This window comes from Scatophagus argus, chromosome 18 (genome assembly GCF_020382885.2).
Source record: "Scatophagus argus isolate fScaArg1 chromosome 18, fScaArg1.pri, whole genome shotgun sequence".
In the NCBI taxonomy this organism is placed as follows: Eukaryota; Metazoa; Chordata; class Actinopteri; family Scatophagidae; genus Scatophagus; species Scatophagus argus.
The window spans coordinates 10,998,885-11,143,063 of record NC_058510.1 but is presented as its reverse complement, the minus strand read 5'-3'; the positions used below and the strand labels follow the sequence as shown (position 1 = coordinate 11,143,063).

The following is a 144,179-nucleotide window of genomic DNA, read 5'->3' as shown; positions in this document are numbered from 1 at the left end:
ACTCACCTTTGATGGCTGATGATGAGGGCAACATAAGTCACATTTATGGTCATAACTGTGAACAGGGTGACACTAGAAAAAAAAGATAGTTATTAAAAAAAGAATTTTCCCAGCTCATTATTAATTTCAGGGCCCAGGGAAAAATGCCCCAAGCCCTTATTAATTTCTGACCCTGATATTAACCCTTACTAAAATTTAATTGGCTGTGAGATGACGAGTTTGCAGATTCTTGATCTGGTGTTAAGTTTCATATCGTCCACAGCAGAACTTGCAGAACTGAGTCTATTGCCATTGAGCCAAGGAAAAAATACTCTCCATGGACATGGTTTCCTGCTACACCTAAAAACACCTTTAAAATTGTACATCTTACATTTATGCATGTTATATCTTGGTGTTCATTAGTAATCAATAATCCTGCTCCTGATGAAAAAAATGAAAGACTCTCATACTTGGTTTTATCTCCTCCATAATTGTCATGATGCCCCAAGCAACATGTGCGCAAAATATGTTGCTACCTCAGACAGGCGCTATGAAGAGTTCTCTGTTACTTATGTTTGATGATGCCTTCAGAAACAACCCGACCACTTTCCTGTGAGTTTGTGAAATAAAATCTGCTTTCGCCATAAACATAGTTGGTTGCCTTTGAAAAAAATTCAAAAATCATTACCACAAGCAAGAGTAAGTTGCAAAAATCAGTTAAAGCTATTACAATAATAAAGACACTAGATTCACCTAAGTATAAACTATTAACTGTCAAATTAGTGACATTGTGCTCCATACCAAAGAGAACAGTGACCACAAATGAAATATTAGCATAAGAAGTACAGCACATTTAGTCAATTAATAAGAATACTGTGTTACCCTCAAGCAGCTAGTATGGCTAGCTTGGTTATCAGATAACTGATGGTAGAAAAATTAAATTCTGAGCAACAAATCAACAATCATGGTACAGCTGGAATAAATAAAGTATGAAATTAAGGTGAGCAGAAATGCCAAACACTCACTGTCTGCAGCTTCACTAATGTGAGGGTGCATTTTTCCCTCTGTTCATGTTTTGGATTTCAAAACAATTTGAAGATGCTGCCTTTTGTACTCAGAACATGTGACAGGCATTTTCTTTTTTTTTACAATTTTCTTGCGAACAGATTAATCAAGAAAAAACCCTCCAGAAGTTTAATCACTAGTTAGTTGCAGCTGTACTTTGAGTACAGCTTGTGTTTAAATGCAGTTTATTTAAAAATCCATAACTCCTTTCAGGCACACCAAACTTATGGATTGAATTGACATTAATACATTCAAATTTTTGAATAAATTGGGAAAAATTGTGCAGAACATTGATACTGAAGTTAATAAGAGACTCTGAGAAAGCGTGAGTAGTTCTGATAGCTGTCTGCATGGTAATGAATAAAATTCTACATGTCATGGATTTATTATTATTAAACCATACATCCATTACTGTTTGTCTTTCCTGAAAGTCATCGTACATTCCGCCCAACAACAATGGACTGTAGCTTTGTCTGTCTCCTCTTCTGGTCTTGTGTAATCACATGCTAGCACTTGCCAGAGGTCAAAGTGTCATCTTGTGGACTGGAGATTGGGGACTGAACTCTGTGCACTGTGTGTCTGTGCGGTGGTGCTAGATGTGGGTAATGATGTGGATAAATGGATACTGATGCTTTTCCCAACTCAGCCAGTCACTCACAACCAAACGAGTCCCCTGGCAGAGCGAAAGAACGAACCTGAGAAGGACAGGGAGAAAGAGAGAGTTCAATAAAAAGCAACTGCCTTTCATCTCCCCCTGTCAATTTCACCCATTTCTCTCAATAAGAATGAATTGGAAAAACCTTTTGACAGGATATTTGGTTTATCTCCTTCTACTCTTTTCTCTCTCTCTCTTTACTTTCCTGTTCATTATTAATTTATTGGCCTGGCAGCAAGAAAATCATTCAAAGAGAAAACCAAAAGCATTTCACTTTGATCTATTTGATGAAAAATGTCTTTGGTCGTTCTCAGTTTAGTGCTGGGTTGGTTTGATAAGGTTGCTGGGAGGGTCTATACCTTAAGGAAGTGATATGCATACATTTTAATTATTGAATTTTCCATTAGCGAGCTAAATGTCATGTCTTTTACACATGGAAATAAACATGATATCTTTTAAGACGCTTGTGCTTTGCTTCTGACTGGCAGTTCGACTGGTTCAGTAGCTCTAAAGAGTCTTATATCACTTCAATAACAACTGTGAAGCTGTCCCATCTGTGATTTGTGCGCTCCCTTGATTGCTTTGTGTGCGCTAGTGGTGGAAGTATTTAGATCTTGTAGAATTTTTACATACACAGTAAATGAATGTCTATTAATGATGATAAATCCCATCACTGCCAGATAAATCTCTCTATATTTCACATTTCACAGAGCATTTAAATCTGGTGGCAACTTTCCTACACCATCTGTATGACACTTGTATCAGTGGGTTTTATGTCAACCAGCAAAGAATGGTTTGCCAGAAATGACAGGGTGAGCTGTTAACTGTATCAACACTTTATGAACCTTAATGGAAACATGCCAAATAGCTGCATCATCAAACCTTTAATCCATTTAGAAAAGTCAGGTGTATTCTCATTTTGGTTAGACGTTAAATATTTTGTTTTTCACAGAGTAAGGTCAAATAAATCACTTATATTTGAGATGAAAACACTGAAGTGGCTGATCGTCCATTAATTGTAGGTTGTTGCAGAGTTTGAGTATTCTTTAGTCTTTAGAAAGGAAGAGACAATGTTATTGAAAAAAAAATATCACACTTCACAAAAACACATTTGCTGCCCAGAGTAGGGCAGCAAATGTGTTTATGTGCACTACAATAACCTAACTGCTTGGGGAAAACCACACACATTTATGTGTAGCTATGTAGCTGATCAGATATCTTTCACCCCCAGCCTTACCTTTGAAGTTTCTTGTTGAAATTGAAATTTCATAAATTTGGTTACGACTGAAAGTGTGGAATAAGCAACCCTTTTGAGTGCATGTAAACACACCACTGTATTGATCCAATTCAAGCATTTCACAGTACTCAGCATGCTCTTTAGAGGGGGTGAAGAGGATGACCCAAATCAGTAAAGCATATTTGATTTTAAGGTTTTTTCCAAACGCGTGGACACTGATGGCACTGATTAGTCTTAGAAAAGTCTAGACACACATTAAAAGAGATGCATTAAAACAATCAGAGACTTGAGTTTAACCTGTGCTATTTGTATCTGGGAGAAAAACACCCTAAATAATTTTCCAAATGTTCCACATTTTTCTTGAGCTATGTTGTACATCACTTCACTCCTGTGCTGCCTATAGACACATACAGAAATTATTTACAGGTAGAAACATAAAGTAAGAAAAAGAAAGGACTACAACTGAAGGCAATCAGATAAAGATAAATATTATTATAAAAGCCTTATAAAAGCCTCTCTGTTATTATAACGTCTCTATGAAAGTCATCATAACTGGTGCGACAGATAAAAATGCTACATACGACTTTTTACAACAGGATCATCAGTCCAGGTAATTAAAACAAATTAAAGGTTAAACTGAGACCAATTCAATTAATGATGCTGTTCTTTCTGATATAACAGAACAGTCAAAAATCTTACTAAAACACATTTTTAGAGTTAAAGAATGAACAAACTCAAAATCCTCTGGTTATCATCTGATGTCAGTTAACATTTTATTCGTTTTTTCAAAATGATCCGTATTCAAATGTAAGATATGTGTTTATGCAGGCAAGATGTTGTCCATTCTTGTGTCTAGCTAATCAGAACTTAAACAATGACCAGAGCATGGAGGAAAAGGAAAAAGAGGAAGTCTTGGCCCAGATATCTGTCATCCGTATATCTGCTAGTCTAAAATCATCATCGTATGGGTTGCGAGATCGAAAGAGAAGAGAAACGGAGAGATTTGACATTGTCAGTGATGTTTTTCTTTAATTGATCAAAGCAACCTCTTTGCCTTGAGGCAGGAAGTATTGTTAATCCAGCCTTCCTGCCACAATACATGACACTCATCTTGACGAGATGAAGATGACATCTCGCCTGAGGCTGAGGTGATCAGCTGCAGCAGCAGGAGCAGATGGTGAAAATTAAAACATTCGCAGTACAGTGTTGAGTCCTTAATTGGGCCTTGTCTGAGGCATTTTTAGTTTAGATTTTTTTTTTTTTATCCTTCCTGCTGTCATTAATGTAAATCTCGTGAACACGCTGTCTTCCATGGCCACGCACATCGTATACGCCTCTTAGAGCCAGAGGGATCACAGAAAATCTGGATTCGTTTATCTACATGCACCTAAAGTCTTATGATAAAGTTGCATATTAGGACATGGATGTTAGGATTAACATCTTGAGATCTTTTTCTACTCTTTGGTTACTGTTGTCTTCGTGTTCTCTCTTCTGGAGTGGGCACCTGTTCCTCATCAGCACCCATTACCCTTCACTTGCCATTTTCAGCCCGCTTTTGGCGCTGGCATGGGACTCCTGTGTATTTCCTGTTCAAATTTGCTATGCTTGAATCTAGTTCACTCAGAAGTTCAGTTTACCTGTTTCTGACCCCTTTTGCACTCACCTGTCGCCAGGCTGAAGATTATTGTGATTGTGTATTGACTCTGCTTTCTGGATTGTATTATAGAAGTTTGTTAGTAAAGACTCTGATCTTCATTTTACTCAGTCTTGTTTGGAAACATTGGAAATAATTAATGCTACAGCGGATCCACATGACTCTTTGTTATCTCACATTGCCTCTTTGTGCGTCTCTGCCATGAATACATAAAGACTCTTTGAAACATATTTTCGGTTATGTGAAATAAAGCAGCTCTTTCATACTGAGATTATCTTCGACCAGAGAACATTTTGTTGAAAACAAACTCGGCTCCCTCATTCCACTTGGTCTTTTCTATCTGGAAAAAAACAGCTCCCCCATTTATGCTTTCAGCTCACCTTTATAGCGCACACCTTTCAAACAAATATCTCCTCAGTAGCCGTAGAAACAACTCGTAAACAGCTTTAAATGACCGCTGCAGTCCTCTCATTAAGCCTGCTCGCCAAACATTATGCGTACACGTATCCACTGTAATCCGAGCAAGAGTCAGTAAACAACGGCAGATTTGTCAAAAAGTCCCAGGGGTGTGAATCCATTTCATAACCTTTAGCTGACAAAACTACTCTGATGTGTTGCACTACATGTTGAGGAAATATCTGAGAAGTGATTCAGGAGATCAGATTCAATGACAAACCTCCTGTGGCTGCAGTCAGATTGTACCCTCATCTCCTTCTATTGTTGCACTTCAATACAGTATTAGCAACACAAGATAAGCTGTTTTTTTTCTAATGTATTTTTTTCTTCTTTGAGGAACTAAATGTAATGATGTTTTTACACAATATTAAACAATATGCACTTGTGTGTTATGACAGAAAAAACACGGTGGAAAGTCATGCGTAATTTGAGTAAAAGTGAAGTATGTAAGAGTTACCTCAGGGTACCTTGTTATTCATCGACAACGTTATGTTTATGATCACCAAAACACGTGTCCTTGAGGCCTGATAAAAGCATTAATTTCCCTATAAAACATTTGTGAAGTAATTTTTTGAAAAAAAAAATAAAAATCAACAATCCATTGTAAATTTCATCTTCTTCAATGTGTCAGTTGATGCCGTACAAAGAATCTTGGCACCAGTGGAACAGCATGGAAACATTTGGCAGAACTGTATCAAGACTTAACATCGCCAAACCTGGCTTATCATAAAACACTCACTTTCCTCACTTAATAATGTTCGCCTGACGTCTCCACAAGGTGTGTGTCAATAAATCCACGTTTCATTTTTCCAAACGTGTAGGGAGTGAGATTCCATTTGTTTGTGAATTATTGGGGCTTAGCTCTGTGGGAGTAAGTTAAACGTCAGGTCTGGAGGTGACGCGAGGTTGGTTGTCATACTGTGACTCTTTGATTCTGACTTGCAAATTGAAGCTTTGATGGTTTTCTTTAAATGTCAACGAATCTCATGTTGACAGATTTCCTCAACACACACACACACACACACACACACACACAGTGTCTGTATCACTTAAAGAAATTCTTCTATGTTGAAATTTGCTCACTCAAATATTTTTATTGCTGCGGTGCTTTAAACGGAGTCAACAGTGTTTCAGTAATCACTTCATAGTTAGAATACAAACATTTCTTAAACATTTTTTACTATGGCTAATTTTGTTCCTCCAGCATGGAAAAAAAAACAACCCTGCTGTTGAATTATGTGAATGGTTACTTGAATTACTTGAGTTCTGCAATTTTAAAAAGTAGATCAGAGCATAAAGTGATAATATTTTATAACCCCGACTATACAGGTGTTTGTGTTTCGCATGGATTGAAATTACAAATTTTTTGTCAAAGAAAAAAGACTAATGAGAGAGCGGGGGAGCAACATGTGTGTGTGTGTGTGTGTGTGTGTGGGTGCATTATAAGTGTGAGTGTTTCAGTGTATAATAAGGACAATATTTGGTCCTCCATTTAAATGTTTCAAACACATGTATTGATGCTTTCCTGACATGCTGCGGCTTGTGTTTGTGTGAACAATGTGAAAATATAGTGGACAATTTCACACCTCATGATTTCCACCCAATGCCAACATCCATTGCGAGGTGGCATATGAAGATGTGAAGCACAGGTGAACTCAGGAGGGGGAAATTACATCTCCTTGTTCCCCCATGTTTGAAAAACATGCCACCAAGAGCCTTCTTGTATGGTAGATAAGACGTGAAAGTGGGTCCTCCAGGGGGCCCAATGTGGTGCAGTGCCACATAGGCTGCACTACATGCTCTCTCTCATGCGCCTCTAATAGCAAATAGTTCCCCGTGTGTTTTTATTAAAGTTGCAAATCTGGGTAACATAATAAAGCTAATTAAGTCTTAGGGTTAGAACTGTTTCACCGTGAATGCATCTTGCTGGGCTCTGGTGCCCCTCCACGTGTGGCTGCTTAATGGCATTTTTAATGTTGTTTTCTCTCCTTTCCTATAACCATTCTTCATGATAGTGTGTGGACAATTTTCTGTACATTTAAGGTTATGGAAAGATTTCTGACTGCATCCACAGGTCCAAATGCCACCTGGATGGGCGCATGTGAGCATGACATAAGTGATGTGAGCACTAAAAGACACTTGACAGAAATGTCCTTTGGGTTCCTGTTTCTGCTCGTCATGAATTCTTTGACACACAACCAAATTAAGCTTGACTGCCTGCTTTTGGAGCTGGCTATAGTCCAGTGATATAACTTACCCTGATACTGCACAGAGAATCCTATAACCCACAATAATGGAACAGATCACTCACTTAAATTAGTGAGGCTTAAGAAAAATTACCCAGGTTTTTCCTTTTATCTTCCAGAATGGAATATCCTCCAGGTGTGTTCATCTGAAGTCCAATAAAACACCTCATCTTGGTTCATTTACTTTTGATTGCAATATACTGTCAGTCAATCACCATGTGTAAGTGTGTGCTCGATTTATTTTTTAAAGCTTCTTGAATGGTGTGCGCCCCCAGTAGACTGCTTCCCATTGGGAGGAGTGGCACACCTGCAGCAATGTCATCACTCCCGCTGAGAGCACACTTGTGGAGGATCTTCATTCAGTCGTCAGTAGTTTATTTTAGTTGGGGGGCTGGCAGTGCTTTGCTTCAAGATTTTTCACTGTCATGAATGACAGGCCTGGCTATAGTTCCACAGACTGTATTCCACCTGACGTCCACACTCAAAACGAATAAGTGCGAGTTACAGTAAAGGAACAGAACAGGAGCAGCAACTTGTCTTGTACATATTGATGTACTTTCAATATGTCAAATATATTCACAGAAGTCTGTTGCTCTACATTTTTAATTAATGCCAGAAAAAAAAATAGTGCTGGAAGTTCACTCACTTTTGATGGTGATGGTGTGGTATATGTTTTACTAAGGAGCCATGACAGACAACTCACACTGAGTGTTGTGACTTCTTTATTAAAGTACTTCTCTGTCTCAGTTCTCTTATTTCACATTAGTTTCACAGAAGTGGATCATTGAGCTCTACGTGCACCTGTCACACAGCTCTTGAATCAGTTTGCCTTATTTTGCAGTGCGTTTTATACCCCATGGTGCGGTTTGAGACACACAAACACACACACACACACACACACACGCCCGTACGACACCACCTCCTGTGGAGCGTTTCCGTTCCCCGGCGCGTTAAAAGGCACAGTTGGTGATAAAAGCTCAAGCGCATGAAAAGGAGCGCACCTCTCCGGCTCCGCACGGCAGAGGGGCGGATCTAACATGCCACCAGCATCTGCTGTCTGAATTCTGACTCATTCAGCTAGTAGATCTCTTGGACTGGATAATTGAGCGTTTACAAATTTATTTTTTTCTTTATTAAGAGCTGCCACATGCGCGCACGTTGCAACAGAGGGCTCTCCCCTGCACCTTCGCTTCTCCAGATGAGTTGACCAAGTGAACAGCACCGAGTCCTCATGGTCGGTGCAAACTTTTGGCCGGTCCAAACTTCGCTATTCAGCCCGATGATGATCGTTTGCAACGTGAGCCTGAGTTGTGCGCACTGTACCGGGGGAGGAGCTGGCGGCACGGCGGCGACGGACACGTACGAGGAGGTGTCCGGTTCTCTCCCTCCTCCGACCTTGAGCCCGAGGGGGCACCTGGTGGTGGCAGTGTGCCTCGGCTTCATCGGCACCTTCGGGTTCCTCAGTAACTTCCTGGTGCTCGCGCTGTTCTGCCGGTACCGGGTTCTGCGCACGCCCATGAACCTCCTGCTGGTGAGCATCTCTGCGAGCGACCTGCTGGTCAGCGTGCTGGGCACACCGTTCAGCTTCGCGGCCAGCACCCAGGGACGCTGGCTGATCGGACGCGCTGGGTGCGTTTGGTACGGGTTCGTTAACGCATGTTTAGGTAAGCAGTTTCCAGTTTCTCAGGCATGTGTCATCGGAGATTTAATAACCAGAAGAACACCTTCTGGGTTATTTTTGACAAGTAAATGTTTAATTCTACATTCTAATGTCCTCCTTTAAACAGTTTAAAGGGAGATTTTGTCACTTCAGACGGTGTATAATTTCGGGTATCGCCTTATTTTGTCAACATATCAACTATATGAGTTGATAGTGTGAAGGTTTTGTCTCCTTTTGTCTTTATCTAATCGCTCTGCACACCGTGAACCGAACGTCGCCAGTTCCTCGTATTTAAGCCGCATTTCAGCTCGAAAATAGACGAAAGCACCTCATATTAGCCTATGATACATTTGATTTGCTGTACAATAAGATAATTTTATTACTTAAGCAGTTTACAAGCGCACCAAAAAAATGCTTTCAATGGGCAACATAGAACTCACTGAAAACACTTGATTAAAATCCAGTTAATTGCAATTTAAATCCTATTAAGTGGTGAAGGTAATGTGCTGTTCACTGCGGATCATGTTCAGCTGTGCTTTAAGCTTTATATCCCTGAATTTCCTTCAGGGATATAAATAATACGACGTTGTGTCATAATGTGGATTTAGTCCCAGAAGTAACTTTGGAGGGTAGATGCAGAGGAGGTCTAAAGGAAGTCTAAAAGAATCATAAAACACGGAAAAAGCATTTCTGATCGCATTACATAATGAATTGTTTGGCTCTTATCTTGATCCTTAGGGGATCTGTTTCATGTTTAAGTCTGTGCACGCAGGAGATCCTTAACAGTGCTGGGATCAAACCTGTGACCTTCCAGTTTCAGGATAATCAGTAACAGTCATTGTCAAGTAGTATTAATTAATGTCACCCCTCTGAGTGCTAATGTGCACCCTCTTTATGTAACCTAACGTAAGTGAATAATCGATCTGGGAATTAATTAAAGTTCATAATTTTCTTCTCTTTTGCTCCTTCACCATTTATCTCTTTTACTGCCCTCCCTGTGTGTAGTAGATGCTCGTAATGATCTTGCTTTCTCTTTTGAATCTGGATTTGAAGTACTGTAAGGTGCAGGGAGGTGTTACTCAGTAACAGTAAATCATTTGTTTTCTCACTGGAGTCTGGACTTGCTGTAAGGTGCTCGTAAATCTGCTGATTTCTCTATGGAGTCTGGACTTAAAGTAAGGTACTCTTAAATCTGTTGATTTCTTAAAGGTGACATAAGATGTTTTCATTGGGGAGGCTTCTGCTCTGAAATGTCCTGTTTTCTCTGTGGAGTCTGGACTTGCAGGAAGGTGTAAAGGTGTTGTTTTTGCGCTTAAATCAATGTTTTCTTTTTTAGTCTGGTCTTGCAGTAAGGTCAGTAACGTGTTGTTTTTGCTCTTAAATCAATTGTTTTTTCTTTGGAGTCTGGACTTGTGTATCATTTGACCCAGACTGCTTTGTTAAAAATCTTTCTCATGAAATTGAAGGATTCTGTCTAAATCCCTCGATAACTCAGCCATCCATCCAACTTTTGTCAGACTCAGCAGTTTGCCAGTACAATCCTATAAACACATCTTTCAAAAATATAAAAAAAACAAAAAAAACCCATTCTGTAATGAGTCATGTACAATTTATATCCCTTTTGTGGTTGATCCAAAACCTGAAAACTTTTGTGATGAATTTTGCACAATGTTTCTCAGTGGTCATTGTTAGAAGCAGCTTTAGAATAAATAAACAATGACTAACAGCACCAAAACTTTACATGAGACGATCATCGGCACAATTGGCTTTTGGAAACTATGGAGTGAAAACCCCAACATCAAATATTCATGTGTGCTGTGAATGACTGATGACTGTTTGGTCAGAATTGATTAGACAGTGGAAAAACAAGAAGAAATGCAGCCCAGGCTGAAAATGTCCAGAAATACCTTCAAGGGTCAAGATATTAAGCATTGTATTCTGGCTAATGGACAGCTTCTAAATAATGGCAAAAAATCTGAAATGATAAGTTAATAAATGGATATGTTGATTAATCTTTTGCAAAAATCCTACTCCCTCATGTTAAGATTTGCTGCTTTTCTGTGTCAAATATTATTAGAAACTGAATATCTTTGGGTGTTGTACCTTTTAATCAGACAAAACAAGCAATTTGAAGATTTGAACTTTGCAGAGCTCAAAGAAGAAGAAGAAGAATGGTGTTAAAGCTGGAGAAAATGTTGCCTGAAGATGGGACTTAGCTTGAATTACATTAACTCATTAGAACTGCTGTATGTTTGTGTCAAGTGCATTAAATCTGTGGTATTGCTGAGGAAATGATAACAAATGTGAGGGTCGAAGGGCAGAGGATGTTGCTGATGTTATGTTAAGCCCTTTGAGACAAACTGCTTGTAAAAATGGGCTATACAAATAAAGTTGACTTGACTTGACTTGACTTGAAATGGCTTCCTGGATGTATTTGTTGATGAATACAAAGATGAAGTACAGCAAGTGATTGATATTGATATTGATGATTTGAGCAATTGAAAAGCTCATTATAAAGTTCATTTTTAACTAAGTTTTTGCTAAAATCCATATTTGCTCATGATGAGATGATGAGATTATTTGCTTCAGGTCTGTTGGCTTTGTCTGAAATGCCAATAAAAAAGATCAACATATCTTACACACATACCACTGGTGGAATAATCACTCTTTTAGCTTATAGGTGTGTAATGTCACAAAATCACTAACATAACTGACATTACTGCTTAGGTTGCATCAAGAGAAAATATTTAAGGTTTAAGATATGCAGCCAATTCAACAAGTGCAGTAAAAGCTACTCAAATGTAGCGAGATAAGTAAATGTAATGCATTACTTCCAACAGCTGCTTATCATTATCTCAGTGTGAATACACACTTCCCTGTTCAGTCTCTCTGAACAGTTATTGGATTACTGGCAGGCCTCACAAAACAGGACTGGATCGACTCAGGTTGGCAGAACTGAAGTGAAAACACAACAGAGATGTCTTGTTTCACCTTCTGCCCATGAGATGGAATCCAGTTTGTTTGTTAATGCCCTGTTGAGACGTTGTTCTCCCTGCTGCAATTACCCAATTTACATCTGAGCAATCAGGGACTGTTGGGAAGGCTTAATGCTGTAAAAAGATCTTCTTCCTGAGGTCACAGAGGAGTCTTTTTTTTCTGTTTCTGCTCAAATAAATTATTTTTTAATGAAAATATATACTTGGAATGATATTTCCTTTCATCCCATCACACTGTTATTACAGCAATACTTATCCTCGTCTGAGATTTTTGTCATTTGATTAGAAACCCAAGAGCATCTTTCCCTTATCACCCCGGTCACAAAATGTTCTGCCTGCTGCCGCCTGGCAGACGGTATCACAGCATCCAGTCCTGCACCACCAGGCTCAGGGTCGTCTTCATCCTACAGGCCATAAGACTACCTGTCCATAATCCCTTCTTATTAAACATATACTGTGCATTTACAATGTACATTTTATAGAGACTGTGATGCAGTCTACCTCACTAACTCATACAGTATATTTTGTATTTTATTGCTGTGTTTGAACTTTTCCGCTATTTATATGCTTTACTTTTTCTCATTTCTAATTTACTTTTGTGATTCTCTTCCTTTACATATTGTATGAACATTGCTGAAGGGAGAAACAAGAATTTAATTGCCAATAACCACTTCAATGTGATTGTTGTGCACATGACAAATAAAGAACTTCTCCAGGACAAATCTAGATGAGGGAATCAGGTTTCACTAATCTACTACTGTCATCACACTACAGCACAAATACAACAAGAACCTGGTTACAGCATTACCTAAGCAACATCTTGAAAAATGATCTGATTGTTTTTTGTAGTTGGATCTGAATCCTAAAAGGAGAGGGGAAACAAAGGTAGAAAGTAACAGAGAAAGAGGGTTACAGGGAGAAAGAAGAAGAAAACAGACTGAGAAAGGCAGAAAGACGGAGACAAAGGAAAAGAGTGGGATGAGATGGAGGGACAAATGGTGCAAAAGCAGGAGGAATGAAAAATAAATAGCTCCTGCACTGACTCAGGCCTTGGACAGTGGGTCATTCATTTTGCCGTAATTCTTTTCCACACCACTCCAGAGTTGGGTGAAGAAGGATCAGGCCTCAGGTGAAAAACCTATTAAAATGCATGGCGGAGAATCAAAGTGGACCATGTTTGAATCAGCGTTAGGGACTGATATGTTCCCCGTCTCCACCAGGCTCAGGGTGAAGACTGGCCAGTAATTATAGGAAATGAATGGAAAATTGGCCCCTGGCCGAAAATGATTGAATGGAGCTTTAAAGCAGTACACCTATGGCTTCTCTAAGGTTATGCATTTCCTGCAGCACATTGTTACTAAGTCCAACCTTTTTGGTAAGTGACCCTTAAAGCTAAGCCACTTGTCACCCCTTGTCACAGGTCGCATTTCAATCTAGCAGTGATGTCACTTTTTCAGATTTTTTTCTTTTTTAATCAATTTCAGAGGCCAAGGAAAATAGAATTATTTTAGCAGCACATCAGATTCAGGGGTTCAATTTAGCTGGGTTATCTTAAAGCAGACTACAGCTGCCACCTGTATTCCTCTGTATTTGTGTTTGTAATTCATGTCTGACTTTTACGACTCCTAGTGGTGGTATTCAGAATTGCAGGTTGTCAACAATCCATACTAGCAACAACTTGTATTCAACCACAATAATTTCAAAAAAATCTAAAATATAATATAAAAACTTAAAATGAAAAATAAGGACATCAATTGATTTGTATGACTTATACTTTAACTTTGTATTTCTGTGTATATTAATTTTAAGTTGAGTATTAACCAATTGATTTTTTAAATAAAATAAAACTGTCACACTGTCACACTGTCATGAGTTTAAACATTTTATTATTTAACATGTTTGCTAATTAAGTATTTTTCTGACCTGTGGAGTCTTCATGCTTCATCTAAACCAACGTGCAACTAAAGTGCATCAGTAATGAACAAAGCTCTTACTCCCTCTTCATCCACCTGTGAACACACACACACACACACACACACACACACACACACACACACACACACACACCCACACACACACAATGAATTTATACTGTTATCCATTGTGCACAGACACAAAATAATTCCCATTATTCTGAAGACTCTCACTCTTTGCTGTTGCTATAAACACATCCAGCCCCTTGTCTGCACCAAACATACCACAGTGTCAGCCAATCAGAGAGCATCATCACACACTGAGGTGCTCTGACTGTCTTTAATCAATGTCTTTCTGTCCCTGGAAGACTCATTGTAAAAGAGGTAAAGTGCCCCTGGTCTATGCGCTGATTAGCTCTGATTTAAGACTTAGCCACTTCAGTAACAATTTACTCAAACAGGACACATTCATTGATTAAGTAATTAACAAGTAGAAAAAGACTTCATGTGCGGCTGTCCTCTCATGTGAATTAGTGTTTCTGTTTCGTAAGGAGAATGTTAGGATACAATTAGCTTTACTTCAAATGTGCATTTCCTAGTTTCAAATGCAGTAAACAAACAACACACTTTTAAGTTAAGTTTTTCTGAATTCTGCTATTCACTTTTGGTGCTTTTGGTCATGAACCAACTAAATCCTCAAACTAAACTGTAGAATTTAATAAAAGCCAGGATAGTATAACATTACAGTTAAAGAACTGTTTAAGAACAAAATGACAAACTTTACCAAATACATTAGTGGGCTGCAAAGACCAGTTTTTAAAGCAAACTTGGTGCATATTGCTATTTAGTTTGATTTTTGTTTTGTTTGTTTTCTTATTTTTTTAAATCACTATTAAGGCAAACAACTGAAAGAAAAGAAGAAAACAAAAGACCCAGATTAGTTTAATGTGCTGTATGAGTTGAACAATTGTGCTTTTTTAAGTCACTGGAGACAAAAGCAGGTGGAAGGGGTCTGGAGGGAAATGCAAGAAGGTCTTCTAAAGTTTGGACATCAGTCTGACTGGCTGATGAACACCACTGCTGTCCATTTGATGCCCAAAAGAAACGAAGAGAAAAACCCCTTCACTGATCAAAACAAGAAACGTGACTTCACTCTGCTTGATCGTTATCTTGCAGGTGAAAGAGGTTTATAAAATGATGTAGATTTAATTCGCACTGTGATCCATTCTTCAGCTTGTCTGGCACATTTATGCCACCAACTTTGTTTCACACCTACTGATCACTTGTTCCATTCTTCCTCAGGCATCGTCTCCCTGATATCCCTCGCCGTTCTGTCCTACGAGCGTTACTGCACCATGATGGCGCCCACTATAGCCGACGGACGAGAGTACCGCCCAGCGCTGGGAGGGATCTGCTTTTCCTGGCTCTATTCGGTGGCCTGGACTGTACCTCCGCTGCTGGGCTGGAGCAGATATGGTCCCGAGGGTCCCGGCACAACCTGCTCAGTGGATTGGAGGACCCAGACGCCAAACAATATCTCCTACATCATCTGCCTGTTCATCTTCTGCCTGGTCCTGCCATTCTGTGTCATCCTCTACTCCTACGGCAAACTGCTGCACACCATCAGACAGGTGAGATTCTGCACATGTAAATGAGAGTAAACACAGCACAGACTGACTGTGCATTGTGAATTTGTGACAAGACATAGAATAGAGAGTATGTTTCGTTGTGCTTCAGCTTCCAATGCGCACCAGCTGAATGTTCAATCAGAGGCTGTGAAGTGGACAAAAAGAAGGAAAGAATAGAAGTTCATAAGTTCATTTCAAATACTTGTGTTTAAAAGCTGAGAAATGAAGCCAAACCTCCGCTTGTCTCAACAATCTCCAATCAGGTTTGACATCTGGACCAGGTTGTTAATTAAAGCTGCGAACACAAGCTCATTGTTTTGGTTTTGCTGCTTTGTGCTGTGTGTTGCTGACTCGCAGAGACGTCCACAACCACTGAGAGATTTTTCACAAGTGTCTGAAACCATGTCCTATTTGCTGTATGTAATTTACACCTTAATGCAAGAACAGTGGGCACAATCCATCTGGATGACAGCCAGGGTTTCAATCCTGTCATGTAGTCCTAGAAGAAAGCTCTGTGCTCATGAAAGCTTTGTTTCGGGAAACCTGGAGGCTTTTTAAAACTATAATATTAGTGCTCGCATTATGCAAACACCAGAGATGAAGGGTGAAAGTTTGTGAGGTATGTGTACAAGCTTTGAAGATGCACGCGTGTGTGTGAGTGCACGTTTAGTTATAAATAAGGTATTTTTTTTGTTCAAGTTTGATCTCTCTTTCTCTTTCTCCCCTCACCTGTCTCGCTCAAACAAAGACACTGAGGCAAAGTGGAAAAGAGAGAGTTGGCAAGAAAGGAAGAAAGCCAAGCTGAGACTGAAGCTACTCATGGTGTAAATATGTCTGGCTGAGAAAAGTTATTTTTACTTAGGAGTCACTGCAGCATGAATAGAATGCCATCATTTGCAAAGGAACAGGTTGATGAAGTGTTTCCCACCTCATGCAGCAGTATCTTTTATGGAGTCACATGTTTCACAAAGTACTGAAGGACTGAGCTGTCTGAGGATGCTCCTTTCATACCCAGTCACGATACTATCACCTGTGAGCAATCAGCCTGTGTCGGTTGATCCCGAATCCTTCTCAGTCTTTTGCTGCCCCTGTCACAACTTGTTTGAAACATGTGGTTGGCATTAAAGTTAGAAATCAATGAAGTTGATGAGGTAAATTATTGTTTTCATTTGAGTATGTCAAATACTCTGTATTTTATATCTGGTCACATCTCTCAGGGTAGAATTCACACAGCCAATATATCAGGCTGCTGTTTAAATTTTATTTCAGCTTCTGTGTTCTGCACAGGGTGGTAAAATACACACATTTCAGCTTTGCTTTAATTGCACAAAATCTGATATCCAACCACTTCTGATTGCATAAACAAAATGCTGCACAGTACTTCACACAGACTGACAACTAAAAGAAAGAGACAAAGAAACCTCGGAAAAAACAGCTGAATAACATAAAAAGTAACCCTGCGTTGGGTAAAGAAATTGCGTTCAAGTGCACAAGAGTGACTGTAACAAGCTGGCATGTTAACAAGCATGTTTCTTCAGCAAAGTTGTTCTTAAAACTCCGCAGAAGTAGTGGGTTAGTGTTGTCACCATTTGAAATGGATCATCTGGTGTCAGTCAATCTAACCACTGAACAGACTACAAAGAATATAAAGAAAAAAGGTTGCTCTAAGTATTTAAAGCCCAATCGCACCGCTGTGGTTCTCAGTAATAATATAAAATAATATAAAATAATATAAAACTTAGGCTTTTCTGTGCTGGAAAACTAATTCAAAATGGAGGGATATTAGTGTTGAAAAGTGCTAACAACAGTATTCACCCCTGTCATCCAGCAAATGTAATTATTCTTCTGAAGGGGACAAAACTATTTCAAATGTAAATAAAAGACGTCTGAATATTATCCTGTTTTATCTTTCTTAAAATAAAATATAGACCTTTGAATAGTATGGTACACTTTTGGAAAAAACTCTTTGAGAGCTTCCTCAAAGGACACCTTTTCCAATAAAAATCTAAGACTACTCTAACATTTTGATATAAATGATTGATTCCATCGCACATCTCTGACTGAAGTTTTACTTTTGTTGGAAGGATGCTGCTAATATAATATAAAGTTGTTTATGCACTGTGTGTAAGGGTTAGGGGTTGCAGTGGAAAAAGAGTGGAGAAAACTTGCAAAGCACTCTGTGGTGAGAGTTAAGTAGTTAGAAAGCTGAAAATAGGGGCAAAGGAGCGTGAGTCAGCAACACAGGTTTTGCCTACTGGCTGGTGTTAATGACAGGATTACAGATAAAGGTCTTCATTACGCTCTGCTGAGGCACTTCAGTGTTACAGACCTTTGCACCCACTGTCAGGTAATAACAGGAGAAAAAAAACGGCACCAAGAGAGGCACCGAGAGATAACATGCTTCCACATTGTGTCTGGTTTCGTGGTGGTTTTAATGACCAGAGGGGGAGTTCTGTGTTCCACGGTTACACAGAAATTACAGAAGGTTGAGTTGATTAGCAAATTTTTTTTGGCTCGACATTTTTAGACAAAAATATGAGCAGTTTGAAAAAGCTTATGACTCTCCCATCATGTTGGGAGATAAAATTTACAGGAACCACAACTGACCATTTGAATGAATAGATGTAAAGGTGTATATCACTGTGTTTACATATGTAGGTGGCAGATGACTGAGCTGACCTTGTTCTTCTGCTAGTGTGGCTGCTTGGTTTTGCCTTCATCCTAGATCATCTCTCTTATGTAGATGCATTTGGCAGCCGTGCATATAGAGTGTATCTAACAATTAGACACGCCTCGGTGCTAGGTTGTGCGTCACATATCTTCTAACTTTGCGTGTGATGGTTAGAAGTGTTTGTTCATGGCCGCGAATCAGACATTGTTGTAGCACACGGGCTGCGAGCCCTGGATGTTGATGTGTTGATGCTGTTTGCACAAAAATTGAATTTGCCACATCATTTGCTGGTTGATGTGCCACACCTCAGTGGGTGTTTGCAATGCCTGCAAGCACGCAGAACTGTTTTTTCATGTTGCTTTTTGAAGAAGGGTCTTGATTAAACGCAAAAGGTTGTTGCAGTATTACCTCTATTTCTGTCCCATTAATGTGACCAGTATGTTGTATGAATATTACATGATTAATTTCTTATATTCTTCATGAAAGCAGGAGCCCACTTTTGCAAATAACAATATTAATTATTTCTATGTGTAACTCAGGTTAAAAAAACAAATTAGGTGAGGTCACTTCAGTGCACTGCTGCCAGTCCTGGATCCAAGACTGACTGCCCAGTCTTTTCAAAACAGTAATGTTTTTTTTTTTTTTTTTTTTTTCTTACAAACCTTAACACTCAACCGCCTGTTGAAAAACTGTTTTTTGTTGCATTGTCCTGTCAGAAGTCTGGACCAACCAGATACCCGTTTGATACCACTTTGATAGCAATCCAACCATGAATTTGGTGAAGGTAGTCAGTGTATCAGTTAGACTGAAATAATTTACTGGGGTGTTTGCTGGCTGTAGAGATTCCCTGACTTTTAATATGGTGACACAAGCAAATTAAAGTTTTCATTTTTCCAGTGAAATATGTCATCATCTACTAGATGAACTGGGACAGCAGAATTTGGTACCTGATATTAATGGTTGACTTTTCTGATCTCCTGAGCGTGAGGTTGACATTTGTGTTGTTTACAGAAATGTCTTCACAGCCACTTGATGGACTGAAAATTGGTACAGACATTTATTCTCTTTTCATCTAGCACCACCTCACGTCAAAATTTCTCCATTACTTTTTTGACCGAATAGCTGCAGGACCTTTGACATTCCCATTAGATTCAGCTGTACTTTGTGCTTCCCGCTAATAAGCCAAAACTAACTAGCTAAATAAAAATGGTCACCATGCCTGCTTAACATCAGCACGTCGGCAGCATTTTCATTGCGAACAAACATGTCAGCATACCAAGAAGTTCGCTACAAGCACTGAGTGTATAGCTTCACTAAAAAACCATTTCCAATTATCTGACAGTCTTAGATTTAGAAAGGCTGATCACTGATGTGAATTCACTAAATACACTGTTTTTGTGCGCTATTTTTCTGTTAATTTGAGATCTCTGCGACAGATGGAGTCCAAAATATATGAATCATGTTCAAACCAACTCAAGGTAAACTAGGGAAAATCTGTAAGGGAAGCAAGGGACAGCATCCTGAATATATTCATGGCATCCAGCAATAATTATGAACAAAACCTGAGCAGCAGATTTAACCGGCGGCTCAGGAGAAAAGAGAGCCATCGTCTTTTGCAGTGTAAAAGAAGATTTTCTCCTAAGTTTAGTTTGCATTCTGGTCCACAGGTAGATTTCCCATCAGTGATCATGCCAGACACCTGAAATTCATTTGCAAATTTCTGTCACTGGGGATGAGATGATCTTCTTCACAGCCTGAAATTTACCTTTATGAGAGGAGAAGGGTGCATGTCTTAACTTGATGAATTCACATCTGCTGGAAGTCCTTATTAAAGGCCTTCAGATGGATTTAAGAGGAACTGAGAGAGAAAGTGACTCTTCAAACGCTGTTATTCAGCCAATGACACTTTCTGAATTAATTAGACTAGAGCCAGATGTAGTGAGAAATCTCGCAGCAACCCGTTTCCTGTCAGATAAAGACAAGTGGCACATCGTGTACGTTGGATCTCCAAAGGTGTATAGAAGGGCTGTTTGAGAGAGAATAATGCATTTGTTACTGACTGAACTGTTGACTTACCAGTAAAGGAAATTGTCTACAACCTGAAAACTCCAAAAACGTGTTATTAAAAGATTATCTATTATCTTTAGTAAAAAAGTATGAATGATTTGTTTCTTTTCTGTGGCCATTTGACTGTAAATCCTTCTCAAAAGTACCTCAGGGGTCAGTCTTTAGTATTCTATTCAGTTTCTATGCTGATAACTCAGATTGTTTTGTCTAACTGTGTTTGATTTAATCATAATTATATATATTCAATGATTTTATTGAAGTTTAATTTATGCATTTTTTTTGTATTCTTGACTAGTTTACACTTGTTTTTTGCCCACCAACTTGCTTTTAAAACTGCCCTGTACATTTTCAGATTAACAGCTGACATAATGACTCTGTCTGTTGGGTATTGATCATAGTGACAAACTCGTATCCTGCATTTTTTGTCGCTGTTGTTGTTGTTTTTCTATTTTTATTTGAATTTTTCTTTGTGGTTCATTCTCACCACGTTCATCAGTGTTGATGCTAGACACAGCAGGTAGCGATTATTAGAAAAAAACAAAAGCTACCTGCCTAGCACCAAATCATACAGAGTCAAAGTTAGCATCCATCTGGTGGAGTGGGGCATAAGCTGCTAAAGAGTCTGATGTCTCCCTAAGAAGTTACTAAAGGCCAACACAAGCAGAACTCCATGTTAATACTAACGGGAATCATATCACTTAAAGTGTAAACTCAGTAACTTTTATTCATATTCCAGTCGACTAGTCACTGGTGAGTAAAACACTTTAGTCCCATGTGATTTCTTTATACCACATTAAATGAACTGCTGAGAAGAGATGAGATGAGATGAGACAGCTTTAGTGTCACACACTAATGACATTGAGGGGAAGGATGGAAACGCTGTGTATGATTTTCTGTGTTGATAAAAGGCCAGTTTTTGCTCAGTTGTCACTGAACCCGGAGGCTGATGGGAGATAACTGTCTTTGTCTCACTGCTTTAGAGTTTTGCATTTGCAAGTTTTTCAGCTTTTTTGGAGCCACATGCAGCACGTTCAGTAACACACAGAATTCATAGTTAATGGCTTCAGGTGACTAAAGTATCATTCAAATGACCGAACTGAAAAGTGACACGACTGAACTGAACAGCATTTTAATAGAATTTAAGTTATTATACAGCTAACAACTAATGAACCTCTGACAATCCTAATCATTTTCTTTCATCACTTTTTTTGACAATTTTATTATCTGATGTAGTTTGAACAGCTTCGGCGTAATTGTTAATTCATGAATAAACAAAATACAGCTTTCTGTTGAGAAAGATGAGAAAATGCCCAAGGTGATCAAGACAGGTCTCAGCTGGCTTTCGTTTGGCGTGAGTGTGTGTTTGTGTGTGTGTGTGTGTGTACTGTTGTCTCTAAGCAGTCTAGTTATAAAGTTACGCTGCGGAAAGATAATCCTCTGCTTACACAGCATGCATTTTCTCACTTGCAGGGCACACACAGATTGGAATGAGATTAAATCTCTTGAACGCATGTGTATACAGTCAACTGTCACTTCCAATGCGTCAAATACGGCATCTTGGTCAGTAGCCCTATGCTTCCAGGTATGACACTAGTTACCTCTCTAGTGTTGTTTCTGCAGGGGCCTCTCTGCCATAGTAGCATAAAGAGTCAGAGCAGTCAAGGTGTTTGGGTGAATCCCAATAGACTGGGAGGCGCACATGGGAAGCCTAGCAAAGTTGCCTAACAAAGATTAACTGCGAAGTTTTACTTTTCCGACACTTTCACGCACTTTACCTCATCCTGGAACCCCACACACCTATCTGTGTCTGTCCTTCCATTTTACACCAACCTTACCAAGAGAGTGGACCGAGCCACGTGTTTTTGTAAAGATTGTGCTTGTCCATAAAAATATTTTAAGTGAGTAAGTAAGTAAAGATTTTCTAAATGCCAAGATTTGCAGGTTGTGTGCATGTTGAGCTATAGCTACTCGTATGCTACAAAAACTTTTGCGTTGCTTGGAAACAGCTGAACAACAGCAGCTTTGACATAAAAAATCTCCCCTGTGCAGCTCTGGGGCTCCTTTATCTGCTTTACTTAATATCTTTACTTAAGATTCACGGTGGAAGTTCTGCCTTTGCTTTTGCACAGAAATGTACAAATGTTGTCTCTTTTGTCCTTCCCTTCAGTATGATGGACAATCACGCAGTGGACTTTCCGCCTACTGCAGGTCTTTCTCCCAAAGCATAGTCTGCTTTTCTAATTTGTTTTGTTTTGTACGTGGAGGATGAATAGAAAATTTGCCCTTTGTGCAAGTGGGCGGCTACACTGAACTTTTTACTTTGAAGAACTCATGAAACTATAGTTTAAAGAAACTGAACTATCATATAGTACCTTAAATAATATGATAATATGATTAGTTAGGACAACTTGCTTCATATTTAAAGGAACAGTCAGAAACAGAAGGCAGTTAGCTTAGCTTAGCAAAAAGATAAAACTAATCAGGGTTTTATGCACTTGGATTGTTGCTTCTCCTGTCACTGTTCCTTCGTATTAACTTTTGACACTTTGAAGTGCAGCAGCCCTGATGTTTGATAAACCATCAAGATGATGGAGCATGTCCTTGATCATGTGACAGTGGATGGTCCATTATTGACCTGAAACTGTCACATGTCGTATCGTAATATACTTTTCTTGCCAAATTCTATGTACTCTGCCATTAAGAATGACTCCAGGCAGTTGCTGCAGAGGCCTGAAATATTCGTATGACAGCCTGACAACTGACATGGCGCCTGTCACCAGGATGGAGGGCGCAGTTTGTTCAGAGTGACATGGAAGGGAAGATGTAGATCAGCAAGTCATTGTTAAAAGTGTGGAAGCTCAAAGTTTGAGACCTTATAGCAAAGTTGGCTGTCTTAACATCAGCACAAATCCTCTTCCTCTCTCTCAGGACATATTTAGTAGTAGTAATAGTAGTAATACATCACAGCAAACATTTTTGCTGCCCTCCATTTTTATCAGTTATATTCATATCCTATTACTTCCTGCACTAATTTTAATTTGTCTGTCCCCTGAACCAGACATTCTGTAGTTTGTTGATGTATCACTTGATATCAGCCATTCATCAGTTCTTGCATATGAGAACATCCATTAGTTTAACTCAAATGAGAGCTTTCTGCACTACCATTTCACAAGCATCCTAAAACAAGTTATGTACTAAACGAATGGTAACCCAAGGTTACTTCAAAACCACCATTACTGAGAAACTGTTGTGACAATAACAATAATGAATCAGTAAGAAATAGAAATATAAAAGTCAATGAGAGACACTGTCTTTATTCGAACTGGAAGGCATTTTGGGAGCTTTGTGTTTTTATTCCAGGGGACTGTAGCGGATGCACATACAGATACTCAGTCTTACATAACACTGAATGAAAAATGAAATAAACTGCACATGATATGTGGTGACTGTTTGAGCAACCGACACCTACTTCCATCAGATGAGATCTGGCATCCGAGGAGCAGGATATGTCTCTTCTTGTTATGCCACTGATGCATGAATCCAAATTATTAACTTTAACAAAACTGAATCTTTCTCATTCTCCCTCTCCTTGACTCGTTCATCTGTTTTTAAATTATGTCACCTTAGTGCAATATTTATGTTGCTATAGGATAATGACTGTTTGGGTTTAAAGGTCACTTGAGTATTTGCAGCTTCTGGAAATGAAAAATGTAATTGATTAAGTTCTGTTGTTATCGTGGTGGATCTGTCTACGGTGTCTGTTGAATTATTGACTAATGGATTGATTGTATATGTGTCTGCTACCACTGAGAAGATAACAAACATCTGTTTCTAGCAGAAGTAGGCACTGGCAGCTTCTCTCTTCCTGAGAGAAGCTGCCAGTGCTTTTTTGCAATTAGTTTTACTGCAAGGTAAGGTGGCAGACTGCAGTGTCCCTCCTCTAGCCAGCATGACTGAAAAACCATAGGAGGGGAGAGCATCTTTCTCTAACTTGTATGTGTCTTCTGTATGACATTTTGATGACTGAAGTTTTGATTTTTTTCCAGCCTCTAGTGGTGGACGTGGGTGGAAGGGGACAAATCAGTTGCGCTTGCACCTTTTTTTTTTCTCCAACTCAAAAATGTATCAAAGATTTTTTTTAGACTTAATGCAATGGTGGAGTGAAAGGAGCTGAGCAGTTGCTCGCTTAGCTGTGTTTTTAAGAGGTCTTAATCAGAATCAGAATCAGAATCTAATTTACCCAGAATGCATAACAGATTAATCCTACTTGCAGTAGTCAAGCTCTATGGAACAGATTCTTCTAGGTGTCTATTTAAAATCTGGCTGTTAGCTTGATCTATGCAAGTTTAGATGTTTTCTTCTGTATAAAAAGCCGTGATGGCTGTTCCTACATTTGTGTTTACAGTGCAGTTACATGATGCAGCATGACTTTCAATAATGCAACTCTGTAGGACTATAAACTAATGCAGGCTACAAACAAGCAAACATAAAACAAACAGGATCGATGTGTAGCTTAAAGCTAACCTGATGACTTCCTGCTTGCAGAGAGTTTGCATCCACTTTTACAGTTTCTGACCAACTGTCTGACTGATTTCAAAACTATGGAAGGGAACTGTAATTTTATGACAACTTTAAAGAAGGCCAGCCACTTCAACCATAACTTAATGTGAGAGAAAAAAAAAATTAATCTTACAATCACTTTCTGGATTGTCAGACTGTCAGCTGTTGGGGAGGATATGAATAAACACAAACCTTCACAACTCTGTTCGACAGAAAGGAAGCAGCTTTCACTATGGATACTAAACAGGTTTGGGGGTTAGAAGTAATGCATTATTGTCATCGCACTCCATTTGTCTGTAAGGTAGTAATGTAATGCATTACTGTTACTAATCAAACAATTAGCCCTGATAACAGTTTACTAAAGACTGTCGCACTTTAACTCACAATAAGCAGGAAGGAGCCTGTGAAATTCTCGCTGTAGTTTTACCACATGCTTCGCCGTCTGATCCCGCTGTAAGACGCAGGCTGTACGTTCAAAGTATCATCAAGCACACACTTGACAGGGAGGAAGCGAGATTTCTACAACCTGTTGAAACTGCACCAACGCTGTTTCTCTTTTCTCTATTGTTGTATTATTGTTTTGTTTCCATGACAATGCACCAGTAAAGTTTTTCTTTTCTCTGCCAGGTTCGCAGTGTGAGTTCAATAGTGACTCGCCGCAGAGAGCAGCGGGTGCTGGTCATGGTTGTCACAATGGTGGTGTGCTACCTGGTCTGTTGGCTGCCTTATGGAGTAACAGCTCTGCTGGCGACCTTTGGCCCCCATGACCTTCTGACCCCAGAGGCGAGCATCACTCCGTCACTGCTGGCCAAGTTTTCCACCGTTGTCAACCCTTTTATCTACATATTCATGAACAAACAGGTGAGGTGCTCTCTGTCGCTGCATTTCTCTTCTCTCTCTCTCTCTCTCTCTCTCTTTTTGTCTTCCTGCTGTATCAGTGTCCTCCACCTGTTTTCAAGTAGCTTGCGTATATACACGTACATCCATCATGGTCTGTTAAATGTTCTTCTAAAATGTTATTTTATTATGAGATGGACACACACAATGATGAGCTAAAATTTAGGCATCGTTCAGCTTGTCACAGGTTGGACTGAATCCCATCCAGTATGTTGTTTCATGGTTAAAATCAGCTGCATTTCAAGTTGCAAATGGAATTATTGAAATTATACACATCACTGCAATAATGGTAAAACGCTGGCCAAACATGATGATTAGACATTAAATAAAAGGTGTGAGTGAGAAGCTTTTGGAACCCTTCTGATCAGGTTTCAGCCACTGCTCAGCTCAAGTTTAGCTCGCCCAACTCCCTTTACTGTTGCCATCACATCCAAACTTTTTCTGAAGGATGTCCATATAGTCATAACAACACAAATTTTCAGAGCATGAATCCGACTCTATACATCTTCCACCTGTCATCTAGTGCATTGTTTTTTGTTGTTATTCAGTCGCTCATTATGGTCATCACTGAGTGTCAAGATTAAAAAAAATATCTTATATTGGGGGTGTGTCCAGCAACCTGACCCAGGTGCATCCCCATTATTATAAACTATGATTGGCCAAGACTACCCAGCCAGATGTGGGACCTTCTATAAAATACTTTAAAACCTAGAAGTGTGTGATAGAAGTGTTTGCAAGCTAACACAAGAATAGTAGAATTAAAGTCCAGGATGGTTGCGATTAAAGATTTATATGTAACATTTACACTTTAAAATGTCTAATGTCTAATGCATTTACTTGCCTGAACCAAAAATCTATAAAATTGCCTCCAGATGGTACAGAACTCAGCTGTCAAGCTTAGAATTCGTTAATTAATGTTGTCCCCACAGGCTATTATCTGAAATTGGCCAAAAATCATTTGTTGAAGAAAGAAACACAACATTAAGATCACAGGTGGACACAGGTTTTTGCAGTTTAAGAAGAACAATATGTTGAACATATGACAAAAACTGAATTGATTTAATCATGGATTCAAAATAATATGGCCTGAATTTATATCTCAGATTCTAGATTCTGATTTAACAGAAAGCTGTCAAACCACAACTCTATTGTTTTGTCTTTGTGGGTAACATTTGTCTGTTGTCAGCCTCATATTTTTGGTCAGCATCAGACTTAGACTTAGACTTCACTTTATTGATCAGGGTCACACTTAAACATATACTGTATATGCATTTTATAAAATCACTGAGGAGGTATCCTATAAATGTTTACTTATCACTAATTGTTAACAACTATACACCCATGAGTGGACATGGCTGTAAAAACACACAATTAATGACAATAAAGTAAAACACAGCTGGAATAATCTAAAATATTTCAGCCAACATCTCTTAAAGATGATTCAATTCACGTCTAATAAATGCAGTGTTATGTTGTCGCTACGCAATATTATATTATTTAATTATTTAACACTAACTTCTAAAGAACATCAGACACAATAGTACAACATGGACAGGGACTGTTTTATTGCGCAATACGTTTATTTAAGTAAGGCTTGCAGGACTTTTACTTGAGTAAAGGATCTAAATACTCCTTTGACAGTTGCTTTTAAGGTAAATGAATATCCAAAACTAAATTAAACTGCTGTTCTTTGTCTACCTTATTAAGCCAAAGAATCAGACGCCCATGCCAGGACGTCATGTGAGATTCACACCCGAGAGAGGTTAATGTAGGTGAGAGCAGACCTCGACTCTCCATCTGCTGGGTCCTCATTTACACCATCAGACAGAACACACACACACACACACACACATCTATAAATATGCACGCAAATGCACACAAACGTGAAAGACGGAGGTGCGACATTATTATCGTGGTGTTACAGCCACCACAGCATCGACACACAAGACCCCCACCCCTCCCCCACCGCATGTGAGGTTGTGATACACATTCATTAACATTTAAGAACACGGCACAGAGAAAAAATAAAAAAATGAAAAAGAGAGCAAGTAATCTGTTTGATGGCCTTCGTAATTGACAGCAGAGCAAACTTCAAGGTGCTCCGTGCAGCGTTTCACCATCCATAAATCATTGCACCGTCATTAGGAGATTAGTCTAATAAATACAAACAAATCTGATCATCATAGAGAAGACAGCCCATGCGTGACTCTGCACTGCTTTGGACATTTTGACAAGGTTTTCTCTTCTCCTTCTACGAGAAAAACACAGCTTTTTCTGCTCATGTAGTTCTTGATACTTAACCCAATCTCTCGATTATCACTTTGTTCTTTAAAACAAAACAAACAAGCAAAAGCAGGCAGAATCAATTTTTGGATGCTTGGGTGGAACATGAATCCCCTGGTTGAATTACAATGTAAAAAAGATGAACAAATGCACTGTAAAATATCGGTCTCTTTAGTTAAAAGGTGAAGTTTTCTGTACATGAAAATGTAAGGTGGGAATTTCAGTTTGAATTCAAACTAAATTATGAAACGTGAATACCCAAAAGGAAGAAAGGGAGGAACAAGGAAAGAAAGCAAGACATAAAGAAGGAAATAAAAAGAAAGGAAACAAGATATATAGGGTAGTGAACAAAAAAGAGCAAAAAGAGAAGATACAAATAGGAAGTAAAAATAAGAAAATGAGGAGTGTCAACAAAACAGTGACAAGAACAGGAAAAGATAAAGAAGGAAGGGATGAGGAGTAAAGAAGTGTGGCAGTAAAAGTGAGAATGAATGAAAAAACAGACTAAAGGAACGGACATAAAGATGGCAGAGAAAGGTGAAAGTTCTTTTTAATCTGTGAAAGGTAACGTAAGCTTTGATTTTTGATTAGCATGTGCTGTTACTATCAGGGTAATGACAGCATGATAGTGACCTTTTCCTTCTTCTGTCACACATTCACACTCTTTTATCTGTCTCTGGCTCTTTTTTATCTTCCTCTGTCTGCTGCACTGTCTCTTTGTCACTTTTGAGCTTGGGAGACATTTAACTTTCTTTGATGGCTCACTTGTCAGTCAGTTTTTCTGTGTGTTTGTGTGTGTGTGTGTGTGTGTGTGTGTGTGAAGATTAAAGAACTAATTGAACTTTCAGGGCCACAGATAAATGCACGGGAGGTCGAACTGTGTGGCGCTTTCAGTCTTCAGTTCCTCCCAGCCCATAACTATGTGAACAGTGTGTTGAGGCGAGTTGAAGACTTAAAGCGCTGCTCAGATTCAAGCCGCCGACCCGAGCTGTCATCGTGAGAATTAAACCTTTCACAGTCGTCTCTGCAAAAGATGCCACCGCTGCAGTCTGGTTTGCAGTTTGATTTTCAAAGAAGGAAGGAACAAAGGAAAAAAGAAAGAAAGAGGATAAAGGAAAGGATGAAGAAAAAGAAAGTACAAAGAAAAAGACGACTGAGACACCAGAAAGGAACAGAGAAAGAAAAAGGAAGGAGCAAAGATTTAAATGAAGCTTGCACATTAACTGATTAGTTTGTCTCACCGTCAGCCCACATATGAAAAGCTCTGGCAGTTATGAGCAACATTAACCATCCCACTTGTGGCTCCACCTTTACCAGCGACATCATTTACATATGATGCATGACTCTTATTGTTTCTATGTTGTGGTATTGGCACCTTTACTTCAGTAAAAGATCTGAATACTTCTTCCACCACTGACATCATTACACTCACGGCCGTACAACCAGTATTTCTATTTTTTAAGATACCTGTAAAAGAAAAGTCCATGCAAGTTTGGTTCTGTGAAGCCAGCAACATTTTTCATTCGAGAAATGTTTTACTTTTATCTTTATATTTTTTGTTGTATTGTAATGTGTTACAAATGTGTGTTCATTATGTCTCAGACTTACTCGTGATGATGGTCGAAAACTTTTTCCGGCTCGTGGACCCTCATCACAGTTCAGCTATGAGTGATGTTTTTATTTATTTGACTTTACTTGATGAAGGTCATAAGATCTTAAGGACTCTCAACAAGTTTGCTTAAAATCCTTGTTGAGAAAATGTATTAAATTATATGTATTTATGTATTTCTCTATTTTTATTTGACCTGAATACTCCCACTACTGTATGTACAACTTCATATTGTAAAAGCTGCTGCTTGCTTGAGGTGCTGACATGCAGCTACAGAGCTTTGAATGGTTATGTACATGTGATAGCTCTGCTCCTTTTATTCCTGATTTTGGGGGCTTTCTGGTGGAATGTGCACATTTAACATGACAAGAAAGCTCAATCTACAGTAAAAGTAAAAGCAGTAATGTAGAATCCTAATGTGAAATAAATCTGGAACTGTATCTGCCAGCCTCTATCACATCCTCTTTTGGAGTTTACTGCAACTACACAAGCACCTTTAATTGCACACAGACGCATCACAGTGCCATCAGGTGTCCTCTGTAAGTGGTGGCAGGTGAGGGTTTGATCACTTCTCAGCCTTAAATCCCAATCTGTTTCTGGTTTTAGCTCTGATGCTTCACGACATCAGCTTGTCCTCCTGTTCCTCGTTTCTCCTGGGGTTTTTTTTTTTATTTCACCCTTTTATCCTTCACACTTCCCTCTTCACACATCAACCTGTTTTGTTTCTCCAGAGCTTTTGCTTTTTAACCAACAGCTTCTTATTTTTGCCCCAAGCGCAGCTCACTGGTAGATTAATACACCAGAAGATTTAAAACGTGATGCTAAATTTGAAAACTGCATCATTTCTTCGGGGTAGCAAAAATTAATTGGCTCACGTATGATGAATTGTCAGCCAACTGCTTAAACGTCTCAGTTAAAAGCACCACATAATATTTCATGACGCACGGCTGTTTGATTTGCGGCGCCCTGGGGAAATGTAGTAGACTTTAAGTATACGTGTGGAACCAGAGAGTATACTAAGTACACTACGTTTATCCAGGGGGGGCACGCTGCCTGCTGGACTCCCAGTGTGGAGGAAAGAAGAAGGTCTGAGCTGCAGTGAAATCATCTTTGCATATTTCTATTGCAATTACTGTGACTACAGTACTACAACGTTTAAGTGTACTACTTACTTGACTACTGATACTGCACTTGTCAGGTCTGCTGCTTCTGTATACTACCACTGTTACCACTACTACTACTACTACTCCTGCATTCACTGCACTGAACAACTGCTACTGCTAATACTGCTGCTACAACAACTACAGTGACTATTACAATTACAAGTGGTAACTGCTGGTCTAGTTCAGCTACTGCTTTAATGTACAATGTTACTAGTACTACACAACTATCATTACACCACCACTTGTGCTTTAGATGCTTTATTGCTGTTGCTCCCACTGCTGCTTTTACAAATACTATGATTATATGACTTCAGCTACTAGACATACTATTTCTGATACTATATCATATGCTGCAGTTTGATTTCTGTTAGCTCAAGCTTGGATGTTATTTGCAGGATTGTAACCCTATAAATTGATCTAATTTATGTGATCGTTACTAAAGTCTTTCAATAAAATAAGACATTAATTCATTCATTCACGGACAGTTTGTTGCGGTGGCTTTCTGCCATGTTGCTGTGTCTCCCGTGTCCCCCCCCCCGTCTGTCTCCGTCTGAGTCGGTGTTGGTGTTTGGTTATCTTTGGTTTTGGATGTGGTGCGGCCTTCCCTGTATCTCCCTTGTTCCCTGATTACGAACACCTGCCATCCATTTGGCTCATCACCACGCGGTATATCTGCTCATGATTGTTTCAGCCTCAGTGGTAGTAGATTTTCAGTTCTTCCACTGGTGTACGTGTTGTTTTTGTTTTTTTTTAGATTTTTTGGGGGGTGGGGGCTTTTGGCCTTTATTTGGACAAGACAGCTTAGAGATTGACAGGATTCAGATGGCTCAGCCTTTCTGCTAGGTGAGCTACCACGGCATCCTATGTCGATTTCATCACAGTATTTCAGTAACAATTGTGGCTTTATGACTTCTGTTCTTTCGTTGTTGTTTTTCTTGTGCTCAACACCTGCCTGCCTGATGTTTGCTCTGCTCTCCAACTTACAGCTTCCAGTCAGCTGCCTCGCCGCTCTCTCATCTCTATTCCCCACTCCCCTTTTTACAATAAATACCCCTTTATCTACACCATCCCTGAGCCTGCGTCTTCATTTGGGGTTTATTGCGTGTAAATCATAACACAGTCGTGCTGCTGCTAATTTATAAATCACTCAATGTCAAAATTCATTTCTGATCTCAGGTTTATAACAGTATAAACCCAGGATCCACTTCCTGTCAGAAGCCACTGCTTGGTCAACTAAGCCTCGTTTTACATTTTAGTCCTGTTATCACTTGTCAAACCAATTTTATTCATGTGGTGCACAAATCACAAATTTGCCTCAAGGTGCTGTACAGTCTGTGGAGTCCACCCTTGATTCAGACTCCCCAAATGACCCTTTAACAGGGAAAGAAAGGGATCCTTCTTCCAGGACAGACAGGAAACAGGTGTTGTGCATACAGAATATACCAACATAGTGAAATTACAGCTTGAAAAATAAGGAGGACAAAATTATAGATTATCAGTATTACTGTCGTGTGCAGCTGCTGTGATTACTGCACTCTTAATAATGACAGTAATCCTGTGTGTTTGTGTGCAGTTCTACAGGTGTTTCAGGGCGTTCCTGAGCTGCTCCGCCCCCGAGCGAGGCTCTACTTTAAAGACATTCTCACGGCCCACCAAAACGCTCCGCACAGTCCGCCAGGAGAAGGAACTGCCCGTGTCCGTCCCCGCGCCCTCCTCAGCCCAGCCCACACCCAACTCCATCCACGAGTCCTCGCACAGAGCCAGCAACACGGCTCCATCACCATCGAATGGAGAATCGTCTGCTGCACCTCCTGCTCCTGCTGCTGTCGCCAGCACCCCTGCTGCTACCGGCCCCAAACCCAAGCTGATCCTGGTGGCTCACTACAGGGAGTGAAAAGAGAGGAACAACAACAGGAACTGAACGTTTACGGGAAGGAGAAGGAGCAGGGCACAGGTCCCTAATTTGGAAACTAATCCTTACAATAGTAGAAAAGAGCGAGAGCACAGCGGGAGTCTTAAATACAAACTGGGACGTTTTAATCCCAGAGCGGGTTATCATGGCTCTGTGAAGTCAGCAAACAGGGATAAACACAACATACCAGAGTCATGCTGCTTACCAGAGGCACCGTATAGAAAGCAGCAGGGCAAAGCACAATGCTTCAAGTTAAGATTACACACTTTATCTGAGAAATTATTCAGGAACATTTTTGGAAAAGCACAGTGTTTTGGTCGATATTTCATACACTGTTGTTTATGTTGTTTTTTTGTTTTTAGGGCAATGAGGTATTTGGTCAGCTCAAGTGTGTAGCTACAGTTAGCAGGATTATTGTTTCTTTTCTTTTTTTTTTTTTTTTTTTGATGATCGTTCAGTTGAAAATGGGTGTAAGCATTTTTTTTTCCTGACCCCATTTCCATGCCTGATATTTGAGGATTTGATACAGAGTATTAAAGATTTGTTGAACAATTTTATGCAATTTAGAAGTGAGAAGGTTTCTGTTATGCCTTCATTTACACTTTGCAGTATCAATGCTGGGACAATAATGAAAGTCATTAAAGGGAAAGTTCACCATGTTATGAGGGCCACAGAAAGAGATTTTGTGTTTTGTGTTGTCTTGATGTTTCGGAAGCTGCAGTTTCTCTTTGTTTGGTGGAAACGTGGTTTTGTATTGCGTCCTAATTGTATTTTCCTTTGCTTATGTAACTTAAATGAAATCGTGTCACAAACAGATTTGAGAGTCTCAATCTTTTACATTTACTTCACCCAAAATTCAGGGTGTGTGTGTGTGTGTGGGTGTGTGTGTGTCTTCCTTCAAGAACTGGAGCTCAGTGTCGTTTTTCTCTTATTCTCTTCCCTCTTAGCCATATTCACAAGTGTTGATTAATCCATGAATTATTAACACAGACATTATTTGCAGGGAGGGAAGTGGATTAACGTTCTAAATTACAGCCTTCGTCTTGGTAAGAAACAAACAAACAGTCTTGGTAAGAAACAGCAATCGGCATGTTAGTAGAATATGAGAACTGACAGCCATGAATGAATAATAAGCTGAACGCTGCAAACACACATGCAAAAGGCAAAAAAGCTAATATACGTCTCGCTGCACATCTGGGCAATTGCTCAGAGAACTGTTCCACTCAGAGTTTGGGTGAAGTATCCATCCGTCCATCCATTTTCTATACCGCTTATCCATCAGGGTCGCGGGGGAGCTGGAGCCTATGGGTGAAGTATTTTTTGTGTATTCAAGTCCTGAACAAAAAAATAAACAGAAACCTTTTGTGGTTTGCTCCTTGTTTGCAGAAGCACAATAAACATTATAAGTATCCATACAGTCATTTCGAACAGCTGCATAAAATGCCTGTTGTCATCCACGTTCTCTAGAAGGCAAAAAATAAATAAATAAATGAATATCCTGTTTCTGTGTCAAACATAAGTATACATAAGTACATGAATAACATAAGTAACAGTAACTTTTGGAGACTAAGCTACCTTTTTTTTAATGCAAGCTTTTAGGCTTAATTGCAGTCAACATGTGAGAATCATGATTAGCTTTATTTACACACACAGCACCCAGCAGCAGCACCCATTACATCTAAGAAGATCAACTGCATTAAAAAGAAAAAACAAACCAAAATATTGACAAAACTTGTAGTTCGCATTGGGTGAACCGACCCTTTAAGAGTATTCCTTAGGTGCTTATGTAAACTGGCTCTGGCCTTTTTCCTCATGACTTTTCAGAACGGAGCTGATTTGGGTGTGTGTGTGTGTGTGTGTGTGTGTGTTTGAGTCTGATGTAATCATAAACATTGAGGAGTGAATCAGTCAAGGTCTTATCACTTGCAGAGACAAAGAAATTGTGTAATCAAACAGATTAAATGTAGACTGGTTATCAGCTCCAGACATCCAAACTAACAGCGCGGCCCTTTATGTAATATTGTATAAGTTGTTACTCAGTTGTGATAAAATTTCAGGACACAGAGTTCACATTTTAATCAAATTATACTGAATCAGTTGAAGGAATTAAATGTGACAGGCCTAACACTTTTCATCTGCAACTGGTTATATAATGTAACACACACACACACACTGTGGCTGTAGTTATGTTTTAAACAGAAAACTCTATAATACAGGACCTTAAGAAATGCTATTCTAATATACAATGAGGAAACAACCAGAGGTAAGGTAATTTTGTATGCGTGTCCTGACTTGACTGCTTATAGCTTTGATGAGTTTTCTGAAGCAAAGCCAAGTTTCATTTTAAGAGAAGACGATTTGTCACCCATCCTTGGACCTCTTTCCACCTGAGAGATCCAGATAATGAACATAGGTTTACACAGGATATGTGTATACGTTTGGAGGATAATTATCACCATGGCAATGAAAGTTTTTATTACTTCACAGCTGGATACTTTCAGACTGTTAACTATCATCAGCCCTTGATATTTAATGCATGCTGTTCCTGTTTTATCTCAATCTGCCCTCCGCTGGCACTCAGCTGCAGCTTATGCCTGCACATGGACACAGCAATGGTGAAAACCCTCTGTATATAAAAGGTTTCTCAGTCTGGATCCAATAGCACATCTCATGGGCCCAACTTTTGGCAGAACTAATAATTATTTTAATATGACATTGGAGTGTCAGACGATAACAACATCTGTCCAATAATCTACATGAGAAAGAAAAAAAAGTACAATCAAACAGTGAAATAGCTGCTATTTTTATGATAATATAGTATAATTCTGTGTTTATTTCTACATATATTCAGTACAGCGGCCCTTTCAGCATACTCCTGAAACATCAGAATGATAAAGAGGCACAGATGTGTTGTTAATGTTTATTGGTGACATTTTTAAAATGAGACGCAGCACTCCCTGGAAAATTTTATCACAGTGATTACAACAAATGTGGAAACACTGATCCACACACTAAAGATGAGTCAAAAAAGATAAATGAACTCATTTTCGGTTTCCCTTTGTTGCCAGAAAACACTTAGCAAGGCCAAAACAAAGGGGAAACATTTCCATTATTAACAATTTATTGTTTGACATGTCCTTACTGTGTCCCTCCTCTGACTCTGCTGTAATTGGATTGAGCAGAAATGTCCTCTCATCACGTCCCTTTGTTATTTATAACTGGACCAAATCCAATCCTACAGGGAGTTGTATTGGAAAAGTGAGTGCGTATTTCCACTAAATCGGTGCATGCATCCTCATTAGCGGCTTAATAAAGAGAAGGACTTCAAAATTGGTTTTATAATCACTGCATTTTCAGGATGAATGTATACGTCGGTTTCAGTGAGAGAAAGTGTTTGTACAGAGGAAGATGCCAGACTTACTAAACTGGATTCTGAACAGTACAGACATTCTGCACTGAATCCAAATTTTATGATTTTTATTTTTCACTTTAATATTTTACATTATGGACTTTGAAAATTCTCCATGAATCTGTATATTTTTAAAATAGACCTCTCAAAAGGTTAAATTTGAGATTGTTAACATTAATATAGCGGTAAACAAAATGCGGCAACGCAGGTGTGTTGTTCCCTCGGTTTGTTGGAATGTGAGCTTCTCCGTGAGTGGTTCTGGAGAAAGATAGCTGATGGCAGAGTCTCACCTGGTGCTTTGGACTGACAACGCTTCAGAATAAGACTCAGCAATCAGCAAAATAGGCATACATGGCTGCTGCATATATGAAATTAAAAAACAAATCATTTCCCATTTTTACTGAGACTCTCACATCTAGTTCTCTCACTAACGCAGCATAGCTAGCCGACAGAGGCCAGTGTTTTGACCACCACAGAAACACTAACTGCTTAAGCATGATATGATGAGTGTGATCAGTCCCTGTTATTTATTGATTTGATAATTTTTTAATAATGCATGTGTTGTATTGATTACTGATGGTGGCTGATGTGTGGAAGTATGATTTAATGGCATATGCATTAAATTGTTGCCCTTGTGTGTGTTTTTAAACTACTTCCCAAACATGATGTGCTTGGTGATGTCAATAATTAGCCCTGATGAAACTTGAAAACTTGACATTCTCACTACCCTTTGGCTTCCCTTTCAATAAATCGCAAACATTGATTCACCCAGAAAAAAAAGCAAATATTTCTCTGTGTAGTATGACCTCATTTTTCTGCCAGCTGCTGTGTCTGCACTGTATTTTCTGTTTTTTTTTTTCTTTTCCACATGATTTCAAGTCAGTTGGAGAAATGAAATCCAACTACATGCAAACAGTTCATTTATTCAAACCAGTTAAGTGTATTTGAGGGCAGCTGTGTCTCAGGATGTAGAGCAGGTCGTCCACACGTGTTGTAATGGCAAGCGTTTTGAAGAGTCGGTAGACTAGAAAAGCGCTATATGCATTGCTCTCCTAATGTACAATGAAGTGACACTGCAGACCGAGGAGGACGGAAAGAGAAAATCAGCAAGCTCAGAAGTGTAGGATGACATAATGAATTCAGACACAGACTCAGATTATAAGGCACATTATATGGGGTGGAATCAAGTCACAAACATATCAAAACTACTGATTCAAAACATGCCCAGATGAGTTACGCGGATCTGCAATTCATCTTGACTGACTAAGAAATATGAACAACCTGAGCCAACATTTTATCTGTTAGTTATAGCCACCGTTAGCTCAGTTAGACATAGAGCTAATGGCCCTATTAGCTGAAAGGACACCAGACCGGGACCAGACACAACCTCTGAGACAGAGAAAGACAGTTTTAGTTAACAAGGCAATCTAATCTCAATTCTGTAAAAGAGAAACTTGGATTCAATAGGAGTCGCAATACAGCAGCGTAGAAATACTGTTACAGTCTTCATTATACCAAATTGCCAATTTCAGAAAAATGTATGAATTAAAGGACAGTATATCCTGCTGAAATCTATGCTAGTGGAGCAGAAGTGTAAAGTAACATAAAATGGAAGCACAAATATCTCAAAGTTCTGCTCAATTGGAGTAAATGTACTTTGTAGTTTCCACCCCTTGTCACAACACACCACTTTAGAGGAAATGTCTTTGAGACACTGACCCATGTCCCACAGCTGTCTAAAGTCCATGCACTCCATAGAGGAAGTTAAAAAAAAGGAAGATACAACACAGCTAATAAGCTATGACAACTTTCTCCTGTTTTGAACTCTGGGGTCAGCACTGTCAGGACAGTGGAAGACATTGGACCACAGAGCAGCTTTTGTCTTCAGGCTGTGAGTATCCTGAACTCATCCCTCACTCAACCATGAAAAGTTTATTTTTGAGACCTGATTATTTATTCTTTAGTTTACAGCTGGAGTTTTGTTCAATACAATAATGACAAATCACCTTAAAATTCAGCATTATAAATGCTGGACCTGTAAATGGTTTCCGCTAAAAATGATCCACTGTGCTGAGGGAAATTATTGCATTTTAATGAGAAATTTGTGGCTTTTTCATTAACAGGTGAATTTCCCCACTGCGGGATCAATAAAGTTCATCTTATCATCTTATCTTAACTCAGACCAGGTGAGCTGCAGCGTAATCAGACAGGTGCTCCTGGTGTGCTAATTAGACTCATTGGACTCTCACAATGGGCACTTACAATGGCTGGTGTATGAGCTTCATTTATTATCTCCTTTGTCAAAAGCTGTGATGTTGGCTAATTAAATACTGTTGCTATAAAAAAAATACAATCTATGAAAGGACAAATGAAGTCAACTGTTACTGAAATTATGATTTTACATTAACCTTTTGTTGGTTGAAACTTCCCCATAGCAAAAGCTAATGGTACGTTCCAAAAGGTATTTAAGCCCCTCGGTTCAGACAGGCTTGCTATTTTGACTGTGGGAAGGGGGAACTCTAACATGTTCATTTGAGTGTGTGTGAAGGGGGAAAGGGCTGGGTGTTGATGAAACTGTGGTTGTTCAACAGACCTGAGTTTCAGTGAACCAGATCACTTTGAAAAATGAAAAGTGTGTACATGTCATCTCCTCCAGAAAAGCTACACTAGGCTTACACAACAGGCAGAAACGAAGCCAAAATTAACCTCCAAGGGAGGTTCACCTGGCCTGAGTTAATGAAAAAGCCACAAATTTCTCATTAAAATGCATGCTTGCATGGGTTATTTTTGCTTTTTGCACTCTATTCTGCTCTTGTGAGCTGCCATGACAAGTGAACTTCCCCACTGTGGGATCAATAAAGATCATCTTATTCTGTATTGTGTTCAGATAAAAATCTGAACATGACGCCTGTTTGAGATGAGCCTGCAGAGACTCACTCACCTACAGTTACAGCTGGTTAAAATGCTGGTTACATTTCTGTCCAAGTTGAACCAGACATACTCTGGTATTCTATAAACATAAGCAACAATAACCCTACAAGATTGAGGCAGCTGCTTTTGTTTGAAAAATTGTGCTGCAATTGCTGTCCATTGACTGCAAAACCTCCAGACAAGATGTGAAATGTCCCCTGATCTAACAGTTGATTGACAGTTGATCAACATCATTTTTTTTTTTTTAAATGAGAAATTTAGATTATTGGTCTGCTGCACAATGAAAGCATTCACTGCAGAGGTCTTAAATTTAAGACACCATTTTTATTATCTTTCAAATTCAGTTCTATTTCTAATGCTACTTGTCCTTGGTGGAGTACTTTTTGCAGTACTTGTTTCAGTATGTGTGTTTGTATGGACTAAAATACCAAGGCAATTTAATTGTGTGTGAACTTACTTACACCGGATTCTGACTCTTAAAAATAACATCAGCACAGATGAAAATATCTAGCAAAGAAAATGCATGGTTTTTGCTTTTAGGAGAGCAAAGTGACATAATCTAACCCATTAAAGTAAAATAACTGAGAAATATGGAGGTTAAACCATGAAACACACACTGTTCTGAGGATCACAGCATGTAGTGGGTATTTTATATAGACTTTAATGGGCAACATCATATAGAACTTCACTGAAATTTATGTTAATTGAAGATTAGAATACAAGCTGTACACACTGTTCTGTTTTAATAAATCACTTTCGGTCTAAATGAATGTGTTTTCTGTGAGTAACGACAGACTGAAGGTTGTTGGAAACTATTCAACTATAGGTATTAAAAGACCAGTGGCAGCAGGGACAAATGAATGTACCGAGTCATGGTGGTTACCACATGCTAATGGGAGCTATGGAGGAGTTGACTTTAGTTGGGGATATTCAGCTCTGCTTTGACTTTTCTGTGCACGAATGCCAGAAAGCAACGGTCAACAACATCATAAACAACATCATTAAAAACACATTAAAAGAAGTTAATACACATCAAACAGGGTGTGTATCACCAGGGAGTGAAAGGGGACTGATGACTGACATGACGAGGAGAAGGGAGCAGCCGCTCAAGCTTTAATGACTCATGGACATCCGTTTGCAAAAGAGAACCAACAAAGTTAATTCCAGTGTGTGACAGCCATCTTGAGTCATGAATCAAATGAGTTTATGGTAGGACTCATCCAGTGGTTTATGGATAGTGGCAGCAGCATGAGAATGCACAGGACATCTCCATTTAATTTGGATTGTACAGTGGATTGTGAATATATTTTTTTGTTTAAGGGAAAACAACCTCTGCTCAAGGAATCCAGTTAGCTTTTTAATTTAGCATTGACAGTTGGGCTGGTCAGTGTCTGAGACTGACACAGCAAAGCAATGAGATCTTTTCCCTTTTTCTTTTTCTAATGTATGGGTGCGCTAGTTATGACTTCAGCAACTTAACACAGGCGCTTTGGGACCTGCTGCACAACAATAGGGTTGCGTTTGTTGATAGTAATTTGATAAAATAAAAATATTTACTATCTGCCAATTTGTCTGTGTCAATATTACCAAAAAGGGTTAGGGTTAGGGTTAGGGTTAGGTTTCTGTCTTTGTTGTCTTTGAAACTTTAACTCCTTAGCACGAAAGGCATTATTTCCTAAAATATAGCTACTTTAGCAACTCATCCCAATAAACTATTTTCAGTTATTTTCAGTTTTTATAAGTTTAGCAGATATAAACAAATTGTCCATCCATCTGATAACAAGTGGATCTGAACATGTGGATGTGGGACATATTTTTTGGCAGCCACAAAATGATTGATTGTTTCTACATGGCTTCTTATGAATGCAGAGTTGGGGGACATACTGTGTAACTTTTAACTCAGTTTCCTTCTTCATTAGCAGGAGTGCAGGGGAAAACAATGAATTTGAAGACTTGATCTGTCAAGAGCACATGGATATCTTAAAAAACAAACAAAAAAAGACATAATCTGCTGTTTGGAACTGAGTGGCTAACAGGGAATCTCATTCAACTTTAATCAACAAAACCTGCACAACAATCAACAATCAATGCACAACACCTGGGCTGTTGTCTTGAGGGCGGTGTCTTAATAGCTCTGACTCTAGAGAGCTTATGACCTTTTCTCTTCAGTGTCCTGTATGACTCCATTCAGCCACACAAATGCACACATAAGGGCACTTTAGTCCGTGTTTGTGCGTTGATTATCCACATAAAATTCTAAGCATCTCACTCTAAATGTAAATTCTTTTTTAATTTATGTCCTATAAATTCAGACATTTACTGGTGTCATCTCCAGTTAAAAAAAATCAGCGCTCATGTTATTCATCCACTGCTTGGGTAATTTTGATACATATTTTGTAAATTAGATCTGATGGCATGCTGTTGAATATTTCAGTTTTATCCTCCAATGCCTGCGTCCTTAAACTCAATAGTATCAGCATGGAAAACTGGTGCAAAAAAACCAAAAAGGTTCTTTTGGTAACCAGTTAAGTTGACCCAGGTGCTCTCAAGGTGCTGGACTCTTCAACATCTTGCTACTGCATTTGCATGCAATATGAGAAGTGAATCTCTTTTTTTTTATTTATTTATTTATTTTTTTTTCTGGCTCACCTCATAACCCTTTCTCTTCTTGTCTTGAGCTCTGTTTATTTCTCACCTTCCTGCGTGATATCATTAGCACAGAGCATGCTTCATTGCATGCTTCGTTGCTTTTTGCGCTTCTTGCCCCACTCTTTCCTGCATCTGTCCCGTTCTGATAAATATCCCTACCTCCTCTCACACTGCCTGTGTGTTCTCACTGTCTTTCTGCTTAGACTATGTCCACATTAAGCTGGCTAAATCTGATAATGCCATTTTATTTGTACAAAACAACACATTTTCATGTAATTTTTCACAATGACCATGTGTACTCTTGTGAATCCCAAAAGAATATGCTAATGGTTGTGGCACACTTGAAGCAAATTGGTTTCGACAGCAGTGAAGCAAAAACCCTGCCCTGACGAGGCAGGTGTGAGAAAGTTACAGAGCTCCTCCACCTGGGATTTGGTGAAGAGCGATTGTTTGATGTGTATTCATGCATTGTATCTTTTTCATCCACAAATTAACTGGTGTCCTGCAGGCAACAAATGGTGGGAGAGACTGACTGACCCTCAGCTGATTAAAATATCTGCTCTGTTCTCCTCCGTCATCCCCCATTGTGTGTTTTAGTAGAGCCAAGCTCGTTCATTAGTTCAGCACACAGTGTAAAGGTTAATGGCACATTAACACATGACACTCATTTCTGATGTTAAGTTACATTCCACAAAAAAAGGACTCTTGTTTTTAGATTAATCCACTCAGGAGACCATTTAAAAATAAATAAATAAATAAAAGTAAAAAATCTTCATTACATAAAAGATACGTGAAACGGATTTTCAAGTTTCAAGCCTGTCACAGTCTGTATCAGACTTCACCGTTGAGACGTATCACTTTGTGTCAGAAATGACACTTTAAATGACGCACAAAATGCTGTGTGCTGACTGGTTGGTTGGTTTGTGGATGTGAGCTGCAGCAGCAGTCACATTGTAAGAATTCCTGACACTTTTGCTGCAGCAGAAATCTCCAAGTGTGATCTAGAATTGCCATTTCTGGTTTGATCAAAGAGCTTACCATGTTCCTCTCCTGATCATCAGCTCTTATTACATCTTTCAATGCACAGTGACTTTGATGGGCTTTTATGACAGGAAATTAACACCACAAATGTGGCTGTGCTGCTCATCTGTAATCACATCTCTGAGCAAATATGGTTATGCTGTAAACAAGATGTTGAGCACAGAATGTACACGCAAATATAATTGCATAATCAGCCCTTTTGTGTTTGACTATTTCTTCTTGCATGTGAATGAGCTCCCAGAAGAAATGTTCAAAGGCCATGTTGAGTAATGGTGATATCTATCATTACAAAACGCACGCACTCTTACTTAAGTCTGGACGCATACACGCACATGCAGCAGCCATGTGACACTTGTTTGTTGTCCTGCCCATCGCTTCCAGCCTCTCACCTTTTGTCCTTCTCCATCCTGCAGCTGATCACGACTACAAAGAGAAATGCTGCCACTCCTCCTCATCAACCAGCGTCCTTTACCTCTCTGGGTCCTACCTGAATGTGGTTGTTCCCCCCATCTCTTTGCCCTTTTGCTTGTCCTCTTTTGTTTGCCAACCTTGTGAGAGAGTTCTAACATGCAGTGTGGCTTGGATAGACAGGAATAGTCGTGGAAACAAAAGATACTATACAGCTCCAAGAGGCAAAATTATCATGAAAAACAAACATGAAGGATTCCAGGAAAACAATTATATACAGGACTAAAAATACAAAAGTTTCAGTGCTGCTGAAGAGGCAGAAGTTTGACTTTTTTTTTTTACTTTTTAGTTCGTCAGTTGTTGTTGTTTTCTTATTTTATTTAGTGCCACTGACAGTGCTGCAGCATAAGATTCTCGTTTTAAGGAAAATAACACAATTTAGTTTTTTTTTTCCTTGCTTGTTAGACACTAACCAGCTGTGAATAAATTGAAAAACAAAAACAAGACAAAGCAAGCTGAGCTCAGCTGGACTGTGATGGATTCTTGCTCACGCTGTTCAGATTTACATTCAAGCGAGACAAAGACCCAAAGCACACAGTGAAATCAAGACCAGTTTGGGGTCAAGCCAGAGCATAAGCCTTGTTGTAAACATTAAACATTGTAAACAAGAACCTGAAACAGCAATTCACAGATGTGCCTCATCTGATGTGAAGAGAGCTCAGGAATCTGAGTGGAGGTTGGGAGAAACTGCCAAAATCCAGATGTGTGAAGCTGTCAGAAGTAGACAGTCGGAAGAGGATGCTACTGATGCATGATTCAAAGAAATGAATAAAGGCTCTTAATGTAACTGTTGATACGTTTGCAAAAATTCTCTCTACAAGAAATGAGGACTTTCTAACCATACAACATTTTCTTCTCAGAGGGGAAACCTCAGGACATCAGCCTGAATATATGAGGACAATTTGTCATGCAATCTTACCTCCCATATTCAGAACACTTCTCGGCTTGAAGCGTGCCCAGTGGAGGTCTTCATGTGTCTTTTTTTATACAAGAGTAGTTCAGCAAATGTCTACTGAAAGTCTCCTTTTTTGGAAAACGGTGATAGTGTGGTGCTGCTCAAGATGATCTTATTTCCAGATGATTGCAGACTAACAGCGTCACATGTAAGCGTCCTTGCCAAGAAAGTTGGTAAAATGCTACCAGGTTTTTGGTTATTTCTCTCTCGCTGACTGAAACTACATGGCTAATCTCCATCTTTAAAGTCCACCTGCTGTCATGGTGATGGATAACAAAAGCGACTTGTTTAGAGTCAGAGTTGCAGTTTTGTTGCATCTAGCATGACGATTACTGGTTGTTTGCCTTTTTGATCCATTAACAGCTGTTCTTTTTTAGAACAAAATTACAGTGAGTTTCAATTTAGGTTTTTCAAGCCATTAAAAACCTGCTGTCTTTAACCGTTTGGTGCTGAGCAGGCTGTGAGGCTCTGAGGCTGTTTTGTGCCCATGAGTGGACAAAAATATAGTTATTACAAGTTTAAACTTCATACCTGATTAAAGCCTTCTCTTCACTACTGGATTATAATACCACAAACTATCCTGTTTTTAGTTATTTTCCATATTGGGTTCAGCTGTGCTTGACTAGACATTTATTTATTCATTTATATGTTTAATCATAAAATGAAATAAGTAGACAGAAGTTACAAGGAGCTTGTTGATGTAGTGACTAGTTTTGGGTTGTGTCATGACCACTGTTGGCTTCACATTGATTTTCATTCAGCAGAGTAGACCTGATGATGGCAAAACTCGGCTCACACAAGGGCTGTGTTCATGCTAATGTGACCAAGCAGTTAAATGTGATCACTTTGGTCAGCATAAATCAGAGGATCTTATTAAGTAACTGAATTAAATCAGCATATCAAGCTGAAAACAAACTAAATTGAAGCCTGGAGGATGAAATAATTAGTTTTAAAATAACCAAATTAATACAGATTCTCCTATTGTCCCTCTTGTGTAATGGTTTAAAAAACAGGTTATTTCACATTGATCTCAACTGTCTCTTTCTGTCAAGAGTTAAATGTAAAGGGTCTCAAGAGAGGAGGAGGAGACATGTATTGGTGTTTTAAACAGCTGCTGTTCAGACTACACACACACACACACACACACACACACACACCAGATGCATCTTTGCTCCAGATGGCACAGCTTCATCAAATGTGCAAAGTTTGGAAAGTGTGCACAGAAAGGTACGCCTTAATATGATTCAGAGACGAATTCAAACGTTCAGACAAATCGTCTTAGATTGGACTTTCTCACGCTGGACAATTAGCTGCGCTGCTGTCATGTCCCTTCACATCTCATTTTCAAGGTGTTCTATAACTTTAATTAAATGTGAGGAGAAAAAAAGGGCACAAAGATGGAAGCAGAGCAAATGTAATGAAATGCTTCTTTTCACTACTAGTTTGGTAGCAAGTTTTGGAAACAATCACTCCCAAACTGGACAAACACACACACACACACACACACATGTCTGGCAGTGTTTTAAAAAGTGATTAATATTTAATCAGAAGAGGGATGTGCCCCCTTTGAGCGGTGAGTTGATGAATGAGTGCTCACGGCGAAGGATGGCAAGATAAACACCGGAGCATTCGCAGGACGACAGCAGGAGGCGGGGACATCTATCACACCAAGGTTGCCACGACAACCTGTCCCCAGCTGTCGCCAGGCGACCGCTTCGTGCAGCTCGCCTCCGAGAGCCCTCGAGAAACACACGCAGCAAGGATCCAGTTAATCATCAAATTATACAACGATGAGAGGAGGAAACAAAAAGGGGGAAACTTTTGAAGGGGGACAAAACAGAAGCGCTCTGAGAGGAGAGTGTGTGTGTGTGTGTGTGAGACATCTGGCCTTTGAAAACTCTTGGTTTGTTTGGCTCAACAACCACATGAACCATTCCCTCACTGGAAACGGAAACAAAATTACATTTACATAATAATGTCTGCATGTGGATCATATTGTTTCCAACGTGCCTAATATCTCTGAGTAATTAATAGTAATTTTCATGTAAATTTGGTATGAAATTAGTTCATGGTTTTTTTTGTCTCTGGGCAACCCTGTTTCACAATGATAAGAGACAACAGCACCCCACAGCTCTCTGTGTCTTACACTCTGCAGTTTTCTGTCCTTTGTCCTTGTTAACAGTTTCCCAGTTTCCTCGGGGAACAAGAGGAACCTTGATGTCTGAACTAGAGAGAGAAAATATCTCATGAAAAAAGCCACTCAAATCTGTACTGTAGAGAAATGTTACATTAAATTCATCTAGCAGATATTCTCGTCTGAAGTAGCTCAACTACAGTCGGAACGGAAGACGTAGATGTAGCCAAAAGTTATAAGTGCACTCCTTCCAAACCAACAACCACCACGAGCATGTTCAGTGCTTTGGGATTTGTTTTCATCTCCTACCTAATGAGACATAAGTGCAGAGAGTAACGTGTGTTAAGCTAAAGCTGTTGAGGCGGGTGAGGGTTTCCAGCCTGCAGTGACTTCGCTGTCCTTACTTTAATCCACCTCTGTGGGGCCAGAACAGAGAAGAGCTTTGAATGAGATGAGCGACCACATGGTCTTTTGGTGTGAAACGGTGGTCAATAGACCAGAGTGCAGCGGTTACACAAGCCCACATAGGGAAAGCAGCGCATTATCACTAACCACAGTTTCAGTGATGCATCTTTGTCTACACAGGATGCTCTCGGGCACAGTATTGAGCACAGGTCACCTGCCTGTTGCTGGGATCCCAATATACAATCGGTCAATTGTGCTCATGCGTGCAGAGTGAAGCAAGTGAAACGCAAGCCATCCCATGGGCCCTGTAGATGGCTGGATTGATTTAAAATGGAATCTTTATTTCGATCAGATGCGTGTGAAAAGCCCCCTGAGTAGACATGATGTAAGACCCACAGCATGGTTTTCACATATCAGCAGTTACCTACAATAATGCCAGCTTGACACATGGACCCAGAATGTGCTTTTTAAAAACTTAAAACACGGCAGTCGACTCTGGCTTGTCCGAGGAAGCCCTGAACCACTCAGTGCAGCAACAAGAGCGCAATACCTGAGTCACTGTAAAGACTTTAATAAAGAGATGTCACAGCCTGCTTTTGTCAACATGGAGTGAGCGTTCTGTGTGATTGCTGTCAATTTCTCCCCAGCGGCCACCACATTGTTAAGAGCAATTCAAGCAGCAACACATACAGTCACAGAGGAAATGGCGCATTGGTTTTTGCACGGGTCAGTCTTCCCCTTTTTAGACCGTGTCATGGCCTGTAGGCTACAGCAGCACAAGAGGTTTTATCTTGACCCAAGCTGCTGGTCCATGTTTGCTGTAAAGCTGAGCATGAAAATTCACTTTTGAATTTGGCAGTAACAGTTGTGCTAAAGTTTAAAAATGAGTGGTCTACTGTCTCCATGGTCCAAGAATGACGTTTCAGTCCCCCCTTCGGTTTCTGTAGAGAACAACATCTCAAGGATACCTGTCCCAGTTCATATTACCGCAGAACTGTAAATGCTGACGTGCTGGCTTCAGAGCAGGCATCCCTTTCCGCAAAGGAACACAAACTCGGTCCTTCCAAAGTCGAGCTTTAGCTGGTATCTCTCCAAGCTTGGAGGATGCATGCGTCACTGCTTGTTGGGTATCAGATGGGGAATAAGCAAAATGTATGCACTTTTCTATAAAAATCAAATCACTGTGATTGACTGACTTTAAAAATACTATATCTAAGCAACGACACCTGACAATTTAAACCAGATTATTTCCTTTCTTTCTTTCTTTTAACTCAACTGAATTTAGGAGTTAATAAGGCCCCATACCCTCTCAGGAGGCAGCAGTGTCTTGTGACAACCATGCAGTCTACTTAGACTTGTTTCCTGACAGCTCGAGTTGAAGAATAGATTCTATCTCCTTGATAAGAAGATTATTAATCACCCTGAAATAAGATTTTTGTGATGGTAGGAGCTTACATCCAGCTCAACATGAGTAAAATCAGCAGTTTTACTGCCAAAGTAAAAGTGCATGAGTCTCTATGGCTGTTTTTATGGTGGCCCAAACTATTGGGGAGTGCGGGACTTGGATGTCAAAGCAAAGTCATGCAGCTAGAACACTGGTGAAGGTGGTTCGGGCAAAAATGAATAAGAATACTGAATATTCAATATAAAACTTTCCCTCAAATGCCCTCATATTAATATTGTGGATTCTTCTTCAGTCTAATCCTGCAGATACAGAGCCAGTGTAAATCCGCCTGTGAAAACTGCTGACTCAGAGTTCCTCTGACCTCTTTCTCTGATTGTGTGATTGAATACAGTGATGATCCAAGGGGGTGTCACACATATCCTTCAATGTTAAAGTAACACACCAACAAGGCTATCAATGCAAAAAAGCCAAAGTTTTTGTTTTTCTTTTTACTTGTTAAATTAAATGTGTGTGTGTGTGTGTGTTACAAAAACTGAGCCTGGCGGTGTTTCAGTCAGTTTGTATCAGAACTTAGGACCATTCATAATAACTATTTTTGCTTGTGTTCATATGACTGAGGTATTTAACAGAGTTGTCTGTTACACTCACTTGTGTTCAGGCAGTGCATGTTCCCGTGTTTTTGGTTAAGTGGCTGTGAACCCAGATACTTTCAAAATCTAGCTTGATCTTCCTGGTTTTGAGAGTATTCGGTCCACTGTGTCTCTGCCAGAATCCTTTTGAGGGTAAACAGACACCCAAGACACTGCTGTGCGTTGTATCTGGATTATGTTTGCGACTTTATGAAAACTCTTTATGAAACTTTTCTCCAATAAGCTATGCTTCATGCTCCTTGCTTCCTTTTCTTAGCTATCTTACCTTCATCAGGGTGGAGCCAGAGGCTGTCTCTGGTTCTCTTTCATACAACACATGATGTGATTAAAATGTTCTAAATTGTTAAAGCAGTGATGCATTACATTACAGTTCTCCTACGCCATGTATGCAAGTTTACAAAACTGATTAGCACTTGGCGAAGTGATTTTGAAAGGAAATCATTTTCAAAGAGTCGCTGCAAAATGAGTCAGTCTTTCTGAGAAGGTTACAACAACACATGTCTTCCTGACACACTGATGAGGATCTTTGTTTTATAGGTGATACAGTACAGCATGTTTCTGTATGACAAATACCTCTGACTTGGAGAGAAGAGGAAGGAGTGATAATTCAGTACTGAACCACTTATTCTTCACATCATGACGTCTTATGATGGGTGATGTGAAGTGAATATGTCTGTATGACAAGATGCTCCGTGGACGTGGCCTTTTAGCAAGACGCCTGCTGTTTCTCACCCCTCTCCTCATCATCAGCTCACCCACTCTGTCTTTTCCTCTTTCCACAGGGGTCTGTTCTTTCACTTTTTTTTTTTTTTTTTTTTTTTTTTTTGTTTAGATCAGAGAAAAGAGCAGAGGTGGAACCCCACAAGGCGTCAGTCCACCTGGCACCAGTTTTCCAGCTCTGAACACAAGGCGACAGATGTAGCACCTTTTTGTTATTTTAGGTAATGCATCATGCTGGCACTAGCCTACCATTACAGCTTGTGAGTAAGTTCTAGCTGTCCATCATGTGAGGGATTTAAGTTTTGTCAGGCCGTATGGCAACGAAGCAATACATTTTAAAACCCATGTCCTCGTTAACATTGACTTGATAACTTGAGTTTGAAGAGTTACTATTGACATCGATTTGACAAAAGGACTTCCTGTCAAGTAAATTTTAAACATTTTGACAAGTTTTCCTGAGGCTAATGTGAGGATGCCACCACATGTCTACATTTAAACAGGTAGACATCTTAAAATATGCTGAAATTCACTTGCAAAAAAGGACTTGAGACTCATAGTTTTCAGGTAAAAGCTTTGTTAAAACTGCATTTGAGGTACATTAATGTTATTACTTTCACATTTAAGGTAGTGTGTGTGTGTGTGTGCGTGGATGTAATTGACACATTTGTTCAACAGCTAATAACAAGAGAGGGATGTACAGTAATTAGTTTGACAGTACAATCTATTATTAGTGTCTGACAAATAATCAGCCTTGACAACAGTGACTGACAGCCACATCGACTTTTCCTGTAAATCCACAGCCACAAGAGGGAGTCTTGACTTGCTCTGTGTGTGTGTGTGTGTGTGTGAGCACGTTTATAGCCATGACTTTGTCAGCAGCTGGAGGCATCCTGACTCAGATATATTTAGGAGTGACGATCTCCTTCCTTCCCACACAAACAGACGAAACACATGCCTTAATTCACTTGGATGGAGTTTGTCTCAAACTCTCTTTTGTTATTTTGTGTTCTGTCTTGCAGGAGTCCTCAAACACAGAGGCAGGCCCTTAATCTCTTGTTGTCTTCTCTTTTATTGTTTGCCTGTAGTACATCTTCAAAATGTTAAGTGACCAGAACTTTCAGATACTATCAGAATGTTAATTTCATAAAGACACAGTATCCAAGAGCAACAAAAATCAGATAGCCCGGAGCAAGAACACAGCCAATAACCAACCCTGTGGACAAAATGGAGACAAATCAGTCATAGCAGTCACGATTTCGCTTACATGGAACTAGTGTCATTTAAGGACAAAATTTATGAAAATGAAAACAGCAGATGACATCATTGCAGGGCTCAGGTTCAGTCTGCAAACACATTTGTCTTTCTGCCCCTGGAGGTACAGTACAATGGTGACGGTGGGGCAGTAATGTGTAACCGTCATATTATCTTATGGGCTTACTGGTGCAGCCACACCAGTCAACAATGCACTGACCATAAACCTTTGAACTTGGTTTCGACCAACCCAGCTCAACTCAGTCTTTTATTCGCCTCTATGGAATCACTTGCAGGGAAACTGAAAACTAATGTCAGTTTTTGTCTTTTTCTCTTTTTAACAGCCAATTGTTCACGTACAGTAATTTGCATTGCGAGTATTCTTTCACAAGCAGTTCAGTTGAGCATTGTGTCATTTGCAGTTCACCTGGCAATGTTACGCCCACCATTTTGTCAAATCTGTAATCTGTGTGTCATCAAATAACGACTGACGTTTTATCTAATCAGAGTGAGTAGTTTGACTGTGAGTTGTATAGATTATTTAGTTCTTTCTTTTAGTCACCTCAGGAAATGAATCCTTGTCTTGTTCAGATTGCCCTAACTTCTACTTGCAGTATAATTCAAGTGAAGGTTGATCAGGTAAATACTGAAATGTTTTGTTTTCTATATATTTATTTCACACATTGTAGAGTTTCTGACTTAACTGTTTGATATTTGCAGGCTGCCTTTTACAGCCTATCCTCAATTAAATTATCCAATTACCCATCCCAACCCTTTTCACAGTTACGTCACTCTAGAAGGCCCCCCCAAAGACAGTGACATCAGTGGTGAATTCTTTAAAAGGTAGCTCAAATGTGAAGTATTCGGCAAGTGTCTGAGCATTAAAAAGTGCTTCCCTCTGGACTGGCTGCTGCTGTTAATGTGTCTGAGAGCTTTTTGATCGATTTTAAAGTCAAACCTCTGTTCTCTTGACCCTTCCTCATGCTGTGCGTATATTTGGAGCTGGAGGGAGAACACAGTAAAAGATGAAGTCGGGAGGAGAATGAAAGCATTGGGGCAGATAACCCCCATTAAAACACAAGCTGTGGGCACATCTATGGAATTTCAGGTGTCATCACACTCAGCCTGAAGATGGACGTGTTTCTAATGTCGTGATGGGAGACCCAGATTTAGGACTAAATACTTGCAAAACTAATGAAATTCCCATCAGTCTCAAACTGTTTATTTACTGCAAATTAGAAAATCTACACATGCCTAGCATCAGTATATTAGCATTTAGCTAAAAGCTCTATTGTGCCTAAGTACAGTCTTACAAACCCACTAAAGATGGCTGGAGACTTGGTACTCTTAGTAGTGTAAAACCACTTCACAGGAGAACTGTTTAAATCTTCATCAATCTACATATTTAAAAAAAAGGTAACACCTAAATATATATATTTTTTCACTTGTCCTATATGTCAAATCATTTCACTATTATGTTTGAGTAGTCAATCAAGTTCAGTCAAATGTCAAGATTCATTAAATGAATGCAAAAACGGCTTTCTAGAGCTTTTTATTAGCACATTCAAAATGAAAAAAAAAAATCTTTACATCATCCATCACTGACAAAAAGCAACAAATAAAAAAAGGTGAGATGCATAGATACAGAAGCAAAGCTGAGTTTTAAGAAGTCATTACACATTCGAGTGATTTGAAAAGGTGGAGGTGGAAACTGGAAAACAATAGGCCAAAGCAACAGGACTAAAGCAGCGAAAGAGATGAAAGTATTACAGGAACACCCTTGGCTTTTTGAGCGTGCTCCTACAGCTGGAAGCTATGTGTGGATGTGTGTGCATGTACTCAGCTCACTGGGTCCTTCTCAAGTCCCATAAATAGTCCAGGTAGGTCTTACTGTGTGCTACATGAGGCGATCAAGGACTAAGCTACAAGAACACACGGGACTCTTTAGTCATGTCCATCTGCATGCATGTGTGTTGGCATGTCTATTTCTTGCGGTAGTCATCTGCATAGGCTCTGTGATCATCCTGCTCAGGGTACTGGTCTCCGTAGCGCCTCAGTATGTCCTGGATACTGGGCATACCCTGTGAGAATGGCTGGTAGGGCATGTGAGGCTCCTCCTGGCCACTCTGGTAGGGCTCTGCCTCGTACTGATCCTGTTCCTGCTGCTCCGGCTGCTGCTCGCTCTCTGCTGCCCTCTGGTTGTGGTCCTCCTCAGCATGATGCTCAGGCTGAGCTTCGGTGTGGGTCTGCTCAGGCTCGTAGCGACGCAGGCGGCAGTCACGGTCGTACTCAGGGTCACAGTGTGGGTTGGCAGGCTCCAAGACCCCGTTTCGAGTGCCATCCGAATTCAGGTGGGGCTCGTAGGCTTCAGCATCATAGGGGATACGTCGGTGAACTCCAGAGCGTGGCTCACTGGGCTTCACAGGGTAGCATTCACGATCGTAGCCTATGAAGCAGTCGTAGCCTTCCTTGGTTTTACCGGGGGGGCCCAGAGGGTGGCGCTCCTCCTGGGCTGGTTCTTCAAAACTGGGGTTGGAAAAAGGGTACTGCTGCCTCGTGGTGGGAGGACCACGACGATGCATGGCAGCCATCGCGTCACGAATTGCAGAGAAAGGATCATTGGGGTTAGACTCAGATGTAGCCTCCATCCGTGGAGAATATGGGTCATTAACTTGAGCTTGGGCCATGTATCGGCGCAGGATGGAATATGCGTCACTAGCAGGAGGAGAAGCTGGGGCGCTAGCCTGGCGGTACATAGCATAGGGATCAGTAACTCTGTTGGCATTAGCATAAGCATCTCTAAACATAGCATAGGGGTCGTTGTTGTTCTCAGCAGCAGGAGGGGCAACACGAAGGGCAGCAGCCTCATCTTGTTCTTCATTTTTGTATGCCTCTGGAGGAGTGGCAAATCTGGTGGCGGTAAGAGGGTTGCAGCCCTCTTCAAAAAGAGGGTTGCAGGATCCAGGGCCAGCAGGGGCAGGGGGGTTAGGGGCACGGGGCGCCTGGAGGAACACATCAGTAGAAACACTGTAAGTCATGATAATCAAAGCATATATGCAAATGAAAACATGAACAGAATGCAGCTGTATAAAAAAATCTATCAAGACATACCACAAGGGAAGCAGCATAGGCACAGAGGGGATCCCGAAGTGGATCGCAGTTGGGGTACTGCAGGTAGACACCAGAGGGGGCTTTCTGTACCAGTTTGGGTTTGCAGGTGGGGTCTTTCTTGGGGTCACAGCCAAGGTGAGCATAGGAAGGCAGAGGTCCAGCAGAGGGAACATTTCCGAAGGCTGCTTTCAAGTGGTACTGCATACACTCCACATCATCAGAGGAGCAGATGCGCAGTAGCTCGGCCTTCTGCTCCTGAAACACGAGGAACATAAGCAAATATGTGATTAAGGCCAGACACTTGACTGTATCTAACAATTTCAAAACAGTGCGTGTAGTGCTTTTATGTCAGCATCTTCTCAGTCACTCTAAAGAAAATCTATAAACACAGCTGAAAATTAGAGAATGTAAGTGTTTTCAGCCCTTCTTTCCCAGGCTGGATCCAGTGGACGAGGGACACTGAACTGATAAGTGCAACATTTTCTAAAATCTTAAACTGCAGGATGATATAAACATTGTCTGAGAGTATACCTTAGAAAGGAAAGGCACTGCAGATGGAGCGTAGTAGTGATACCCTGACTGTGGGTCCTTGGCCGGAGCAGCAGAGCGGACGTAAAGAGGTGCTGGGGCCTTCACCGGTGCAGGGGCAGGTGAGGCAGCTGGGAGCACCAGGGGAAGGTAGGGGCTCTTGCCCTGGACCAAAGCAATATACAAGCAGTATGGGTCCTTGGTGGGGTCACAGGTTTTCACTGGTGCAGGTTTGGGGGGCTCTGGTTTAGGTTTAGGCCTGTTGGTGTAGGAAGCTACGCAGTTGGGGTCATCAGAATCAGCACAGGACTTGTAGATTTCCCCCAGGTGGCGCAAGTAGGCCTTGTAGGAGCGACGTCCTTCTGCACGGTTTTTGTTCTGGAGGTAGGCCAGGTAGATGCGGTCCATTTCCTGAACCTGTGAGAGAAGGAATAGATTATTGGTGAGCTTATCCAGATGATGCACGGGCAAAGATTGGGAACAAAAAATCTAAAAACTTGGAATATTTTCACATCCTAGTTGGTAATTTGAGGATCTATACTGAACAAAACAAGTGTGTATGTCTGAAGTATACTTTGCGACAATTGCGACGAGTGTCTTCAAAAAAAAATTTAAAAACTCACTAAGATTATAAAAATGAGTGATTTTTTTTTCTTTTTTTTGTTTTTCTGGGTGCATGTATACTTACTGCCTCCTGGTTGCCGTTGTCGGAGAAGTACTTGTACCAGCCCCAGAAGTCAGAGTGCTGTTTGTACCAGCTTATGTTCCTGCGGTTGCGGATCAGTCTCCTGTGTAACTCTGCAGCAGCTGATCTCTCCTGGATACTTTCTCCCGCTGAGGACAAAAGAGAAAGGGCACTGTTGATCCCCAGGCTTCTGTACTCACTAGGACCTCAGATTCAAGGACTTTGTCATGACTTTTAAAGTTAATAACAAGATATTCAAGGCCTCAGACTTTTTATATTTTGGAGGTTAGACATCATCAAGCTCTAAGAAGATCACCACTATATCGCATTAGAAATCAATCATAGCCTTAAGTGCTGTTGCTACTTTGAAGCGAGGTGAGGTGGAGGTGATGAATTTGAGTCCGATTCCATAATCAAAAAGTGCTTGGACTCATGGACTCATTTTTCAAAAAACCTTTCATGGTCTTTTACTCCTGAAAAATGGCCACTGTATACTTTCTAGAAACACCTATGTGCATGCTAAGGTAGAAATCACATATTTACCATCTCCTTTTGACTTTTGCGCAATTGGTCCAGCAGACAAGAATGCTATAAAAACAGAAAAGCAAAAACAGATGTAAAATCCAGAAATTGCTGAAGTTGAGATCACAAGTAGGAATGGGAAAAGTAAGCATTTTCCAGGAATTTAGAATTAAACCTCAAACACTTACAGGCAAATATTACTCATTAAATAGGACAGGGGTTATTGGCTGTGCCTGGAGCCCTGGCGACTGCAGCTCTTTGTAGACTTTATAGGTGAGCCTGTAACATCAAACCCCATGCTGTGTTTTCAAAGAGCTGCATGTGTGCCTCTCTGCATCTCGTACTGTATGTGTACGTATGTGCACTGTTTGACCCCATGCAGCTGAGGGGAAACAGGGAAATCAGCTCTGCTCCAGATTTCTTTCATCTCCACAGGGAAAAGGTGTTAATGCCTTACAGAGGAAGAGGAGGAGGAGTAAGAGGGGAACAGATGAAGGGTTTTAAAAAAAAGAGCTCCGCAGGGGATAATTCAAGGTGACGGTAGTTGGAAGTGGGGGGGGGGGGACATCAATCTCCTGATTTAAGAAAAGAGTTCTGATAAGCTTTGATGGACTAATCAGGAAAATGTGATGTGCGCTGTAGCTTGTAACGTCAGATGAACAAGCAGAGGCACATATTTGCAAAGAAATCAAAGAAAGACGATGAAGGTGAAGGTGACCTGAGGTGATGGGGTGATATGAAGAGGGTGGGCTAAATGATGCTGTCTCAGTGTATCCCCTGCGTTATTTTACGAGCCTGTAAAAAAAAAAAAAAAAAAAAAAAACTGTCTGGCACATCTGGAAATAGCAGAGCTTTAAGAGGGCCGAGGAGGAGGAGGTGATGCTGACAGGTACTAATTTTTTACGGGAGCAGAAATGATGAAAGAAACTCTTCTTCCTCCTACTCTTTTTTTTTTCTTCCCTTTTAAGCATCACACGGTGCACATTTTACAAACCATTTTTAAAGGAAAGAAGATGAGGCCTTGCCTCTTTGTAAATATGCCAGTCATCGTCAAGGGCAAACTGAAAACAGGTGGTGGAGGAGCAACTGGTCTTCATGTCGAAGCATTCAAGATGATATATGAACACACGGGCTCCGATAGAAAGTCACATTATGATATACATGAAGCACGGCTGAGTTACAGTCACTCCTGGGTGTAAATCTGCGTCCGTGAACTGGTGAAGGGCAGAAACACTTCGCCGTCCAGCTTAACCCCCGACCTTAACAAACCTTGAAACGTAGATAATGAAGCTATAACTCCAGTAGAATTTATTTAGGAAGAGCCCAAAGTGACGACGTAGGATAACAGTGAGGCCGTTTGTGGACAGTGAGAAGTAACAAAGGATGTGCACTTGAGGTACTTTAGTTAATTTTTTTTCCATTCAGTGCTACATTACACATTACATTTTACTCCCCTCTGTTTCCAATGCAAGTATTCTACTTTTTCTACTTCTGTTTGAGTGCCACAGTTACTTTGAAGAATTGCATAAACAACAATATGTAGCTTAGGCTATTGTATGCTGTTATAAAGTACTCAAAATTTGCCATACTTCAACCTGCTACAACATAAAGTGGAAAAATAAAACATCGCACTGACATGGGAGATTCTGCTGCCTAATGAGTACTTTTTACTTTTGATGCTTTCAGATTAATTTTCCTCCAATACTTGTGCTTGCATTGAAGTAAGACGCTTTTGGCTTTGAAAAGAAAAGAGAAAAGTGATTATGAAATTCATTCAGTGGTCTGAAGAGCTCAATCAACATTCAAAATGACTGGTCAGCAACATGTAATCATATGAAATTACTGTATGTTTTTCCAGCAGTTTGAAGTTGTATGCATGGAAATTAAATTTAGCTTTTCATCTAAAAAACATTATTCAGTGCCTGGAAAAATTACCTTATCATTTTGAGACGGTCTTGAAGTAGAAGCTCTAAATTCTGACTATTTGGGAAAAAAGTACACTGAGGGTAATTGTACCGTACCAGAGTCTTTTCTTTTTATGCCACTTTCTATTCTGCAGTTCTTTTCAACATTAAGATACAAAACATGAGTTTTTAAAAAATGTTGCAGACTTCTGATCCACATCCACTTGAATTCTGATGATCTTTTCATGCACTAAATGATTAATCAGTTAATCAAATAAGATAAGAAAATAATTAATTAGTTGCAGTTAGTTACACTCACACGGGCCCAGTACTTCTTCCATCACGAAAACCTGTGTGTATGGAGAGTACTTGCATAGCACCACACTAACTGCGCAGATGGTAACATATTTCACATCCCCGTCGTGTACTCACCTGGCAGCAGCATCACAGCCAGCAGAGCTGTGACGAACACACCGGAGAAAGTGGTTCTCCTCCCTCCAGCCATGACTTGAGCTTCTCCTCTCCTGCAAATACCAAACACACCGACATTCAAAATGATGCTTATGCCCAAAACCTCCCACTCCAGCTTTAAAATCTTATTATACAGCAGATATTTTTAGCTCGACAAACTTTTATTTTGTCATCGATCTAAGAGCAAAGAAATGCCAAGGTACAAAATTGATTTTTTAAATCCACTATTCAACCTATAAATCCCCATAAAGCTGTATATTCAGAAACAGATCTGCTTGGTTCAAGAGCCCAACAAGATGCCAGTAGTTCAGCGAAACTTAAACGGCTTCTAGACTCCTGGTGAAAAGAGTTAAATTTCCACTCCGGTAACAACCTGAGACCACAGACCTGTGCTAGTCTTCACCTGGAGTGACTGTTGAAGTGACCCCTGCGGCTTGGAAGTGAACTCTGATTTAGAGGCTTTAAACAAACATGTTGACACAAGAACTCCTGGCTGGGCTGAAAACAACTGGTTTGTCATCTTATAAACACAACCAGGTGTTGTTCAGCAGTCAAACTTGACTTCAACCTGAACTTGAATCCCTGGGAATTTCCTGAAGTAAACAGAAAGACGTGCAGAATCACCACAGTCTCTTACCTGCTGTTATCTTATCTAATCAGGCTGTTTGTGGATCGAGATGTGGCCTCCAATGAAGCCTCAAAGGCCAAATGACTCAGTCCACCTGAGCTCAAACACAAAGTGTGCGCCCGTGTGTGTGTTGTGGTGGGTATGATGGAGGCTCCTGGCGCACCCTGTCCCTGCGGCCTTTCTGACAGACTGCCCCGACGAGGGGATGGGGCACAGCTTTAAACCAAACACACAGGCAACAAGCACTCATTAACGCTCACACAGAAAAACACACACACAGACCACCTAAGGGGGTCAAGGGCCAGCTCAAAAAGATGCCTGATTGGTCCGATCTTTCCGAACGTTTCAGCCAATCGGAGGCACCGTAATTAAAGACAGGAAAAGAGAGGAGGTGGGAGGGCTGGAAGCAGAGATGGAGACGTGGAGACATTGTAAGAAAAGTTGTCTCAAGTTTTTTGCTGGCTTTTTTTTTTTATTTTTTATTTTAATAAACTTCATGTTCGATAACTAACTCAATCACATTTAAGATTGGAAATCAGACTCTGGGATTTTTATTTTTGGGCTCCAATAATCACTCCCAAGCAAGAAAAATAGAGACTGAAGGGGACAGAAGAAAACATGAGGAAATAATGAAGGGGAGCCAAGGTGCCACATAAGCAATTTCTCAGAGACCCTCAATGAGGGCCAAACCACAGCTTCTGTCTAAACCTGAACACACACATACACGGACAGCTGGTCTACACATGAGGAATTTGTTAATCTCCAGGTTCCTCCACAGTTTAACTGTGTTCAGGCATGCCAGCCTTGTAAGACACACACATTCACCTACACAATGATTTTAGTAGGTTTCTGAAAAAGCCATATACCTGCAACATGTGATGCAATATCAGCACATCTAACTGGACTGTAATTTCTTTATGGCACTCAGGATTCTTAAGTTCCTCATCTGGGGAGGCTTTATGCAGAGACTGAGACCAAACTTCTTTATTTCCCTCTTTGGCAAAAATACCTACTTTAGAACCCTGTTGTTACCAAGAAGCTGGTCTTGTTTTCTGCCACTTCAAGGTCTATAAATACAACAGTTTACAACTATATTTTACCCAAGGCTGAGGTAGCACTTTTAAGAAGGCTCTCCCCTATTTTAACAGGATAACACCAGATTCATTAAGAAATGCTATTCAGTTTGGTGTGGGAGAACTTGAGTGACCTCAAACCCATAAAGCACCATTGGGACTATCAGGGACGCAACCTGTCCTCAATATTAGCGTTGGACCTCACCAAAGCTCTTGTTGCTGATGGGAGCAAATCCATGCAGCCAGGTTACTAGGTGAGTGGAGGCTCTTACTGCAGCAGATTAGATCTGTACGATCTCCAGGAAAATCAAAACTGACTGTTAAAAATCCTACGGTAAATACGACTGGTCGAAGACAGTTGAGGGACATCAGAAATGAAAAAAGCTCCTCTGCTTCTGAACACTTTATCTGCTGTGTATCTTTTAGTATTTCCACATTTTTCTGCAGCCCCTTTCCTGTCCCATCGTGTCCAAACTCAACGTTTTAGTGGTCATGTTAACACTGTATCTCGTATATAATTAACGTTTGCTAACAGATGTTTCGCAGAGCCCACAAACCTACAATCCAGCCAGGAGCAGATTCAAACACGACGACACCAAAACCATACTCATAATTTTCTCTAAAGCTGGAATGTGAGAGATTCTCAGAATCCCCACACACCTGGTTCACCAAGACGCCTTTTAAAAAACAAAAAGACTTTATTTCATCATGGTGGTGAGTGACATGACAGGATAAGAGAAAACTTGTAGTTATAATAAGCCCATTTTCTGATGTACACGTTCACAGAAACGCACAGGTGTTCAGACGCTGTCATCACTGAAGGTCATCGTCGTCGAACAGATCCTCAAAGTCTGCAGGTGTAAAAGAGAAGAAGAATACAAAATGGAAAGAAAGGAGACAAAAAAAGGAAAGGGTTAGAATTAGTCCAGTTTCCCAGAGCTCACATTCTCACCCTCTGAGCTTGGATCAAATGATATTTGGTGGTATTTTTATCCAGTGAGTCATTTTACTCAAGAAGTGGATCCGCATCCATTAGCACTAACTAGTACTTGTTGTATAACTAAGCTGACTCAGTGGTGCATCTGATGTATGGACTCATATATTGATTCTTTAAAACTGTTTCGAGAGAGAAAAACAATAATAACACTACTGCTATTAAAAAGGAGGGAAAAATAAATGATAGCTGATCCTTCTTGTAGTGCTACACTTTCTTCTTTGCTCATCCAGATAATGAAACGCTCCATTTAAAAGCTCTGATGATTTGAGCTTTTTCAATTATCTATCGACTAATTAATCATCAATATTATCATTCACTTCCCGCTTTTAAATTGCTGATTTTCTTTCTTTTTGAGCACTACGCAAGACAATGAACGTTGTTGTACTGTTGAAATGTTGGACTGCATGGAGATTTATGGACAGTGGTTACGGAGTCTGGGTTGATGTAAGCTGGAATGTGGCCTTCTGAGCTGACCAGGTCTAGCAGAAGCATTTGCTAGTCTTTATTCACCATGCTGTAACTGTTAGAGAATATGCTGAAATATTTCTGGAGGATCTTTTTAGAGAGAAGCTTGATATTTTGCCATTTATACAGGCTATAAAGTAAAAATGTATTATATAAATTTACATAAATCTGCTAAAATGTCTCTAGGTTGAGAAACACTCTTATGTTTCTGTAGTTTCCAGGAAGTTACAAACAACTTGCTCCTTGGCTACCCATAACCCCTTGCAACTCTGAACGCAGCAGACAACGCACAGCAACATCAGGAAAGTAGAAAACGTACCACTTTTCACACTGTTTGGTGACCTTTTTAAAAACCTAACATTATATTGTGGCATCCATGTCAGCACAGAGGGACACCTCAACCTCAGCTTAGAGAGCCCCATTAAAAGGGCAAAGTCTCTGTGGAATCACTGGCTTTAAATGATCACTTTAGCTCTAATCAGACATGTCCTAACTCGCGTCTTAGGTAACAGAAATAGGACCTGTGTATGCCCTTTTTAAAAGAACAGTCCACCTAATGTCAAATGGTTGGTATGCACGTATAAAAAGATGAGTGTCTACACCTCCAGGGTCTGATTAGTGCCAACCAAAATACTATTAATAAATTCTACCGCATTGCAAATGATTTCTGGCACACACAGTTTCAGTCTAATCACATGTACGAACTGTATCTACTCCGGACTGAAACATGGCATTAAAATACTTTGAGTGCAGTCATCAGCATGAAGGGCCCTTATGGGACTCAAATTCCTGTTAGTAGCACAAGCTAGGACGTACCATACATGAGACAACACCGAATGGAAGTTTTAAGTACCAGCCAAACTGATCTAAAGGAGTGTGTGTGTGTGTGTGTGTGTGTGTGTGTGTGTGTGTGTGTGTGTGTGTGCACGAGTGTTTAAAGCAGCTGACTGGCAAGGTGTCCTGCTGTGTTTCAGTCTGACAGCAGCTATAAACTCACTTTACCATCCTCCTCTCCTCTTTTCCTCTCTTTTTTTTTCTTTTTTCACAATCAGCTCTTTTCTTTCTAGGTCATGTGCTGCTGAGCCAAAATTGATTTTTTTTATTTTTTTGCCCGCAGCTAACACTGCAAGACGGAAAACCGATTAGGTTAGTGTTTTCATGCACTGCCTGTGTGTGCGATGCTCACACATAAACTGGTGTTTACGGGGGAACAACAGGATTTTTGCGGGTTAACTTGAAAAGACAATGTGGACACTGGATAATGCGCTTACACTAATACTTCTTCTCTTTAAACTTTCCTCTTACTGGAAAAAAAATAGTGGAATATTTTAAACTCATTTGCTGTTTATATGTGCATACCAAGAAAAATAATTCCACAAACACATGGTGCGAGTAAAACTTAGAACCAGCAGAGTCTGCTGCTAGTCTCTACTGCTCATTCAAAAACTAAGATTCCCTTATTCCAAAGGCCAACACTGAAAAAAATATTTTGGTACAACAGGTTAACCTTTGTTACAAGAGCAGTGTAAGAGAAGCTCCTGAATTGGACAGTGTTTACTGTGAGTGCCTGAGTGAGTGAGAGACACATGGTCAATGAATACAAGGGACACAGAGGACACATTAGCAGTATTTTGCCTGGCAAATGCACAGTATAGGTCACATTGTGTTGGTCAATACATGCTGCAAGTTCTCAAGACCAAGTCTCATGTTTTTTTCCCAGCTGCTGGAAAAGTGAGCAGGAGGTAAATAAACATTTCCTGCTGTGCTTCGCGTCTGCGGTCTGGAAGCAGAGGAGGAAAGCCCATTATTAAAAATGAAAATGATCGTGTGGTCGCTTGTTTTCTCACCGAAGCTGATCAGATCTAGAGATTACAATTTAGGTGCGTGTACCAAGTTTGTGTGTATGTGTGTGAGAGAAAAGCTGGTTTACCGTTAAAGAAGTCTGAGTGCACTGCTTTTTCATTGGCTGCCAGATCCATCAGCAGACCGCTGCTGCCCCCTGCCTGTTGACACGAAGCAGTGCAACCAGTTTTACAGCACAAGCAAATCACACACTCTTGCATCATTACAGGCAAACAACAGGGGACAAATAAATGATGTGAAAACTGCCACCAATGAAAAACAGTAGCGTTAAATGCCAGTTTCATATGGACAAACAACCTTCACAGGATCATGCTCTTTGCACGCTCTTTGAAAAAAGAAAAAACAAACATGAACTGAAACATATTGTTCATACGATTCGATTAAAAACTTTAAAACTTTTTTTTTTAAAAAAAGACGCAAAACTGTCTCGCAAATGCTGTGAGTATCGACAGCATTATTTTCAGAGTGTAACGGTAGCTAGCTGAGTTTATAACTTTGACTCTCACTAAGTTAGCATTAGCAAGTTTTTGTTTTGTTTTGTTATTATTATGTTACTTTTTCGCTCCGAGCCTGTTAACCTACCTCCTCTAGGTCCACGTACGGTCCAGCTCCTTCAGGAAACATCTCGTCCACCGCGGGTTTCATTATGTTTTCAGTTCAGTAGACGAACACAGCTTTTTGAATGCCTGGCTGAGTTAGCTTCTTAGCACCATTGATGATGTATTCAAAACAACCGTGTGCAGCAGGAAATTGGGCTCGGCTGCCTCCAGCAGCTTCTCCCATCGGGTCCGCTTTTACTTACCGTAATTATTATTAATTATTATATAGTAATTATTTTCAATTTGCTATTGAATTATATGTTAATGTTTATATTTGTATATGGTATTGTCATTTTATTTTACCTTTTCATTGACGTGTTTTATTTTTAGCTTGTGACAACAGATTGTGACATCTTGTTCCTGTAAATATTAAACTGAATAAATAGAAGTATGTATGTAGGGAAGTATATAAGAGAGAAGGAAAAAAAATAATAAAATGAAGGAAAAGAGACGTTAAATGAAGCTTGAGACAAATCATTGGCCGGTGATCATCACATATTTGAAAAATGTTTATTAATTTGTGGCACAGGAGATATCATACAGTCCTACAAAAGGGATATATACTCTATTCTACATGTACATCTAAACTACAACAGTCATATACTTGCTATGCTTTACATTGAATTTCTATATTAATTTCCTCTTATTTCTCGCTTTCTCTCAAAGTATATATTTCCTCATCAGCTCCTTCCCAGTCTTCCTGCTCCATTCAACTCCCCTTTCAGTGTTCATGTCCCGCATTGGTCTCGTATCCCAGAGTGTCTCCAAGGTGCTGATGGGCGAAGAAGGCCCGGGCCATCTCGTTGATACGGTTGTAGGCACCGATGGATCTGAAGTATTCAATGTAGTTCCAGAAGTCAGAGGTGGAGTAGGGCCAGTAGGGAACAGCTGGTGATTCATCATATGGCACTAAAAGACACACAACAGGTCAAGCAAGGACAAGACACAACTTAAATCACATTACAAGTTAGGCCAGTCTGTACACATTTTACTTAAATTATGGAAGAGCCCAGAAAAGCTCATTTTTGGATTTCAAGTTGAATAAAATAGAACAGAAGAGGAAGTGCAGGAGAGGTAAAATTATCTATAATAACTGACGCACATTCAGAATGACTAATGTGTACAGATACAAGGTATTAGACATTTTGTGTTTGTTGCAAAATGTGAAGGCAAACTAAGATGTTATTTATATACAGTACCTCCTTCTGGGATGACTCTGGCCTCTGTGAGGAGGAGGAGAGAGGAAAAAATTAACATTCCCAAGCATTCCACGGCTTCCCAAATACAAAGACAGGATTCAAGTGTGGAAAAACTGAGCTTTTTCCCAGGGGACTGCAGGATACCTGCTCCCTTCTCAAATATTATCGCTGACCATATCTTCCTCTCTCTCTCTGACTCTCTCACACACAGTCTGAAGAATTCATCGTCGGACAAAGTCGTCTTTGTACTAATGCAGTCACCAAAAACAAATGTTCTCTTGTAGATGCAGCACCGTCACATCTGGGAGAAACATACCTGAGTCATACACAGCTATTTTGACAATAAGCAAGTAAGCATCCATATGTCAAATTGGGTTTTATTACCTCCCCAATGCACATCTTTGCTGTAACAAAACATACTAAACTTCAGCTGCCTCCAAGAGAATATTAACCCTGAAGTCTAGTTTAGATTAAAAAAAAAAAGAAAACTTACCACTGAGATGACAGGCAAAAAGGCAGAGCAGAACACTGAGCCAAACCAGCTTCATCTTGCCCTCCTAAATGAACAAAATGTCTGTAATGATCTCAGTTTTAGCCCAGTGGTCAGTCTATCAGAGATGATTATACTGCATAAATGTGGAGACCATGCTAATCCCTCTTAAGCAAACTCTTGTGCAGTTTATCTTAATTATGTAGGAGTAAGACGATACCGAGATAAATGAAATCTGGTTACCTGAAAACAGTTTGTGAAGCTGTGCAGAGAGACGCTGCTGTTCATCTACTGGTTCACTGTGGTCTGTAGTGTGAGGGGCTCAGTGGAGGAACAGCCAGTGGACCTCCACCACACACACACACACACACACACACACACACACACACACTCTCTCTCTCTCTCTCTCTCTCTCTCTCTATCTAACACAGTCAAGTTTTGCCCAGATCAGACTGTATTTACACAGAGGCGTGCTTTGATATTTCCAAGTGGTGTAAAATCTGTTCATGCATCTTTTTTTTTCCTATATGTGTGTGTATGTATATATATGTATATATATATGTGTGAGAGGAAGTACAAATTTGAGATACTTGCAGTAAATGTGCTCAGTTATATTCCACTGATGCTCACTGATACAGACAGCCAGGTAACTGCTTCATGAATACAGATTTAATAAAAATTAAAAATTAAAAAGACCATCACCACAAACATTCTTGTTTACACAATATGATGTCCTAGAATATCAAAATACAATATATTCCTAAAGAACAATGAGTAACGTTACGTAACTTCACTGAGGTTCAGAGTTGATGTCATGCAGGTTTTACAAACTCCTTCCCTCCACTTTTTTAAAAGTACTGATCAGTTACTACAGAATTAAAATGTAAAAATATCTTTAAATGTTTTCATATCTGTTACACTGGAGTACTTTTGGTCAGTGAGGAAGAGTTACGACATGATGCTGGAAAAGTAATGAAAATCAAAGCAAATAATGCTATACCTGCGATACACATCTGTTTGAAAATAAGTGCTGTTCAACAGGACAACGTTTTCCTGTATTTCCTCTTAACTTTGAGCTGATGGTTAGTAAGTTTGAAGATGTTGTAGTTAACAGTACAGTCCTGCTGATCAAGTATTCAACCCTGCCTCTTCTGAGTGCAGTGCAGGTGCCATGAGTGGGAGTCTCCATGCATCCCTAATTATCCTTGCAGCCCGTCTGATCTGTGGCCTTCATCCTGAACAGGTCGATTCCCTCACTGATCAGCAGCTCTTTGGCATAACGCACGGTGTCTGGAGGCAGGAAGCGCGACCGGCCGAGGATCCAGGCGTAGTCGACGTGGAACAAGCGGAGGATGTCCGTGCAAGAGTACACGACGGACAGGCTGGTGTAGTCAGTGGTCAGAACCCAGTAGGGGCTGTAGGGAGTAACTGGGAGAAAAAGTCAGAGGCATGAAGGTGTACTGGCAATAAATCATGTATCGAAAGCACAGTTTTAAAAATCGATTTACAAAATAAATCCATTCAATATTGCTGAGAACTGTAAAGCAGCGGCAACCTAAGCAAGAGCACAATTAAAAAATTTATACGGAACAAGCTTAAATTGTATAGAATTACAGAAAAGAGGAAGGTTATGGTTAAAATCTGAAGCAAGAGACTGCACTGACTTGATCCTGTTATTTTGATTTATTTATTTATTTTGAAAAAAGCACTTTGAATGTGTAACGATCTACACACAGACCACAGTCTCTCATGTCTGAGTTTAAATTTTAGGATTTATTTTGTGCATACACCTTCAACTGCTCAACTGTGCGCACATGTGCACCCACTCTGAGGTTGTTTTCAAAATTAAAAGCGAAAATTTTTACATCACTGGAGGTCAGACTTGAACCTGGTCGCCCTGAACAGCCGCAGCACTGATGTCACACTCGAGTTGGCTGAAAAAAAAGACGTAAACATCTACTGTTGGACCAGAATAGATGATTCGCTGACGAGACAGACAGTGCATTTGTATTGACAATAAGCCTGTCTGTCTGAGGCTGCTGCATCACATGTCAGCAGACGCGTCCTCATTCACAGGGTATGTGTGCTCTCCTGTGAATGAGGACGATGAGTGGAGTCTGCTATGTCTGATGTCTTTCGAGGAAACCCCTTTGGTAGCCAGTGTTTACATCTGGAAATACCATAACTTTCCCTGTCTTTTGTTGCCCCCAATCCAAAAACTGACAGAAGAATGAAAGAAAAAGGGACAACAGTCAGGCAAAATATGAAGACGATTAGGATGAAGAAGACTACTTACAATAAGAGAAGCTGACGCCAAGTTTGGCAGATTCTCTCGGGTCTGCAACCACTGCTGTCCCTTCTGCTACCCTCACCTTGTCTTTACTGAGAGGCAGAGAAAACAATAACACATGAACACAGCAATCGCAGAGACGGACCCAATTTGTCCCATTAGACATTGTTTTGTCTACAGTACATACTATGTAAAGCAAAAGTTAATCTTTCCTCTGCTGGATTAAAGGAGATGTCCACCAGGTCTTCAGTCATTGGGCTTTCAGAGCAAATTCTTAATAATGTGTTGGTCCTTACAAGAAAAGTGAACCATCTTACTTGCTTGTAAGTCCTCCTGCTGTGACATTTTGATGACCCAGTCAACATGTAAGCAAAGTTTGTGTCCCATTGCCCCCTGATGGGAAATTAGGCTAGAAAGAGTTTGCTACATAGCTGCATGTGTTATTTACTTCTTATGATGATTTAGTGAAGTCATTCACATTCTGAGTTGTTGACCCTTGACCTCAGTGAGGTGAGATGTGGTGACATGGTTTGACTTGAGTGAAACATGAGTCAAAAGCGACGCCTAGTTTATTTGTTAGTTTGCACGTTCATAGTTCCTGGTCTGTTTCACCAAAACCTCGCAGGTTATAGTGATAGTGATGCTAACGTTCTGTGACAGGCTCTTTTATCTGACATCTTCACAGTTGTAATGACATTGTTTTGTGCTGAGCTAAATTAACTGCCTCTAGCTTTGTATTTAGCCTGCAGATACGAAAGTGGCATCAGTCCTCTCGTTCTCTGGAAAGGATGTACAGGGCTGGATGGTTTGTTTCACAGGTAGAATCTCTAACATTGAACATCAAATCAAATGTATCGTGAAGCCAGAATCCACAACAAAAACCCCCCAGTACTCACTAGAACTGAGAGTTCAGCACCTGAATGGTACCGTCTCTCCTTATGGCGTAGTTGGCTTCGATGCACTTCCCTCTCTCGAAGGAAGCAGGGAGCTTCTCGATCTCATACCACCTGCCGAGATACTGTCAAGAGAGGGGCTCCGTTAGCTCTGTGCAGCTCAGTGGATAGTGTGCACGAGTGAAAGATTTAGTGTGTTTTACCTGTTGAAGGTTGAAGTTGGGCTGCACCTTAGGAGTGGGACAGGGACCCCAGTGATAGGTCTGAGCTGCCACCAGAGGGAGGAGCAGCAGGAGGAGGAGAAGGTAGACAGACATCATCCCTTCAGGAGAGAAGGAGGATTATAGAAGGTGAAAGTGAAGATGTGTAAATAAATTTAAAGTAAGCTTTACGGGTAAAAGTCATGCATTTAAAACTTTATTTAAAAGTACAAAAGCATCAGCATCAAATATACTTCAAGTACCAACAGTATGCATGATGCAGTATAATTTTTATTACTGGATTATAATTATTGATGTGTTACTCTGCACATAACTTCTATATTACAGCTGTTGAACATGGGGCATTTTTGTTACAGGAGTGCAATGCTAAATCTGTGGGGTTTCGTCTTAAAGAAATAAAGTACCCACACTATGAGGCGTAGCAGCAAATGTAACAATTTTAAATTTTGTCTGAAGTAAGGGTCAACTGGAATGTAAAGTTAAACTTAAGTAGTTGAGTGAGGGATTAAAAATCACAAAACAAGTTTGTTGTTGTTGTGAAACTTTTCATCCTGGAGTTTAAGGGTCGGCTTAAATGTTGCAGCAAGGCCTGTGTTTTATTGAACACCTGCCTCAGAAAGTAACACAGGTTTTATGTAAACTTTTAGTTTTATTCAGTGACTTGGTGGAGAACATATTGATTGATTGCTTATTTCATTTTGACTATTTTTTTTTCTTTTTGGGGGGTTCTTTTGGTCTTGGTTTTCATGTTAGAGGGTTAAACTGAAGCTATGAGACAGTATGGCCTACACTACCTCCGGAGGCTGTTGGCGTGCTACATATGCATACCTGAAAGTATTTACATTTTAGCTTTTCATGGTCAACTGGATGTTAATGGTGAAATAAGATAGTGGCGAAAAACTATGGCAGACATCTCGCTCTCTCGCTCTCATTGGACAGCTGAGGAAATCAACCTGTCTTTTGTCTCCTTTGCATCTTTACTTTTGTCTCTTTATGCACAACACCACATGTGGTCAAACCTGTTCTTCTGGTTCCACGTAACAGCTTCATGTTATGCTTATTTCTTTACACAGTACTGCTGTTTGAGAGTAACAAAACACATCGTATTTAGTAGTTTCTCATTTCAGCCAAATGTTAAAAACGGTCGACCTAAATTAATATTTTTCTCCAGTATTTTACAACTACAGAGGATAAAATCAAGTGGGAAAATGAGCCTTGCAGAAAAGAAGTAATTAATTAAAAACATTTACACTGTGAATGTTTGATTTTTAGCTCCCGTCAGCCATAACTTAAAGCCTTGCTTACCTCAGGTGTGCGGATGTCAGGTGGAGGTCTGGGGCCGCAGCTCACTCTGTGCCTGCTGCAGTGTGGAGACTGTCTGGAGCTCTGAGGACAAACACACTGAGAGTGTGTTCACGTTACATCACTGAGTCAGCATGAGGCAGCTCGTTACGTGAATTGTCATCATGCGCACATTCCCACGTTGTGACAATGCAGACACTGTGGTACGGTTTAAACACTGTAGGCTATTTAGCCTGTTCAGTCCCCACAGTATTTTTCATTATATTTTATTATTTCCATATTTACAAAAATTGTGAACTTTTTCTTTTTTTGATGTGATTGTTTTATTTTTCCAGCTATTTTAGGTTTCATTTTGTTTTTTATTATATTTACTGTAGGCCTATTTTAGGCATTATATTCTCTGTTCTTTCATATGCTGAGATTCTCTATAATAACCAGTAACCTTAAAGTGTTTTTTTAATAATTATTGTGTTTTTGTTACCTTAAGATGAGTCTTTTATATCTACTGCGGTCCTCTTTCACAGACAAACTAATCACTCAGGTTTTGGGAGAACTTTTCATGTTTTTCAGGGGCGGGTGGGCGAGGTGCCCTCAGCTGGTTGCAGTCTGAAACTTCACCACCAGATGCCACTAAATGCTACACACTGGATCTTTAAATCTTTCATATCTGTTGTTGTTGTGTTATCGTGTCTCTGCTTTATCTGTATTATGTGTGTGGTTTTATTATTATTTTTTTAAATACACACTTCCAACAGATAACACAGGAGCCAGTTAGACATCTTGAATAAATTTTTGCTTTTCCCCCAATACGATCCCCATCAGAAGTTGTTGTTGTTTGTTTGTTTTCCTCTGTCCACTATATCATTGCTGTATTCCCAGGACATGATCTCAGTGTCCTCAGCCCTGCTGACACATAAATCTTCATACATTCATCTGCTCTTGTCTAGTACTGAAATTCCCTTTAACTTATGTAAGTTAACGTGTCTTCTTTAATAAGTACTGCCTGCAGGCTATGAGCCAACCCAAAAAACTGGATTATATTCCAGTAATTTCAGCCTCACACACTGATTGGAAACAGTTGCCTTTAGCGTCCTTCCACTTCGGCTGCTGTAAGGGGACAAAACCCATCATGGAGGACACAATGTTGACAATCTCTAACATTATTTTCTCTTTCTCCATTTTACTTGTTAGCTGTTAGAAGTGATTTTTTTTACAACCCATTATGATTCGCTCTCTCTCGCTGTAAGGTGTAGTAGACATGGGGTTTAAATTACTTTTAAGGCCCTGACTGGCTTTTCCCCCCGAACATCCCTTTGTTGCTGTCTTTTATTGTGGGCCTTTATCAAACACACTCACACAGTGGTTTCCATTGCAGATGCTGGTTGCTTTTATATTTGGAAAATCAAAGTTTTTCTTATGTTATATACTGGTAACCACCTGAAGCTTACCTCAATTTTATCCTTCCAGCACTATGGATAAATAATAAGGATAAGTCTGTAAGGATCAGGTTTTTAAAATTCTGTATTGAATTTCACACCACCTTAACAATCACACTCATAAAACAAAACAAACAACAGCTGCTTTTATTTATATATATATATAAAACCCAAAGCAATTCAGCTTTCAGTAAATCAGTGTGCCATGTTAGGTTAAACGCAGCAAGGATGACGCCAAAGAGATGCAAAAATTTAATAAAGATTATTTATTTCCAGTGTTTGTTGAGGGAGGGCAATGCACCCACGTTTTGCGCTACACAGGCGAGATATTCACTGTTCAGAAAACATCGTCTCATGCAGTTTTTAAAGATGGGTTTGTTGTTTTATTTATCTATTTTTTTTCTCCCAGGTCTTAAGCACCCATACATTTTACTGCACTTCAAAAAAAGGAGGTCAGGGGGTTTGGTGGAGCAATGACACAAAGACATGGACATAAATTTGAATGCTCTGATGTCGTTGTGGGTTTAACTAGGAAAAACCACAAACCTAAATGAAAAGTCTCTGGAATGCCTGTGAGGTTATTCTCTCCTAAAAATATTTTGGAAAATGTATTCCCATCTTTGACAACTGTTGGTAAAAACAGTTTTAAAAAAAGGAGGGGAAAAAAGAGGCACTTTTTCTTGCTGAATTCAAACGTATGTAATAACTTACTTTTTGGACTATAATCAGACAATGTTTGGAAATAAAAAACTACTGTACCAAGCAATACATACTATAGTATCAGCATTTCATTACTGTTTTTTTTCAGTCTTTATTTGATATAACTATAATAATCCTCCAGTCCCTCAAGCTAATATCTGGCTGTTGTGACTGTACTGTGAAAAAACAAACTTCCCACAGCACCCAGCACAGAAAGCAGCCTTCAGTTACATCCACATACTTCAAGTACAGGCAAATAAAAACACATACATATTGTTTTGAAAATGACAATATTGTCACAAGCAACTAGTGTTAGTCCAAAGAGAGCAATACATTCTTCATACCGCTTATCACAGGAAGAACTGAACTTTATTCTTCCTCCTGCATTCTCATAGTCGGGCTGACTCTTCTTTTAGTGCTGTATAACAATACAGAGAGTCCATTTCTGTCCTATTAACACCACAAATCAACAAAAAAAGTCACATTCTTGTATTAGTAGGGCAGGAGGAAGTCTGAGTTGTTATTTTTTTTTTTTTCCCACATCTGTTCCAGTATAGCCAACATGTCGGTGGAATTTCACACATAAACATCTCTTCAACCAGTAACAATAACATGAGCCTATACACAGTATGTACAGTAGATACATTAAGTATACTTTGTAGAAAAAATATTGTGCAGTAACCTTAGCTAAAATGCTCACATTCATACGTTTATGCACTCATTCTTTAAAAAAACAAAAAATAATAAAAATCTATACAAATACGTTAGACAAGACCACTCTTGCAGTTTCACAGATATTGGTAGAACCGTGAGCGGACAACTTGTGCTCCAGACAGTTTGTGTGGGTGAGCATCTGCCCCGAGGCTGGCTTTGTTTTTGCCTTGTAGCCCACTACCGTTAACGTGCTCACCCGACAGCAGCTGTGTGCCCGCAGATGCACAAGGAGGAGGTTTTTCTGGAGCTACATCCTGGGCATCTGGTTGATCATCTTCAGGGACGGCTTTGGGAGCAACCTCCACGCTCGAACTGGAGCCTCTGCACCGCTCTCTAGTGATCCAGTCCCGGATGGAGAGGTCCTGAGAGGAACATCGCGGCTTGAGCTGGTCTAGAGCCGACAGCTCGGCTGCCTGGTCCACGCCACCCTGCTCCCTCCAGTCATTGATGACCGCCAGCTCTGCGAAGTCTCTCTGCCCCCCCATGGTGTGCCTCCGGCGGATGTTCTTCTTCTTCCCACGAGCGTCTGGAGTTCGGTTCTTCTGGGTGAACATATCATCAGCAGATGTGCGTAACCTGAACTTGAACCGTTCTGTGATCTTAAGGTGCCAGGCTGGTTCAGGACGCTCCGACTCGCTGCGTGAGGATGAGCTGAGGCTGCTTGTTGACCGCCCTTTCTTCATCACCTCCAGGACTCGAGAGAGTCGCGTAGAAGACTCTGCCCTACCTTCACTGCGCTCCCCACTCCCAGCTACTCCCTCTACTGATGACTCACTGTCTGTCTTATGTCTCAGGGACCACCTTCTAGAGAGCGTGTCGCACTCAATCATCCTGTGCGACGGGAAAAGGCGCCGCGCTTCCAGTTTTGGTGTGGTGCTCCCCTCGGCTGCTCCACCTCTTCGTGGTCCACTCTTTTCCAGACTTTGCTCTGGGCAGGGTGTAGACTGGCTGCTGCCACCGCCTGGAGCAAAAACTGGAAAGTCACTTTCACTGTCTGTCTCCATGGGTCGGCCTTCACTAATGAGCTCGCTGCGTTCATCATCTGCCTCCTCCCCGCCTTGCAGCTCTGGACTCAGTGCGCTGGACTCTGCACCAGTCAAGAATGTGATGGAAGAAGTGGTGGAGTAGTCAGAGGTGATGGAGCTCACCTCCGCACCAGCAGATGCCCCTGGACCTGCTCCCAATCCGACACATGCTCCTGCAGGAAAATCAGCTGATGTTCCTGCACTCCACTTTTTTGGTCTCGACCGCGGCATTGATGCTCCAGAGCTCATGGTCCCGAGGTCTGAGGTGTTTTCATCAAGCTGGGATGGAGGATCCGACAAGGAGGATTTTCCCTGAGGAACTGCTTGGGAGCCAGAGATTTGTGGGGATGGCGAGGGGGAAGGTGGGGGGTGTCTGGACGGAGTCTTCTCCTTCATGAATAAGGAGTTTCTGTGCTCTCTCTTAGCTTTAGGCGTGAGCTCCACAGTTCTTCCATTCTCTTTCCTTTCCTCTACTCGTACTGGTTGCTTTGGATTGGGTTTAGCATTGGGGCCAGGACGACTTTCGCTCTGTACCTCGGTCTGGAGGCTGTGGTGGTTTGGCTTCTGACCAGGGATTTCCTTTTTGGGGAACACAGCATCTAAATCATCATCTGAACTGCTAGGCTGAGGCTTCTCCTTTGACTTCTTTCTTTTGCGGTTGGCTGCAGCAAAGATGGAGGAGACCAGGAGCTCTCGGCTGCACTGGTCCTTCCCTGAGCCCCAGGAACCCTGCAGGACGAAGGAGAAGAGAGCAGGGGGGATACCAAAATGAGTACTTCCAATGCTGAGAAACACAATGAAGGAACACGGCAAAAAGAAAAGAAAAGAAACCCTTCAACCCTTTCTGGAGACTCAAACCTATTCTCCACGAGCTCCTTTGAAGCACCACAAACCAAAGAAATGGACAGAGAGAGGAACATTAACAGGCGCCATTAACAGAGAGCACAATGTTTTTTGTTTTTCCATGCCAGCCTTAAAGCAGAAGCAGGAGAAGCAGTAGCACAGCATGAACTGAAGCGTCCCTGCTCAAGCCTTAGCTCCGGCACGACTGAGCTGACGAAAAAGGCAGCCACATGTTAGCAGTGCAGTGATGCAAAGCACCTGCTCCTGCTGATGACACTTTCTCAAGTGTTTTTATCTCATAAAAAGCAACTTCATAATCCTGAGCTCCTTAGCCACAAGTATTAAGTTTAATGTGCCATGAAGCAGAAATGAAAAGTGGTTCTAGCTCACTGGATTTCCAGTCACTTCATAAACTTACAGGATCAATTCACCCAAATGACAAAGAACATATTTTCTTGCTTAGTCCAGGAGGTGCCCATCTATGCAGGCAGTTTTGGTTTTATTTGTCTATTTTTTGGGACCTCTAGTTATGAAAATTCTGCTTAAATCCTGATACTTTGGATCTGAAGGCATATTTGTAATTTCTGCTGAGAAATTTCATTTTTTTAAAAAAAAAGCTCAACAGAAGCAGCATCCTGGTCACTGAATGATCAACAGTACAGCATGTCAACAATTTTCGCTGTGACTATTTCTTCTGTAGAAAGTAGATCCAGCAGACAGGTGTGTGAGGCCACCAACAGTAAATCCCTCAATAAGTGCAACCTTGTTGCACAACAGCTTTCAGTAAAACCTTAGGTGTGATCTTGCTGGTAATCTTTCATGATAATACATATGTGACAAATGAAATTCTATTCCATTATATTGGCTTAGACACAGAAAAAGTGGGTATCTGTACCACCTGGGCAAGTGTTAGACAGAATTGAGTAAGAAAATGCTGTTTTTCATGATTTGGGTGAAACTCTCAGTGTAAGTTTATTCGATGTCGGTCTTGACTGGAGGTGGGACCGATCTGTCTACCTACCTCCTGTCATCCTACACTACCAGTGGCCTGAGAGGGTTAACACTGGGCTCACACACACTCACCTTTGATTTAGCTGAGTCACTAGTTGGTGAATCTGTGGGTAAAGGAGAGAAGAAATGGGACAAGTTAGACAATTATACGCAATCAATCACATCAAGGAGGTGCCTCGTGGGAACATGAATCAGGAAGAAACAAGAACAGAACCGTGTTGATGAGGAAGATCGTGTAAAGAGTGAAACAAAGAGAAAACACAAGACTGATGACAAATGAGCACAGACATGAGCAGACAAGAGGCCATGCTTCACACAGGGACAGATGAGCTCTACGTTACACTCAGATCCACATCTACATGGCATGTGACATTCTTTCTCCAACCCTGACACACACCTGAACATCGAGCCCAGAAAGTCGGGTACAGATACCTCCAAACTTCCCTCAAGTTTCTTAAGTGATACTGAGTGCAACTTCAGCAATGAACACAACAAGTACATTGAAGAGCAGCTTAACAGTGAGGCTGACAAAGTGCCATGCAACACAATGATGGCGACTGAAGTTAGAAAAGGATATGGAAGTATGCAGATTTGAACCGCATCAGAAAAACATCTGACACCACAGACTGGCTGGATGTGGTTTCAATAAACTCATTTCCTTGTAACACTATAAGTCATGGTTCTCCTAAGTTAAATTTGGTCTAAACCAGTGGTTCACAACATCATTGGTTTACAGATTTATCTACTTTCAACCTGCCGTCGTAGCTGTCTTACGAAAACTCTGTCCATTTCTAAATTGGAAACTCATCAAGAGCTAGTAAAATAGCTTTTGTGACAAATCTTTTTTCTGCACTCTCTTTATTTTCTTAAAGTTTATTTTGGGTTAAAAGGTATAAAATTTTGTTTGACAGTGAATTCTTAAGAAAATCAATCAACTAATTTGGACTGCAACAAGTCCAAGAGCTCAAATAAGATTGAAGTTTCCTTCTCATACTGTTTCATTTGAATATTACCTTCAAGAAGTCATGAAAAGTAAAAAGTAAAAAAAAAATAGAAGAGTCTGAAAGTAATATGACCCCTTCCATTCATCTGTCAACCTAAACACTGGAAACCCCAGGCTTAAAAAACAAGCAGTCTGAAGAAAGTAGTCTAAAACTGGGAGAAAAAAAAAGTAATATACTGTGGGTCAACAACTAACTGATCAAAGAGGAAGTAAGCAAACATATTGTAACACATTGATCCCCTGACTGACAATGGCTTTTAGCTGAACTGAGGAAGCAGTGTGAGGGGATGTGAGCTGCCGTGACAGCAGTGACACGATGATGACAGAGACGGCTATGGAAGAAACCAAAAAACAAAGGACAAGTGACAGGGGGGTAACAGAGGGGCTAGCTATATGAAAAGAGAGGACTCTACATGAGAATGAGAGTGTCAGCAAGGAAAACCTACAATCAGTCCTCACCTGCTCTGTAATCACATCTACTTAAATCATCCGTCGTTTCTAGCTAAAATTTGCTTTTTGTTTGGTGTGACATAGCCAAGCCCCCCTATACACCCCTTACAATACAGATGATGGCACAATATGCAAGTGCACACTGACTGGTGACGTAAAAACCATACCATGCTATCTCTCCTGTTGGCAAGCTTGCGAGATAGTGAGGAGAGACAGCGGAGAGCCTTTCAGACAGTAGCACCGGCCTGTGTTGTGTAAACTCTGACAGAAAACCTACAACACCGGACACTGTACAGTACCGTGTAGCCGCTTCGCTTCCCATTTTCCTCACGTTTTCTTTGTTTAATTCTTTTGTTTCTCTTTGGCATTTCTTGCACTTAATAGAGCTGCGGGTTCCTGCAGACTAGGCAGCTACACTGGGGGCAACAATCCTCCTTCTTCCTACAGTTCCAGCTGTCCATCACGGACATTATAGAGTCCATCAGTGTCATCATGGTGCGATAGACTCCTCCCACTTGGCCTGTGTCAAGATCAGTATGTGTGAATGCTGGGAAAGCCTTTAGGACACCCGACAGAGCCTCACTAGAGACAGAGGAATCAGAGGTCGCCTTTCACTGTAAAAACATCTATTTCTGACGTGGGAAAGAACATGCCGTATTAGTGCAACAGTAGGCAGGATAAAGGAGGGGGAGAAAACACAGCCCAATAGTGGAGATTGACCAAAACAAGGTATTAAAGGGCAGAGGGATTGAAAGAGGAAAATGACATCTAAATCTATTAAGTGTTTAAAAGTCTGACAAATACAGAGGAGGAGAAAGAGGAGGAGGGGACAAATCTCCTAAAGCGAATGGAGAAAACATAACAATTTATTGCATCCTTTCAGTTTTCAGCGATGCAAATAAATTGCCAACTGAAACCCACACAGGCATTTGGACTCAAGGTTAGCCATAGACATTTCTATCTAGTGGCAACAGCCAAAGAAGCAGAGGGTGAGCTTGGCCTACGAGGAGAAGCAGCGTTATCAACATTCGTCACCACTTTACACACCAGTGCCTCTCTGAGCACAGCAGAGAAAGGGCAGAGAAGGGTTAACCCACCAAAGAGCTGGTCTGCCAAAGTGTTACCTGATACTTCACCCTGCGATGTGCCCGTACGGCCGATGTTGGTGAGCAGGTGGTCGATGTTGGGGACGGGCTGAGACTCCACTGCGCTCTCCTCCTGGGACACGGTCTGAAAGGAGCAAATGTAACACAGCTTGAAAACACTCGCTGCTTCTTTAGACACCTTCAGTAAACAATCCTTCATTGTCCTACTCACTAAGTAAGTTTGGGTAAGTGAAACCAACAGCAAGAGGTATGTTAGAGGGTACTTCTGGGTTGATTGTAGTTGTCTGAATGAATTTTTTGCGTAAAATTGCTCTTTTTGTGAAGAATAAAGTATTTGAACTAGAGGGAACAGAGCTGGAAGAGCATAATTAAATGGCAATGATGTCTGTACCCACCACTGGATCTCCATTTCCCTCTTCAGTGAAAAACCAGTCATACTAGAGGACAGAAAACAAAAGCATTAAAAATCAAGTTTTTGTATTTCACATGTGAAATATGGTTTGATACCTTTTAGCAGTTAAAAACCTGATGCTCACATTTTGAATGAGGGTCTCCACTATCCTGTACTGGTCTGGCATGTGTGTCACCATATGGGTCATGTTGTCCTCTGTGGTCCGCACCAGAGTTGGACCAAACACAATGGCTAGGTTCCTTGGTTCCATCTTGTAAACAAGAAACCAACATTTCATTGTACATTTGCAACTCTCTGATGAAAACGTAAGTCAAAATAAAGACATTTCTTACGCACCTTATTCTTCTCTGAATTTTCAGCCACCGTTTTCAGATGAGCTGAGAGGAACTTTAGAGTCTCATAATGATGATCTGGCAACTCATGAAGCTGTAAGATAGGATTTTTTTTCTTTTGTTTACAGCTCTCCAATACACGGTGTGAACAGGTTGTAAAAAAGCAAACCTTAACAATTTAAGAGTAAATACTTTAAATAATAAAAATAATATCCAACAAGGAAGGGACAAAATGAATTGTCAGGGCAACTCACCAGTCTCTTGAGCACTTTGAGCCTCTCCACTGGGTCTTCTGTTCTGTTGGCTTCTATAAAATCTGCATACTTCTCTGCAGGTAGCAAAGGAAAATGAAAATGAAAAATGTAGTCCACATTTTTGACCACTAGATGGCATGCACAACCTTTGAAAAAGCATCCCACCATTTGTGAACAACGGCTCTGGAAGTTTTCGGAAGAAGGACTTGAGTAAACTGCTGATCACATTAAGGTCCCTCCATTTCTGTAAAAGATGAGATTAGCTTATGAAGGGTTATTGTGTTAATTCAACATGCAGGATAATTTTAGGGTTTCACCAAGGTGCTATAGCTCTGCCTACAATGTGAGACCTTGGAGATCGACTGAAGCAACATCGATCGATACAGTGACTCACATCATCGTGGATATCAATGTCGTTCATGCCCTTGTTATTGAGTTCCTCCTGCATGTTGGAGATTGCAGCGTTGTTCCCTGGCACTCTGTAGATTCCTGTGTACTCTAGCCCCCTCTCTTCTACCAGCTTACAGCAGACATCCACAATCAGAGGCACAAACTAGAATACAGAAAAAAAAGAAGAAAATGTTTAGCTCATTGGACCTGGAGGACAAAAGGCTAAAGCAAGGGTAAAAACATGAAATCTCACTGCAGGTGAAATTGCATCTACAAGAGTGATATGCAGAAAAACCCTGAAACTCTTAATACAGAAGCATTCTCTAACGTTTCTCCACAAACGCGTTCACTCTTTTAGGTGTTTTATGACAAATCAATACAGACCTTGTTGTTCTGTGCAGGAGGACAGTCATCCAGCCTCACTCCAAACGTGACTCCAGGAGATGGCTTCTTCTCGAAAGGTTTCCTCATCAGCCCTGGGATGCCCTTCCTCCAGGTTCCTTTGTCCTTGGGAGGGCTGGTGTCATCTGCATGCAAAGTGCAACAATGAGAATCTGTGACTCCATGACACATTTAGCATTATGATTGATTTTATCTTTCTAAAAATATCAAACACTAAGAAAAAGACAAACTTATATCACATGAGAATTGTTTTGTTTCTTACCTTTATGCATGTTCTTCCTCTCCTGCTCAGGTTTGGGTGAGTGCGGACTCGTTGCTTTGGTCTCTCCTTTACCTCCCAGCAGCGTATGTCTGATGCTCAGCGACTGGCGTGAGGGTTTGGGCGAAGGCTCTGTCTTGCTGCCCGTCGGGCTGGGTGAGTCATGGACACAGAACACAAAATGAGCCTTGCAAACGGAGCTAAGTTATCCAGCACTGTGTTTCATGCTCTCCCAAGTGGAGAGGACCTCCGCCTTCTTCGTCCCTGCCCCCAACCCCTTACCTCATCAAGGTGTTGTACTCCTTGATCTTCCTGCTGATGAGGTCATGGCTGGTGAAGACCGCGTTCTAAAAAAAGAAAGAGGAAGGAAGGAAGGACAGGGAAACAATAGGTGATGTTTAAGGCATCAGGTGCAACAGCCCCCCCCCCCCCACCAGGCCATAACGGATCTTTACATAACCTGCTGTTATCAGGTGACACAGGTAAGACCTTTGGTATGCCATAGTATGCACATTGTGGCTACTTCCTAAAAAGAGGGGAAAGATGGGCTTAAATTTCTCATCAGGGGGAAAGCCTGCCTACCAGCACCAGTACCCACTGACAGACATCAGTAGATGGTTGCAATAAATTTAGCAGCAGCAACATAAGGGGACCTGAGACATAAATTGGACATAAATTTAAATCCTTAAACAATGTCTTGCTGAAGCAAAGAGGGCCATGACTTAAATGGGAGGAAGGGGATGTGACAGTCACTGTAGGACAACAGGACAATCATATAGTAGGTTATGTCACACTGTCAGGTGTTATAACAGAGGACGCTCACCGGGGCAGTGACCTGTAATAAGACACTGAGGCAGCTGCACTGGTAAGAGCTGTATAAGTTGACATGGTAAAGCGTGTCAATAAAATCATAGAACATAAAAAGATGCTGCTGTTTGTTTATTTGATTCAAATTATTTTATATAAATATTCAGATTAAGGCAGTACAATCCTTCAAATGTTTTCGCCCCTGTGGACAGTATTTCTGAACGACTAGAGACTGGACCACTCTTGAATTGCGTCTGTATGTGCTTGCTCCCTAAGAATAACTTCTTCTTGTTGTTGTTGCATGAGTCTTGATGAAAGATTCTCACCTCCTCATCCAGGCTGCTGTTCTCTTGTATGACTCTAATCCAGGCCAGCATATCCTCTCTGTCCTCAGCCTGGAACAGGTACTCACAGTCCGATGTGGTCAGCCGCAGCACATTCTTGCGCTTTGTGTCGCTGTATGAGATGTCAATCAGACAGGCCTTGATGCTGATTGGCAGGGGCTCATCCACTGTTTGGCAGTTGGCATGAGCATGCCCCTCCTTTTTGTCTTTATAAAGGCAGAGGTAGTGGCCTCTCAACACGGCATACATCTGTTTCCACGGGCGCATACCCCCGCCGACACGCTGCAGAAATAGGTCATGACAAGGAGACAAGTTTACAGAGCAAAGATGAAGCAATTTTACTGTAATCTTTCTATAAATGTTTCTTTTGTTGGCATTATAACACACGGGCATAATCACAGACAGCACGAGACCTCATACAAGGAGGTCAAAAGCACTCTCATGAGTTCAAACTGGTCAAACAGGTGAAACATATAGTACAGCTTATGAAAGTCAGACAAAGAAATACTCTGGAAACAAGGGCAGCCCTGCTACTGTTTATAAACTACATTATACAGTTCATGTCATGTAATGGTTGTGTGCTCTCTGCTTTCTGTGCCAGTGTGTGAGCCATATAATGTGATGGCTGCTCATGTAGAGTCTGTTCACACCTTGCCCTTGTCTGAGCTGAGCTGCTTGAAATGCAGCAAACCCTCCTTGGTGGCGTCACAGAAGACGTCTGATGAAGAATCCCTCCTGGATCCTGAATCTTCAGATGACCTGTCCACAGCCTGCGACAGAAGTAACAAGAAAGAAAATAACATCAAGTCAGGAAAGCATTTGGAAGACTGTAATGTTTTCTGACAGAAATGACAATAAAGAGAGAGAGAGAGAGTGACGTGTGTGACTATTAGTTCCAACTTTCGACACCCAGACCACTTTTGAGAAAGTCCAATGTTCATCAGTCAAAAAGAACAAAATAAAATAAATACATAAAAAATCAACTTCTAAACCCTTTAAATCAATTACTTACAAGAGAAGTCTGATGTTGCGTTTACAGCTGTCCATATTTCACATAATCACATTTGCTTTTATCTTCTGGGTGTGAATTAATGAGCTGATAAACCTTCAAAGTGGAAACATGTGGCAGGTGAGCACAAACGGAAGTGAACAAACAAACACGGGTCGGACTCACCTTCCTAAGACTTTTCAGACCAGGTATTAAGGACCTCCTGAGCGATGAAGGAAAGAAAAATGAGAGAAAGAGTCTGACATTCTTAGATGAGATCAAGAGAAGCTTCAGGATCACAACAAATGCTTGAAATACAATCGATGTTTTGTTCTTTGCTATAATCGTTTTAACGATAATATCCCATCAAAATGTATATAAAGGGTACGGTTTGCCTTTACTTCCGTTTGGCAGGTGTGACTTACCCTCTGCTTTCTTCCCGATAGTTATCCAGGCCTTCATCATATGACTTGGATCGCTCCGTTTTAGTACCAGAATCTGACTCAATAATTGTGAGACGGAGAGAATCTATTAAGAGAGGGTTAAGCAATTACTTGTAACTGTTCATAACCTGTTCTGCCAAGTCCAGTAACTGTCAGCGATTTGCTGCTTTAATGCGAAAATACCTTGGTCATGTGAGAGCTGGCGTCGAATGAGAGGGGACGGAGAAGTGGGGCTGGGTGGGATGGTGGTGATGATGGGCGCTCCAGATATCACAGCAGAGGCAAGAATGTGTGTGCTGTCCTGGTCAATACTGGGGCTAGATGGTTCATCTGAGGACAGGAAAAGTAGAATTTAGAAATATTGTGAGATGACACTGAGCAGTTTAGGTAAGAACTGACCGTTAGCTAAACCCCTCAATAAAGCAGCAACTGTCCAATCAAGATGAAGCAGTGTACATGGGGCTTGTAAAAGACACCAACCTCAAAGAAAAAGAAATAATAATAATAATATTACTAGTACAAAAGTTTACACCCTCCACCACCAACGCTCAAGCAAGCTCCAGCTGCTTCTTGTAATGCTACTGATAAAAGTAAAAACATAGCTAAGTACTGGTTCAAAATACGTATGTGTAAGTCATGAAGCTACTGTTTAATTTGACAAGATTAATTAGGAGGGTAGCTAATTGCTAGGGCTACAGAATCTGATGGTTGTTGTTGTTGTTGTGTTAGCCAGCAAAATCCAGAGTCACTGGCAGGAAACGATAAGCCTGCATTTGTCTTCCTTTGTCTGAAATCAAGAAGCCTTTTTTTTCATAGATTGACCACAACATTGAGTGGTATACTTTATGTGCCACTGTTATTGTTACAACTATTGTGCCAAATAAGAAGCCATGCTGTTTTTGCTGCATTGCTGTTGCCATGCTTGTCGGGCATGGCAACAGCAATAGGATGACCGGGATTCAACCCCAGCTAAACACCCGTACAAACCTGGCTACAAGTTCACCTGTACTCTGCACCAGGAAATATCACACTGCAATTTCAATTCACTGGAAATAAATGTGTGATTCATCTCTGCTATCTCAGTCTGAATAAACATTTCAGCAGAGAGCAATAAAATGCTTTGACAGAGGCGTACGAGGAACAAAGAAAAAAAAAAAAAGCGATGCAGACAGAGACCCAGTCAGCACGTAGATAAGTGTTTCTGTTCTGATAAGCCGGCACACACCTTTCCTTTTTAAATACCCACATGCAGGATAGTCAGCCAACATTACATCATGTCTGATGTGTTATATCAGCAAAATGGCAAGCCCTAAAAACAAATTGAGAGACATGTACTGTATGACGAACAAGGACCTGCGACTGTGCTGATGCAGGATGGCAGGTGAAACCAAATAAAGCACTACCAACAAAGGGTGTAAGAAAATGTCAATACACTTGAGTATTACAGTATTAGGTTTAGCTACACAGTGTTTCTGAGACTCAACGCAGTATCAACTGTTAAACAATAGTTTACAAAGATTCGTGGCTGTGGTTCATTTTGTGTTGTGTTTAAACCCCTGACAGCTCAACAGCAGTGTTGCAATCTGTCTCCTCCACTCCATGGTAACGACAGTTGAGACAGGAAGAAATTAAGCTCCTACCTGAACAGAAATAACACAGGCCTATGGAAAAATATATCACGTTGCTTACAGTATTGCAATGTACTTAATCATGACATCTGTATTGTGATATGTGTCATTTTGCTAGATAACTGTTAAAAGCTGCACTTAATGCTTGTCACTGAAGTGACACCTTTAAGAAAAACAGTGTCTAGTCATAAATGCACTTCAAGAAATGCAAACCCCAAAGTCTTTACAATGCAGTCAAAAAAATACAGTAAAAAAACCTTAATGATTACATTCTTTCACATCTCAATGCACTGATGCAGATAAATCTTTAACTTTCAGCGGCAAGACTTAACATGAAACATATGATCTGCTTGCTAGCTGTTCACAGATTGCTGCTGTGAAATCCCTTCTCAAACCTCATACCATGTCCCATGACGCCGCAAACCTCATTTCTGCTAAGCCAGGCAGATGCCCATTTCATTTAATCACTTGTTTATGTACCTTCATTCCCCCTTCTGGGAAGACGCTGGCAGTCAGTGATGTCTGACACGTACGGATTTCATTTACTTTACACTGGATGTCAATTGTAGACATCAAGATTGACTTGGTCTTAATTAGTACGTGCAGAAACATAAATCTTTAAACAAATAGTTACACATCCCCCGTAACACCACTCTAGCTTTTTCTGTGAAATATGAAGCTACAGTCAGGAAATTTTAAGCTTAGCATAGCGTAAGGTCAAGGAGGAGGAAACAAGAGATGTAACTTGCCTCTTTCAGTCCAAATGCACCACAAATCCAAACTCTGACTATTTCTTAGCCTCTTTATTAACTATTGAAATATTCGCACATATAGTTACCTTCAGAAACATTTGATTTTTCACACCTACCAAAGTACTACTGGAATAGGAACCATCCAGCACATCAAACACAACAGAAGGGTGAAGAAGGCCGGATGTTTGTGTACACTGAGGACATCTCCAATGCCAATGTTATTCTAGTGTGTTTGCTAAACAGTAATGCTTTTTCATGATCCACTGGAATAGATAAGCATTCACATTTGATGCACTAAAAGTATGTTAATTGCTTTAGTTGTGTATCTATGTTTTAAACCTTTGGACAAAAACAGATTGTTGTTTCTTCCTGCTTCCAGTCAGGATTTATGCTACGCTAAGCTAACCAGCTGCTGATTGTAACTTCATATTTAATGTACACACATGAAAGTGATATCGATGTAAACTTTGCAGATAACATACATATCTCCAAAATGTCACAGTAGTCCTCCAAATATAAAACTTTAACCAATGCAGCACCATTCACCTTCACAGCACAACAGTGGGAAGTGCTAAAATCTCAAATCTGATATCGATAAAAAAAACATGAGCAGAGGTATGTTTGTGTATGTATTGGGAAATGGTGTTGGAAGAAGATATGATTAACCCCCTCAGGTTCTGGGGTATGAAGAAGAACAAGAGCTGCTCTCATTGGTTGGTGATGAGTCACCAATGAGAGCACAACAGGATGCAAGATCGAGTTCACGCTTGTTAGGTTATGTCAGATTAACTGGCAGATACGTGAATTTGAACAAACACTACAGCAAGTAAGAATAGCCTTTAGTTCCACTAGGACACATTTGCTTTGTTAAGAATTCAGTTTTTAAGGAAAACAATGGAGGAAGGATCTCTCTCCATCCTGAACATGAGACGTGACAATTTGCATGTACTGCAGCAAAAACAACCGTGCTCCATTCCCAGTCCAAAAAAAAATGCTTGGCAGACACCTAATGTTCCACTTATTGTTTGGAACTGTACTATGAAATCAAATTAAAGCAGATTGCTGTAGGAATGCTCTTATTTCTCTTATGTCACAGCCCATTTGGCCCATTCTTTCAGCATTTCAATGCCTGTATAACATGTTCTGCTGTGACTGTAACTTAAGTAATGTATGGTATACTTTAACCGATAAGGCTCTCATTACTTGTGATGTTCCACATCACAAGTAATCCACAGCATATTCAGGATGACACCTAAACAGAATACCTTTCTTTGTAGTATTATAAGTACTCAACAAAGGACAGGAATACACTTAATACATCATCTATTTTTGTGATTAAATCATCACCTCCTGAAGCAGAAGGTTGCTGTCTTACAATTTGGTTTCCATGGATAGAGGAGGATTCATGGTAGATCTCATTTGTAAAGAATCCACAAAATGGGGTGATAATGAAAGTATGTTCACACATAACTAATAGTGGACAGAAATACTAGGTAGACTACCTTTTTAAAAGAGGGGTTTTGAGATAGGATATGAATGTGAACTCATAAACCAGCCACAAGCCTGACTTGTGGCTGACAGGCCAGCTAGGCTGCTGATGAGTGATGCTGTACAGAACTGATGTGTTTTCGACAAAAAACAAATATTGTTTGACACTTTTCCTCCATGCCGCACACCTCTGTTCGAGACATCATCCTTCACATCTCACAACACGAGACAGAAATACAGTTACAGCTTGAAAAACGCAGAGACTTTGTTTACCATGGCGACAACTACTGCAGAGGCATAAATAATGACAAACAACTGGAATTTCTGTCGAGCAACACATCAGTTCTGTTTATCAACAAAGCATAAAACTAAGCAGATAGAATTTCAGACTGGAAATACTATCTAACTAATGAAAATGACGCCCATTTGCAACAACAGGGTTGGGTATGACTTTTTAGTTTTTCCAAAACAATCTTAATCTGAAAAATGTAAATATGTTTCAAACTACAAAGTAAACTATAGCTTATAAAATAATTTACATCTATTAATATCAATCCAATATAAACAAAATTAAGATCAGGCGTGTGGTGATCAGGCGTGTGATAGTGTGTTACACTATCAGGTAAATTACCATTAAAAGCATGGTGTGAACTGGTACAAGTTCAAACTGGTTCGAGAGTCGACCATGTTTTCACGCATAAACATTTCATTTGCACAAACGCACGTGTCGTTTTATTTCACAGGACGACCCTCTCACTGCTGTTGCTATAGAAACCTTCTGAGTCCAAAAATAAGGTGGAATGAAGGCGAGTGATCTTACCTATGAACGGGATTGAATCTAGGGAGTCATCTAAGTTGTTGGAGCCAGACTTTTGTCGTGTGTCTCCAAGCCTTCTTAGATGCCTCTCTGTAGAGCTGTTATTAGACATCCAGTGTACAGCTCCATCTGCAGAGCCTGCCTTCACCAGTGGTGGCGACTTATGAGTCACTCCTCTCTGGTTGTCATTAACAGCTAGAACATAGGATGGAGGACGAATGTGAGGAGCTCCAGAGTTCTTGTCCCTTCTTAAGACAACAACTGTTGCATCCGGTCCTTCTACACCCTCTGCAAGACCGCCGTTAGTTCGTATGGGGGAGTTGGCTTCTGGCTTTTGGGTCACAGCTCCATTAGTGGTGGAGGAACCAGAAGAAGAGACACCAACTATACTTTGTAAGTGTCTCTGCATGGGCAGTTTAGAGGGAGGACCTGAGCAGGAGGAGGACCTGGCAGTCAACCCAGCCTCTGACCTGCTCTCCATTTTCAGACTGTCAGCTCTGCCTCTGAGCTGCAGGTGCAGAGGGGAAGGGTACCCCAGGTGGTTGCCCGTGACATTAGCTCTTTGGTCTTTTAGAGGGTCTGTGGTTTTAGTGGAGGATAAGGCAGATGAGGGGTCTGAAATGGAGTTTTTGACAGGAAGACGTGATGGTCTCATGATGACAGTGTCTGTCCTTGATGTTAGCACAGAATCTGTTGTACCTTTAGTAAACACAGGAGCAGCTAACGGCGAGTAAGTTAATCCACTTCCACGTCCTTCTTCCTCCCGCCCAGCAAGACTCCTGTTCAAATGAGGTAAAGCTCTCAGGCCTGCTGCCTGTCTGCTACTTCTGGCTTCCTCTCCCTGGCACAGCAGCGCCCTGTCCTCCAACCCTCCTCTATTTCCAAAGGCAGGCCCATCTGAATCTCCAGGCTGCTGACCCAGGTAGTCACAAGATCTTGCCCTAGGCTGGGTGACGCCGGTGGGGGTGGAAAAAGGCAAAGCATCCTCAGAGGCACTCCGAGGCCAATTCCTGATTGGTATAGTTCTCTCTGTGCCGCCTCCAAGCCTCTCTTGGGAGACACTACGTAATGGAGTCACTGTAGTACCCGGGCTGCTTGCATCTACCCCGCGCTCAGTGGATGTACTTCTCCGTTTGACCTGGAAACCCAGTGTCCCTCTTTGACTGGTATTAAGTGGAGGTGCTGTACGTTGCTGGGCATAGGCAGAGCTGGAACTGGCAGCTGCACGTAAGCTGTCCAAGCGCTCTTGGATAGTACGGGAGCCATATGTGTGCAGCCTCTTGGCATCAATATAGTCCTTATAGGTTGTGTAGTTTTTCCAGTCAATGTTCTGGTGTGGAGAGGTGGAAGGAGCTGTGGGAGAGGGTGAATAGTGGTTGGCATTGGGTGAGATGGCAGTGGAGAACTTGTCCGGTGAGGCAGGGGAAAGAGAAGCCTGTACAGGTGGAGATAATTTGTCAGGATAGATGGGGACAGGTCTAGAACTTGAGGAAGGGGAGTAGATTGGGGTTTCTGTGGAACGGGAGGAGGGGTACTGCAACTGTGCACCCCCAGGTACTGAGGAAATAAGAGGTTTGGGTCGTGCTGAGCCAGAATCTGCTGAAGGACCATACCGGTTTTCCTCTGTCCTGTGACTGGGTCCAGCCCGAGCCACGCGAGACCCTCTGTCAACTGGATCAAGAGGCACGGCCACCGTCCTAACATTCTCATTACAGACGCAAACCACTGTCTGTGATTTTGACGTCTGTTGGTGTGGAGGAGATGGTGGGACAGGAATTTCCACCCTGTAGCTCTTTTCTGTGGCCCCTCCTCTTCTTCCTTGTCCCTGAGCCAGCCCTCGGGGAGTCTCACTGACTATGGCGGGCTCTGATGTCTGAGCCATGCCCGCAGCCTTAACTTCTATCCGAGGGTAGCAGATAGGAGGGGGCTCAGGGATGTTTTGGGCATTTCCGCTGTATGCCTCATTTCCTTTGAGGTATGCATCCTGGGAATACGCCTGGAAGAGATTATAGAGCATTATGTCACTTTGGTTGCTGAGAGGTTGGGGAGCTAAAATAGATCACATTGAAAGCCGGGGGAACATCACATCTAGTCAGGGACTAGCTCTTACAAGACATGTAAGCAACACGGGGTTCTGTAGTTGAACTTTGGGTCAACCTCTGATGTTGACAGATTCTTTAATGTACCGCCACATCTCACCCATGACTTCAATTTCCTCTGCCATTACAGCTATAGTTTCTAAAATACCTCAACAGCACCACAGCAATATTGTTGTTTGCATTTTTATAGAGAGAGAGAAAGAGAATGGTAATCAACTGGTGCAATTTATTGACACGGGTCTTTGTGTGAGCTGATGAGATTATCAACAAGACAAACACTGCATTCCCTCAGAGTTCTGTAAGTGACAGACAACTGAATTCAGCCTGTCCATAACAACAAAACACCAGCATGCTAAAAGTACTATTTCTACAAATCGAACAAATCTCACAGCCTGCCACAATACAAATTAATAACCCTGAGAAACAAGAGATGTGAAGCAGCCAGAAGCATAGCCAGAAAGACAAATAATCAGACTGGAAAGTCCAGGAGAGAGGGTAAAGCTGGCAGGGGCTTACCCACCTTTGGTACTGGAGAGTGTGCCCTGAGACACGAGGAGAAGGTAAACGGGGGACGCCTCTGTCCGCCTCTGGCAGCTAATGCTACTTCTGTCAGCATAGCACCACAAATGTGGTGTCACTGTAGCAACTAAGGTACTTCACTTGATTAAAGTTTTAAGAAAAGTACGCAAATCTAGTTAGTTATAAGACTGTACACGCTCTGGTAAATGATCACCACTAACAAGCTCACAGAAAAGACTCCTGGTTGCATACTGAACATGCTGCATTTTCTCATCCCTACAGCACAAGCTCTCGAGAAAATGAAAGGGAGAGAGTCATGGTGCTGAACTTTAATCGATAGCACTCTACCTAAGGTGTCAGGTTACAATTGCACCATGAGCAGACACAGTGAGTCTGCCATTTGGTGCCTCCCTCTGGATTTGCACAAGTCATACAGTTAAACAGAAACCAATTTCCTGAATACGGAAAGTACAGAGTAAAATGTCTGAAGTCTGCTGACATCCGACCTCTGTTTTTTCCATAACACACACCTGTCTCTAAACCTGCTGTTCAGGAAAATGCAAAAATAACTAAACCACAGTACACATGCTGTAAATGAGGTTCTACGCACGCAAATATATGCTGTAAAGGTGACATAAGCTGTGAATATAAGGAAAGAAAGGAAAATTAGTTGATATAGGTTCCCTTCTTACCAGAGCAGTGATATCCCTGGAAAACTGTGGTCCACAGGTTAGAGAAGGGCAAGCGAAGAGAAAAAGGGGAATGAAGAGAACAGGTGAGCATAGAGGAATGAGACGTACGACTCCAGTGATGGAGGTGAGACAGGCAAAGTGACAGACTTCAGTAAGGCTAAAAATACATTCAGTGTGGGGACGCTGAGCAGAGCCGGAAAGGGAGAAAGAATAGGAAGGAAGGAGAATAGAGGTGAACTTCAGCAGTGTCGATGTCCTCAGACCTGAATATCTTCTGAGTTGCTTTTCATCCTCATTACTTCCTCCTCTCACCACAACACAGCTGTAGTTAAAATACCTTGGCAAACATATTCTGCTCTCTCTCTCTCTCTCAACATACTCAGCATTTCTTTCCTTTAGTCTGTCACTCTCACCTGCTCACTGTGGTACCTCCCCTCCCCCACTCCGGTTTCTCAGGCATTTCAGTGGCACTTGCACTACAAACACTCTCTCCTCTTCTCTGTCAGCCTCTTGTTCATCTGTTCAGACGCTGCTCTATCATATGTTCACTATTGGGTGAGCATAACAGCACGCTTGCCTGATCTGCACTAGCTTCCTCACTCACTTGCTCCTGTAAACAATGAACTGAGAAGAGTCAGCTGACTGCAGCTGCACTCCCTCTGGTAGTGAGTGGGCTCAGTGTCTCCCAAAAACACAAAACAGACAAACATGAACACAATTCAACACAGACAGACATCCATCTACAGACACCATCATCTGCCACCTCCATTCACCTTTATCAAATTCTTATCAAATTCATTCTGGAAAATACTGTAATAATATCATATTGTAGACACCTGGTACGTTGTCAGTATTGTGTTTTCAGGATTAAAAAAGTCTGCATTCAGGATTTTTACTGATGAGGACTAAGTATGTATTTTTACAGTATTTACTTAATTGTCATTCTCACATTCATGTCAGGCAATATAACAGATTAAATACTGAGAAAAAAGAACTAAAAAATATATAGAGAAACCCTAATTTTGCTTAAAGAGGATCTGAGCTAATTGTGCAACAGTTTAAACCGATAAATCTGTTTCCTGGTAGCCAGATTTTAAAGAACTGGAAAGTAAAAAACAAAATCCCAGCACTGAAGTTGGCCTTGTGTTTCCTCAATGGGAGGAAGAAGAACTAATTGCTTGATTTGAATCTTTCAGCCTTGTGAGTGCTGAAACTCATTCCAAAATGCCAAAAGCAAGTTTCTGTGGCTTTTGGTAAGCTGAAGCCAAACTAACAAGCTATGTGTGGAATTTACCAACACAGTGGGATGTGACTCAGTTCTTTGCTCCAAGAGAGAATTTCCCAAACTGAGGTGAATAACGTGTGGCGACTGGTCTGACGTGGCCTGGCACTGTTTTATCGTCTGTGCGGCTCTGGACCCTGACTGATGGCGGGGGTTGGCTGCTTGCATCACTGGACTCATCAGTGTGGTGGGTAGGTGAAGTGTGAAGCCGTGGCATGAAGTCTGCTCCTATTATTAGCTTTATTCTTCATGAAAATTCAAGTTCACACTTTTGGAATCTAGCAAAGATCTGCATCAAACTGACAAGAGCCAATGTCACTCCTGATGATCAAGAACAACAATGACAGGATGAGCAGGTGGTTGGAAAGTTCAACCTTGTATTCCAACAGGTGTGATTATTATAACTATTAGTCACTAATATTGTAGTAAACTGTACTTTGTTACATTCCATTATTGGTTATTCTAAACTTTGATACTAAGATTTAAATTTTTACTGCAAATGAATGTTGGTTCCAAATACTGGTTATCAGTCTCAGTCTCTTGATTACTAATAATCCGTATCAGCACAGAAAAATAAAACCTACTGGATGATCCCTAACGTATACAGAAATTAAGAAAGCATTTTCTAGCACACTTGCAAAATTTCCTGATGAATGAATGCTTACCAGCTGCAATATGTCCTCATCCTTTGGCATCACACAGAGCTCCAGTGAGGCATCGCTGAGGGAGGTGAGGTTGTAGGGGACGAGGGAGAATGAGAGTGAACATGAGAGAGTGTTACAACACAGGGCCCAAACTGTGGAAAGTCATGGAACCTCTTAAGAAAACAAGTTTAACTTTTAAAATCTAAGCTTAAAGTTGTTTAATGAAGTGTTGATGATGGGTACATGTGTGCTTGTCAGTGATAAGGATTTTATTTTTTTTTCTTGAAAACAGGATGTCCTTTTTCTAAAAAGTTTCACAATTTCTCAGTCTCTGCTGATGGCAGCGAAGAGATTAGATAGAAACTCTGACATCGTGGTTTTTCACTCCACCAGAAAATGAAAATGAAATGATGGTAATCTTACCTGTTCTGGATCAAAGCTATGACTTGCGAGTAGGTCTTCCCAATGATGCTCTCTCCATTCACCTTCACTATCCGGTCCCCTGGATAGAATTAGACAAGAAATTACAAACGCTGACATGACATTTTTGTGCTTCTACAATCAGCTGCTCAGAAAAATGATCGGGAATCGAGTCACTTTAGTCACCGACAAAGGAAACCACTGTGGAGTAGTTCCTTCCAGCACAAACACACATCTGTTTAGATCAAAAAGGAGAACGCCAATACTTGTTTATTGGAAAGACCCCACGCGGGGATCCATCTCTATTCAAGTTTTCTGAAGATGGCCATCTTATGGGAAGGGAGTTTAAGAAAGAAACCAGATAATTGTGGGAAAACTCTACACTCCCCTGTCCCAGGAGAGGAGAATGAGAAGATAAAAGCAGACAGTTTAAAGGGCTTGTCCTAACCACTTAACATTTCCTGTAATACTGAGTGCTAACCTGGCAATAATGCTGACAGCACAGAGCGCAGAGCTTCAGCTATCACCTCCACTTCTGGGAAACAGGAGAGAGCTGATTCACTTTTTCTTTTTTTTTACCAGAGGGGAGTTTGTTCAAGTATTTATATCCTTGCTGCTTAAAATTAGAAATGATTCACACCTTTACATGAAAAAAAGAAGAGTGGAAGTGGAAGAAAGAATCAAGGGAGGGTTTGAATAACATTGTGCATGTTACACTTTGTCCAACCTCCCACAAAGGAGCCATCTGTTATGTTGTAACTTGTGTCTGTTTTGCCTGGCAGGTTACAATGAAGTGGAATTACCTTCAGTACAGACCGGAGGAAATCTTGGCACCAAAAACTACTTTGAGGTCAGATGTGAGTTAATCATAAGATCTGCCGGTTATCAGGGGTGAAATGATCTAAGTGTGTGTGTGCGCGTGTGTGTACCTGTACAGAGTCCAGCTCTGTGGGCGGGGCCACCCTCCTTCACTTGCTTAACGAAAATGGTGTCCATTGGCTCGAGACGGTTCCTCTGTCTCCCTGGCAACGAGAGAGAGCACATGCAGCGAGGCGATTGGTCACACAGTGAGGAAGAGCAGGAACAGAACTAGGCCACATTGCACTGCAAGTGGAAATTAAACTGCAACAACATTGAGGCATCAGAACACATATTTTCTGTAGTTACTTTGTGTAATGAATCAACATTACTTAATTACTGTCTAAGTACACCCGCTCAATGCAAGTTTGGGTTAACAAGCAAGTTCTACTTATATTTTATCTAAAGAAAACAAATCAAGTTAAAACAACTATTCAACTACTGAAATACTCGACTGACAGAAAATGTATTTGTATCTGACTTAAATTCATTGTCAAATAATCTGGCAATTATTAATGTTTGGGCTATAAACAAACAAAAAAAACAACAAACAAACCATAATACTAATAATTCTCAGAAAATTCCTTTTGACCCCAGGCACTTTTCCTTACACTATCACATCTACTGTCCCTTGACTCATCAATCCTGTCCTGCAGAACAGGACAGTGAGGACAGGTCAGAGTCTGCTGACAAGGCCACATGCAAACAAGCCACAAGGGAGTTTGGTTTCACATGGCAGAGGAAGAGACAGTGTGCTATGTTGTGTGATAAGCATGGGCCGAGCTAATGGGGGAAGTAAAAGTCACAATTAACTTTTTTAAAAAGCATGCATAGTTATGTGTATGTGAGAACAGGTCAATGGTCTTTCCCTGCCTCAGCTGCCTCTTCGAGCCCACAGGATTTGAGGAAGTGCAACATCACACTGTTCTTTCCTCAGGGAACTCACTGAGTACACATGCTCTCTTCAGGAGTGGCCTGCTTCATATGTGAAAAGCAGCGGATACATGCATTTATGAGCCTGGGTGCCCAATGCAATCAATGATCTGCAGAGTCCTGAACAGCTGGGTTGAATGTGGGCTCAAAGTGCTGCTGAAGAGCGACCTCAAAAACGAGGAGAGGGAGCGAGGTGTTTAATCATCACTTTACAGAGGTTGGAACCTGACGCTGAAAGCCTTTATAATCCTGACTATCGCCAGCTTGCATCTGATTACTTTTGGACAAGAAACATTTGCTGTATGGGTTACTGTATTAGATGTCCCTTTTCCTTTTGTGATGATGGCATGACAGTATGATGAATGCATTCACCAAATGCGCTTTGCTGCCTCCCTCCTGTGGCTGAAAATATTACTGCAAATGATTTTAAACAGTGTTCATACTAGTACTCCTTAAACTGGTGATAATAATAATAACAATAATAATGATGATAACAATAACATAAAAATAATAACAGTTCTTGGTATCCGTATGCCATGTTTCTACAACATTTACAAAGTACCTTACCTACCTACTTAACCCAAAACCAACAACAATATAAATATATACATTTTTGGTAAACGGATACAACTAGAACCAGAAACACAAAATGAATTTAAAAGATGAAACAGATTTTGCTAGCCTAAGTTCCTCAGGCAGTACAGTTACCTTAACAGAAAGAGCACAGTCAGCTTTATTCTTGAGCCTGAACTGAGCAAAAACCAAAAGAGCTTCGTCTGTAGATTTAAGGCTGTGTTCTCCCTACCAAAGAGTTCAAAAGCTAGAGACTAGACCTTTCTGTGTTTTACTCAGCAAAATTTTGAGAGATTAAGACATAAACTGTTTGATAACCTGTCAGGGCGCTGGCCCAGGTACACTTTACTAAAGTGTAATCATCACCAAAACCTTTGCTTTAAAAAATGTTTCTACAAATTGAAAAGTCACAGGCTTGATATCCATCATAGTGATTGTGCACATTTAAAGTGTTACTGTATCCCTAACCTTGCCCATTCAAAGCGTATTCCGTATCAAATACATTACATAGTTTGAATGGGATTGCTGACAACAGTTGTAGGCTTGTTTTTAATCCAGCAGAAGGCAGTGCAGCACATAAAATAACACCTGTTTCTCAGGTAGGGACCGTGTACAGGAATTAGGGGCAACACTGTATTCCCATTCATGTTCATGCATGTCAAAATCTTACTGGTGTACCCGATGCCTGATTACATAACAAAAACCTAATGTATGATAAACTTAAGTACTGTGGATCTACTGCAGAGCATGAACATAAATGCACTGCTGCATCAATGACACAATGTAGGACATGAGTGACCCAAGGTGGACATGCAGATGCCAATAATGGCTCCCGCTACCTCACCCACCCATCCCCTCAGTCTGAGTGTGTGTGCATGAAGCAAACTCCCAATCCCAAGCCAATCTCGCTGAGCTCCAACTCTGCAGCACAAATTGGATTCTGGTAGTTTGCATGCCCTGCAGCTGGATGAACAGGATTAAATGTGGAAATCTAAAGCTTCAGATATTTTTAATGCTTCCAACTCTCTTACCAAAGCATAAAATTACTGCGTGGATTAATGGAATACACTGGCCCGCTTCAAAATGACTTTGACTGGTCCAAAAGACAGAATGAGAGTTGGATAACATCAGCTACTCTTGGGAGCAAATGTTTCATTAAACGCAGCAGGTGCTTCACTGATGCAGAACTTTGCCTACAAGTGTATTTAAAAACTGCAGTAGAGGGAATGTATGTAAAGTTCACAAGACCATTATCAAGTACACCATTATGTAAGTGACCAGTGCAGTAAATTGAAATAAACTACAGTAATTTCATATGGTGTTTTATGCCTGCTTCATTCAAAACTTTAAAATGCAGTGTTAAGGGAAGCCCCGTGACTATCATTCTCACTATCGATTATCTCATGATTATTTTCTCAATTAAGCCACTTAATGTTTTGTTATAACATATATACTTTCCCAGAAATCAAGATGATTTTCTGAATTCATTTGTTTTGTGACCAAAACACTATCATATGTTTACTATCATATGACAAACAAAGCATTTGAGATGACTGAAGTGGCGATTGATTGACAAAAAAACAGAAACAATTAATCACTTAATCACTCATCAAAATATTTTGCAAGAAATTGTCTGTCAAAAGACAACTTAAAAAACAGGGCAATAAGTTCTCAGCGACTCGCATAAATAAGAACATGAAAACAGAAGCCACGAATCAATCAAATCACATACAAAGCAAGAAATTGCATTTCTTTGCTCTACTTTAAGTTTATACATATACAACCCCATCTGATCCAGTCAAGCAGTGCACACTCAATGACCATCCACAGGCTGGATGTCGGCGCTGCTCTCTGGCTTCAGCAGACCTTGGTTTTGGCTGTGGTCCCTGGCTGCACAGCTGGGTCCATTTGTGTCGGCCAGCTCCCCGCTCCCCTGTTGTTTTGGGTTAGATAATGTTATTGTTCAGAGGGCTGGGCCCGCTGCCCGCTCACTGCATTAACCCTGGTGTAATACCTCTCCATCCAGCTCGCTGTTCTTCACCATTTGTCTCACTATGACATTCACTAACACCACACCCACGTTCAACAGCATAAATATTCAAAAATATAGAAAAACCTGTGCACATATGTTGCTTGTTCTTATGCTCTGATACTGAGAAGAAGAAGTGTTTTTCTCCAACTTCTCCAATGCTTCGAAAACTGAAGAGGAGCTCTGCGTATGTCTAGATGGCCATCTATGTCAAGTCTCTTCCAGCAGAGAAAAACCGAGGCACAGTGTATATACACACACATACACACATACATAGTGTGGGAAGGTCAAAGTACAAGTACACTTCAAAAGCACAGCATGTTTTATTCTCAAACTTCTGCTCAAAGAAACGGACCTGCTTGAAGACAGCAGATGAAGGCATCATGAAAATAAATACTGTAATTCTGTCTTAGTTTCTCCCATTCCCAAGAAACACGCAGTACAGTTCACACACAAACCAGTCCAAACACAACTCCACTTTGAAAGCTTAAACTCTGCTGAAACACCTGCGTACCCCAGGCCTGACCTCTGCGAAACGCTTAAGAAGCCCACTTGCTTACAAACTGCATCAAAAGACATTGTCGGATTGGGAAACGACGCGTAGATGCCAGTCTGGGATGGGAAGGTCTAATTTCACTAATCGCTGCACTTTGTAATCAGCCACAGCTTCATGTCAGAAACTTCAGCAGACACTGAGGGAGGTGAGGCCAAAACACACACACACACACACACACACACACAAACACACACACAGTCAAATCAGGAGTTTGTCCTTGCATGAATCTTAAATGACACAAAGCATATCTGAGCAAATGAGAACCTAGAGCCCAAAGTGACATCTTGCTTCTTTTGTTCAACCAACACACCAACCCTGTCAAAAAAACAAAAACAAAATATCAGCTTATCATAAATGACAAAGAAAAGCAACAAATCCCTACATTTGAGAAGCAGGAACCTGCAGATGTTTGATATGTTTGTTTGAAAAATGATTAAAACTATAAACCAATTATCAAAAATCCATGGCAACAAATGTCCTTTAGTTAAACTAATGACAAATCAACTAATCGCTGCAGCTCAAACAAACCTATAAAACTATACTGAACTGTGATAAAATCTGAACTTACTGTTTTTTCTCTGAGCTTTAAACTGCATCCCTGTTTTATTTTTTCTCAGAGCTGGAATTTGAGGCAAGATTTTTTTTTGGGGGGGGGGTCAAACTGTTGCTCAATTACCTCAAATATAACTCATAACATTTCCGAAGTGTATTTCTTGTCACTCCCTTCTTTGACTGTAAAATTCCTAACCTGGGAGAGACATGCCAATGAACCAGCACTCCATCTGTTTGCTGATCACCAAGAGATTCACAAACAAACACCTGGTGTTTTTTCCACCACGCACAGGAAGGTGGTGGCGTATTTTCCACCGTTTTTTTGTTGTTTTTTTTTTAAATTCTAGGAATTTCGAATACCAAAATCCACCCAGGGGAAAGAGGATATGTACTGACATTACTCTGACCACAGCCGAAAAAAAAGAGTCTTGTTTTCTTTTTGTAAAACAAGTCAAACAATTTACCAAGGGAGTTTAAGTTCAGCTAAGGGAACAAGTGACAAACATCTGGATGGGGTGATTTAAGCCTGAAATACTGTCTCTTGTTTCCAGAAATGTGCTAAATGAAGCAGAGTGTGGAGGGTGGTGTCTGTTATTTCTAGCCTTTCCAAAACCAAAAACACAAGACCAGAAGTGAAAGGAATGGATTTAGTTGTGTATTTATCTTGTTGCTCCCACTGGCACATTTAGCCAACCAGCCTACTAACTAATAACCAAGCATGTCATTAACAGCATTAACAGTCTGTGAGGCTGCAGGTTAAAAAGAGTCGTTCACAACAGCACATTCCCTCTAAAGTGTCTGCGAGGGAGCAGGTTCTGGATGCTACTTTATCAGAGTTTAGTTAAAGGTCAACAGATTTGGGAAAAATTACACTCCAGCAACCCCATCCAACCTCAGCAGAGATAGTGTTGGGTCTGCCAAACACATCTGTTGGTCCTCATCCTAAATGCCTTTTCTTTTAAAACCCTGAAAATGACCTCATGCACTGTTTGAAAATACAGGATAATATGAGATTTTGTTGATGATTTGGCTTTTTCCTTAACACAGTTACACCATATGAACTGTACAATGCAATGCGAGAACGACATTGATTTCTACAGTTTAAAGCCTCAGATTTTTATGGCTCTCGCTCCCGTTTTATGTCTGTCGCTGTATGAAAAAGGCAAACAAATTTAAAACCCACTAATAAGTTTCAGAGGTAAATCTGTAAACAGCATTTGTGCAGTGCAAGAATAAAAAGCTTACTGGTTCAGCTAAGACCAGCTGCATTTTGATAGTTGCCTTAAAACTATTTATGACTTGAGTCTGAGCCTTTAGAATGTTATCCTATGCGGGTGGGTTTTCTCAAACTCAGGAAAAAAAATGTGCACAAAAACACTGGTCAGGAAAGTTTACTTGCAGCCAGATTAAAAAAAGAGGGGAAAAAAAGAGAATGAGATTTTTAAAAAGAAAAAAAAGAGCAAAACACAATTACATCAAACTAGATTTGGGGAGTTCAGTGTAAGATTTGATGGTAACAAAATTCAACCTGGAAAAGAAGTTGACAGAGAAATAAAAACAGGAAAGAAGGGCAAAATTACAAGAGGAGAGGGAGAAAGTGGGAAATTAAAAAGCCCACTGGAGAAAACTCAATTCTGTTTGCTCGTGCTGCATTACTTTGCATCTGCAGACTTTATGGGAATGAACCAAAGTCTGACAAAAAATATAGATATAATAATAAATAAAGCTGGTATCTGCAGAGAAAGGTTTTCACGTTGAATGAAAAACAAATATTGGAACAGATGGAGAACTTATTTATTTTTTTCCTTGTTGCTTTTCTACTGAGGTGCTGCGCTGAGGTACCACAGCTTTATAAGCATAACACAAAACGGCTCATTCGGATTTCACCCATCAAAAACTTAGCTAAAATACACAGCTGAAGAGAGAGACGTACAGGAATACAGGAAAGGGAGCGACATGAACAGAGGAGGGAGGGGAGAAGAGAGGAAGTGAGATAGAGAGGAAGATTTGGAATAACGGCCGCTTGGTATGTAGACAACCGCTGTGAAAGGAAATAAACAGATCCATACTTCTCTCTCTCTCTCTCTCTCACACACACACACACACACCCTTTCCAGTTTTCCACTATGCACCCACATGCTGCATATCAGTGTTTACGTTTGTTTATCTGTGTATCTACGTCTGTGTGTGTGCGTGCGCATGTGTGTGTCTGTCTGTCCGTCCATGTGTATTTTCTGGAGGTTTGAAGTGTGTCCAGCAGCAACACCCAGCTAGTCAACATGCGGTCAGGCACCCCCCCCCTCCGCCATCCCATCCCTCTCTCCAAACACCAACAGCCTCATCACACACTGGCCTGGAGTCAAGCAAATAAACCGCTGGGGAGGCCAGGAGGCTGCAGCGAAACATCACAGACCTAACACAGAACAAAACAACACTAAACAAAACAAAAACATTCAAACAACAACACACATGGAACATATTATCTGTCTGGGTCCAAGTGAGACACTGCATGTTTACGTGTTTTTTGATGATGTCACGGGTGTGTGTCGGGTTGCGATAATGGTGACGAGCAGTGTGCTCAATTGTCACATACGTACACATTCAGCAGTTTTTGCTAAATGGCAATTTTTAGGCATCGGTACAAAATGACAAATGTCTAAAAATGAGACTTGTTTTATTGCACTGATTGTCAGTTTCCCCCGACTCACGGCTGCATGTTGTTCCACAACAGGAACCTAATGAAGCTGACATGTGAGAACAAACTTTCCATATCAACTTTTCACGAGTGTCCTTCAGAAATTTAGCCCAAGACACAAAATAACTTTCCCAAATTGTTATGGCAGTCTCAGATCTTTTGGGTAAATTTGCAGTAATGTTACCATTCGACTCTTATTCCTATTAAAAATGTTTGATTTCCTTGCAATCAGCTGTGGCTTTGCTGAGAAATTCCTGTCATTTCACATGTTCATTTCTGACTCTCTACTACCTGCAAGCGTCATCACCACTGCTGGGGCTTTAAGCCTGCTGAGGGGCAAAAAAAGGATTTATGAGCGCCTGGAAGTAAGCCAAGTGACTTCCTGTGACAGCAGGGGGCCTCTCCAGGCGAGGATCATTATTCACTATCTATTGAGCTTAGTGATGAATGGTTCTCATGCACTTACCACATACTATTTAATGAAACAGGCGCACACATGCAGTCACACATGGGTTTTACATGACTTCTTTTGGGCAGAGTCACACAAAGGAATTCAAGTTCACATAAAGTGTAAGAATGTGTAGCCACACAAATTTCCTCCTGCCACAGCAGGGTCCCGTGTGTGTTTGCTCTTTAATGTTTTTAAGCTTGTGCTGAATGAGGTGGATGAATGTGGAGGAGTTAAAATGGGCGAGGAGAGGGTAGTGTGAGGAATGTGACACCGAGGGCCAAGAGGGATGACGAGGGACACACAGAAATCTCTCAATTTCCCTTCTAAAGCTATTTAAGAGTCAGAATTATCAGGAAGTGCTGCGCTCAACCTCCTCTAACCCTGGATTCTTCACTTTCACTGTCCACTCACGCCAGAAGAATTCACTGAATCACACCTGGCAGGGCTGCGGGTCCGTTGCAAGCCAAAAAACAGCTAGTGATCATCATCTTCTCGCCCCTTATTCTATTCATTAGAGGCAAAAAAGTGCACCTGCCAAAAATGCTATGAGTCTGTAAAAAGAAGATAACATTTAAACAAAATGTAGTGGATTGTTTCTTTAAGACTGCATTTTTGCTGTTCTGTCTTAGTGTGTGTTTATGGGAGCCCATGCACACATGCTTTGGGTCACTACAACACACACGTGAGATGCAAGCCTGTTTAAAATGGCTTCAGATGAGACGCAGCAGAGCAGTCCTCCTGCATTCATGCTGGGCTGCAGACGTGAACTGAATACTGAGGGACTGGAAGGACGAGCTGGATGCTCTGAGGAATGCTGGGGCCTTGCCAAGCGAACAGCACAGCTCTGACTGCCACTCTGAAGAGGAAGAACTAACACTTAACAGTGTGTGCCTACACAAAGGGCAGCTTCAAATGCAACATGTTGTCTGCTCTGATCTTAGTATTATTCTCAGGCCCAAACTGTCAGCACTAATCAAATGTTAAGACCAAGGCACAAAGAACCACCAAACTGCATTTATTTTAATCGAGAAGGAGTGATATTAGAATAACGGTCTGTCAACCCTAATTTGATCCCAGTTCTGGAGGGTTACTCAAGACTATCCAAGAGTCAATGGCTTCTGTGCCACTGTGCTCATTGCACAATTCCCGCATTCACAGGGTACATCTCTAATGCAAACAGTCAAAAAAACAAAACAAACAAACCACTTACCTCGGCTACCGTTCTCTTCATCCTAGAAGACAAAAGACAAAAAGTAAATGTCAGATGATTTGTGATTTCATTTCATTCAAGAGCTTCAGTCCGAGAGGGACTCTCAGTACTGAATGAAGGATGTGATGATGCATTGGGAAAAACAGGAGAGTTCATTATCAATCAATGTGGAAAAAAAAAGCCAAAAGCCCCCTCCCCCCTCAATTTCCTCAACACATAAAACCTTAATGTCCCAAAAATCTGCACACTCTTGCTTAATCCACCTCCCCTCAGTGACACATATGCTTCCCCATGTATCCTTTAAGACTCACTGCTCTCCCAAGGCTTTCATTAAGACAGACTGACCCTCTTCAAGCCAACCCCAATATCCTCAAACTGTGATTAATCAAAAGCTCCAATCTAAGAGCCTAAACGTAATTTCAATGAAATGTGATGAATGTACAGGATCCCCCCTCTTTTGTCGGTCTTGGTTATGTAACGGAAGAACTGGTCAGGGTTTACAGTGAGCGTGAACCATGAGAATGAAATTTAAGGTTTCAATTTGACACGAGATTCACGTCTCATATCAAGAATGCCACAGCATATTCAAGACAGTCAGCCGAAAGACAGATACAGTTTGTTTTAGTTGTGTAACTCAATAAATCAATGTCATGAGTGACGTGGGAAAAAAAAAGAGAGTAATGCCAACTTCACAGTCAGGAGACAAAAAACTGAATTCTACTTGTCAGGAGGTGTCAATGTTTTATGATGAATTTATTTCCTTATTTTTGTATGGTATGCATCTACTGGGAGATTTCCAGCTCTTACAAGGACAAAACCTGCTAATATCCAGAGGATAGCTGGCAGACTTCCCAGGTGGGATGATAAAAGTCAAAAAGGTTCTTGCTGCATTACTGACACTACATGCTCATACAACAACAACAGTTCAACTGCAACATTACTGCTCTCTGTCAATGACAACTCAACCATTAAAACGAATTCAATAACATCTCGAACAGATAAATACTGTTTATATTTTCAGGTGCTTATGCTGCGTATACAATGGATAACATACAAATATGACCTATGCTGCATCCCAACATAACATTAGCAAAATCTACTAGATTTTTTTAATGTGCTCTCAACTAGGCATGTTGGGGGAGGGGGGGGACACTTCCTCCCACTTCATGACTGTGATGAACAAAGGAAACTGAGCTCCTCACAGCTGGAATAAATTACAACAAGTGGTGAAACAGCTTCAGGAAGATCTCGGCAAAAAACAGTTTACTACGATAACGAGAACATACTGTGTGCTAAGTCCTAAGTGGTATGGAACTGGGACCCATTTATAATGTCCCAGCAGCACTAAATACTGTGATGTTTGGTTGTGGTCGTGTTCAAACAGCAGCTGAAAGTCAGAATTCTGATTATGTTATCATAAAATCTGACTTCATTTTGCTTTTCAATGTTTAGAAAACTTCTGATTTGTGTGAAAACAATCTGCAACACCAAACAGTAGTTAGAATTCTCCTTCCCTTCACACCAGGGGAGGACAAAATAATGAGTGATAAAGTCCAAAGTCTGAAGCACAAGTTTAAATCGCACACAACTTACACTTCATGTCTTTAAAATGGGGAGTCAATCTCAAAAGTCTGCAGCACTGATCATAGTGCTATTTTCCTTGAAATACACACATTATTTCCTTAAAGGGCTTAAAAAAAGCACTGCCTGCTGTCTGAAATTATTTCATTTGCTCCTAATATCATCTCTCTTTTAGCAAAGATTTTCATAACAGCATCTTAAATTAAGTCGGGCCCTCCTGCTGGCCTAAGGACATGACTTGACTCAACAAAACTTTATTTACTTTAGAAACATACAATTTCCCCAGTTGTCACAAATTGTTTTTGCTTATTTTAAAAATTATTCAGCACTAATATTGCCTTAGATGAATGGTGTCATCAGAAGGGTAAAAGATGATGTGTCACCTTCAGAGAGTTGTGGACAGCAGACTCGGGCGGGTAGACGATGAAATGTCGCAGCGTGAAGCCGAAGCCCTGGGAGGTACGGCGCAGGTGAAGCGTCTTGGGCCCTGGCCAGGAGAAAGGCTCCTCCTCTGTCCCGGGAGAAGCCGTGGCTGATGCCTCGCTCTGATCGCGCCCATCCTTTTGCTTGGCCTGAAAGGAAGACAGACAAACGGATGTCAGTGTTGATCATCAGAACATGAAACATGCTGATTTGTTAGATTGACACAGCTCTATGTCTGTACGGCAAAAAATCTAATTCTTGAGCATCACGACTGTTACAAATTAAAATAAAAAACGGAAAACAAATTAAGATCACTGGCTCTCAAACTATTTTTTGTGTAAAATTAAACAACAAATTAAACAAAAAACTGATTCAAGTCAGGAGAAAATTAACACAGTCTTGTCTTTGTCCTTAAATCATTATCCCCTTCCTCAAAATCTCTCTTGTTACCCCTTGAGCAGTCCTGACAACATGTGTTGGGACCACTGCAGGAGTTGATGCACAGCTCCCCAGTCATATGCGGTTGTGAAAATAATGATACACCGATAGCAAAAAGATGTTCACTGCTGAGAACGAACCCACGACCACAAAAAGGAACAGCCGCTCCATTCACTTCACCTCTGGTAATTGTGAAAAGAAAAGTGGTTTGGATAAAACAAAGTAAAGCGTGTTTTCACAGATGAAACAGCCCATGGCTTAGCATAGATCTTATCGCTCACAACTTTATCTAAAAACACAAAAAATTCCCCTGTTGGTGGTTCGTCACAGTTATCAGGTCTAGGTGATGATGTTTCTACTGAATAACAAGGTGTCATTTTGTCAAGGTTCAGGCTTTTGAGGATAAGGAAAGTAAACACGAGGATTTGTTGTTAAATAGTTGTAGGGTGTTTTCATGTAATACAAGTAATACTGCATAAATAAATGATTACATATCTGTTGTAAAAAAAGGCTGGCTTTGAATACAAAGTTCGACCTGCCATCTTTCTGCTGACTGTCATCCCAAACAATATGTCAGATACGAATAACTATCACAGTGGGCAATTTAAAAAATAAATGCACATCATGTACTTTGTGCCGTCAGGGATCTCTCAATAAAAAGAAACAAAAAGACGTATGTAGCATAGGATCACGGGAGTTGTTGTCTTGATTGCTGAGCAACCACTACAGCCAATGAAAGTCAATCCCTTGTGACTCAAACAGAATTGTTCATGGTCATGTTTAAAGTTTTACTCAGTTCCTTCCTCGCTCCCTGACTCTGTTCCCAGCAAAGGTTATAGCGACAAGTAACCAGACAAAACATAAAAGTTGCCTTGCATTAAAGATTTTTTTGAGTTTAAACACTGTTGCAAACATAAGCACACAACTTAACAAAATATCTAACAAAGGTCCACATGTTTTTGGACATTTTAAGGTAGATAATAAACACCCAAACATACATCAGATTTCGACTCAAATATTCAAACAAATCATCATCTGATCATTATGGGATTATTGTACTGATTAACTGTGTTATTTTCTAGACTTCAGTATATTCCTCGACCCTTAACACCACCAATGCCTAAGTAAATAAGTATATATTTTATTACTATTTTTGCTTTTCAGTCAAAATTTGAAAAAAATGCCATTATCTCTACAATTGTGACTCATATCATAACTGCAACATAAGTAAAAAAAAATCCATATTATTAATTCATACAGACACAATATACTGTACATAATATAACTACATATGGACACACACACACACAAAGTATCTAGCTTGTCAGCAAATACAAAAGGCTCAGAACACCCGTCCTTACATGAAAATGGTCAAAATGTTGGTGACACAGCAGTCAAATAAGCTGCTCCTAAGTTGTGGTTAATGACAGTGATTACAATATCTGTCAACATAATCAGAGCTGTCATTTTAAGACACATTTGTGCTGCCCACAGCTCCACTCAGCCATACATATGGCTTTAGTTATTGCACATTTGGGGCTTTGCAGGGCTATTTGGCGTGTTTGCATGATGACAGATTTATCTTCTGCGTTCCTACTCTGACTAACACAGGATAAAAACAACCTTTAAATGCTGGCAGCTCTCAGCTTGCATAACTTTAGGTTTATGCCTACGTAACACAACACGACATGCTCCACACAGTCATGAAAACACTGATGTTAAATGTCCTATAACAAAAAGCTGTTTATGAGAAATAACATGCTGTATCAGAGTACACTGACTCACTCTACCTCGTTTCCAGGAGATGATGTTAGACCAAAGAAAAAAGAGAAATACGTGCACACAAGTGCGTGGTCACATATTAGATCTTATCTTCAAGATTACATTGTGGTGAAAGGCTCCATAGTACGATGAAGGGCCGCAACTAACAATCATGTCATTATTGAATGACTGAGAAAATATTCTGGAGATTTATTGTTTAGTCAAAAAAAAAAAAGCTAGAAAAAATTTGCAAAGATTCAGAATCTCTGTGGTGATGATATTTAAAATGTTTTGTCCAAAACACCAGAGATATTAAGTTTATTATCAGAGATGTCAATAAAAATAAAGAAATAAATAACAGCAGATAACGGATGATAAGACTGATGGTTGGACGTATCAGCCAATCTGAATGTTTCACAGTGGGCTCTGGGAAACTGTGATTGGCATTGTTCAATCAATTTGATTAACTGATGATGAACATAACTGACTGTTACAGTCCTACAGTACAAGCGATATCTCTAAGAGTTTGAAAAAAAGTAATGCGCAGAAACATACAAGGCAACAGTACCTCTTTCAGAATGCATTATTCAGAACGTCAACTCCATTTTGAATTTACTTTAGTGAGACCTTTTCTTTCCGATGCCTTTTTGAAAACTCTATAATTCTGAATTATAATAAATATCCAACAGAAAAACAATCACAATGACAACATATTGTGCCATCACTGAGAAAAACTCTCCTGCTGCTGTTAAGCTGCCTGAGCAGTGAGACTTCTGTCACATCCATCAACAAAGTAATGACGGCGTTGAACCACTGCACCACAGGGTGTGCGTTAGTGGTTATTGCTAACACGACCATAGTGACTCTGGGCTACAAGAGCCTGCCAAGACTTTGAGCTTTGGCCCCCGATCTCTCCACAGGCTCTTCTCCTACCAAAATACATCTGAGATGTGGATCCAAAACAAAGACATTCTCCCCAATCGCCCCTCTGGCTTCTCTATCCACACCTCTCCTCTCCTCCTCCGCCTGTCTGGGAGCAGCAGATGTAGAGGCCTCCGGAGAGTGTGATGGGTGTGGGCTTAATGGTGTGGCTGGTGAAATCACCACCAATACCCAAGTGATGTAGAGCTGGAAGTGAGCCTCAGTCCACAACGTAGCTGAGTGAGGAGAGCTGATGCTTCTACTCAGCTGTTTGTTTCGATTTTGTGCTTAAAATTTAATGTTGCATTATGCAATAGCAAGCCTTTTGGCTCAAATGTCCCATGGTTGAAGTGTACACACTCAAACATTCTCTCTATCTCTCTCCACACACACACATATATACTGCAGGTAATGTGCCAAATTGTACAGCAACAGAACCAGCAGCAGGGAAACTACAGCTGCTATACTGACTCCCACAATGCCTCAGTTAAAGACATATTCAAAAGATACAATACTGTAAATCTGCTCCAAACAAACTCAAACACAACACTTCTCAATTATGCATGCAATCTGTTCATCAAAACCGTCTCCATTATGTGGACACTGAGGGTTTGAAGTGTGTGCTGCCATATGGTGCCGCAGCCTGTGGGAAGGTGCATTTGCATGACTGTCTCTACTCCTTTATGTATATGAGATGAGGAATTTGAAAGGTATTACTTGGACTGAGCTTTTCTCCACAGAATTTCTTTTCTCCCCTTTTTGCTTTTTTTTTAGTCTATGAGTCACCACTGAGTCGTCTTACCTCATGGATCAACCTCTTTCACTCCCTCTCGCCTTTTCTTTCCAAACCTCTCTCCATCTCAGACCACAGGCTTAAAATTAGTCACCCGTATTCATTGTACCGTAATGACTTAATTCTATTAAGCTTCAGTCCATACTATGTGAAAAAGTGATGCCTTTAAGGATATTTTGTTAGAAAAAGCTCCACTACATGTCCAGCTAGAAAATAAACAATATCTTCCTCTGACAGTGTCACTCTGAAACTTCCAAAGGGACGGACCATAAACACAACCCGAAATCCAAACACACGCTGACATTCTCCAATTACAGAAGATATCGGTCAGTGAAACAGGACTACCCTACAGCTGGAGAGCAGGATGACGCACACAAAATTCCTCAGACAGGACAACAAAGTGTATCCGCCTCTAACCTCTCATCCCCTCTCAAATGCTTCCTATGTAAACCTGCATGCCTTTGTCAGATACTGATACCACACTTTTCAGTAAGTCAGAGTTTGATGCCTTGAAACTGTAACACAATTTCCCTCTGACCTCCTCCAAATGCCAGTTCACAAGGATGCACTCCATCTTACTTACAAGGCGATGTCCTTACCCGAGATCGCAAACAGTTCTTCCTGGAAGCTTCCCTGAGGCGAGCCCAGGACACGCTGCGATTAGGACTGGTGAGTCCCAGTTCCACCTCTCCCCAGTAGGCTCTGGCCAACAGCTGGAACCAAAGACAGTACGGCTCCGACAGGCAGCCGTCCACCCCAGCCAGCCGAGCCCAGGGACAACCTCCAGATGATGGAGAAGGAGAGATAGAGCAGCACCCTTCAGCATTGACATCCACGTCCCGAAGGTCTGGGTGATCCTTCAGAGGACCCGGCTTACAGCCTGGAGGCAGCCCGTTCCTCTGGGCCAGCATGGCATAGCCAGGTCTGAGGTGGTAAGACCAAATGGCAGAAAATGATCCTCAAAAATGCACTAGTTACTCAATCTTTTGGTTCAAGATAGCCTATTCAGAGTTTCTGGTCCACATCCATGTTGCACCTTCTTCCTCCCTCTGTCCGGTCTTCAACCGTCTATTCTGGTCTCAGCCTGGAGAAACAGGGCTGTTCCTGTGGCGTCCCACAGACACATGATGTTTCCACTCAGCTGAGAGGAGAGCACAGCGGCTGAGTGCACTGCAGAGAGCCCAGGCCGACTGACTGACGCACCCACCCACTCACCACACAAAAACTCTCTCTGAAGTATGCACACACACACATTCCCATTCACACACCAGGCGGCCTGAAGCGAGTTCTCTTCCTTTCCTGTCTCCTCTCTTTCTCGAACTCACCTCTCTTGTTGCCAGAAGTTTAAGCTCCACAACATGCACATGCAAACAGACTCACGTGTCGAGGCCAATAAATAAATCATCAGAACAAATGAAAGCAGAAGACAAGAGCCACATACGAGTCAAAGTCAAAGTCAAACATGAGGAGCATTCAAAAAGTTTTTAGACGAGCCTCACAAAGCCGCAGATCTGCCAGCAGAAATGCGGAACTTGGATAGTTTTCACAGCCAGTGGAGGAAGCCAAGTGGGACTAATGCAGATAAGTGAGCATATGTGTTATGTTAAATATATAAAGGCACAAAAATGTACAGCCAGCCCACGCACCTCTGCATGCCTACAGCTCATCTGGCAAATACAAAGAACTAATGCCTGAGTGGCAGACTTGGTGGTCAAAGAGATTTACCAGGACCTGCACTGACACACAGTGACTCTTGTATATTTATGCTTTTGTTAATTTAATAGGGAAAATACAAATAAACAGTTTTATAAGGACAAAGAAGGCAACAGGTCATCTGGGTCAAGCTAATTTGCACCCTGATTAGGCTTTAACCAATTTTTACAAAAAATAGTATTTAGTATACAGTCTACGCTTGTGTAGTGTGTTATTGCACTGACAGAAACAGTCTGAGTACAGGTTTGAGGACATATTACACAATCATATGTAAAGCAGCAAAGAGCTTGTACTAACCATGTGGACAATCCCTTTAAAATGGGAAGCACTGACATTTTTCAAGTCATGTGCCCAACCATATTCACATGTCCATTCATATGTGTCTGCAAGCCCTATACACTGAAGCAAATAAAACCTTAAGTCAATTTCTCCCTCCACAATCTCCTTGTGCCGAATCTCCTCCATCCCTTGAGGTGAAAAACCCCAGAGGTTTAGCAAATGTCTTTATTTTAGGAGTAGTGAGGTAGTTGAGAGCAGGATGGGCCCATCCCTGATACCTCTTAGTAAATCTCTCTGGCAGAGAGCAGGGCCAAAAAAATCTATTTAATATTTGATCACAATTTCCTCCCAGGGCTCTCAAGAGCTTCTGCGCTGCTCCAACAGCAACGCTAGGGCACTGTGCTGTGATATGGTCTGTTTCCGAAAGTTGACGAAGGCGAACATTACTTGAGGACAATGGATCTGTCTATAAACTCCAGGGTGAGTTATTAGGTTGCAAAAGATTGTCCTATAATCATATGTTTACTGGTTCGCTTCCAACAACAGTTAAAGGCAACAGCCGGTGCGGTTTGTAAACTCAATCTGGATGAGAGCGTCTGCTAAAGGGCGAAAAGGTAAAGACCAGTCTATTTTGATTCTGAGGAATATTTGCCATCCGAGACAGCGGCAATCATGAAAACAACATCAGGAACCCAGTGGTGGAATGTTCCCTCTCAGCGTTTTGTTATGAGCATCTTGTTACCACATTCACTCAGCTCAATATAGCATGTGGTATTCTGTATGGAAAAGATGGCAGAAATAGAAGTCGCCAAACATAGCCAGTTGAGACACTTGACTTGTGGAAGCCAAAACAAGGATTAAATCTCACAAAAATGATTATATATGAGAACCATACAGTCAACTGCATATGTATAAGTGAATTTATGAAACTAGGCCAGGTTTTGTTTCCATTTTTAGAAAGCATTACAATCCTATATTACCATTAGAGGTACAATTTTCAGTCAAACAATACTTCTTACCTCTACTAATACATTTCAGACTATTATAGGGTTTCAGACCACATCACATATAGTCTCTAAATTCCTCTAAATCTAAAACACATGATTAGAAAAAAAAAAAAGATCCCTGAATGGAATTTCTGTTGGCTAGGAACTGGATTTGGTGCCATGCAGACGCAAAAACTAGACATGCCACCCAGAAATATTATGCTGTTGTTGTGGCAACAAACCAGACCACAACAATGTCAGCCACTGGACCAGGGTGTTCCCTGTGGGCGCTCGAGTGATTTCATGGTTTGTATGGTGTCTCTGTGTAAGTGTTTATGTATAGATTTGTCTGTCTGTCTGACAAATAGTGCTGAAGAGGTGATTTCCATCCATATCATTCTGACAGATTTGTTGCACACTATAAGGACTGAGGAATGAAGGATTTATGTGTGCGCGTTCTGGATTTAGCCATTTGTTTTACAAGTGCGGAAACTGGATCCTCTTTTAATGTCTGCACTGAAATGGCACAGTTATAAGAATAATTCAGGTCATCTCAGGTATTGTAGTTGCAGTGTAAAGTAAGCAGAGGACTCACATTCTGGCATCTTAATGAATTACTCGAAACAATACAACAACTTTGTTTGTAGACACGTGTCATGACAAGAATCATTACTGGAAAAGATAGGAAAGATCATAAAATTGTTGAAAACAATAACCAAGAGCAATACAGACTTTATAAGAGGATATACCCTTAATGTGTCCATTAATACATCCACAACCAGGACCCAATTTACACTTCATCATCTCAAGGCTTCCTAGTTGTTTGATGCTGAAAAAGTGCAAACCCATCCATCTTTGTAAGACAAATAGGTAGTCTTTAGTCCTACCAAATGTAATGGCGTCAGTAAGCGGTGTGTGGAAATAGTTACTTACAGAGTCGGTGCCATTGTACTCAGTTGTTAGAACAAATCCACAGTCAGCCCCTGTGATCACGACAGCTGAAGTTACACAGAAATAAAAGCAACTCTTCTCCCTGTCTAACGATTTCCACACGTACATCAACATCCAGAAGTGTTTATCAGATCACTGATTAGTGTAACAGCTAAATGATGTGTTTGGGTGAGAGGGGGGGCTCACTGATTCATTACCAAATTGTCAGTATGGAAAAAATGCCTCACAAAAACTTCCTAGAGCCTAAAGTGAACTTTACTGTGTTAACAAGTTAATGGGAAAGACACTATAAACACAGCCTTTTAACACCAGCTAAGAAAATGCTTTGATGAAATTTATTAGATCACACGGAGGTGTAAATTGCTGTCCATCCTGGGGAGGAGGGCTGTGATGGATGTACGGTAATACTTAAAGGTCTATGTCACTATCTCTGCACTCTTACCACTTTCAGTTGGGCCTAAAACAGCTGGGCCTCAGGAGTCCCCCTACTGATAATTCTGTAAATGGCCTTGTGGCTTCACACAACATCCCATGCAGGGCCAAAGATAACCATCCAGGCTGTGGCTGTGGTGCGATGAAGACAAGAAGACAAGAATGGAGAAATCGAGTTTTTTTAAAGGCTGTCGTGAGGTTTTTAAGATCCCTCACGAGTCTCTCAGCAGAAATGACATTAGTGGTGGTGCTGAAACACAAATCCAATTTTTGCATTTACAAAGGGCTAAATAACATTGACTGGTTGGAGGAGCTGTTGTTCTGTCACCACAAAAAAAAAAAAAAAAAAAAAAAAAAAAAAAAAAAAATCCAAACACTAAGAGCCAACACTGTGTTCCACGAGCTGTGAAACTCTTTTCAGATGTTTACATTTCAGGAGAACACAACACAATAAAAAAAACAGGTTTTCAGGATACCGTTTCATTTTAATCCACTCAAATCTTGGAGTCTAGGATTTATGAGATGATTATCTGCAGCTCTGATTTGTGTAACAAAGGAGAAAAAAAGGCCTGTGGTCTGTAAGCAGCTGACAGGATCTCTGCACGGGGATTAAAGACACAAGCCACCGGCAGGGCTCTAAAAACTACAATAAGTAATGCTGAAGTCTTCACTTAGTGCTTGTGTGTGACCAACTTTATATATCTGCGGCTGTCTGTGTGTGTGTGTGTATGTCCATGTCCGTCTGTCTGTGTGTGGCAGAAGAAAAGAGAAAGTCTTGCAGGAGGATTAGGCTCGATTCGAAGTGGCTTTTCAGGGCTCCTGGCGGGTGTAAGATCTAATCTGGACATGCTGCATCTGGGCTCCGCGAGGTGTGGCTTACTGTAACAAAGGCCTGGCTAATGAGGGCCGGGAACAGTCTGCTCCCACTATGCACCAACACCACCGCACACCCATAAAGCCCTTCTTCATACAACCCTCAGGGGGTACCGAGAGGCATGAACCCCACAATTGACAACCCTGGGGAGGCAGCAGACTTCCCTGCGTCAATCAGCCAAATACTGGACCAGACTGATTTTGTTTCAGGTTCGGATAACAGCATCAATAATGGAATCAGGTACTAAAAATGCGGACCTATAATATAAAGTTACTGCATTCTCGTCTGCCTATACATTAAAAGCAGGAGAGGGTATTTTAGATGTACACAAACAAAGCCAGTGTTTGTTCCTTAGGGAAGAGAAGGAACCAAAGGATCACTAAATGAGGATGAAGTTTCCAAACTTTTCCTTTTGGATGATTCATGGAGAAAATAAAATTGTAACAGCAATACAAAAATGAGGCTTTTGTCATAAGGTTTCGCATAGTGAGTCATGATGTAACATTTAAGTGCCTATACTTGATATTTTTTATAATAACCATGTATGAATTGACTACGGACAACAATGTGACAATGTCAAAGAGGTCATTTGTTCTGGGGAAACAACAGAGAGTCATCTCCTGAATCTGCAGCAAACACTTTGTGCAGCTTAACCTTTATTTTGAGCTCACTGTTTCATGTTCTCAGTACTGCACCGGAGGCCAATCACACAGAGAGTGTAAGGAGTACAATAGCTGTTACTGGCATTCAGTTATCCCATTTTTAACACGCAGCAGTACTGTCAAATCTGTCAGAGGTACCATTTAAAGTCCTCATATTCAAATCCTCTTCTATGAAGGCCTTTTCTCATGCGTGCCTTTGTTGTGAAGAGGGAGCTGGCACCAGCTTTCTATTCATTTTAAGTATCAAACTAAAACATAAGTCATGACACACTGAAAGCTACGAGTTTAACATTCTATGAGTCATGCCCACGACATATTTACGAGTCACTGTATTATTTCCTCTTTCACTGGCAAAAACACTTTCAAAATTCACAGTTTGTTATGGAGACCATCTGTGCAGAGCAGAAAAGAAACACACAACAGGACCAAGTCTTCCAGGAGGAAAAAAAAAAAATACAGGGGATTTCCTTCATGGTGATGCTGTGGCTGCAGCGAGGACAGACTGTGTGTTGGACACTCACCCGAAAACCGATAGGGAAGACAAAAGCCGGGTGAGCCCAGGAGGGGGGTGTCCGAATGAGCTTGGCGTATTTGCGAGCTCCCCTGTGAAGGAGCACCGCTTGATGTGGATAATTGTCTCCAGAGGTCCCTTGACACTTCTAGACAAATGCCTCTGCCAATCAAGCATTCACTAGTCTGCTTATTCACTCCTCAGCAGCTGCTCTCACACAGCAAAAAAATAGGAGCAAATACGTTTCTGATGACAGCCCTACCCCACCCCACCTACAACACCTCAAAAAAGAAAAAACCCTCTCTCTGCCGATCTCTCTCTCTCTCTACATCACTCAGACAGTTTCCCTTGGGGAGATAACAAATGGATAAAGAGCAGAGAGAAGAGAAAGAGCCTCAGATCATGAGAAAGCGCTAATTAAGACACAGTTATACTGCTGTCACACTGACACAGCCATGTCAGATAAGCCCTGTGTAAGAGGTCAATATCAGTGGGCCAGCATGCATCATCTGACACTGCTTCCATGCAATGCAGGTTTTAAACAAAACACTTCATACAACTTTTTTTTTACCCCACATATGCAGCAATACTCCCCAACACCAATACACAGACTTTAATATGTCGAAGGAACCCAAGTTCCACTTCAGTCAGAAAGAACAGATTCATTCAAACAGATGCTCTGCTATCTCTTGGGGATTCCTGAATATCATGTACGATGAATGTTCTCCTGTTTATCTTTTATTAAGAGAAAATCTATAAAGTAACTCTAGTTTCATCCACATTGCAAGCTTAATGCTATTTCCAGTGTAGGCATAGCAGCAGCCACTTTTAATAAACTGCTGTAGCAAATAAATTAACAGCAGGCCTGGTATAGCAGTGGTCTGAACTGCAGGAGCAGGTGTTGTGTGAGAGACCAGGGACCAACATGTGAGGGCAGTCTTGAATGAATGGTCCGATTTAACACCTCAGACACTGGGTTTATGTGTTGGAAGTGATTCTAAAAGCTGAAAGAAAAAAAAAGAAAAAAAAAAACCCAAGTAAAGCAGGATTCACCCACCGCTATTCCATCCAGAACCCACCCAACACCATCAACCGCCCATGTGTGGAAACTCCACACAGGGTTCATCAATCAGACGGCGAAACAAACACCTGATTCAAGACGCCAGACTACTAAAATGCTACTACAGGACATGCAAGCTAACCTGTCCACCCTGAATGTAAACTAAGTCACTAAGGCTTTCCAGCCGTATCAAAGAGTGCTTTAAGAAACGGTGACACTGCCACACAGCCAACGTATGCTTCATAAAGAGCACATATAGCAGCAGTGTAAACTGATCTTGGAATTCCCTCGGCCGAGGTTTGAGTTTGGACTGCTGTCTTAGGGGGAGGCTTAAGGGTGGAGGGTCCAGTCATTCCACACGCATAACCAAACGAAGCATAATTACAGTGTTAAGGGTGACATTATACATGGAGGGAGAAAATCGCTCATCTAGATGCATTTAGCTCTGTAGTGCTCAGTATGATGAGGCGTCATTCATTAAGAGGTTTATTCATTATAAAGAGGATAAAATAATCTAGTTTCTCTTTGCACCTTATCAGCTGGAACAGATATTTACATAATAAATGCAAATGGTAAATAGAAATAGTAAACCAGACAGGTAGTGTACTAAATCACATGCAAAATAGACACATTGGATGTAATCAACCAAGATTTAGCTTTAAACTCTATAACTTTGGGTGTTGGTCAGATAAAATATGCAATTTTGAAGAAGTTTCCATTGGGAACTTGCAAAATGTAAATATTTTTTCAACATTTTATCCAGGAAACAGTAATTCCAGTAACTGAAAAATAATCTACAGACTAATCAATCATAATAAATTACTGTCATCAGGCCAACAGACGCACAAAGCCAGTACAGGGAAGTGTGCAAACGCCTTTGACTGTATCCACCCAGGAAATACCGAACATGTCGTCTCTTTCATCCAGCCCCGCTATTCTGGTCAACTGGTGAAATATTCACAACTGCCATTTAAAATTCATAAGCAACTAGAGAGATGCTCCCAAACTCTAAAAATACTCTTTAAGGCGTAATGGAATATGAAATATTCATCATGATATGAACTATTTTGTCTGACAATCTCGTGTTTACCTCTCTCACGTGTAGCGGCTGTAGCATGTGTTCCTGCTACAATACGCTGCTGAAACACTGCAGCCAAAACCTTTGCTGCTATTCTGTAGTTATTATAGACTGTACAGAGCTCTGCAGAGGGAGGGTGGGTCTGCACACAACACTGTCTTACCACTTTCAGCTCTCTAATATGACAGTTTTTATGTTTTTTTTTTTCTAACGCTAGTTGATTAGTCAACTGACAGAACATGAATCAAAAACTACATTGACACTTAAGCAAGTTATCAAGTAAATATTCCAACAGTTTGTTCCAGCTTCTGAAGTGTGAGGATTTGCTGTATTTCAAATTGACCATATTTGGGGTTTTGACTTTTGGTCAGACAAACAAGCAATTTGAAAACATCACTTTCGGTTCTACAAAATTGGGAATGACATCTTTTCATTTTCTACTGATTCTCCATTTCTCCCAAAGACACCACAGGGATTTAGTACCCTAGCAGTTATGGATGTGCTGCATGTATTCTGTTCTGAGTCACTTAAAACATTTGAATCAGCAACGCCGCTGTGCTTTTGTTAAGGCATTTGGTGGACTGTAACAGTTTAGGTATGGGAAATGTCTGGTGCTGGTTATGAAAAGAGAGGCGCTCTTTACTGGAGCCAACACTGATGAAGGCAATGGGACACACCCTTTAAACAACACACACATATGCAGCACTGGGCTGACCAAGAGCTGCAAATCATGCTGCTATTATGATCCAGCGAGAGAGGGAAAGTTAGGGTGAATGAGGAGAGAGAGAGAGAGAGAAAATGAGAGAAACAGACAGAAAAAGTGAGCGCAAGAGTTCAAGAAATTGTGCACTCTGAGTCATTGTGGATGCCCACAGTCTCTGACAGAGGAATGATGGTCCTTGGAAATCACCATGGTGCTTTCCTCTGTGTGCGCATGACCTGAGCTGGAGAACATGCGGTACGGTAGAGCTGCCCTCCCCTTCTCCTTTCTCCTTTCTCTTCCCTTCATCCTTCACTTTCCTGCCAATGGGTGTTTCTTCTGCCGGCAGCAGTTTCATTAATTAAGACATTGACATCCACGCCCAGAAACTTCTTTGCTGACATTCACGTTGCGCCTCAGCAAGTGGACCACAGTCGTGTTTCAAAGACTCTGCAGACTAATCACTGTGAGGTTTAAAATGCAGTTCAACGGATAAGACGTGTGTCACTTAGGACATAAAAACAGTGAAGCTGACACAGTTACTTGATTAGATGATGACAGTAAAATAATTATATATTCTGATAATCAAGAAGCCGTTCTTGTCATTTTAAAACAAAAATGCTTTTCATTTTATAGCTGCAGCTTGACCAACATGAAGATGTGATGCATTTCTCAATTTGATATTGTGTACATCCAGCATCTATGACAACTGGTGCTTCTCACTGAAGGGGTTACAGAACTGGACTTAAGGGTGGGAACAAAGATGGGTTAAGAACGTGACCTAAGAAGCTGGGAATAGAGAAATACAAAAAACCTGGATGATAAGGGTCAGTGTCCTCAGAAAAGAGACGCCAGGATTAGTAAGGCTGTGGTTTTAGGGTAAAATAAGGTAATGCAGATAATCTAAGAGCCACAAGAGATGAAAAATGGTTTGGACGATGCGTAGCTATTGCTAACGTCAGCCAGGACTGCCATTCAGGGTGGGGTTCAAGAGAGTTCATGTGACCTGCTGCAGACATACAGACAGACATGGGATTTATACAGGGCGGGGCAGGTGTGACCAAACAGTAATGTCCTGTATTAACTGAGGAGAGAAGCATGTTGTCTTTCAGCTGAGCGCCAATGTCACGTGACGGAGGATGGTTCCACAGCTACACAATGTTTGCTGTCTGTCTGCATGTTAAGAGGTAGCTAGACACGTGAAGTATGGACGGATATCTTGAGTGAAAAGTTCATCTTGTTCCATTCAAAAGTTTTCACCACACGAATATCAAATTGAATCAAAGCCTTCTTTCAGTGCTGACTGTTTACCCATGCATCATTTCCTTTAATGGTTGACATCAGAGGTTCTTTACAGAGACAACAGTCCCTGCTTTTCTTAAGCTCGTTCTCCGTCTGTCTGTTCAACAAAACCCAGTTATGTAATGAGGACCTGGGCCAGATGAGCTGAAGAAAAGACTATTTAGATCTCCGCCTCTCTCCTCGCAGCGTGGAGCAGCTCAGCCATTATTCACTGGAATGTTTTCCTCCCATGTTTGTCCAGGGGGACCAAGACCCTGAAGCCACAGGGCTGACGAATCAGTGCGAGTGTTTGTCTGTCTGTATTTTGTTAATGTAGGGTAAATGAGTAAAAGCTCACTGATGACTAACCCTTTATAGGAATTACTTCATGTTAGTGGTCTTTTCTGATTCATTTACCTGCCATACACAGCCTTCACTTAACCACTGAAGGGTAAAAAAAAAAAAAACATGATCATTACATCATGAGTACATCTTGTCTTACATGTCATTAGAAGGTAAACAGGATCATATATTTCCATCAACATAAACTGAGGTTATTATACAATGTCCAATTTTAATAACCCCACAAAAATTATGTTTGTTCCCTGAGGAAACCCTGTTAAAATGCAGCTCAATACCAATGGATGTTATTAGAAACAGTGTGGTCTAGTGTATAAATGTCTCAACCAGCCCAGAGTGTTACTCAGCTGGGAGCAATTACATCAGGTGGCTATCTGACATCAAGGCCTGCCACTGATTACACAGCAGTAAAATGGGAGGACTTCACTTCTGGTCTTTGAACTGTGTTGGGTGAAAGGATCTCATGCATGTTCTTAATGACACTCACCTTGCTTATTTACAAGAATTGTTAGATTTGTGATCGATACTTCTTGCTTTAGACAGAGAGTCGACTGATCACAGCATCTTTTCTGTGACATTTTACAGATGATGAAAATAAGATGCTGTTTAAATATCCACTGCTACACCACACAGCTGTTCACTTGCACAATTTTTAACACTTTCCTGATCTGACTTCAGATATTGTGTGAAGTGCTTCTTCTTTGTGTGGTGTTTTCATGCTGTTGTGGATGCATGAATTTTGCACGCTTGAGACTGAGATAAATTGGAGGAAAGGTTTATTAAAAGGTATAAAAATCTATGATAATGATTATGTCAACCAATCACATAGCCCAATGACAATGTTCCTGGAAGTGACTGTGTTTGTCTTTACCTGTCTTCAGGGAGGGAAAGATCATGCACTGACGCGTCTTCATGTTTCATATTGATCAAACCTGACTGTCTAATTTGGGGGTTCCAACATTTTCATTATCACGTGCAGATTTGTTTTCACCCAGCAAAGACTGTTGAAAAACAACACTGACATGCCATTTAAAGGAGACTGGGGGACAAGATAAACACTTCCTACTGCCATCAGACACAAACTGCGAAGATTTACACCCAAAATCAATTTCAAATAGACAGGATACAAAAGCCATAGCAGCCATGTCCACTCACTGAGTCTTGCCCTGCAGCAGTCATTAAAAATACAACGAGATACAGTACATAATCACAGTGTATAATCAACACAATCAATTTGCTAAAGAAACAGCAACTATCAGAGACAAACAAACCAAAGAACTAACAGACAGAGGCCAAATCTTTGAATTACACTTGACCAGACTACAAAATCAGAGTTCCTCACAATACAGAACGGTCACATGCACTACAAACTGTGACGCAGCAGTCCCAGTTTGCACTGGGATGTGGCACAGGTGTGAGCGTTAAGTGTTCCTTTAAGAGAGAACGAGAAGGAGCTGCTGGTGGTACTGCAGGCCCAGATTGAAGACCAGATGGCTTCACCAGCAACCTCAACTGAATGCTCATGTGGGTGGGAGGAGGGGCAGGCGCGTGTGTGTGACTGTGTTTGTGTGCGCGTCATGTCGGAGAAGAAGTCGGTGATGGCGATGGGGCTGAGCTAGAGCAACTGATTAAGTATTAAATCTGTTTCTAATCTGTTGGCAGAAAAGAGTGGATGGTTTCTACTGGCCAAAGGGAAGACTGCTGCATGGCACACACACATACTGACCACAGAACAGAGGTGGAAAACACTGACATGCATGTACTCACAAAGGCTGACAGACAAACTGACACAGAGCTTTCACTAGAGAGTAAAATGGAAATTGGCTTCAAAGTTAGCTAAAGATGAAGGGTTACGGGCGAGTAACGCATGACAAGACATTCTGCCTTAATGGAGCCACTGCTTCTTTATGAAATGTTGCACTGACTCAGACCAGGTGGGTGGGTGTCTTTTTATTTTAGAATCCTGCAGTATGTCTGCCACTTCATGAGCAACCTGGCAAAAAAGAAATAGTGCAGGTCATAAATCTATAACAGACTCACGCAGCAAATGTGGGGTTTTTTAATGTTATGTCTGGCTTTCAATGACTTTGAAGACTCATCAATTCAATCCTGGACATCAAACAGACAGAAACCTTTTATTTTTTTATTTTCTAGCTATAAATTCATCCTACCATAAAAGGTACTATTACATCATAGTAAAGAGCTTCCTGTCTTTAACCTGTTTGAGGCCTCAGCCTCAATGATGATAGCAGAGATGAAAAACAGTTGAAGCAATCAAACAAGTTGTTCATATCCCATCAAGGGTTCCTTACTCTTCTTTCAAGTGGCTATCAAGCTGTCAAGTGGAACCAGTAAGAGGGCTGGAGATTGTTGACAGGGCAACAAGTCATGATTAAATGGCTAGTAAGGAGAACATTTTGAGAGACAGAGAGAGAGAAAGAGTAGCAGGGGGGTTGGCTAAATCCAGAGCTCATTAGTTTAACACTTTGTCAGTCAAAATTCATACATCGAAGGTGGGCAAGATTACAGGTGAGTGCGAGACAGCTTGGCAGTCTTTAAGCTACAGTACAACCATCAAGCGATGCCAATGTCTGCCTTATAAAGGTACGCTAATCCTTTTAGGAGAGTTGAGATCAGCTGCTAAACTGAGCAAACCTGATTCAGTCAATCCCATTGACAGGAATGTTCCACCATCGTGGCAGGTATAGTGGCAGAAGTCACTCTAGATACCTGCTCTGCTGCATGAGACCTGCTGTCAAACTGGCTGCAAGACATAAAGTCGATGATCTGTTTGGAACCAAAAGGAAAAACGTCCTGTAAATATATGTGGTTTGTCTTCAGAGTGGTACAGACAAGTGTTTTCTTATCTGATGCTGCTATCAGCAGGGCATCATTTGTCTGTGCCTTCACAAACTGTTAGAAATCATGGTTGACATTTTCAGGAACCTCTCTGTTGAGGATGAACTTTGAGGAAGAACTCATTACTATGTTAGATCTCATTCCACTCAAAGTATGTGAGACTATCCCAGACGTTTCCTGTAGTGCGGATGTGCTGTGACCTTCACTCAGGGTGTGCACCCTTTGAGTATTAACCCAACAGGCCTGCGCTGAGAATGAGGCGACGTCAGCCCCTGTAACGTGAGACCCCTGCAGCCAGTGAGAGATGTGACGGGGAGGGGGGGGGGGGATTAGTACCACAGTATCCAGGTAACGGTTATAAACATTGTCAAAGCAAGACTGAAAACACAGAAAATCCACACATGAGACTATATAATAACAAGCTGACAAAGTCCAGCTATTGTCATAGTTTAACGACTGAAGAGATGAATTTACTCAGACTTTTTCTGGGCATCCTGACTGATAGGCAAAAAAAGAAAGTGAATATTACACCTGCCGACAGAATTCTTGCTATGATGGTTTAACTTTGGACTGCTGATCATTTGGACTACTTGGACTTCCACATTCATGAGTCCTTTACAATATTTTTCTCCCTCCCCAATTTACCTCGATATGATGTGTGGGATGCTCACCAAAAATGATGCTGGTACATCCATGAGGTCTTATTTTCACTCTGATTAGACTAACACATACTGGGCTAAGAGTTTACCACATTCTGCACATATTTTGTCTTATGGCCCACATGTGCAAGAACAAGACATTCTGGACTCTGTGAACTCAATATTACAGACATCTGAGGAAAAGAAATACTAAATTGCAATGTACACCTACATCTTTCCACAGACTGTAAAAGCACATCCTGCTGTGACGCTCTCCAAAAGCACACAGTGCTCTTTTCAAAACACTCAGGGCCTAACGATGGAAAATGTTAGCTAGTAAAACTCTGGAAAAGTGAGAGCCTTAGAAATGCATGTGCTGAATATGGCAGGGCTAATGTAGCTCAAGCTGTCCAACACGGGTCTCAGAGGAAGGTGATGCAATACAGGACGGGAGGGGATGGTGAGTATGGAGGAGAGGGGGCACAAATATGTTGACTATTACAAGATCAATTCCCCTCCCCTCCTTCTCCACCATGTCCCCGGCAGTCCCACCCAACACTGAGGCCCATCTGGAGTGCCTCGTGACCCAACTGATTAAAAGCAGTTGGGGCCGTTGGTGAGATACGGCCAGAGGAATGTTGAGACTGTGGAAAAGTCTAGAATAAGTCTAAGACATGTGTGAATTTCTACAACGTGATATTCTGCATGCTGATGTGTGCATACATTTATTTTAGGGTATTTCATCACACGTGTGCACGCGGCCACATGTCCATTCATCCCACAGTCATCAGCAATCAATCACATCACGGAAGAAAAAGCCCTGGAGCTCAGTTGATGGATGTCCCCACTGGGACTGCTGGGATGGGTTAGATGGCAGCATCCCTGCACCTGAATCACAGCTCTATACCCTACTGTTTCTTGACCCCATTAGCCTCTACACAAACACACACAAAGGCTAATACAGATATAGCACTTAGGATTGTAGCCATCAACCTCTACTGTGACCGCAACTAGTAAAAACGAAATGTCTCCTCCACTTAAGCTAAAATGGCTCTTCCTGGCTTTCTACCCACCCATCTGCACTTCATCCACCCCATACCTGGCTCTCTGCAGTCTCACCCTCCATCTAAAAGGTATTTACTAGGGCACCCGTCGTGCGGCATCAACCTTGTCCACCGGAGGTCCAAATGGAAACCAGGCTGAGAGTCTCATCGCTACTGATGAAGCGTGATACAAGAGCTCACGGTTGATCTTTACTGCTCTCGTCCCAATAGGGGATCCGCAGTGCGGCTAATGTTGAGCTTAACATGTGTTTCACTGCTTAATTGAATAATGAAGCGATGAGAGAAGAGGAAAAACCACATGACCAAAGAGTGCACCAAAAGGCTGCCAGAGAAGGATTGTGCGGTGAGGTCCGAATACTTTGGTTTTAAAGCGGCCTTTTTTATAAGTGCTGCGGCTACATGTCTGCCAGAGACACTTACATTATCTTTCATACATGCCAAAACTAGGCCCTGCAAGGAGCAAAACAGCTGACCCTTTTGTCACACTCTATTCATCAATCTGATCACAAAAGCGACTACTTTAAGTGCAGCATCGTGTTATGTAATTAAAGGCATGCTTGATAATTCAGTTTGGCTAATAAAAGCCAATTTCAGCCATGTTAACTGACATTTTCACTAATGGAGCCTTTTCACATACCATCTGGCTGGCTCTATTCTTCCCGTAACTGTTGGGATATTTGGCTCTTCTGGACATCGTTGTTGCTTTTTCCATCCCATTTGTACACTGGGAATGTCTCCATTCAAATTAACTTTGAAACATTGATTTGCAGGTGATTTGTTGCTTTTCTGGAATCTGAAATGATGCATTTTTTTCTCATGTAACTCTCACATGTGGAAAGTAATAAAAACTGATTAGCAATTTGTCTCCCAGTCACAGAAGGAGAAGATGCTGATTATAAAATGGATATATGCCAGCCTAGAAAGGAAGTGCCGAAGTTACGCCCCTGTCACAACCTCAGCTGGCCCTCAAGAGTGAATAAAACATGTCAAAAACTGACAGTAGTGACAGCAAAGGATGGAAAAAAATGAGCAACGTCCAGCTCGATTTACAGCCTGGAGACAGTTGCACTTGCTTGAGTTCCCTACTATTTCAACAGCTCATCCTGTAATGGAAAGGGCACCAGATTGATTCCCACAGCAGCTGATGTGTATCCTACAGTCTCATGCTGCCTCAACTTGCACAGAAATATCTAAAATGGGAATATATCAATGTGAAATGATAATAATTATAATATCATTATCATTACATCACATCACATCGCTGTACAATTCAATCACCACTGAAAGGAACACATGCAGGACCATATGTACACATGGAGATACAGAACAGCACACAGAGAAGCCGTTTGGCAGATGGGTCAGAGACTGCGAAGCACGACTTGGAGCAGAACTGAACTCAGCAAGTCTCCAGGCCATGATGACCACACCCAGGCCCAGCTGGAAACAATAAAAACCCCACACTCCTCATTTCTTCCTCTCTCCTTCCATCTCCTGTCCTTTATTGTTGCCCCTTCTCACCGCATCTCACAGCATTTTAAAGCCGCAATTACAGGATCTCCATCTTCAGTCTTGTGTCTCTTTCACTTCTTCTCTTGGGTTTGGCAGCCCTCTTTCTTTGTCTGCCTTTATCAGACTGTTTTCTAATCATCCCTGGGCCCCTTATACCAGAGAGGGAGTGTCCACTGAATTCTCCATCACCACAGTAAACACAACTAGTGAGCCATTCTCTCTGGCATGCATGCACAGACCCCTTTATAAAATAAAAGCCAAAGGAAAACACTGCAGAGGAAACAGATGGATGTCATTTGTGTTATAAAGACAGACAATGGCAACAGAATAGATTTCACCGTGCAGGCGGCAATGTATACAGTTTTGAAAAAATAGCAAATTCGGCACCATCTCCCTCTGTTGACCTCTCCTGTGACGCTGTCAGATTGGTTTTGCTAGCAATTCATCACTGTTGATTAGTAAATCAGTGCTCAGCCTCTCTCTGTCACGCTGTCAGAGGACCACAGGTGTTGGAAGTGCTCTGAATGCTAATGTGGTGTTGTCTCATCAGCATCAGAACAAAGAGGCGTGTGCACACTGACTGACACAGGACAGGACAGAGGGCATTATTATCACCATCTGAATCGCTGTGAAGCCTGTGCTGCCCGGCCAATCGTGTGCTCTGGCACTGAACAGGCAGCCAATTAACGCCACTTTTACTGGGGAGCCTCAGGGCAGCGTGAGGAAAACAGGAAAATATGCTGGGCTCACCGTTTTGCGGAGGAGCTAGAAGTCCAGGAAAAGAAACACAATGGTGCTTTATAGCATTTGGATTTTTAAAACCATAAGCTTTTCAAGCTATTCTCTAAAGGTTACTGATCCATCCACCTCAGCTAAATGAGATTATGGAGGACAAGCCGTGATAGCAGTCGCAGAGGGGGTTAAGAGAGTGACCGACACACACCAGTGATCTATGGATTCTCTGTCAGGGCTCTGCAGAGGGATTATTCATTCCCCCTCACTCCACCCTCTGACAGTTTTGTGTGATGTAACTGCTCTTAGTAGGTTGATTGAGTTTAGATGTACGGTGCACCTCACTGGCAGCCCTGGCATTCAAACGATGAGGACAAACATCGCAAGCTCTCTTCTCTTCCAGCATGCCAGTGATATTTACAACCTCTGCTCATGAAAGAGCCGGGCGGGGGGGTAGCGTGTAAACACTTGATGAAAACAAAACAACACCTTCTAGCACAGTCACACATGCACTCTATTACACACACACACACACAAAAAGACATGTGCATGCACATACAGCTCCACCCACTGGTGAGGCTCCTCCCAGCCAGCCTGTCTGCATTGCACCAAAGAGAGCTGCATCTCTTCCAAGCCAGTTTTTCATGATCAGAGCCAAGGAGACTCAGCAGCATCCAGCTACCTCTTACTCACATCCTACGCTGTCTTCTCTCTCACTCTCTCCTTTACTTACCTTCCTTACCCCGGCTTCAAAAGAATATCATACTTGAAATATTACAGAAGAAAGGTTTCTTTATGTGCTGTCCTTTTCTGCATTACCAAGGTTAGACTGCAAGGACAAGGTGTTTCTTGGCTTTGCTGAGCCAAGTCTCTAGACACTTTCTCTTCAGCTTGTTACCTGTAATTCTAATAAATACAAACAAACCTTATGGATAGCATCACAGCACATATGTGATAGGGATTATGTGCATGCATGGGGAGGGACAGGGAGGGGTTACTATGGTAGCATGAGATGAATCAGCATTCAGTTCACACCGCTTTCACTACAAACTCAGCCAAATTGCTGAGGACCACAGTTTGGCTTAAATTTATGACCACAAGCAGGGACGACTGAGTCTACAGTGAAGAAAATCCCATAGTCTGCAGCTCTATGGAGTGAAAATGACACAGCAACAACAGCCACAGGAGGGATATCTGCTGGTGGCCTAAAATATGCCCACAATAACTACTGATTGCTGCTTGTAACACAATACCGTCAAACGCTTAGCAGTGCAAGTCAGAGGTTCATATATCTTCATATAAATCTGTCCTCTGTGTGTAAACATTAACCCGCCTCAGTGGGGGGTATTACTCCAGAGTTTAATGCCTCAGTACATCCTAACTTACTGCAGCAAAGCTGGGTTAATTTAAAAATGCATCATTTCCTCTCTATTTTGGCATTCCATCCAAATAAATGCTATACTGTTGAAAACATGCTTTAAAAGTACTCTTAATGCATTACTAAACTGTGTGCTCTGCTATAATAAAATACAACACTCACCATACAGAGTTTGAGAGGTTTAAACCAGGTCAGTCCCACATCTTAATAAGTAATGACAGTAATGCAACAACAGTGACAAGCGCACACTTTCATGGCTAAGTAATTCTCAAACACACACGGCATATACACAATTTATCCGCCAAACAGTGAAACGTGGACATCGCCTCGTTTTGGACACCACATTAAGATCTCAAGAAAGCAAAGCTAATCCTTTAGATTGACCAATTTCATGCCTGAGAGAAGTGTATGAGGAGCAAACAATATCTTTGTCATGGTTTGGGCGTCTTAGGCTGAAGACGAGTGTCACTGGAGCTGAAAACATAAGATTGCTACATGCTGAAACTGTAAAGTGAAACAGTTCAACAATGTCCACGAATAAAAACAAAGAGATGACACAGAAACAGCAGACTAACTCTGTTATTTTTGAGTTAAAGTATACAGCAGAGAAGAAACAAGAGCCGGCATGAGGCTGATCAAAGTTCTGATGTCTGCTTGAGATTGATTTGGAAGTTCTGTGACTCTCCTTCCCTCCATTTTCCCGCCTCTCTCGCTGCTCCTCAGCTGCTTTCATATGCTAATGAGTGGGCAATTGTGTGGGCACACAGCCTGGAATTCCTCTCAACAAAGGAGAAATGGAGATGGAAGGAGAGAGGAGAGAAAGGGACAGACAGACAGAGAGAGACCAGACAAAAGTGGGCTGATGCACATCACGGTCCAAAGAAGGAATCCCTACAAGAGTGCAAAGAGCCGCAGGGTGGCTCTCTACTATAGTGTTTATAGTGTATGTTGTTGTGCTGTGCTAGCTCAGCTGTGCTTGGCGCTGCAACAGTTATTTTAGTTACCAACACCGAAGTATTTAGTGAACAACGACATGATGAAGAAGAGCAACAAATACTCTCTTTTGAGAAGCTGGAATTGCAGCAGATTAACTGTTTACCAAAACTGTTGTTGACTACTTTTTAGAAACAAGTAAAAGCCACAAATGTTGCTATTACTAGCTTGCTTTGTATGTGAAGCTCTTCCTGCTATGTTGGGTGTGGTCCATCACTACAGTGATGTCAGTGGAAGTGGCTACCAGTGCAACATTGAGGAGCCCCCCCCCCCCCCCCCCCCAACATTAGAAAAGCTCAGAGCCAGAGGTATCCAAACAAAGAGAGGACATACACACTGTCATCACATCCAGCCAGCCACCTAAACCCGACAACCCTTCAGAGACAGAGAGCAGGTGGGCCAATTAGAGTCCCCAGGGTCCCCCCCACCCAGATGCGAACAAAGCCCGGAATAATTGGTTTCCTCATCTATGAATTATTAATCCCAGTTAGTCTTAGATGTTTTTGACAGAGTAGGGGCATGACAGTGTGCCCTGTGACACATTGAGTCTAATGTTTAACCCCCCAGTGCCATGTTAAAAATACTCGTCACAACAAAGAGGGGACACACAGAAAAAATCCAAAAAGGGACACAAAAACCAAGAGTGGACTGATAGTATCTGTGATTGCTTGAAGTTAGAAAGAACATCCTCCATAATTGGCACTTGTGAAAATGGTGAATGCCACACTTTAAAAGTCTGTCATATTTTCTGATAAAATCGATGTTGCAGGGAAGTATAATTTTGAGTAACCCACTCATGACACTGGCAGTGGTGGATGAATTGGTCCAAGATCTGGATGTGGTGTTCATTTATTTGTTATCGTGATACAACCTCTGTTTCACATGAAGTAATAGTGGGCTTTAACAAACAATTGTTTTAATTTGACATTTGTTTTTATTTTTCATAGCTCAAAAAACTCACAAATAATTAATTCATTACCAAAATAACTTCAGTTGTTTTTTTTACATTCCATTGAGATTAAATGAATGCCATCGTTCAGCAGGGTGCCAATGATAAAACAATAATAAAACAAATATTTTTTGTTGTCAGGCCAACATATTAATAGAGCTGTGGCCTTACTGTTGTTGGTGGCAGTGTTGTTGATTCCCTGGCTCCTCTCTCTCGGTCTCACACCAGGTGTTGGCCTGTAAATATTTCATGAGGCCTCTGTGCTGTGCTACCAGTGCACAAAGGCCGTTTTCAGCGCCTCGGACAGCAGACGCTCTCTGGAAACAGAGGCCTATCAGTTCGGCTTGGGATGCAAACAATTTTCAGCGCTTCTAAAATTAAATTAGGGGAAGGGGCATACCAAAGAGCAGCTCTGCCGCATTGCTTGACATGGCAAGACTCACATCAGGCATTCCATGGCAAAATGAAAAAAGGGAAGAGGGAAAAAATGCATGAAACAATGAGCTGTCTGTGTGAGTTTTCAGTGAAAAAGCCACAAAGGCATGTCTGAGATATGAAGTGTTAGTAACAGTGCCAAGTTGACTTCTGTGCATATAGAGACAAATGGCTACATGCAAGATAGCCCCACAAAGAGCACTGTATGATAGACAGAACTTCCACATACGCTCCAATTCAGAGGCAAATGCATCATTTTCTGAACATAGAAAGGCTTTGACCTTTGCACTTAACATCCCACTCCATTAAAAATGAACATCCTCCACTGGATTTTCCCAGCCGGCATTTGATCTAAGCCTTCATCCAGAAGCTGTGGTTTTCCAAATCGCCAGTGGAATGAATAATTTCACCAGTTTTCTGATGCACTGATACGTATTTCAAGATTATTTCAAAAGTGTCAAACGTCTAAAAGAAGGAATTCTTAAAGTTGATTAGAACTTAAGCCAAGACAAAGAGAGATTTCAGTCCAAGAATCACTTGTTAATAACTTAATAAGTTTAGTCTCAGGCCACCTGAGGTTGCATGAGGCACTCTGTCTGCAAGAGCAGGGACACTCAGAGGTCAGCATGCCTTGCACTCCATAGTCTCCAGTTCCACACCGCACTACTGAATGAATGCTGGCTATTAATACATGAGATGTCGGGGATGCCTTTCCTGGAGAACTCCAGAGAGCAATAGGGGACAGGGAGGAAACTCATAAAAAGGGGTGAAGAAGGGTCAACAAAATCTAGAGACAGAAAAACCTGCTGATCATCCAGCTACAATAACAACTCTTTTACAACAACTATTATCATCATGACTATAATCATGACTACCTCTGTGAGGGGTACATTAGGGCAGCCTGACATTTGGAGAGGCTGTCCAGGAGGTTATTAGCTTGAAGCACCAATAGCAGCTTGTTTTAATATATAATAACAAATTAATGGGGTGTTGTAGATACCTAGTGCTTAGGCTGTATACTAAAGTAAATGCAATGTGCCTGGTCTGATATCAGCCAAGGATCTTTGTTGCTAGTTAGTTCTACTGTCACTATTATTATTACTATTAAAAAGAAGCTAAATATACCATAAAGTAAAACTGAAAAATAAAGAAATGCTTTTCTTGCTGACTCAAATGCTTTAAAAATAAAGAGGAAACTGACCTGATTGTTCCAGGTGCAGTACAAATCGCAGATCAGACTCCAGTTATTGTTAATCATACAGTCAAGAACTTTAAGATGGGCCATTTTATGCAGCCCTGAAAAAATCCAAGCTGCCCAGCCACCTGCCCCTCAGCTGTGTGTACCAAAACGTGCTGTGATCGACGGCACCCTGCTGGCAGCAACGTTCCTCGATGCCACCCCGACAGTGAGGAAGGCGCAAGGAGGCGAGAGCGAATCATCAGCAGAAGGCTAGGGCTGCATCTCTGTGCCCATCTGCAAGCCCAGCGGGCATCCTATCCGCTTTGACCATCGCCCCAGCCGTGCTTCATTAGCAATATGTTAATCATTCATGCTCCGCAAAAACTCAGGGGATTATCTTAGATGTAGCAAAAGAAAAAAAAAAGGATCCAGCAGAAAAGAGTCAACAGCAGTCCGGAACAAAAAACTCCACCTGGTTATTGAAGTGCAGGAGAGGCATCACCATGGTTAAACAGCAGAATGCAGAGTGACCGGTGGAGGAAAAAACTCAAAAGCGATGGAGTAGACTGCACTTTTTTGAGTCATCTGCCTCTTCGTATGCCCCCCCCCCCACCTCTTTTTCAGTCCCACTGTCTCCTCCTGTGATGGTGTCTTTTCCCAGCTGGTTGTGCCTGCCTGTGCTTGTCTCTGCTGCGGTACCAGGCTGAGACAGCCTGAGAGTCAGAGCAGCAAAGGCTCACTCTAAATCACCACGCATCGGGCCGCAATGCAGGACATGCTATCGGTGAAGAAGTCATTTCCCTCCTCTCTCCCACTCTCTTCTGGACACAGTCGGGGGAAAGGCAAAGGTCTCTCGTTGAAGTTAAAATACACCTGAGGCTTGTGACATCTCAAGAGGCATTAGATTGTCATCACGTGAAACCTACAGGGGAGAGGACTGTGCAAGCTCTCAGCTTCTAACTCCAAACATGACTGATTCTGCACTTTGCCGGCAATGCGGGACTCTATCCCGCCTGAGTTATTTATTTCATTACCATCACCCTGTTTTGCAGAGGGAAGACTCTCCGACAAAAGGCACGAGGACTGCCGCAGCCCCCACCACTGCAAGGCAAAGACCCCAATCTGCTCTCTTACAGTAAGTACACAAACATCAAGTTAAAGACTTCTTCTAAAAAAAATCTGTTTTCTCAGAGAAGAAAATATGCCTTCCGGATGCCAGTAAATAGCTGTCTGGCATTGTTCATATTCTTTCCACCCTTTGATGTTGTACGACATCCAGATGGGTGTGATTGGGATATTTGCTGTAAGGCAGCATCATCAGTGAGATGCTTAAGCTCACTTCAAATGAGAAATGCCACAACCATTTAGCAGCAAGGAGCAGCCTGGGGGTGGGGAGCTTAAGATATTCATCCATTTTTAATAACGTCTCAGTTCTACATGTCACTACAGGAGGTCAGCTGACCATGAAAGCTCCATTATCCACAGTAGATAAAGCCACCTAAAACCAACACACCTGACAACTGGGACTTGCACTGGTGCAGCATCATGTAGCTGTAAGCTTTCATTCAGCGGCAGTTGTACTGCAATGCTAAACCTTTTTGTACGACAAATCTTGTGTCAAAGACATATGACAAAAAAAGGGGTAAAAACAACCTGAGTGATAAAAGGCACACCAGATTCTGTCAGGTCAGGAGGCTAGACACACAGTCTGGTCAGAAAGGTCAGCCAAGTCCCACAGGTCATGCTCAGTGACCAGACATGGCAACCCTGGGCCCCACAGCACACTGTCAACAGACCAGTTGGGGAGGTGATCACTCACTTCTCTCCTCTGCTTGCTCTTAAAATTGCCTAGTGTTCCTCACACCTCTGTGCTTTCCTTAACTGAAGGACTCACTGGAAAAAGTGCTTATTCTCAAGAGAACCAAGACTTAAAATGTGATGTCAGGCCAAACCACCCAGCTGTCTCCACAATGCCAGATTTCTCTTGGCAGAATGAAACACAAAGTCCCCCTTTTGCAATCTTAAACTTAAAACAAAACATTACAAATGCTTAAGAAGCCAAAGGGATTAATACAAGCAAATCTTCTCCCAAGATCTGCAACACTGACATCATGTTCACAAAATATGTAGGCCAGGCAACTCTAGTAAATCTCCCAAAATCAGGGCATTGTTCCAAAATACCTAATAACACCTACCTAATATAACCTTTTAAATCAGATGAAAAAGCTTAACAAAATATTATTATTAAATCATCAAAACACTCAGAATGCACTGATTAATTGATTTGACGACGGTCATCACGACACATCGTTTTAGTCCAAGTTATCTCCTGTTGAAATTTGAAAACTTGTCTGTAAACAACATCTACACACCAAACTGCTGTGACATCATGCAGCAACATGTGTATGAGCTGCAGCTGCAAAACTCCCCCATCACAAGCTGAGTAAAAGCATGTGCCCTACCCCCCAAGCCGAAGCCAATATAATCCAATCAGTTCTGAGTTATGGATCCCGTGGATCTCTCTGGACACACACCACAGAGTCAGTGCCACACACTGTCCTGCAGCATTCAAAACAACAGGGAGCACATGTATGTTTTCAAGATCAGAATCAGAATTCCTTTATTTCTCCCCAAGGGGAAATTCTTTTTTGTACAAACATTGCACTTGCAGTTTTCCCAACCAAGAAAGAAAGTGAAAAATATAAAAATAGGATAAACAATAAGATAAGCATAAATCTAAAAATGCAGGTATTTACATGTGTAACATATATATATTGTATATATAAAAGTATGTGTGTCCGTCGCAATGCAGAGTTTAACAGTTTGATGGCGACATGCAGGAATGATTTCCTGTGTCGCTCTGTGGTGCATCGTGGCAGTCTATTGCTGAACGAGCTCCTGTAGCTGATCAGCACATTGTGGAGAGGGTGAGAGGGAAAGTCCGGTATAGTTCTTATTTTGGACAACATCCTCCTCTCAGACACCACCATCAGAGTCCAGTTCCTCTCCCACAACATGACTGGCCTTCTTAATGATTCTATTGAGTCTCTTAGTGTCTCTCACCCTCAGGCAGCTGCTCCAACAGGCAACAGCATATGTGATGGCACTAGACACCAGCGACTCATAGAACATCCTCAGTATCGTCCTGCAGATGTTGAAGGACCTGAGTCGTCTCAAAAAATAGAGGCACCTCTGGCCCTTTCTGTAAACAGTGTCCACGTTCTTGCATCAGTCCAGTTTGTGGTCCAAGTACACACCCCCCAAGTATTTGTACTCTTCCACCACCTCAACAGTGGAGGAGGTTACGTCATTTTAATGATGTTAGGCTGGAAAACACAACTCCACGACAGTCATGTGGGAACGTGAAGCATACAGAGATGGTTGACAAACAGGTTGGGTTATTATATCCATGGAAGAAGAGGGAGAGCTATTAGATATTTCAGTCAACAGCTGTGTTCACGGCAGTCTACTCCAGATCATTAAGACTCCAGGGGGAGTTCACTGTCCATCTGTCGTTTATGTAATTTTTAACACTTAAAATAAAGGTGATGATTATTATTGACTAATCTCTTTCCTGATGATCACTTAGCCTCTACAAATTCAGAGAACAGAAAAAAATTCCCAGAACTAAACATCATATGTTGCTTTGTCCACCCAATGATCCAAAAGATATTAAGCTTCTAACAATGTTAAACTGAGAAAAGCAGGAAATTGACCGGATCAACCACTGCTTTCAGCAAACATCATCTTCCCACTGAGGGACGCCACATGACAAAATGTGTTGGTTCTGAGAGCTACGACCAACGAAACCTATTTCTTGCATTCTGACTGTCTTGTTAGCTCTGAAAATAATGAGGGTTTACATTTCTTAGACCCCAAATCTGTGTAAAATTATATTTTAGGATTCTTGAATTGAAAGAACCCAGAATTCACCGATTTTAACTGACAGCATGTTGGCTTTTTCTTACATGACATAAACTTTGTGGTTTTTCTAGCAATAACTGCTAGTCTGCAGTAAAGAAATTGTGGTCAATTTGGGGAAATTATATTTACTGTCACACAGATGACTCGTAACAAGTTCAGTCTTGAACTTGAGAAGCTTCCACAGCCAACTGGATGAAGACCGAAATGGCTCCAACATTCAGTGGCTTCCATTCATGAAATTATTCCTTCATCAGGGTGCCCTTGTTCATTTCCACTGCTGACACTGACAGGATATAATGTGGTTTCCTGCCAAGACCTCAAAGCCCACACTAACACCCCAGGTTAAGATATGCCCCGATAACACCCTGTTACATAAGCACTCATTAAAAACAAATACTCCTCATGCTCACATGGTTATATGCAGTTTAACATACAAAAAGTAAAAAAAACCCAAAAAAAAACAAAGTAATAACTTCTAGGCGTAAAAAAAAAGAAAATTAAAAGTCAGATGAAAACAGAAAGTAAAGAGTCTATTCTCACTTTGCAATATATGGTCTTTCAGACGTAAAAATGCCACATGGCTGCAGTCAATTATTTGTTATCTAAAAGCCAATATAGTGCATTACGTAATTTGTGAAAGATGGTGAATATAGCCTTAAGAAATTAGCTATGCAGATAAACTGCTTCGTTCTCTTCATGCACACACACCCCTGACTAGTGTCTGTCATGTCTTGGAGCCAAAGACAGAGCCAGATAGGGGGTGAGTGTTTCGACTGAGATGCCTTGGGCATGTGTAATGGATAGTGTCTTAGCTTCACTGAGCATTAGACTGGTTCTGTTCTGCTTGTCTGCTTGCGTCTGCAACCCCCCACCCCCAACTCCAACCTCTCACCATCTTCTTTCTGCCCCCCTTTATTTTTCAGAGGGATGGAGGCATCCACGCAGAAGAGGCTATGACATTGAGTCAACTGGCAAAAGAGAGAACAAAAAAGATGAGAAGAAAAAGAGCGGTATTTATTTTCAGCAGCTAAACTTTCATCTGCTTTGGCACTCCCCCGGCCCTCTTCACGTTCCCTCCACACAACCATCAATCAAGCACCTCTGTAGCCAATGGAATAATGGCATCTAGTGTGATTGCAGCCAGTCTGGGTGTTATAGCAGACTGAAGGATGACATGCTGAGCATGAACGTCACCTCTCCACAAGAGGAAAGAGATAAGGGGGCCACCCAACCTACTATGGCACTCACAGCTCAGGTGACCTTGAGCCTGATGCAGCACGCGTACACATTTCCCTTTTTGTCTTTTCCAGGAAAAAAGAAAGCCACAATAGCTGGGAAGTTTAATTCCTATTATAGATGCCAAAACACACACTTTGGTTTTAGTTTGATGATGTCAGACAGACCCAGTGTTTCCAAACCAGGGAAATCCTTCAGAGAGCGTGTTCCTGGTTAGTCCCAAGACACTTTCTCTCTGTGAGTACATGTGCTAAGACAGAACCAGGTCACGTCCAGGTCAGCGTCTTGTTTGCTGAATAGGAAAGAACTTGCATGTGCTGCACGACACACATTTGCTTTTCAAATGTATGCAAATCAAAATCACTTTGTCGCCATTCTGATTGATGGACTGCCATGGCTCTTAAAACTGATAAATGTGTGGATCATTTCTACTTGGAAACACTGTAATGTAATGTTTCCAACATTTTTTTTTCACTGCAAAGACTAAAATAAACCATCAGACTTCTAAAAAGGTGAGATCATAGTGAGTTTAATTAGGGCAGGCATATGACACTGGAAATGCAAGTTGTCTTTTGACACCAAGCATTACCAGCTGCGTATGCGTGTGGAAAAACTAAACGAGACTGAGACTGACTTTGACTAGTTTTCACAAAAAAAAAATAAACTCTTGCACGGTACAAACTGACCGCTTTTGCATTCCCAGACCCCTAAAATGATACTGTCCTAACCAACGATCGCATATTCACTGCTTGTTACAGCATTCAGTGGGAAACGGATGGCAATTCCAGTACAGTGATTCCATTTTTCCCTCTCCGACGTGCACAGCATTCATCTTTCCACCGGTTAAATATAGCATCACTAAAAACACGCGGGAATAGAGGACGGGTGAAAGACAAGCATGTGGACGAGAGAGAAAAAAAAAGATCGGGGGTTTATGGAGTTGGGGAGGGGCTATATTTAGAGCAAAGCACACAGCATCACCAGCAATCACAGCACAGCCATCGGTCTCACCCACTCCAACATGGATGAGGGATGTGATCAATATATGCTAGAGAGAATGCTGCTCTGCTGTGTTTTCCTTCATTATTCCCCCGTTCCTTTACCCATACGTTTTCTTTTTTATTTGCCTTGGCAACACAAATCTATATGACATGTTGTGGCAATTGAAACGAAAAATGTAGAACTGAAAATGAGTGAAGAAGAATGGGAGGGAGCCAGAAAGATACCTGTAAAAGTGAAGTGCTTATACCGACACATACTGATTCCCGTTTACAGCCGCAATTAGTGATCTTTTACCTAACTGTGTCATCTGATTTGTCATTAATGGTTTCATCTACCAAATTTCTTGCCCAAAGCATATAAAATCTACATGTATTCAGTTTAAAATGATATAAAACATAAAAAAATAGTGTATTCTCACACTAGAGAAGCTAGAAATCTGAGAATGTTTGCCATTTTTACTTACGAAAGTTTTCACATCCCATTACAATACTAAACAACAGCAGGCGAGAGATCTTAACAAAGGTGTTGTTTTGAATTGACAAGAAAAGTGTCAACAACCGCTGCTAACTATGCTAACTATACCTAAAACAATTAATCAATTAATTCATTAGTCGAACAACAGAAAAAATATCAGAACTGTCAAAAAAAAATCCAAAACATTCCTCCATTTCACCTTCAGACTTCACACAAATTTTCACTAGTTTATGACTTTTGATAGCATATTAATCGATAATGACTCCTGTATAAATCTGAGCCTCAGCTGCTTCTTGACTGGCCTGCTCGTGTCCGTGTGACAGCAGGCTGAGTGAGGTAAAGAATGTGAATGAGGCCAAGAGAAAGAGAAGCAGACGTTATACACATGGGGTGTTTTTCTCTTAATGATCGGGGCAGCTGTGCCTAAATTACCCCAGCGTAGCTACCATCGCTTTGGCGGTAGCAGGGTGCCTGTAGGCTTTTTTTTTTTTTTTTTTGGTTGGGGGGGGGCAGTCTTACAGAAGACATCCTTTGCACTCTCCCTCATTAGTGAGCCGAGATGATGCAGCAGAGTGGGTGGAGGAGAGGGGAGCCTCATCCCGCCTGGGGTCTCAATTCTCAAGGGGACAGCAGTTCATAAGCAGCGAAGCATGAAATTTGGGCGAGATTTGTGTTTGTGTTGTCGGAGGCATCAGGTAGATACAAAGACTTGCCTTGCTCCCGTGTCAAGCCCCAGGCTGCGAACAAGCAGGCTGAACGCCAGCACTGACTCGCAGGTGACTCACATCCTCTGCAGAGGTGTAGAGATGTCTGTCAAAAATGAATCAGGTCCTCAGGTTACTAAGAAAGTGAGGGGCAAAATTTCACTTTTTATCTGGGCACTCTGGTGATTCAGTGTGTTTAAACTCTGATGTCCTTCTGCACACCTTTCTTGTGATTATTTTAAACCAACAGAGCTGACACATCTTTTTCTTTAAAAAAAAAAAAAAAAAAATCAGACTTCATTTGTGGGTTTAGCTGATTTAAAGCAAACCAAAGCTCCCAAAGCGTATCAGAGTCTAAGAAGTTAGTGGTGAAGCACATTGCGCCGCTCAGCAGCTGGGAGTTTGTTAGGCTGTGGTGGCTTTCCTCAGAGAGGGAGAGTTGAGTGATGTTACGGGAAACATCAATTGAAAAACCTGCTGAGGAAAACCTCACTACAGTAACACTTGAAGCAGCCAGCAGAAAAGAATGAAATCTACTCATGTCTGTTTTTGTACTCCAGAGAATCTGTCTCACTTTGTCAGACTTCTCCATCTGACAGCAACCACAACGTTTGAAGAAAAAAATGGCACCACCACCAAACTGCCAGAAACATCACCTATTGCCTATCACAAACATTAACCAGGCTAAAGCTATCTGCGCCCTCTGCTCCTTCTTTGCTCCATCAACTGTTTCATAAACTCTCGCACTGATAGGTTGATGTGTTTACTCCGTTCCCAAAGATCTGTCGCCCATCCTCAGCTAGTTCTGACATAGTAAGAGGATTACGACCACACACACACACACACACACACACACACACAGATTTGTGTGTTGCCATTTTCTGATGACAGATTAATCCAAAACATGCCACTGCAGCAATGCTATTATGACATGCATCAAGCCTAGCTGGACTCTGATGATTATGATGATGTAACCGCTGAAGCTATCATAAGAGGAAAGGGATGAACTGTACAATGTGCCATTTATGAGTTAGGCATCCAGTCCAACAAAAGACCCACTAAGATTAGCACTGCCAGCATAAAACTCCCTTTGTGCACTTAAACAGTTGTCAGAGAAGGGAAAAAAATGAACTGAGTCACCCCGAGTACAGGCAGATGTGACGTGCTGTGCAACACTTAGCTCACTCTCGCTCTGTTTCCCTCTGAGTGCATGACAAACTTCACGACTTCAGCAGGATGTCACCGGTTTTCCGAAAGTGAGAATGCCTTTGTAACAGTACTGATGAAGCCACAGCCCCCAAGTAATCTGAGGGTTTTCATGGATGCGTCACATGTATCCAAGTGACTGTTATAACTTGTGAATCTACATGCAAACGTTTCCCATTCCAGTCAAGCAGCACAGGGCTCGCACTGTGCCAAAAACAGACAATCCATAATTAATCTGGCAAAATGCACACCATTTTAGGATTATAATTCCTATCTGACACACTGCCGCCAAACTGTCAAATCTCACACACGATCTGCTTCTTTAATATGTCAGCAGATGCCTGTACAAGCATGCACACAGTGAACTGTAACAGTCTGGGATCCACACACACATCTCCATCCATAGTCCTACCTCACAAGGTGAAGTTACAGCTCTGTGTTTACTCTCTTCATTGTCCTGTGGTGAATCGCTCCAACGGGCTGCCATCATTTCATTTCAAACCGCAGAGGAGGAAGGAGTCCTTCTGAGACCGCATTGAGATGACAATGAAGTCAAAAAGAAAAGAAAAGAAAAGAAAAAGATCCTAATCCACACCGTCTTCCTTCTTCATGTCCATCAGAGGCTGAAATTTGAGCACAAAGTGCACAAGTTAGTGAAGTTTATGCATCTGAAAATAGACAACAGACACTGCATCTGTCCCATGCAGGTCACAGTGCCGAATATAACAGTTATTACTGAGATTTTTACTCATAACATGACCACGAGTTTCCACATGTATCCAAATTTCAGCACCTTGAAGAACAAGAACCACAACATGACATTATGAAGTGCATTTCTGAAAAATACTACAGCCATTAAATGTCACATCAAAGCTCAAAGTCCCTAAAATGTATGAGTCTGGTCAACCAAGGACAGCCTAAAATCTTAACTCTCCTATCTCTGAACGAGGAATGACATCCAGATATTATAGCAAAATCATAACTATGTAAAGGCCCCTATAATAGCTTAAGATGATGTACTTTACACAGCGATATCATTATGTCCATGAAATATTCAATTAACAGAGACTACATTTAGCTAAAGGCGGGTGGCAGGTGGAGAGTAGCGGGTTTTATTAGAAATTCTGCAACCCATGAAGAAAAATTAGGTCTGACACCTCTGTGATATTATTTGCAAACAAGAAGAAAACAACGAGACGTTCATGTCAGATACGGAATTCGTGGCTTTCTGTTGGGTGGGGGGCGCACAACAAGACACTGAGGATTGCGGTGTAAAAGCACACCAGCCATCATGAATCAATCCATAAGCTATATTTAATCAGGCAGAATAAAATACTTATCACTCTCTATCTTACAATACCAGTCACATGTAGCAAAACGACCCATTTTCTTTCATTTGTAGTCGCTTTTAATAAGAACACCCCCCCCGTCGCTGTTACTACGGGTTGCTGTTGAGAAATACTACGTTAGCTAACCGGGCGGACGACAGGTTGTTGCTGTGGCAATAAATATGAACAACACCAGAACGTACCTGTTACAAATTAAGAAAACTACTCCGAAATGACCAAAACAACACACTGTCCATGTCTCCGAAATGAGTGGGGTGTTAGTTAAAAACCTCCGTCGATCCAAAGATGGGTTAAAAAGGCTGTCAAGAGATTACAACGCGGGATATTCAGTCTGCTTATAGAGCCACACTGACTGACCGCTGAGGCTCACTACCTGTTAGGAAAAACACACTGAAAAAAACACGGTAAACGCCCTTCGGTGTGCATATCTTAGTCAAGAAGACCCCTCCAAAAATAACCCCCTGGTGTTCATTCATTTTCCATCATTTCCAAGCTTCAATTCGATGTTAAAGCAGTCAAAATAGAAACAAAAAAGTAATATGCACTCCTACGTGGTCCCGGTTGGCTGAGCGACAATCTGTATGTAGATTGACGAATCTCCCGACTCTGCTGAAGCCTCGCCCCTCTCGGGGCACCGCCCAATCAGATGGCCAGTTTAAATTTGGAATTTTGAAGCGGGCCAATTGGAGGGGTTGTTACATAACAATTCTAATACAGAGTGAAAGCTGGTCCATTTTGGTCACAGGCTCACTATATCGTTTTCACAGGATTCCTGCCATAGGAACCTGGTCTTGTGTGTCAGCTTCAGTGGATAGCATTCACTCAAGCACTGTACTTAAGTATAATTTTAAAGTATTTCATCTTTTTATCCTACCGTACTTTAGAGGATAAAATTTCTCTTGCAAAGTATGACTCCATATTTTAAAATATTGTGCATTGTTTGAGATGAAAAAGTCCAGTGTTATATAAAGTAGTTCAAATTTGCTCCAGTTGCAACATTAAAATGCTGCTAAATAATGACCCAATAGTACAACATTTATGACAATATAAATGTTGTGGAAAACCTCCCCAGAAGAGTGGAACCTGTTATAGCTGAAACAGGCCATTCTACATTATGACACTTGCATTTTTCTGCTAAAACTAGTCTTACACAAGTACTGCTACTTATATTTGAGTATTTTTAAATTATGGTATTGGTACTTTTTGGTACTTTTTTCCATTCCCGACTGAACATTTTTGTACAGTTACACAGTCATATTAGAGTTCTATGTCCTCATTGAACCTACTGGTGTGATATTATCCTTCCAAATCAACTCTTTTTTGATAGTTTCTTCCCACAATAGGAATTTTTACTAGCTGGAAATCTTTACTGAATTAAGATTTTGAATGTGTCACATGTATAATAAACTAACATATATACTTCTTAATGGGACATGATCTGTGTCAGTGAAGTACTCAGAGACACATGCACAATGCATTTAAATGATCAGCAAGCCATGAGCTAAACACTTTATTCCCACGCTCTGGCATTAAGTCCTTCAGACCAATCACAGGAACATCATTGTGAGGGCCGAGGAAAATCCCTCAGGTCCACACATATGTTGAACTCAACTGGTGAAACATAGTTGCCTATCCATTAACAACTGTAACATCAGTGTCCTTAACTTTATTATGGTGACATAGGGCATGGCAGCCACATGGGACTCCACAGAGCATGAAAAAAAGGGATGCACAGCTGATCTGGACAAAGACAAAGGCTGAGAGTGTTCTGTTTGCAGGCTTCTCCAGCAGCACAATAGAAGATAGAACAATAGGACTCTTTTGACCCATACTGTGGCAAGGTTTCCCTGGTTTCAGAGAGGAGCTATTGTCCAAAATGCTGGTGCACCCTCATCCAGACAATGGAGAACTTAAACTGATGTAAGTGGGACTCCACATTATGTGATAACATGAGGTTCATACTCATTTAATCTTATTGATTTGACATAAAGTATGATTGTGCAAACAAAACTCTTAAGGCATTATGGACGCATTTGTCAGCAGCTGTAAACAGTTATGGAAAAAGAGAGCTGATTGTTGAGTCTCATTTAACCCTAACCTATATTGTCAGTATTTGATGAATGATTAATAAGACTCACACTATATATATGTTTAACATGTAAAGGTGTTTTTCCAATACAAACTACTCACAATATGCATCTTTGTATATTCCATGTGTGTGTAAAAATTCACAAGCAAACAATAAAATGTTTTACTGGTTCACAGGAACCAACAATGATTGTGTTCAGATGGTACTTTCCCAAAAAAGCATTTAGCTCATTTGAAGTACTACGCCATTACACCTTCCTTTGTGCAGAACACTAGTGCAGCTTGAGACACACATGGAGCACAGAGTTGGTTTTATGAATGGCAAATTGAGGACAGAATTTCACATCAATGAACAGTGAACATAGCTCACTGATGTGCAGTAATAATGACTGAAAACACGTCTGCTGCTGTTGTGTTACCTTTCTTTATGTTGTTGCTCCATGAAGCATGATTGTGATCTGTTTTCCAATATTTTATGCACATTTTTCTAATAATTTGTGTTTGACATTTTGTCCATGTATTTGTATCAACACTCACTTCTAATTCCCTTGTGCCAAATGTGTAGCTGCAGAGCCAGAGTGACTGGAACATTCAGCAGAAGAGAGATTATGAGCTCTCTCATGGCAGCA

At 41.1% G+C, this 144,179-nt stretch overlaps 6 protein-coding genes across 13 annotated transcripts; 1 reads left to right on the top strand and 5 right to left on the bottom strand.

Moving 5' to 3' along the window:
- The first annotated feature begins 8,179 nt into the window (after positions 1-8,179).
- On the top strand, positions 8,180-33,467 carry tmtopsb (teleost multiple tissue opsin b). Its single transcript, XM_046372021.1, has 4 exons — positions 8,180-8,956; positions 15,164-15,492; positions 25,415-25,648; positions 32,313-33,467. The coding sequence occupies exons 1-4, from the start codon at positions 8,524-8,526 to the stop codon at positions 32,631-32,633; spliced, it is 1,317 nt and encodes a 438-aa protein (XP_046227977.1). The 5' UTR covers positions 8,180-8,523; the 3' UTR covers positions 32,634-33,467.
- Positions 33,468-52,210: 18,743 nt separating this feature from the next.
- Positions 52,211-60,127, bottom strand: and1 (actinodin1). 2 transcript variants are annotated; one of them, XM_046371729.1, is made up of 7 exons: positions 58,528-60,127; positions 57,852-57,943; positions 55,537-55,581; positions 54,997-55,142; positions 54,312-54,725; positions 53,781-54,035; positions 52,211-53,671 (listed from the first exon to the last, which is right to left on the bottom strand). In XM_046371729.1, the coding sequence occupies exons 2-7, from the start codon at positions 57,922-57,924 to the stop codon at positions 52,652-52,654; spliced, it is 1,953 nt and encodes a 650-aa protein (XP_046227685.1). In that variant the 5' UTR covers positions 57,925-57,943; positions 58,528-60,127; the 3' UTR covers positions 52,211-52,651. The 2 variants fall into 2 exon arrangements, with proteins under 2 accessions (XP_046227685.1, XP_046227684.1); XM_046371728.1 differs by having other exon boundaries at positions 57,852-60,127.
- Positions 60,128-60,269: 142 nt separating this feature from the next.
- On the bottom strand, positions 60,270-63,673 carry cops9 (COP9 signalosome subunit 9). The gene is made up of 3 exons (XM_046371733.1): positions 63,499-63,673; positions 62,984-63,056; positions 60,270-60,442 (listed from the first exon to the last, which is right to left on the bottom strand). The coding sequence occupies exons 1-3, from the start codon at positions 63,559-63,561 to the stop codon at positions 60,405-60,407; spliced, it is 174 nt and encodes a 57-aa protein (XP_046227689.1). The 5' UTR covers positions 63,562-63,673; the 3' UTR covers positions 60,270-60,404.
- Positions 63,674-63,995: 322 nt separating this feature from the next.
- On the bottom strand, positions 63,996-65,516 carry otos (otospiralin). Its single transcript, XM_046371732.1, has 4 exons — positions 65,448-65,516; positions 65,208-65,271; positions 64,715-64,738; positions 63,996-64,424 (listed from the first exon to the last, which is right to left on the bottom strand). Exons 1-4 carry the CDS (start codon positions 65,490-65,492, stop codon positions 64,237-64,239), a joined length of 321 nt encoding a protein of 106 aa, XP_046227688.1. The 5' UTR covers positions 65,493-65,516; the 3' UTR covers positions 63,996-64,236.
- Positions 65,517-65,851: 335 nt separating this feature from the next.
- apodb (apolipoprotein Db) lies at positions 65,852-70,044 on the bottom strand. The gene is made up of 5 exons (XM_046371730.1): positions 69,914-70,044; positions 68,591-68,709; positions 68,391-68,512; positions 67,501-67,586; positions 65,852-66,632 (listed from the first exon to the last, which is right to left on the bottom strand). Exons 2-5 carry the CDS (start codon positions 68,705-68,707, stop codon positions 66,400-66,402), a joined length of 558 nt encoding a protein of 185 aa, XP_046227686.1. The 5' UTR covers positions 68,708-68,709; positions 69,914-70,044; the 3' UTR covers positions 65,852-66,399.
- A 1,229-nt stretch (positions 70,045-71,273) lies between these two features.
- Positions 71,274-142,088, bottom strand: LOC124049311 (rho GTPase-activating protein 21-like). Of its 7 annotated transcripts, XM_046370795.1 has the most exons (27): positions 141,645-142,088; positions 140,526-140,736; positions 104,991-105,179; positions 103,027-103,048; positions 94,099-94,191; positions 93,651-93,704; positions 93,173-93,251; positions 92,771-92,825; positions 90,824-90,847; positions 87,517-89,509; positions 83,012-83,158; positions 82,811-82,913; positions 82,572-82,608; positions 82,048-82,167; positions 81,380-81,679; positions 80,529-80,593; positions 80,250-80,398; positions 79,970-80,112; positions 79,590-79,748; positions 79,361-79,439; positions 79,196-79,269; positions 78,946-79,035; positions 78,734-78,859; positions 78,593-78,634; positions 78,216-78,321; positions 75,711-75,742; positions 71,274-74,513 (listed from the first exon to the last, which is right to left on the bottom strand). In XM_046370795.1, exons 2-27 carry the CDS (start codon positions 140,601-140,603, stop codon positions 72,834-72,836), a joined length of 6,039 nt encoding a protein of 2,012 aa, XP_046226751.1. In that variant the 5' UTR covers positions 140,604-140,736; positions 141,645-142,088; the 3' UTR covers positions 71,274-72,833. The 7 variants fall into 7 exon arrangements, with proteins under 7 accessions (XP_046226751.1, XP_046226747.1, XP_046226748.1 ...); XM_046370791.1 differs by lacking the exons at positions 140,526-140,736; positions 141,645-142,088 and adding an exon at positions 109,543-110,136; XM_046370792.1 differs by lacking the exons at positions 90,824-90,847; positions 140,526-140,736; positions 141,645-142,088 and adding an exon at positions 109,543-110,136.
- Positions 142,089-144,179: the final 2,091 nt, after the last annotated feature.

Coding starts and splice junctions, on each gene's coding strand:
- apodb (XM_046371730.1), bottom strand. CDS start 68,707: ATGATGTCTGTCTACCTTCTCCTCCTCCTGCTGCTCCTCCCTCTGGTG. Junction 68,513..68,590: donor CCAACTTCAACCTTCAACAG/GTAAAACACACT, acceptor CTCTCTTGACAG/TATCTCGGCAGGTGGTATGA. Junction 66,633..67,500: donor TGGCGTCAGCTTCTCTTATT/GTAAGTAGTCTT, acceptor TTTTTCTCCCAG/TTACTCCCTACAGCCCCTAC.
- and1 (XM_046371728.1), bottom strand. CDS start 57,924: ATGGCTGGAGGGAGGAGAACCACTTTCTCCGGTGTGTTCGTCACAGCT. Junction 55,582..57,851: donor GGCTGTGATGCTGCTGCCAG/GTGAGTACACGA, acceptor CTGTTTTTATAG/CATTCTTGTCTGCTGGACCA. Junction 55,143..55,536: donor GCAAAAGTCAAAAGGAGATG/GTAAATATGTGA, acceptor TTTTGTCCTCAG/CGGGAGAAAGTATCCAGGAG.
- tmtopsb (XM_046372021.1), top strand. CDS start 8,524: ATGGTCGGTGCAAACTTTTGGCCGGTCCAAACTTCGCTATTCAGCCCG. Junction 8,957..15,163: donor GTTCGTTAACGCATGTTTAG/GTAAGCAGTTTC, acceptor ATTCTTCCTCAG/GCATCGTCTCCCTGATATCC. Junction 15,493..25,414: donor TGCTGCACACCATCAGACAG/GTGAGATTCTGC, acceptor TTTCTCTGCCAG/GTTCGCAGTGTGAGTTCAAT.
- cops9 (XM_046371733.1), bottom strand. CDS start 63,561: ATGAAACCCGCGGTGGACGAGATGTTTCCTGAAGGAGCTGGACCGTAC. Junction 63,057..63,498: donor CGTACGTGGACCTAGAGGAG/GTAGGTTAACAG, acceptor TCGTGTCAACAG/GCAGGGGGCAGCAGCGGTCT. Junction 60,443..62,983: donor GCACTCAGACTTCTTTAACG/GTAAACCAGCTT, acceptor TTACACCTGCAG/ACTTTGAGGATCTGTTCGAC.
- LOC124049311 (XM_046370791.1), bottom strand. CDS start 109,854: ATGCTGGCCCAGAGGAACGGGCTGCCTCCAGGCTGTAAGCCGGGTCCT. Junction 89,510..90,823: donor CCAGGGATATCACTGCTCTG/GTAAGAAGGGAA, acceptor AATCTCTTCCAG/GCGTATTCCCAGGATGCATA. Junction 80,399..80,528: donor GAGTACAACACCTTGATGAG/GTAAGGGGTTGG, acceptor TGACTCACCCAG/CCCGACGGGCAGCAAGACAG.
- otos (XM_046371732.1), bottom strand. CDS start 65,492: ATGAACAGCAGCGTCTCTCTGCACAGCTTCACAAACTGTTTTCAG. Junction 64,739..65,207: donor TTTTGCCTGTCATCTCAGTG/GTAAGTTTTCTT, acceptor TCCTCCTCACAG/AGGCCAGAGTCATCCCAGAA. Junction 64,425..64,714: donor CAGAGTCATCCCAGAAGGAG/GTACTGTATATA, acceptor TGTGTCTTTTAG/TGCCATATGATGAATCACCA.